General features: G+C 39.7%; 1 protein-coding gene across 4 annotated transcripts; it reads right to left on the bottom strand.

The window, feature by feature from the left end:
* Positions 1 to 29,913: 29,913 nt before the first annotated feature.
* On the bottom strand, positions 29,914 to 139,522 carry TBC1D4 (TBC1 domain family member 4). 4 transcript variants are annotated; one of them, XM_040540286.1, is made up of 21 exons: positions 138,866 to 139,504; positions 75,381 to 75,983; positions 73,841 to 73,930; positions 70,102 to 70,206; positions 67,147 to 67,279; positions 65,125 to 65,216; positions 64,214 to 64,324; positions 63,485 to 63,604; positions 59,876 to 59,950; positions 58,629 to 58,855; positions 56,663 to 56,812; positions 48,178 to 48,338; positions 47,130 to 47,339; positions 45,570 to 45,572; positions 43,674 to 43,832; positions 42,944 to 43,102; positions 42,344 to 42,588; positions 39,790 to 39,949; positions 37,573 to 37,742; positions 34,624 to 34,800; positions 29,914 to 32,172 (listed from the first exon to the last, which is right to left on the bottom strand). In XM_040540286.1, exons 1-21 carry the CDS (start codon positions 139,334 to 139,336, stop codon positions 31,954 to 31,956), a joined length of 3,840 nt encoding a protein of 1,279 aa, XP_040396220.1. In that variant the 5' UTR covers positions 139,337 to 139,504; the 3' UTR covers positions 29,914 to 31,953. The 4 variants fall into 4 exon arrangements, with proteins under 4 accessions (XP_040396220.1, XP_040396228.1, XP_040396237.1 ...); XM_040540294.1 differs by lacking the exon at positions 45,570 to 45,572; XM_040540303.1 differs by lacking the exons at positions 45,570 to 45,572; positions 56,663 to 56,812 and having other exon boundaries at positions 138,866 to 139,522.
* Positions 139,523 to 139,732: the final 210 nt, after the last annotated feature.

Genomic DNA, 139,732 nt, shown 5'->3' with positions numbered 1-139,732 from the left:
AATACTCTTTCTAATTCACTAAAATTAATTTCCTTTTTCTTTCTTGGCAGTGCAAAACCTTGAGAACAAAGGCAAAGCAGCAAGCCCTTGGAGACTGCCCTCTTCTCCTTCCCCTGCTGTTTGTGCTGCAAGTAGCGCACCAAATGGCTGCAGCCAAAACCCCACTGAAATCTCTTCATATGGTAAGTGCTTAAAATTGGAACATATAGCTGGAAATAGAAAAAAAAATCATAGAATTCAGAGAAAATTTTCTTAGAACTCATAGAATTAGTAAAATTCACACCACTCATAGAAAATCAGGTCACAGGCATTCAGGATAAGGTTCACTGGCCGTTTCTGTACCATAAGGTCATTTTATATATAGTGGAGAGCACAGGCATTACATCTAACCTATCTAGACAGCTACATCAGAGTGAGATGAATCATCCTCTGAGGATTCCTACTCCCATTTTCTAAAGGAGCTGTGGGGGGACTAGCTTGGGCTTTTGTCTCTGTGTTAGATACTCAGCTTAGGTCAGGTGAATCCACAGCAGTTCGTAGGAAGTTTTCTCCAAGTCCGTGCTCCCCTCCCACCACCACCACCACCCACCTCCTCTCCAGATCACAGAATATCTTTAAAATCTAGTAACAAGCTTGAAGTCTACAGCAAAAGACTAAAAGCACAGACATAGTCGGGCAAAGAAAAAAGCAGGAGAGATCAAAAATTCGTCAGTGGTCTAGATCCCTCCAATAAAAGTACGTATGTTAAAAAGAGAATTGACATAAGTTCTTAAAAAGTCGTCCAAGCCCTTATACTGTGGTCAAAAATACCCTCCAGTGGTCCCTGCCAGTCTCACCTGGAGGAAAACTCTCTTGGTTACCATGTGGGGAACAGCTTCACCTGGAGCAAGACACACTGCAGGCACACAGCAGAAATTAATCTGAAATCCTTAACAGCATAGTCGTCATCCTCATGTGTATCGTCTCTGTCTGAAAGGTCTGGATTGGCTTGTGCCAGATGCCATCATGTCAGGGAGGGGGGACAAAAGGGCCAAGTCAAAGCAGAGGACAGGCTGGCTGAAGGTAGCAGGAACAGGGTTTGCAATGCAGGGCAACACATGCAATCTGATTGCTTTTCTATAGACCCTGCTGTGTTCAATAGACCTATTCATCATGAGTAGCTGCACTTTGCAGCAGCAAATGCATGTCTGATATGAGGATTAAGCCTAAAGACAAGAGAAGTATAGATTCCCTGCCTCAGGGACTCTCCCTCACTCCTCATGGTAGTGAATGGTTCTTATAAAGAAGGATTCTGTCTTTCTCAAAAGAGGATGGTTTTGCCTTTGAGATGCACCATCTGCGCTTGTATGCACATCAGGAATTTCCAGACCATTTTCCCGCAGCTTTCCATCCTTCATGTTTCAGGAGATGCAGGAGCACATCCCGACAGCCGCTCTTTCTCTCTCTCCATCTCTCTCCCTCCTTGTCTTTATTCTGTCACTTCAGTGACACAAGTAACACATTGCACTACGCTCCCTGTGCACTCAGCATCTCAGTCTTCACTCAGAGGGTGGTGAGGCACTGGAACAGGTTGCCCAGAGAAGCTGTGGATGCCCCATCCCTGGAGGTGTTCAAGGCCAGGCTGGATGAGGCCCTGAGCAACCTGATCTAGTGGGTGGCATCCCTGCCTGTGGCAGGGGGGTTGGGACTAGATGATCTGCCTGGCCGAGAAGGACCTGGGAGTACTGGTTGATAGTCGGCTGAATATGAGCCAGCAGTGTGCTCAGGTGGCCAAGAAGGCCAACAGCATCCTGGCTTGTATAAGAAGCAGCGTGGCCAGCAGGTCTAGGGAGGTGATTGTCCCCCTGTAGTCGGCTCTGGTGAGGCCGCACCTCGAGTACTGTGTTCAGTTTTGGGCCCCTCGCTACAAGAAGGACATGGAGGTGCTCGAGAGAGTCCAGAGAAGGGCGACAAAGCTGGTGTGGGGTCTGGAGAACAAGTCTTACGAGGAGCGGCTGAGGGAGCTGGGATTGTTCAGCCTGGAGAAGAGGAGGCTCAGGGGTGACCTCATCGCTCTCTACAGGTACCTTAAAGGAGGCTGTAGCGAGGTGGGGGTTGGTCTATTCTCCCACGTGCCTGGTGACAGGATGAGGGGGAATGGGCTTAAGTTGCGCCAGGGGAGGTTTAGGTTGGATATTAGGAAGAACTTCTTTACTGAAAGGGTTGTTGGGCATTGGAATGGGCTGCCCAGGGAAGTGGTTGAGTCACCATCCCTGGAGGTCTTTAAAAGACGTTTAGATGTAGTCCTTAGTGATATGGTTTAGTGGAGGTTTTGTTAGTGTTAGGACAGAGGTTGGACTGGGTGATCTTGGAGGTCGCTTCCAACCTAGACGATTCTGTGATTCTGTGATCTTTGAGGTCCCTTCCAACCCAAGCCATTCTATGATTCTATGATTCACCAGCTTATAGTCTACCACAGGCTATTTCAACCATGGGCCAGATATTCAAGAGTGCTCAGCAGTGATAGGAAGTCCTGAAAAGCTACCCCATAATGAACTGCAAGTTTGTCTTGGCAAGTAGATGGCTGTTTCATTGCTTATGACAAAGTATTCCCTATAGCTGAATATATTATAATAGATTCCCAATTCCTCCTCCTGCTTAAATTTCTTAGTGTGTTCTGTGCAATCTGTGGTATTAAAGCAGTTATGATACATAGGAAGATTCTTGTTTTGTTTTGTTTTTAATGGAGAAAGTCTCAGAATACTGAGTGATTCAGCTAATGTGACTTCTGAAAATGTACTGACACAGCTAGACACTTGGAGATATGGGGTTTTCTTTGTTTCCTTCCCCTCCCACCTACTTTCTCATTGTTTGCAATTTCTCTGGCAGATGAGCTGAAAATCAAAATCTTACTGCTGGAGGGAATATACCGTACATCTGTTTCCAAGTTCAGAAATTATTGAGATCATATTGTTTGTGGATCTACAAAGGCATTCCCTTGTTCTAACAAAGACTAATGCCAGTTCTGTCTTGTTCCTGCTGCACAGAGTTATATTATTGCTGCTCTATATTTTCCTTATTAGTTTTTAAAATTATTACATTTCATCTTGATCATCAGATTGGTACGATACACAACACCATGTAGCTGCTTAATTATGCATGTGAGTGTTCAGTTTATCAAAACTATACCTTTCATGTGCAAGTCTCGTAAGGCAGCGACTCCTTTGTAGTTGTCTTGTGAGACATCCCTACATGACTTCGCAGATACCTACATCAGTGTCACAACATTCACAACAGCATGCTGTAATGTAATGCAATCAAAAAAATAGGAAAATGCTGCTGTTATGTCATGCTGACATTGTGTAGTGTGAAATGCATAGTAGCCACATTTTGCTAAAAAAGCACAGGACTTGCCTTCTCAAAACCATTCTCTCTGTGAAGAACAGAACCGAGGAAAGAGCCCTTGGGTGTACTTCCAGCCATTACTCAGTTACTGCTGTTTGTCTGCAGCTTTGTTGTCCTTCAGTGTTACACCTACACAATGACACTGGGATAGAGGGAAAATTCTCACCTTTAACAAACTCAAGAAGAATTAAATCTCCAGTGCAATGACACAAAAGTCTCAGTCCAGACCAAAGTGGACTGGCCCCCACATTAAAAACGTGGGTGACACTCCTGGTGTTTTCAGTAAATGGCTAATGATGAATACTCCCTTTACTCAAAAAAAATGGGTCTACGGACAGTGCAGGGCCATGCATGGGAGCTAAAACTGCCAGAATCTGTTCTGTAAGTACTCTGGTATGTCTCTGTGAGGAGAGAGGACTCGATCTTTCAACACTATTTGGTCAAAATATATACAGAGAATCACCTACTTGATTTCACTGTTTTGATTGTCCTATATGCTTTGTAGATTGGACGATTACTTGTCAGCTGTCACTGTCTCCCTTGATTTCTGTATTAGATAAGTCTATTCTCTTGGACAAGGAATGTTATGCTTCTTAAACCATGCTTCTGCAGTGAAGACCTAAATGATTTGCTTCTTTGGATCATTAGCTTGTCCTTGCTGTTGAGAAAGGACAATACTGCTTATGAGTCAAACGTCCACTTCAGCTGATGAAGAATGCCAAAGAGATTAGCCTAGCTTCATCTCCCTTTTGTCCACACTTCATATTGGATCTCCTCGCAGATTAAGAATAATGTAAAATGCTTAAATCATTGCAAAAATGTTTTGTGCATGCTGGCCTGTGGATAATAAGATATAATACTGCAAAGAGTAGATAGGCAGAACAAAGAGCTGTAACATGGCAAAGATAGGCCGGATAGGGACATAGTGATCAGCACAGGAACAGGACAGGAGGCTGTGGACCAATTTGGCGTGTATATTACAGGGAGGTAATCCTACTGCAAACAGTCATGATGAATATGTCATTTTCCTCCAGGCCAGACATTACCTAAGGACCAAAGTAAGAACCATTTCCAAAACAATGATATGTTTATTTTAGTGAACTTTGCTGTAAAATAATCAGTTTTCCCATGACCAATATCTGCTTTTCCATGTATGGTGACAGGTAGTACAATAATGCACAGAAGGGACTTCAGATATTAGGTGATTTCCAGTGGTCTTCTGATCTTAGCTGCAGACCTCCCCTTCTTCTCAGAGCCAGGACCCTTCTCATCCTTATGTGTTGTATGGGGATGGTGCCTGTTGAAAACTCACATTTACTTCTTAAAACCCTTTAATTTTTTATTTTACCCAGAGTTCCTTGCTTTCTAATAGACGTAACATAATTTTCTCCCTTTTTAAAAGTAGTTTGAATAGCTGTTTTTTTATTTATTCCCCTTTTTCCAGAATTTTCTCTCAGTAGGGACATTACATTTAATAGCCCCAACTATGTTCAGTTACATCAATCTAAATACATCAGATTCCAAAATATGTAGTTTCCCATGTTTAACATTCAACTGAGTCTGCTTGTAGCTACTTCTGGGTTTTAATTGCTTTAATGATAACTTTGGTGTCTTTAGTTTATGGAAATTAGCATATTAGATGGATTATCTTCCTTTTTCTTGGCCTTTGCATTAGAAGTCTTTCCTATTAAATATGGAAAATCGTGATTCAATACTAACCTTATTACTTAGACATGAAACATGATTGGAAACATGATTCTTCTTTTTATTCCTATAAACAAAAAAAAATCTGTCCAATTGCTAGAATGCATTTATAGTGGATTATAATGGACTAATTGTTCACACAACCCTACCAATTAACAATATTACACCAGGGATTAATTTGCCTACTGACATTTATGACACATGTTGCACTCACGAAGGGTACCCACTAATATAACCTGACAATCATATTTCTGATTAGCTCAGAATCTTTCAGAGAAAATCCACCAGAACCCATAACCATCTCTTTAGAAAACAATCATAAAAAATATACCCTGGGCAGTTGCTCCCCTCAGTACTTTACACAGTAGCTGCACTAGTGTTTTATATCATAAAATGTCCTTAGCTATAAAATATTGCCTTTCACAAATGCTTCTATTAATCACAAACAGAATGTTTAAGTGTTTCTACAAGACTGCATCCTCTAAAGCCCTGATCCTGCAAATGCTTGTCTTTGATGACACTTGAATGTGGCTATTACTCACATGCCTAAGGTTAAGCATATTCATGTCCACTGGATCACGCATTAGGTCCTAAGCATCTTGAAGCAGGAACATTGCCTAGAGATGAGTATACCTCTGGGAATAAATTTTCATTGATGTGCTTCCATGCACAGTGAATAAAGAGTCAATGATGTATGTATTTCCTTTCCTTTAATGAAAATAAATCCATCCTATGTCCTCAGCAAGACTGGTTTATCACCAGTACATCACAGCCAAATGAGTCACAAGTCAGCTAAGGCCAGCCCTGCCTGCTTAGACCTCACCTCCATGTGCCATGCTGGTTTCTACCCACAGAAACACAGTCTTTAACAGCACCTCATCAGGATTTACGCAACAGAGGACATGATGACAAATTCAAACCTACATATCTTCTGTGTTTCAAGTCAGTTGGTGAGTTGAGGTGAATTCTGTCCTATTTTTATAGGGCCATATTGGGATGGAAATCAAACAGGGAGCACTGAACCTGACTGCTACAGCAGCAGATGACCAAATGAGTACAGGACTTGAAAGGATCAAGGCTGTGAAAAATATTAGTCACAAATGTTTATTAAATATCATTGCAGAAGAGCATGCTTAGAGTTCACTCCTGCTAGTTCAGCTAAACAGGAGAATAATTTCAGTTTATTATTCTTCACACAGGCATTCACCATTTCAGGGAGACAGTGGAGCAGAAGAGGATCAGAACTGCAGTGTGTGAGCAGCAGAGCAAGAAGTACAGGGGTACAGGCAAACACAATGCTTCCACTCGTATGAGAAATCATTGTATCTGCCCAAATACGCACTGCTGAAATCAGTAGGAACATCTCAAAAATAAAGTTTTACAACCAGGTTCTTTGTTTAAGAGAGAAAAAACAAGCAACAAAAGAAAATGCATGCACACACCAAAACCTCCAGCATGGCACCGCACACACGCACACAGACTTGCACTCCTGCCACTCTGATTTTATTGCGAGTGCCAGCTCTGCATCTGCCTCATGGCTGGAGGGCAGAGCCAGTGGTCCAGTGCCAGGAGTGGTCCAGAGCCAGGAGTCCAAAGCCCATCCCCACCAAATTTTGCACACAGACAGAGAAATATCGGAGGCACAGCTCAGCAATAAACCTCTGCACTCCGAGGGAACAGCTAATTCAGCCCAAAGCTCAGTAATGTGACAGTCACCCCACATCTGCTGCGGGAGGGACTCCCTGCTCTCAGGAAGGCCTTCTCCAGGCCCAAAACCCCATGCCGCGTGGGGCTCCGCTTCATCCTTCACCCCAGCCAGCCCTCCCAGCTGCAGCGCTGCTGGCGGCCTGCCATCAGCGGTGGGAATCGGGGATATCCATGGCAACCGGCCTACAGCTGGCCTGGAAGCCTCCATCCTCCTCCTCCTGCCTCCGCCACGCTGCAAATTGGCAGGCGAGCGGTTTCCCCGTCTGCCTGAGATGGGGATGTTTGCTTCTGCCTCCCTTTGTTCCTCGCTTCCCGAGGATGCCCTCGCACTGCTGATGTTGCTGGCTTAGCTCATGCATTAAAAAAAAAAAAAAAAAACTTTCCCCCGGCGGTCCTCCCGCATCCTTCCAAAATTAGCACTTTGTAGGCAAACCTCTGACAAACATGCAGGCTCTGGCTGTGCCAAGCCATTTGCCCTCACAAACCAAGCAGCCACATAACGAATAGATTTTTATAACACAGATTGCAGCATCAAATAAATGTAATCATTATGGAGCGATTGTTTATGCCACAGATATGCAGGCAGGATAACAGGTTGCACGTTGCTGCTGCTCTGCTCACCGGTGGAGCCAGAGCAGCTGCTTTGCACACCACAGCCCTGTGGAAAGGCACCTGAGACCCTGGAAGATTTGCAGCAAACCTGTCAGCCATGGACCATGGTCTGTGGATGATGAGCATACAGGCATACAAGCTTTCACACTAATTTTGGTTAATTTGCGGCATCAGCAGCCCTGGACCAAGCTGGGCTGCCAAAGATATTTGAACTCTGTTCAGGCAGTGTTTCCATCCTCACTTGTGAGCTAATGTTTTTGGATGTCCAGCTAAATGTGAGTTTTTGGATTTGTATTGCTTGAATGAAACACTTTTTTCTTTCATTCCCTGGCACTTCTTGCCAGATCCTTGGAAGGAAGAAAGACAGCAGTTTGATGGGAATACAGCACTGGCGCTTAGTCCTCACTGAGGCTGCAGCAGCTCAGCGGCTAATGCTAAACCTCTGTTCAGCGTACAGGTTGCCTCCGACTGCTGTATTACCCTAAAGGGATGCTCAAATTCAAGCATCTTACCTTATTTTTTCCAGGGAGAGACCAGTGTCAAATGCCTCTGGATTTACATTCCCAAGAATCTGCCTTTCTTCTGGCCAGCTTACACAGAACACTGTGCAGCCCTACTTTCTTGTAAAGGCTTTTCAGTATTAGTCACTGAATACATATGCCATTAAATGCATTAGAATATACCTATGAAACATCTGTGCTAAATCTAAGTTTTGATTTTAAAAAGCCACACATTTGTAACTATTTTAAATATTAAGGTGATTATTTTCCCCCAAATACACAAAAAATTTGGAACATCTGTAATCTGGAGAACCTCTTTATGCCCCCCCTGCTTTAAATCCAAATCCCAAGGCTTGCAGTCAGTGAGTTACTGAGAGGTGGGATGGCTGAACGGTGTGGATCACAGAGGTGCTGCAGGTGACTGATTGATGTAACCAGCTGAGATGGCACCACCATCTTCTTCAGCCACGTTGTGAAAATAGCAAAACCAGAAACCTGTGTTTTCCCCAGACAGATGTGGCGGATGGGCCACATATGCAGCCTATTAATACAGAGAGATGATATATACAGGCTTTCTGCCTCATCCTTCTAAAAAGGTTATTAACTGTCTTACTTGCATCTAAGGGGAGAGATTGGCCAGAGCTGTCATATGTTCCTGTCAGATTTTTCATACTAGCGCAGCAAATTAGGGCTTTGGGGAGTTAGCAAAAAATAAAGATAGGTGGTTTGGAGCTGGGAGGAAGGAAATGTTGAATATTGTATTTGCATAGGGTTTAACAAAAACATGAGCAGAGTGAAATTCAGCCCTGTGCAGGGGGGTAGCTTGAGTCTCATGAAACACCCCATTAAACCCTCACAGCTTGTGCACTCCACAGCACCAGCCAGGGTAGATCCTTTGCACAGGAAAAAAATACTTCCATTAAAAAAGAGCAGTCTGGCTTGGATGTCCACAGCATTTCCCACCGACTCCAAAAAGATATAACGCAGTGTCAGCATACACTAATGCTATCCTCAAGCACAATGAAGTACATCAGATGCAGCTATCACTAGCACCTGGAAGGGGCGATAGAGATAGATAGCGGTATCATTGCAATTTTCTCCTACACAGGAACAGCCGATATTGGTCAGGAATACAAGAGCTATAGAAGTGATAAATTTCTGCACTAGAAGCCTAGTTATAGGAGTCCTCCACTGTGATGTAATTTGTATTCTGAGAGTGCTCACTGTGTGTTAGTATGTTTACAAAAGCAACATTATCAGGCCTTATTTTTTCTTTGGAGTTGCTGTATGTGTCACATCCTGTCAAAAGTCTGGGCACTTCACAGGCAGCCCTAATGCACAATTCCGATGTGGAAAAAAAAGGGAAGGAGGAACTTCCTGTCTGGATGCCTACCTGTGAGGAACTGTCCCATCTGGACGCCTACCTGGGAAACCTGCTCTAGGGAACCTGCTTTGGCAGTGGGGTTGGACCTGATGATCTCTTGAGGTTCCTTCCAATCCCTACAATTCTGTGATTCTGTGACTACATCAAGCTCCTGCCACGCCTGCCCCAGCCTGCTCCAGTCTAGAGTGAGGCATGTGGTGCTTAGGTTAGAGAATGTTCCTACTGAACCAAAATTTGATACAAAATGGAGCCGCAATAGCTGCTGAGATGACTTGCAAGGAAAAGATGAAATAATCAGTTCTGGTAAGAGAAGAATTCACATCATGAGTTGCCAGAAGCTTGACAAGCCTTAAAAAAGAGCATGAGTGTTTTGAGAAACTGGCTAACTGCCCACATTTATAAGTTCAAACTACAGAGCTACCACAGGAGAGTTTATTTCCAGCCTAGCTCAAGCTTCACTATCTCCTTTATTTAGATGGCTCAGGGCAGCTGGAGGCAACAACTTGTCATTTCATTTATTTGTAAAGTTTGTTCCATGTATATAGTATATACCTCTTGCTCCATATATATAGTAGAATGTTAATAGTCACAATAGAAGCAATGGAAATCTCTGAATAAACAGCAGATAAGTACTAAGAGAGTTTCCAAGATTTTTGAGTTTCTCAAAGATTTACCTTGCATCACTGGAAGGCATAACTCACTGGGTGAAAGGTAATAAAACTTGTGCATGAAACTAGCAATTTGACTTTAACAACAATTTTCCTTGTATTGTTTTTGAAGATACTACAATTTTGTGAAAAAAGACCTTTCACTGTCCAGAACCTGGCTGTTTCTTCTGCTTGATCCTGCAGTGAAGTCATCATAATCCTGTTTTATGATGCCACAGTCTGTTGCTATGAAAATAATTGCCATGTCATAAATTCAGCATTATAACTTTACTGTGAGATGGAGAAAAAGAAAACAGACTGTGGGGTTAAAAATACTCAGTGAAGCAAACAAATGCCTTTGAAAATTAGCCACAAAGTCTTGGGGAGGAAAGAAGATAAAACACCTGAAAGGTAAGCAGATGTAGGCAGTGACACAAGTCAAAGTTGCTCCCAGTGTGAAAACTCTCCCACATGAGACAAACCAGAGCATTTAGGTCACAGAAAAGCCATGCTTGCATAGAGGGTGGAACATATGGAATTTTTTTGCATTTAATTAGGGTGTGCCTATGGCAAGGCCACTGCAGTTGGATTTGCTTCAACTTAGAAATGCTCAGCTCAGCATAATGGTCTGGTTGGAATTCAGAAAAGAAAAACAAGTGTTTTTGTTTGTTTATTTGTTTGTTTTCCATAAATGACAGAATAGACTACGCAGAAATCTGGAGGAAGAACAATGAGAGGAATGGAGGTGTCCCCAGAGACTCTGAACTAGGGCAGTGATGACCCAAGTGTGAAACCCAGGTTTGGGACTCCAGGTAGGACACTGGTCCTGTGCCTTTCCATTCTGCTTAGGGTCAGTTTTGCCCTTCAGAAAATTAAGACAGTGACATTTAGTGACCTACGTGAAGTTCACTGAGTTGGGATGAAGGAGATCTGGTCTTTGTTCTTGCCACTTCCATCATTGGCTGAGTAATGTTGGGCCAGTTACTTTGCTATACCCCAGCTTGAATAGCTAACAATACCGACCTCCTCTACAAAGGCTTCCCAGTCCAAAACAATCTGGATATTATTATAATGATTGGCAATCACAACACTAGGGTGGGATTAATTTGTTGAAATTCAGATGTTTAAAATATTTTTAACTCTTTCATACCAGCCCTAAGATTGTTTTCATAGTCAATGGAGAGAAGATGGACACCTCCGGTGGGCAATTCAACTCGTTCTGGGTTGGATCCAACTCAGTTTTAATGGGTTCCTGATACTTAGTGTTTAGCCTAAGCTTTTGTACTTAAAAGACAGTTACGGTTATTATTCTGGACAACTCCTAGCCCTTCCCAACCCACTGCTCCCCTTTTCCACATTAGTCACCTCCCTCTTTGTCATTTTCCTTTTTTTTTTTTTAGTTAGCATTCTCTGTTGTGTTTGTGTACAGAGATCACTAAATGTAAATGCAATCCTCAATTTGAACTACATTTAGAATCATCTTTTTAAGGAAACATTGAATTATCGGGAATTGATAACCTAAACTATGATATGAAACACTCTGGTACCTAAAAGAAATAGAGAACGGAGCCTGTTGAGGTCCATTTTGCATATACTGATGACTTAGCAATAAATAGAAGCCTTACTTGTGACCCCTAGCAAAGCAGGGCCAATCATACAGTTATTACTGCGATGACTGTTTCTCCTGTGAGATGTTTTTTTGTGGCCTTGCTCTTCTCTGAGTGAACTTCAACGAAAAATCAATTTCAAGACCAATAGCAAAGTGGCCTTCTGTGGACTTTGGATCAGGACTGTGGTGAACCATAGTGCCATGTCCACACTGGGCCTCACACAAGTATGAATGTGTCTTTCTTAATACTGTCTTTGTCACAGCCACACAGGGACCTGACAGGGTAGGTAGGACAGTATGTGGCTTGGGGGCAAACCTCATGTTCAGTAAAGATCCTCAATGCTCATAATGAGCTTCAGAGCTAGAAGAGGCTTGATGATGTCACATCTCAAGCAGTCTTTTAAACTGTACTCTCTCACCTGAGCATGAATGGGTCAAAGTTAACATTTTAAATGAGATAATTTGCTGCAGATACAAACAGGTACAAATCATACTTGATCTAGGTCTTTCCAGTAGAAGAGATGGTGAATGAAACTGCAGCATTTAAAAGAAAGAACAAAGAACAAGCCGTGCTGTCTGTCAGCTCCAGAATAAAGAGAATGAAATTTTAGAGAGTCTCCACTACAAGGAGATGCCCCTTTTGTGAGCAAGCTTTATTAAAATAGCTCACAGCTTTCATATTTGCAGTAAAATTTGATATCTGGAGCAAGCAAAAGCCAGCTATGTTTGAGACATGACTCTTATGGTCCGTTTCCTTTTGACATTTTCTGTTACAAATTTGCTTTAACACAGCATGTATTTGCTAGTTCATTTGACAGCCTATGCTGCCCTATATGTAGACTTGCTTATTATATCAGGCTCACTGAGGTTCAAGAGCAACCCAAATGTGAAAGAGAACCCTCATTTGGTTTCACAGTAGTGTTGCACAAAGGTATCTGTAATTTTCTGAAGGACACATTGACCCCCAAACTACTGTGGGATACCAAGATTTTCCATCAGTGTTGCAGGGGTTGAGAGCCTGAGAGGTTTTTTTGGTGTATTTTTTTCCCCTGCAATGATTTAACAATGGAAATTTACATCACATGAGACTTTCCAAATATAACCTGTACTGATGAGAAGAGTTATATTTATCTCCCTTTCTACTTCTCTAAGACCACCACAGATACAAATAGTGGAGGTTATTATGAGTGATATCCCAGCTGTTTTAGTATTTCAGTAGTGCAGCTGAGTTTATTCATTAGGCTTACACTATTTAACACCTGAACACAGGAAAAAAAAAAAAAAAAAAAAAAGAGTCCTTCACTGGACTGGGGAAAGGAATTGGGTTAAGGCAACAGAGTTTATGGCTTTTGTTCAACTTCAAAGATTTTTTTCCCCAAAAAAATGGAAATACAACGCAAAAACAAGATGTTTTCCACTGTATGTGTTTTTGCAGTCCACTTAGAAGCTTGTGAAATTATTCATGGTATTTTCCTTTGAGATAATGATCAATAGAGAAAGGAAATGTAATCTCTCAACCATTTTCTCCTAGGCTTGAGATAGCTTCTGATGTTGACTAAGTTACTTGAAGTTCAGCATCACATGGCTAGAAAAAAAAAAAAAGCATAGGAGATAAAGGTTGGATGCTTTATTTAGATAACTACCCATATTTTTTCTTGTTTATCTGAAACATATAAGATATCTGAAAAATGACTGAAATATACACAAAAATCCCAATAACTTGAAGATGCATTCTTGTCTTACTTCACATCTCCAAATTCACTCATGTCTGGGCAGACTCTGCAATGAGAAGTCCTTATTCCTTATTTATACACATGGTTACCATTACAGAGCAATTATTTATTTGTTTGTTTATTTACGGAAATTTAATGAAGGCCATCCATTATTGGCTGTTTTCACTTCTGATTTACCATGTGGCAGGTAAAGGAGAGCAGTCTCTCTAGAACTGCTTCCGTTGCAGTCTCAAGTGTTAAATTACTGGCAGCTAATCTCATATTTTCTGCTACTCTCCCTTCAGGGTAGGTCAGGTTTGACCCAGTAGTTAGGATTCATTTTCACTGATAACCATGTCCAAGAAATGAAAAGAACACAGTTTATTTGAAAGCAATAAGGAGTCTACAAATCTGTGTTTGTAGGTTCAGCTGGGTTGCACAATGCTTAGATGCACAGTCTCTGCCTTTTAGTATAGTTAATACCTTTCTTTAGCCTAATTCCAAAGGCATTTCATTACAAGTCTAGACATGACCACTTAAATGACCTATTCCAGAGAGATGATGGCTTACTAAATAAAACGTTATTTGATCTAATCATGTTTCAGAACTGACTTATCCATTGATGACCTAGAAAATCCAGAAGGAAACACAAACATCCACATCCTGTAGCCAGTGTGAGTGGTAGATGTGCTACCACTTAAACTGTGCTTCCTGAACAGTTTGCCAGTGGATGAAACCTAGGAAGCATTTATAAAACTTCAGGTGTACCTGCACTTTGAGGCCTAAAGATCTTTCTCAGGAATTCAGTGACAAGAATCCCCAGCTCGATTAAATTCAGCAAATGGGCAAGAAATACTGATGAGTTTATCTGAAAATGCAGACGTGTTCCCTATCTATTGCTATCACCATCTGTACTGAAAACAACCGACAGATATTACAAAAATTGCCAATACATTACCCAAACAGTCCATTCAGCTTGGAATTTTACTCAGAAGTAGGCAGCTCTGGTAAAAGAGGACAGGAACTTGGACAGGCACTTACCTGTGGGTGGGATTTAAACCAAAAGGTCCTACCACAGCCATCTGCGTACAGAAGGTGTTTTTGAGAGAAGATATGTCACAGCTAGAGACAGAGGGCCTGGACAATAGGTGTGGTCAGCTCTTCTCCTCTCCCACACCAGACCAAAGCAACATACAGAGGCTCACTCTGTCTTCTAGTGAGTCCATGTTATGTAGCTTATACCCAGTTACCAGCTCTCCCCAGTACAAAGGGAAGAGCAGGGATCATATCTGAGCCTGTAAAGTAAAATCTACTTTTCTGGGAAATAAAATAATAATAATAATAATAAAATAATAAAAAAGAACTCATTAAACACACCTTTCCCCATGTCAAATAATTTGAAACATCAAAAACGCCATGTGCCTGCACAGGTATAGAGTTGGAGTGCATATTTGAAAGGCAAACCTGGGAAGCCCTGCCACATTCCCTAGCCTACAGCAGGAAAGGTCATCCCTGCCCCAAAGCCAGTGCTGGTAATGTCCTACAGACGGGGCAAAAAGAGAGAGATGCTTACACACTGTATTGGTTTGATTAACTTAGCCAATGTAGATAATTTCTGAGACAACCAACAACAACAATATTCATTGTTCACTGAGAGAGTTAATGTATCAGGGTAGCAATTTTCCCCACGAAATATGCAAGTAATTGAAGGAAAAGGGATCTTTGTGAAGAGATGGGAATAGTTGGTTTTAAAATGATGAATACTCTGTAACTTCATCTAGAGATGGAGCTTCAGATTCTTGAAAGGAGACTTAAAATGTCAGATGTGCATCAGTTTATAAAACCACGTGTCAAAGGTCCAGCACCATACCTGTAGTCACCCTTTTCTGCCTTTCACTTCAATGAGCTCATAGATTCTAAGTGTACACAAACATGTTATCTTCTTAGACATCGAGCTTCAAAAACAAGGGGGAAAGATGTACTTTCCCAGGTCTAGACTGCTCAAAGGATTATACAGCTACAAAGATCAATCCAGAAGGGAATTCACATGAGAAAACACACAGGATATGATGAAAAAAAAACAAACAAATCAAGCCAGCTCACTAGACTAAAAAGAATTTTCAAAAATTTAAAATCTTCAGACCTGATGCTTTTCGGGATCCTAACCTTTAATTGATGAAGCCATGAGAAGACAAAGATTATTGAGGTGGCATACTGGTAGTAGTTCTTCCACAAGGGAATAAAAGGTCACGATGATGTTTTCCCTCCAAGATGTAGTTTCCTCATTTTCTCTCTCGGTACCAGGAATGATTCACTGAGAAAGCTGTGCCCTTGTGGAAGGCGTGAAATCCTCTGCTTAATATTTACATCTTTACTGAGCGGTAATATGGAAAACAGGTTTGGGGAATGTAGAAGCAAGCAGCCTGGGGAATACTCTAGCCTGTGCTGAGCCTCTGCAGAGGCAGACAGCCACCTACTGCCAAAAAAATGAAACAGAAAACAGCCACACAGGCTTCCTGAGAGCTGTATTACAGAAATCCATGCCTCACATGAAACAGCTTTGCTTGGCACACCATGCAATCCATACTAGCCAGCATCAGAACAAACCTGTCTCAGAAAACAATTTTTTTTTCTCCCACTGACATGTTCGTGCTGCATCCAGGGAAAAAAAAATCAGAAGCAGATGATGAAGTGGAAGCCTTTTTCCTATAGATAGGCTGCAGGTTTTCAGTTTCCATTTGTGGAAAATCCCTTCTCCCTCTCCCTCCTCCCCCCTCAAATATGCACAGCTGAATTCACAATGAATCCCCACAGACCGAGATGCTCTGAGCACTGACAAGGAAGGGCAGCTAAAGGAGGCCAGCAGTGCAAATTGGAGCAAAGGGAGTATGCCGCAGGTAGCTGAGTATCAGATTATGCAGACGAGGGATGCGCACAGCTTTCACCTGGCAGGAAGGGAAACAAAAGCCTCCCTTGCTGCCACCCGGTTTTGCAGGGATTAAACACAGCTCCCCTTGGTGGCAGACCAAGGCTCTCACCAGGACTAGGGGGCAGGCAATAAACTCTGCAGGCTGTCCCCAGGGAATGGCCTATTTTAAGCCTGCTTGCAAACATCTCTCTGTATATGTGCTGCTTTTTCATGGAAGAATAATTTAATCTTCATTGCCATCATTAATTTTTGACAGAGAGCACCATACGACATCCCGTTTACAGCCCACTAAATCTCCATTATGAAGCCATGCTTACAGAAAGAAGAACAATCTTAAGAGCCATGTTAACTGTTATGATTACTTTCCATCCCTGAAATACAGAAAGATGATTAAACTTACAAAATAATAATAATAATAAACACATTAACATTTTTCTCTTTTGTTTTCAGGCTCCAAAACAAGAAAAATCTTGTTTAAATAACCTATAGTAATACAGCAGATACCCTTAAAAACACATGTGAAACATATCAGCGTTCATCCTTACAGCAATATTTACTCTGTTGTCTCCATCTTTGTTGAACAATACAGGTAATTGCCACTATTTAGAGCCATGCAGCAGAACAGAAATCCTGTGACAGCAGCAGAGATTTAATTGTGATGAGTGGGGTTTTGCTAAGACTTGTTCCTTCTCTCTTTCATATCCTTTCATTTAGAAACCTAAATGTTCTAATGTTAGAAGCTTGTAGAATGTTAGAGGCTTGATAAAACTACTTAAACCGCAAACCCACCATCAGCAAGGAAAACTGAGGACAGCCAAGCAGTCCAGAAGGCTTTCAAAAGGGAAGCATCACCTGTACCCAGGGTTATGAGAGAGACTTGTAAAACCCCCACCAAATTCAATCCAATGTCATACACACATGCACAAAATGTTTCTCAATGCACCATCGAACAGCGACAGTCAGACCAGAAGGATTTCAACAGAATTTCAACATTTCAACAGAAGGAAAGTCCCATCATTTAGGCCTAGACTTACTCAACTAAGTTAGGCGCACCCAATTAATTTAACACTTCCTCAGAAGTCAGTGAAACAAGAGAGGTCCCTCCAGAGAGCAATTCCAGTTTTGGACTAAATTACTTCAAAATTAGGATAAGATCTGGATTTTCCTCTGGAGGTCTCTCACTCATCTCCTCCTGCAGAGAGCGCATAGAAACACACAAATTAGTGCCTCATGTTTTGGGATAAATCTAGACGATAGCTCTCCTCCGACCCACTGCCTTGCCTTAGCTTGGAGACGAGACTTTGTCTTTCATGGTGGTTTGAAGGACATCCAATACACAGACAAGGTTTTTAGCCATGCCTTACTCTTCCAGGTGAAACTATCTTTTTCCATAAGCATAAGTATGTATTCTAATCAGTATTTTGTTAGAGACTTAAGTATATATTTAGTGCAGATATATTAAAACTTCCCTTTCAATCCTGTTTCTAACAGCAATCATTTTTCACCTACATCCAATCTCCCTTGGATTTAAAAAAGTTGTTTCATGGCTTAACATTCTAAAATAATCCTCATTAATGGTAGCTCCCAGTCACCAGTTTGCAGTGAATAACTTCAGCGGTACGTTTGAGGTGACAGCTCTTGCCTGTGCAGTGCAAATCCAGGCTCACCTCAGTATCTCCATACAGTGGGCGTCTCTGGAAAGCATTTCTCTGGAAATCAGGAGGAAAACAATGCGACACTAAAGCCAACAGCACTGTGGTTAAACTAAGTAGCGTCATCTTCATAGAACCTTAAAAAAATAAATTAATTAAAAGTTTAGCATTACATGTATTTCGAAAATTTACGCAAAGCCTAAATTTCAGATTCATTATTCTTTTCAGTCTCCAAAAACCTAGCTGCAAGCACCCATAACGCTCTTTGTTAAAGGGGTGAAGGAAATTCTGCGATTTAAATTTTTGGTACCATTTTTTTAATTTGGGTAATAAAAAAACAGAGAATGACTGACAGCTTCACTGTTTTTAGCAAGTTTACTCAAAGTTAAAGAGTTTTTGCAAAAAGAGCAGAAGACATGTTTATTACCACCTTCAAGTATTCCTATTAATAGCCTGACACTACTGATGGCTATCAGATAATGACCATCCTCTTTTATATACGTTTATATACATATATATAATTAGCACAGCCTGCTAAAACTCACTCGAGTCAGGGTATTGACAAGGCTTCATCTAGGAAGCCCTGATGTTGTCCTGTTTGACACCTCCCCTGCAACCCACATGTATGCTTCCCCAATTCTGCTTTTTGCCTCCTTCACTCATTTTTTTTTTTTTTTTTTATAAAAAAGTCATTCTACTTTCTCACAGCTTGATGTCCCCAACTGCCTCCCTGCCTTCACTGGTGCCAAATGCCTTCCCCAAGCCTCCTCCCCACTCACCCCTCCTAGTCCCTAGGCTCCTTTTGCTTAGAGCCATCTCTTCCTCTTCCCAGCCCTCTCTAAGCCTTCACTGGGGAATTGCAAAGAGGCTGGTGAAAGAGAAGAGGAAAGCCAGGACTGCTCCTCAGCCTCAAAGAGACAGCATTTCTTTTGCTGTCCACACTCCTCTGTGAAGCTCTCTTTTTTGCTTCTGATTTGCTCCACCATCACTTGACCATGCCCCTTCATTTGAGGTCTCCAGGCTGAAGTGTAAGGAGCAGGTGAAGGAAGAATTGAGACAGTCTTGTTTTTTTCTGAATATTACATCACTTCTCAACTGCCTTGGTCATCACCATCTCAGCTTGGCACCCTGCTGCTCCATCTGCAGCGATCCTTGTCCTCTTTGAGCTACCTTGCTATCTCCTTCCTTTCCTTCCAGCACACACAGCAGAAAGCAAATAGCAAAGCTTTCAGTGCAGACTGTGGTCTGAAAAGAACTGAGTAGAACATTTGCTTTTGCTGACAATTCTTTGTTTCTGTGGCTATTAGGGACAAAATTGAAGAAGGAGGTAGAAACAGCAACTAAATCAGCTTTGCACAGTGGTTCAAGAGCCACCAACTCTGCTGAGAAACTGATGGTTTTTTGCTTTTTTTTCTTTCCCTCCTGTCTACATCTAATGTGCTTCTATTTAATTGCTCTGACAAAATTTGCCTAGTGAAGATCAGATATAGGATTTAGAAGAGAGAATAATTGTTAATGCCTGAAACAATTAGATTATGTAAATGAGAAGAGTGCTTAAATACTTAGGTAGCAGACTTGGCAGAAAGCACAACACCACAAACCTTTGCAAGCTCAGTGCTACACTTTAAGTTAATCCTACATGGTATAATAGCCATGAATCTGTGTTGCTTTTTCATGTGGAAAGAAGGGAACCAAGAACAGCTTCTGTAAAACGATACCCAAAGTATCTCAGTACACAAGTTTTATTGGCCCTGCAAAATCACAGAAATATGCTATACACTCTTGTGCCCTCTGTACTGAAGTTTTATTTATCACTTACATGGACAGATGAATGTTTAATTTAACAGAGAGAGAGAAGCAGCAAACAAACCAGATGGATGCTGCTGTACTTGTAGGGTTACAAAAAAGCTAACCCCAAGGAAGGTGCATACTCTTACTGCCTGGCTTAGTACTTGGATTGTTTTCTGAAAAGAATGGTTTCTATTCACCTGCAGTTCATAGACAAAGCCGATGGAATTTTTTTGTTTTTGTTTTTGTTTTTTTTTGATGTAGTAGATGTTTACCCAAAACCTCTTCCTTTCCCGAATTTCAAAAGTTTAAATGATGCCGAACTTGGTATTTTGGAAGGGGGCAGAGCTTTACTCACAGTACTAGAGGATTTGGTTGTACATGCTCCCACCTCCCTACTTTGCTATAGGGAAAGGGAGGTGATAGTTACACCTTGACATGTTTTCTGCTTGCTGGCAGAGCCTAGAAGATAGATCATGGACCTGATTTAGAACTCTAGACCTCATGGTGACCCGCACTACCAGCAGACAAATGAAAACTGGCATCTAGTTCTCCTTGCAGGCCCAATGCAACCCCAGTTCCCTCCTGCAATACAGGATCCTTCTTTTCCTGTTGTTTCTCCTTTTCCTTCCCAGCCTTTGGATGAATTACAGTTTTAGCTCTGTCTGGAATTGGCTATGGCTGTACACACATTACAGATGGTGGTAGAGTGCACATTTATTTCATGATAGATGTATTGAACAAGGCCCCAAGCTCCAACACCCTCTCCATCTACTTGAGACACCTGCAGAAGTAGCTCATCCTTCTCCTCCACCATCCTCTGCAGCTCCAGGCAAAGCTTCTTTACTATTTATTTTCCTATCACACACAGGATGGAATACAGTTTATTTCTGTTTTGACTGAGAATCTCTTCAGAATTTGCGTCCCATGGGATGAGGTGAAAGAAAAGAGAAGAAAGAGAAAAGATGAGTAGCTCGGATGACACCACAGCTGCAGAACAGCAGTGCCCCAAGTGTCAGCATGGAGAGTGAGAGCATCGCACTCCCCTCTTCTCTTTCCTGTCCCTCCCACCTTGACCTGGTGGGGCTGGAGACCCCAGCTCTGGGGGTCTAGGAGGAAAGAAGGGCCAGAAAGTCCTACCAGGATCCTGGTTCAGAAGAGTGGGGAGAGAGATTTATGCACACTCCAAGGAGCAGAAGATCTGCCATATCCTAGATAGCCTGAGGGTTCATGTTTTGTTTAATAGCATGTTCATTATAATTTCCTTCAGAACATGCCATAAATGGGGAGAGAGTCAATAATTGAGAACCTTTGAGGGTCTAATCACACTCTATTTGAATCTCCATGTATAATAATAAAGAAACAGACTGTGTGCGCTATCAGCATTACATATTTTCACTTTACTTACATTTTTTCCAAGATGCCTTTACTGGAGAAAGGAGAGAGGAAGGGGCAAACGTTTTATGACAAAACAGCCAGACAGAGGTGGATATCAAAATTAGATGAATTAGATTTCCTCTTTGGAGGTGTCTCTGTAAAGTCAGTGGGGAGCTTGAGGGAGGCTAAATCATGCCTCCCCACTTCTGAAAGCAGGAACCCATGACATAGTTGCACGTCTGCCCAAACAGATCCAAGAATTGTTGGAGACACGCTGCTCTTTTTAGCAACTTACTCTCATCCTCCTTCCCACCTCTTTGATTTAGTGGTATATTTCTTGGGACACTGTACATCTTTTGCTGTCTTACCAGATTTATGTTGCTGCGTCTCTCTCTAGGCTTTGTTATAAAACAAATACTAGATACTGTTTCCAAAATGCAGGTTCACCACTTAGCAACTTCACATCATTTTAGTGCTTTGGCTTTTTTTGTAGCTTTTCTCTAGGATGCCATGATCATTTCAGGCAATACAAGAAAATATACACATTTTCTGTAACGGGTAAGTGGGACAAATGTCAAGAAGCCAGAAATCCTCAAAAATTGGCATGTTATCATGTGCTTTGGCATAAATAAGCTACCAAAAGGCAGAAGTGTCTGTCACATCCACTTTATGATTTCCTGTAATAATTCAATTTCTTCCTGCCTTCCCACACAAAACCACTCTACACATCCCCAGCCCTCTCCAGCTAAACAAAAGTTTACTCCAGGGTTGTTTAACTGCGTCATGCTGGCTTACACTGTTAAAAGTAACACCTTTGTGTGCTAAGGGTGTTACAGTCATCCAAATCCTGGACCATTAACAAGGAGCTAGCAGGCATATAAAGCATCCTGTTGCATTGCTTGTGTGTGACCTCTGCAAGAGCACATGAGCTTACCCCAAGGAACTGGCAGGCGAGGCTATCTGCCTTTTCACGTGATGGACAGCAATGCTACTGCCCACCTGGCTGGTGGAAATACACCTATTCGAAAAACACGGAGCTTTGGTGCCACATTTCTCCAGCAGGCCTGGGTGGGTGAGAAGAACACCACACACAAACCAAGGAAATGGCCAATGGTCCCACCCTTTGTGAGGAATGCAAGCAGCAGCGGAAAGGCTGCACACGTGGGAGCCAGCTGGCCTGAAAGGAAAACAAGTTACACAGCAGGATCCCATCTTCCTACAGAGGCAGCAAAATAAAAGAGCATTTAAGAACAAATGTTCAGGAGAGCAGGAGTTGTCTGGGAGGCAAGATATTTGGAGAAAAACAAAAAGCAACATGGATAGAGGCAGTGACATTTGGAAACAAACCTCTGAGTAAAAAGGAGGTGGGGGGGATGATGTTCAAGAAGGCAAAAAGAAAAAGTATAGAAGGAGAAAAATATGAAAAAAGCGGGAAAATAGGGGAAAAGACACATGCATACTTGCCCAATTTTAATATTAGTTTGTACTTTTTGTTCTGAGGAAAGTGAATGAGGACCTGCAGTCATGATCATGCTGTAGAAAGAGTTGGTACAAAGTAAGAGTGCTGGGCTATCATCCATTGCACCTTCACATTTCACAGAATCACAGCATGGCTGAGGCTGGCAGGGACCTCTGGAGCCCATCTGGTCCAACCCCTGCTCAAACAAGGTCACCCAGAGCAGGGTGCCCAGGACCGTGTCCCAGGTGGCTTTTGAAGATCCCCAAGGAGGAGACTCCACAACCCCTCTGGGCAGCCTGTGCCAGTGCTCAGTCACCCACACAGCACAGAAGCACTCCTGGTGTTCAGAGGGAGCCTCCTATGCTCCAGTGTGTGCCATTGTCTCTGGTCCTGGCACTGGGCACCACCGAAAAGAGCCCGGCTCCGGCCTCTTTGCACCCTCCCTTCAGGTTTTGGTATACTTTGATGAGGTTCCCCCCTGAGCCTCCTCTTCTTCAGGCTGACAGCCCCAGCTCTCTCAGCCTCTTCTCATGTGAGAGCTGCTCCAGTTCCTTCATCATCTTGGTGGCCCTTGGCTGGACTGTCTCCAGTACATCCATGTTTCTCCTGTCCTGAGGAGCCCAGAACCAGACCCAGCACTCCAGGTGCGGCCTCACCAGAGCTGAGCTGCGGGGAAGGACCACCTCTCTCAACCTGCTGATGATACTTTGCCTAATACCGCCCAGAATACCATTAGCCTTCTTAGCAGCAAAGGCGCACTGCTGGCCCATGTTCAACTTGGTGCCCACCAGGTCCTTTGCTTCAGAGCTGCTTTCCAGCTGGGCAGTCCCCAGCCTGTCCTGCTGCCTGGGTTTGCGTGTATCCTGGTGCAGGACTTTGCAATTCTCCCTGTTGAACCTCATGAGGTTTCTGTCAGTCACTATCCCCCTGTTGAGGTCCCTCTAGATAGCAGCACGACCCTCTGGAATATCAACCCCTCCTCCCAGCTTTCTGTCACCGGCAGAGTTGCTGAGGTTGCAGAGTTGCACTCTGCCCCACACCACCACCACCCTTTGAGATCACTAATGAAGATGTTTGTACAGGATTGTAGCCAGTATTGACCCCTGGGCTACACCACCAGTTACTGGCTTTCAGGTTTAGCTGCTCTATCAGTTTCCCCCACCCACTGACATAACCAAACAACCCAACCCTTCACCACAAAGCTAAGTTCAGTGTACCACCATGTCAAGTGTATTCCTGCACAAAAAATAGGAACCAAAATATTTGTGGAGGGAGTCAGCTCAAAGCCAGGAGAAAGGAGGGTAGAGAGAACAGCACAAGTCAGGGGCTGTTCTTTTGCCACTGCCCCACCTCACCTCTTGTAAACACAAAAATGTTTTTTCTCCCTCCCCTCCCCCCAAAGATATTGGCAGGTTTTTTACATTTAAGGTTTTGTACAAAGGGCCTCGTAGGTGTTTAAGTCATCTTACCTAGCTTAGTTTCTTAGCCAAAAAGAGCTAAAGAAGGAGAGATTTATTATTATTCTTTCAAGTCAAGAGCTTTACTTATGAGTCTCCATTAGAAAACTGTTAGAAGTACCCCCTAATTGACTTATTACACAAAAGCACACATTATTATAAAAGCAGTTAAGCCCCTGTGAGCAATTCGGTGGTTTGGCACACCTCTCTTCCCTTTACTGGTCCATTTGGAGTAGGAACGATCATGCAGTTTTAAACTGTGTTAGCTAGAAAGTGACAAACTGATGGATGTTCTTCCAAAAAAAAAGAAAAAAGAAGAAGAAGAAGAAGCAGAAAAAACTGTTATCTTTGTTCCTTCTACACTGTGCAATAGCAGGAGCCAGCAATGAATACCCATTTCAGCCCATCAAAGGCCACTCAAATTTTCAGGATTACCGCAATGGCAGAAGACACGAACACCACAAATCTCGGTCAGGGCAGTGACTTGGCAATGCATCCAGCCCCAACAGCCCCACAACTGCTCAGCAGCCAAAGGACAGCAGTGAATCACTGCCACGGGGACCGCAGGCTATGCTGGAAGGAGATATGTCCAGCAATCAAGCTTTTAAGGCCCTCTCCCACTCTCTAGAGCCTTAAGGGCTGCTGAATACAACATTGTTCCCAATCGTTTCTTAAATAAACATGTGACATCAAAAAATTACTCTGTAGATTCTCCCTCATCTATATTTACCCAGGCATAATACCAGCTGCCTACACAATTTTTGTCTTGTTAATGCACGGTAATAATCATAGATCCACCCACAGCCCATCTATTTTGGTAGAGTGCAGAAATAGACATTAAACCTATAAATGTCAGAGCATGCCTTCATTTTAGATGTTAGTATTATTTAAATTAGCTCTTGAATGATGTTTCCACAACGTGATAGCTTTTCAAATGATGGTATATTGCACATGAAGTGTACCGGCCCTGCTTTAAGCACCTCCGACCCATTAGGCCCATCTATAATTTGGTGCTTTTAGGAAGGCAAACACATTGTAGAAGAGATGTGGTCTCTGTTTATGCCCAGAGGTCCCCAGGGAGACGCTGATGCCATAATTACCTAAATACGGCTTGAACACTAGGCTCTGGTCAGTAGGTAAACACGCCTTGTGCGTGTTGTCCAGGCTTGTTGGAGAATAGCTGTGTCTTGGTGGTTGGAAAGTGCATTACCCTGACCATGTCCTCTGCATTTTGGTGGTGTTGAAGGGAAAAAAAATTAACTGTAAAATGGAATTAGCAAATAATGTTTTCTCTGAACCTCTGAGGAAAAAAAAAAAAAAAAAGAAAAGAAAGGGAGGAAATGTTTCATTTTTGTTCTAATCACTGAAAAGTAAGATCACAGTAAGATTAATCAGGGAAGCTTATTGCAAGGAAACTGTATTTAAAAAAAAAAAAAAAAAAGGAAAGAAAAAAATAATGGTAAGTGTAGAATTATGATGCAGGTAGATCAGCTCAGTGCTGGTTTCAAGAGAAAAAAAAAAAACGCTACTCAACCCCACCAGCACAAAAGGAGACACCCAGGATCCAATTGCTGGGTCACAATATGCCTATTGTAAGGTTTGAAAGTGGTTGCATAGTTCTCTTGCACAACAAAAGAGGCTAAAGACTGCAACTGAGGCAGCTATTTCCAAGAAGGCTGCATCTGTCATTTAGTAAGTCCTCTTATAAGTACAATAAATTACAATAAATTCTTTGACCAAGAACGTCAAATTTTATTACAAGTGTGCAAATAAAGCATCATGCTTCACCAGGCAGGAGAATGATTTAATTCTCACAATCGTTTAATTCTCCTCTTTAATAAGAGCCACAGTGTGCTGCTTGCACTCTGTGCATTGCACAGGAGCAGTGCAACCAGGAAACTGTACACACGCTTGAGAGATGCACGTACAAAAGCAACAGTGACATCTTGTGGACACTGCACTGGTACAAATTTAGCAACAGATTTCTTCTGAAGCATTAACTTTGGTAGATTGATCACTGAAAAGTTTATGGAAAAAATGTTTTGTCACGTTGGAAAACCACCCTTTGCTGAGTGCTGAGACTAGTTTTGGAAACATAGCACGAGGCCATCAATGCGTAGTCACCTACAGCACGGTTTTAGTCAGCATCAGGCACTCTCTTTGATGGAAACCTCCCACTCAACCCCACTCAGCATCATAGTGCAGTCTCAGCACCTAAAATTGAACTGGAAGACATCTTTCAGGAGCACACAGATCGCAAGGGGCAAGCAGGAGCCCAGTCCACAAGAGTGGACTTGCCCTTGTCTGAAGCACGGAGCCCCAAAATGCGGCACAGCAGTGATGTGCAGCCCTGCCAGAGCCATCCAGAGCCCCAGATCCCTTCCTGGATGTTCAGTAAGCCAGTCTTCACATGGTGTTGGAGCAGCTGCTGCCAGGCTCTGGCCAGCCCGGACCTACTCTTCACTTCATGCTGTGCCCCTGATTACCTGCATTCTCCAGGACTTCCATTATTTCAGGTAGCCCACTTGCCCAGCCAGGGGAAAAGCTCCTACAGGCTCAAACCAACTCTTTCTTCACTGTGCATTAATTCTGTTCTGAAACAAGGCTTTCAGCCAGATGGTTATCTTGGGAATGAAGGGAATACTTATACTACACAGAACGCTTCATTCATGCTCAAAATTGGGTGGTACAAGCAGCTCAGACTTTTTAGACAAAAATGGCTGTATGCATCTTAAATATCTGCAACTCCAAATGCTAAGGGTGTGCAGGTGATCGAACCAATCATTCGGGCAGGTAGCAGCACTGAGTACACACAGCCAGTGCAACTAGGTCTCTGTTTAAGTTAGACGTAGACCTAATTTCCTGCATTAAGGGATGGCCTCGCTTTGTGCAGCATTTTACAAGCACAAGCTCACTCGATACGTCTCCCAGTGAATGTTCCAACAGAACACAATGCAATACGTTTCTGTCTTCCCTTAGCATGCACTCCCTGCACTGAGTATGCACTCCACGCACTCTAACCAGAAATAAAACATTAGAACCAATGTATTCAAAACATCTAGCTTTCTTTTAAGAGAGCGGAGACTTGAATAAGTCGTAATTTGAGTATCGAAATAGCTTGGCTAAGCTCAAAGAGAAGTTTTTCTGATCGTGAGACTAGGAGCACCAACAAGTCCCAGTTCCCTTATTAAAAAGCAGTTGCTGCGCAAGACTGCTGAGGGGAACAATAAGCAGCGGAAAACACCCAAAACCCCCCCTCCAACACAACATTTTGGTAGTGGAGCATTACCAGCTCCTTCCTTTGGTCCAGGATTAAGGTTAATATTGAAATTAAAAACACCAAGTACCAATCCATTCAGATTCTACTTCATTGCAAGCCAGTCAGCTCACAAACTATAAACTGCTCAAGGCACATGGTAATCTCTGCTTTAATCCCTAAATTTTGAATGAGTGGATGTATTAAACTTTAGGCATGTAAACTCTATCCCTTGCATGCAAGATATCTGGAGGAAAGATATAGCTAAACATTAAGTATTCTTTTTTTTTTTTGAAAATAAAGTTAAATTTTGTTCTAGTCACTAGAAAGACTGATGAAAACAAAGCATATATTGAAGGCATTTAATAGCTAACAATGACCATAGAAGCTGAAATATGGAAATACAGAATCAATTATAATCCTTCAAAGTGATTGTATAGCCTGGCAAAAAGCTTAAAATGTTACAGACTGAACTGCCTGTCAACAACCATCTATAACAACTATGTAGATTGAGTGGTTATTCACTATTAACAGTGCCCTGGGTTAGTCACCTCAAAGCACAAAAGACTATTTACACTAATACCTATGTAGTTTTAGGTTTTGATTAAGTGTCCAGATTTAGACCCTCTGGACCATACTAATGATATCAAATTCTTAGAACAAACTGCTCTAATTGCTCTAATTGCAAATTGCTTTGCTTTCTTGCAGTAATGATATTAAGCAAAGCAGGGTCATGCTGAACAGGAGATAATCATCCCACTTAAGATTAGTTAGACATATCAGACTGTGCTTTCAAGTCAGACCCTCAACTGGAATACGCCATTTGTTAGAATATTTTTTCAGTAAAATCTAATAGCCTTTTACAGAACAGGGAAAAAAAAAAAAAAAAAGGCAACTTAAAGGCGCCTTGCCTTACCTTACCCTGCAGAGAAGGACTTGGGGGTTCTGGTGGACAAAATGTTCAACACGAGCAAGCAGTGTGTGCTTGTAGCCCTGAAGTCCAACAGCATTCTGGGCTGCATCAACAGAGGAGTGGCCAGCAGGTTGAGGGAGGTGATTGTCCCCCTCTGCTCCGCGCTTGTGAGGCCTCACTTGGAGTGCTGTGTCCAGGTCTGGGGCCCCCAGCACAAGAAGGATGTGGAGCTGTTAGAGCAAGGTCCAGAGGAGAGCCACAAAGATGATCAAGGGGCTGGAGCATCACTGCTATGAAGAAAGGCTGAGAGAACTGGGTCTGTTCAGCCTAAAGAAGAGAAGGCTCTGGGGTGACCTCATTGCAGCATTTCGATACTTAAAAGGGGGCTTATAAAAAGATGGAGAGTGACTTTTTGCTTGGGCAGATAATGATAGGACAGGGGGGAATACTTTTTAACTAAAACGGTAGAGTTAGATTAGATGTAAAGAAGAAATTCTTCACTCAGAGGGTGGTGAGGCACTGGAACAGGTTGCCCAGAGAAGCTGTGGATGCCCCATCCCTGGAGGTGTCAAAAGCCAGGTTGGATGGGGCCCTGGGCAATGGGATCTAGTGGGTGGCATCCCTGCCCATGGCAGGGGGAGTTGGAACTAGATGAGCTTTAAGGTTCCTTCCAACCCAAGCTGTTTTATTTTATTCTATTCTATTCTATTCCATTCTACATAAATATTCCTCTCTTGGGGTTAGGTGGGGGATAGCTTTCCAGCCAAGATTTCCATCCATAGAAGAAGTGAATACCAGAGAGTTCCCTATGTTAGCCCTTCTTACCAGACTGACCTATTTCAACTGTACTCCTGGCAGTGTAGTGTTCTTCATTTACATGCTAGTTTGCTAGCTACAAAGATGGATCTCTTCCCAGACCTTTCAAGAAAGCCCTCTGCCAGCAGAAACCAATGTAAATTAGCTGCTCCTGAAAACAGTGGATACTTTTTCCTCCTAAGTTAGTTCTCAGCACATTGACTGTCAAAATCAAGAGTGCTATTGTGTTTAGCTGAGGCAGAACAATAGCTTTATTGTGAAAACATTTTTCCCCTAACAGAAAAACAAGATACAAGGAAAAAAGAAAAAAAAAAGACCAAACCCAGGAAGCATCCTTTCTCCCAAGCACACACTTTTGTTGCTCTGTCTCTGGCATATTGCACCTTAGACTTCCCTCTCCACTTTAACACAGCTGCAACTAAACCCCATAAAATAGCCTCTAAGATAGAGGGTGAAAAATAGAACAGATGGAGACAAACAGACATCCTATGCACAGCCTTCCAGATCATTTTGTTATTTGTTAGCTATTTATCTTAAGAAGGTCTGCAGCATATCTGCATGATTGTAGGTTTCAAGCTAGACACCCTACAGATAGCCAGTTACAAGCCACACTTGTGTCCAGAACACAAAGGCTACCAAAAATATCCTAATGTCATGAGACACTTACCTCAGAGTATTTTCACTTCTGTAGTTTATTCCTACTTGTTGATACGGTCCCTCCTCCTTCCAAGCTAGATGTACAGTGTAGAGTTCAAAATACCATTCTCAACATACTTACACATTAAATGTACTTCTACAGAAGAAAAATACCTTGTAATTCATTAAGAACAATGAAAAATATTTTCCTGCTAAGAATTTCTATATTCCCCATGTCCTTCTATAAATCCCATTTTATCACAACTAGAAACTAAGCAAATCCTTTTCATCTTTCACGTAAACAGTACTACTACCAATGAGATTGGTGTCTGAAGTCTGAAAAAACAGAAGTAACCTGAGGCCATGGGAAATGCAGCAATGACATTTATTGGAATTTCTCCAGGCATTACATGAAAAATTTGATAAGTGAAACAGAAGATAAAGCACATTCAGTGCATCTTAAAAAAAGATGCATCTGAATAACCTTGATTCTTTGTAATACACACTACTGCAGTTCCTGGGATTGGTTTTGTATATACACATCAGCTAAAACTTACTTTGAACAAAACAGCAAAGAACTGCCTTTTCGCTTGGCATTTTCCCACTTGGTACAATACAATACTCTAGAAATATCTAGACAAATTACACATAATTTTATACACAGTGTTAAGACCTTGCACCCCAACTGTAAAAAGAAAGACCATTAAGTAAATCAATATTTTTAATCAAGTAAAACACCATGGAAGTAAAAAAAAAACAACAACAACAAAAGAACCCAAGAGACCCCAAGCCCCTAAGTTCTGCAGCAGTGTGCAGCAAATCAGTATTGTTGTTCCTCACTTTTATTTATGTTAAAATAAAACGTAATATTCTTTCAGTACTTGCTTTCTAAATTGGACAATCTTATGCATAAAGACACATGGATTTGGCACTTTGCTTAATTGCTTTTCTTTAAAAAAGAAAAAGTGTTTCCTGAAATACAGTATAAATGGTAAGAGATAACATGAGCCATGGTAACACTCGATTAACAGTTCAGACATGCACTCCAAAATACGTGTCTATTACAAATTTGTCTAAGACTTCTCCAAAATTCCACTTCAAAACATTTTCAAATCCAAATGCAACTTTTTATACTGTTATAAAGATATTTTCTCCCACAAAACGACTAGAGCTTACCTCACCTTCTGCTCAGAACACACAAATTCATGACTTTTTTTCTTTAAAAAAAAAAAAAAGACCACAAAGCAGGATTAAAACAGGAATAACCTTAAATATTATTAAACTGCACCTGTACTTTAGAATCCCCTTTGAAATTTATATCCACTGAAAGGTGTACATAATATTTGCAACTTGCTTGGTCCTCTCTCAGTGCACTTACACTCTTCTTTCTGCAACCTACCTCAATTTTCTCTTCAAACAAAATTTCATATTAGCTTTCTGGCTCCCATTATGATAAGACAAGGCTTCTTGCAATATTTCTTTGGTTAAATGAGAACCTTTTATATGCCTAAATCTTATGACAGCAAGTATCCTGCGGAAAATTAACATCAGAATAAATACCACTCCACAGCTTTACTTCCTTCCACCCATAATCACTGACCAATGCCAGTACAGGCAGAAACAAGCAAGCCAGGAAGAAGGTATCACTCTTAGCTCTTACTTTTAAAAGTTCTGCATGTGTGTATAGATACTTATTTCTTAAGTCAGAGTTATGGAGGCTTGGCGATGATGTGATGCTTTTTTTCAGGTCCAACATGCATGTGGAATTACATTGCTGACTGGTACAGCCCAGGTAGTGTATGGCACTAGAGTTCTTCCTGTGTGAACCAGGTCATGATACTTATTCTGCATTACTGGTCTACGCACACGTCAGTAGAATTAAAAGAGAGGCACGCATGAGTTCACACAGATTTTCCACAGAAGATGTGAAACATGCTGCTCTTTGGAGGGCAATTACATTCTTTTTTTCTTCTTCAAGTATTATTCAACATATATATATATATATATGTATGTATATATATATGTATTTATATATAAAGACACGCTATCTTCATTTCACTACAAGACAAGCACATCCAGAGTGAAATTGTAGTTTACCATTACCTTGGCTCCGACTACTAAAATTTATCTTTTCCTTTAGGTCAACTCTAAATATACATCTATTCATCATAATTACATGTGAGAATCCTTTATTTCCCCCTTGTGATTTATTTACATAATCATTAAAAAAAATAATAGCCTGAATTTGCATGCTGGGATTTGAAGGCCCATCTGTAGCTATGAGTGTCCCAGCACTAGTTTTGGATAATAATTGCCTATTGCTAAGTCCTTTGAAAGCAGCAAACTCATTTTTCTTTCCCTTAATATTTGACAAAATGCTGCCTAGAAAACCCTGGTTTATGGCTTATTCCTCATTTTGTCTTATTATTTGGATTGTAGTTTACTTCCTTCAGGAGTAGCTCACAGTCAGACAATGCTTCTGTTGGCAAATATTTCATTATCTGCTCAAGAGTCTTTTGATATGTTATCTTTTCCTGTTCCAGGGACTGAATTACAGTCTTCATTTTGCTCTCTCGAGTCAAAATAGTCTCCAGGCTGGATTCCAGACTCTGAATTTTAGCATGAGCAACCTATAAACAATAACATTATCTTTTTAATAAATCAAGACACTCTGAACAACTTTTTTTTTTTTTTTGGTCTTACGGCATGTTATTTGGTAACAACACAAGCATAGCTACATAAATGTCTCTAAAAAACATCTGTGTAGGCAGATGATACGAGGAACACCTACTGTGCATCATACACAGGATCTCCTTAGAGGTGCTAGATTAATATGAAGGATTTCTGAAAGCTTTGCAGAGGGAAGGAGATATGCTGCAGCAAGCAAGAAACATTTGGGAGCAACAACGAACTGAAATTGCAGGGGAAATAAGGAAATCAGCAGCTGGAGTAACACTGGAAAAAATTGTCTGACAGTGAGGGAGCAATGGTAACCCCATGGAATAAAATTATCAGGATGGAGAGGTGAGAGGGAAAGAGAACCTAAAAGTTCGGTTGCTTAGCAGACAATGTTCCCTACCCTCCAACAAAAGACATACAGCTTCCTCTGTGAAAAGAATGTTGACTAGATATCAGAAACCCTGGACCTCATGAGTGTTGAATGCATCTCTGCAAGAAGTGGGGGAATGCTGATCATTCCTAGATAAAGGCCAAAGCAAAGAACAGCAATGAAGAAGCCATACAAACAAAAAGACAAAGAGTTTAAGGAACTGATTAAGATAACATGGTAGTCTAGAATAACAGAAGAATTAAGAGAAAAAGAGGAATGGAGACACTTAACATTATTCACTCATAATTATTCAATGCCCTTGGTGTGTCTATGTCCATTTTCAGAACAGAGATAAAGGCTCAGGTAGCAATGAAAAATAGTAATAATAATTTAATTACCAATGGTAATTAAAAAGCGATTCCTGTTTTCAATAATACTCAAAGAACAGAGCACAGCACCCTCAGCCCATAAACAGAAAAATAACAATGACTTAGAATCACAGAAAATCCTGAGTTGGAAGGGATCCACAAGAATCATTGGGTCCAACTCCTGCCTTCACACAGGACCACCTAAAAATCAGACCACAAGTCTGAAAGCATTGTCCAAACACTTCTTGAACCCTCTGGGTGCAGAACCTTTTCCTAACACCCAGCCTGACCCTCCCCTGTCCCAGCTCCATGCCATTCCCTCAGGTCCTGTCGCTGTCCCCAGAGAGCAGAGCTCAGCACCTGCCCCACCGCTCCCCTTGTGAGGGAGCTGCAGGCCACCATGAGGCCTCCCCTCAGCCTGCTCTGCTCTGGGCTGAACAAACCATGGGACCTCAGCTGCTCCTCACACATCTTGCCCTCTAGGCCCTTCACCATCTTCGTAGCCCTACTTTGGACATTCTCGGGTAGTTTTATGTCCTTCTCATATTGTGGTGCCCCAAACTGCACACAGTACTAGAGGTGAGGCTGCACCAGCACAGAGCAGAGCTGGACACTCACTTCCCTCAACCAGCTAGCAGTGCTGTGCTTGATGCACCCCAAGACACAACTGGCCCTTTTGGCTGCCAGGGCACGCTGCTGGCTCCTATTCAACTTGCTGTTAACCACCGCCCCACTCTCCCCCTGCCCCGATCCCTTTCCTCTGGGCTGCTTGCTCTCCAGCCTCTCATCCCCCAGTCTCTATGTACAGCCAGGGTTAGGGTTGCCCCTTCCCAGGTGCAGAATCCAGCACTTGCTCTTGTTAAACTTCATATTGTTGGTGATTGCCAACTTGATCTTTACTTTTTGTTTTTTTTTTTTTCTTCTTCTGCTTCTATTTTCAGGTTTCTGAAGCTGAAGGTACCCTCTAAGAACTTCACGATGCTTGTTCAAATAACAATTACATCAAGAATGGCCTGGTGATGCAAGAACAACAACTTATCTTCCAGGAAAATGCAAGACAATACATTTAGGGAAACCTGCAACAAATCTTGGCCAGGCAATTGGAGAAAGGGTAAAGAATGAAAGAGAAAGAGAAGGCTTTTTAAAGCACGACTGAATCAAGCAAGGTCTCAGGAGCACTCAGCTATATTAAAGTCTGCTTGGAGAGACCACCTTTCAAAACAAAAGTATGACTATCTGCTTCAGTAGATAGAAACAGAACAATACCGCCTACAAGGGTCTGGAGAAAGCAAGGCTACTGAACTATGGATTATTTCTTGAAATTTTTCAGCACGGAAGCAAGGTGATGAAGGGATAGACAACTGATTTTTAGAACAAGATACGTAAAAATTAGCCAACAGTTTTCAAGGGAAGTAAGTGTAGAAATATTTCAAGAAAAAAGAAATCCAAAACAAGAAGGAAGAGTAGAAGGAATCCCAAAGGAGTTAAAAATATGCCTAACAGAAGCAAATAACTGTATTAGAGAGAAATGCTTAGCTGCATAAGGTTTTACAATTAAGAGACTTCTATACTTACTACTTCTGTGTTGTTTAGAAAAAACAATTCCCTATTGTCTGAATCATAGGAAAGATCACAAACTTGTGGAGAGGTCATAAGTCATTTACCTGTAGCTTCTCCAACAAATCCATGTTTTGCCTTTTCAGATGGCTGTTTGCCCTCTCCAGCTTCTCCAGAGGTTCACCTTCATCACAGGGATTCACATTTTCCTGGAGTTCATCCTGCAGAACATGGTACTCTACTTCATAGGCATGGAGCTGTTTTGAAATATCCATCTCAAACACCTGTCATGAGAGAAAAAAGAATTTTTGACTACAGAGAGAGAAAGCACTTGTTCCATTTGGAAGTTTGCGAAGAGGCAAATCTGTATGATTAACATTTTTTCCTGTTCCTTTCATAAAATAAAATAAAAAAAAAAGTATTTTAAAGCAAGAGCATTCTGTCATATAGAGTTCTCATTGTAGCCACAATGCATCATAGACTTTAGAATAAATTAGATCACCACTTGAATGGCTGCCAAATACTACCTCTTGCTATCAGATATATCAGCAAAGTTGTATTTAATCCAAGAACTTTATAACAGAGCCAAGTCTTATCATCTCTTGCATGGAAATATTAAGAAGTTGAAGAAGAAGTTTTTAATTTTTAATTTTTGAACTATCATCTTTTCTTGATGGGAGCAGGATCTCAAAATGAGCTAAAATAATCCAGGAATCACCAGATCACCTCTCTCAAAACTGGGTCTCTTTACTCCAAGTGCCCATGTAGACTTTTATAAAATACTCTTCATAGTTACGGTTTCTGTGCTGTCTCTAGACATACTACTTTCCTATTGGGATATTCTGGCAATAAACACCTAAACATTGTGAATAAAGACTATGGGACTTAGCATCTCACACTGATGGGCCCATATGACCCTTCATCATTTATATACCTAGTCACAGCCTCTCAGCTTCTGAAAGTTACCAAATAGTTTAGACTGGGAAGGATGTTTACAGCAACATCAATTCTACTCCTTATTTTAGGAGTCACAAACATTTCACCATCAAAAGACACACACAGAATCCCCCAACAAAACAGGTTCTGCTTTATGTTCATCATTCTTCAGGTTATTCAAATGAGACAGAACTTTAAAGTACATATGGTGTTCAAGCTAGGCAATTGCCATTTTCCTCTGAAGTACCAACCCAGTTGACTCTTTATCTGAATATTACAGTCCTGCATACCTGCATTTTTCTTTCATTATTTGCCATCACAAAGGTTCTGGGAATGGCAACGCTGAGACAGCCAAATTCCACCTGCAGCCCACCTAGCTAGGAGCAATATGATGTAAGCAGTGGGCATGTGAATGCAGATCCAGAAGGTTGATCAGCATGGCACCATACAACAGGCAAGCAGGTGACCTTCATCTAAGAGCTATGCTAACCCACATATAAAAACACCCACCTCTGCTCAGGCAACATAAACTGTTCCTTACTCAATCAGATACGGCTCTGCACAAAGCCACTTGTACCATCCTCATCACAGCATGGATACTCTGCAACCCACACAGAATGTGGGACAGATATTTAATTTCCAACAGTATCAAAAATATTGAACTACCATCTCCATCGCTGCCAGAATTACTGAATTGTGAAGATAGACACTAAAGTGCCTGACACAGGCTTAGCATTGTGATCACAGCCAATGCAATGAGGAACTGAAGATTTACATGATGTCTACAAGTGAATTAACTGACAGCACCTGAAACATTCAAGCGTTAACAAAGCCATAGGTATGTTTAAGTATTAAATGAGCTCTTGCATATGCAGATGGTTTTCTAGAACTCTTATCTCTGATTTGCCACCTGAACAGGGAAAGCTGCTCATGGGTTCACAGTTAAACTACTAGACTGAGATTCATGTTTAATTTGCAGCTTCATTGCAGAGGAAGAGGAGGTGAAAAGATGAAAATCCAAATCATTGACTACGTCACAAGGAACTTCAACATGTGCTTTCCTTACATCAACAATTCTTTGTTTATCTTCCATTCTCACCCTTTGCCATGAAGTTTCAATGACATGGATGAAATACTCCAGTCCTCCTTTCTCTTACCCGAGAAAGGCAGGGGTCACTCCTGAGGAGCTTTTACTTCTATCACCAAGCACCTGACAGGTGTGACACCTACAAGAATAGAGTTAGGGTGAGAAGGGGAAGTTGTACCAAGGCACTCTGAAAGCAATCCCCAGGAGGACAGAAGCTGCCTGTGCAACAAAACAGTAAAAGTTTACTTGACCTTATTTTTAATACAGACCACAAAAGCAGGGCTTCACAAACCTCCTAATTCATGATATTTTAAGTTGAAGGTGTTAGATGAGTCTCTACAGTGGGAACTAGTCCTGTGCAGCCAGGAGATCAAAGGATCAAGAGGAAACATTAGTGTAATGCTGCCTCTTCCTACCGTGGCAAATTCTGCTTCCCATCATAAATTATTGGACTGCTCACCCACTAGCAGGGAGTGACAGCTGGGTTTAGGTTTGGAAGATAGGCTGCTTTTACCACTCTGATGATGATGTGAAATGTATAAGCAAAGACATGTTTTCCTAACAGCTGGGGCACAAAAACAAAGAAAAAAACCCTCTAGATATCCTTTATATTTATGCTGAGGTAGCAAACAAAGTCTTGCTAAAACTGTAGTTCAAATGCCATTGAAAACAGATCATCACACAGTCACAGAATGCTTTAGGTTGGAAAGGACCTTTGGGGGTCATCTGGTCTAAGCCCCTGCACTCAAGCAGGGCCACCCAGAGCAGGTTGTCCAGGACCAGACCCAGGCAGCTTTTGAAGACCTCCACGCAGTGAGACTCCACAGCCTCTCTGGGCAACCTGTGCCAGTTCTCCATCACCTGCACAGTTGTGTTTCCTGATGTTCTTTTCCTACACCAGTTACGGGAAGACGATTTCTTTGCATTTCATACCAAAAGAAACATACTGAGAAGACTTTTACATACACCTTAGGCATGGTCTTTTAAAAGTAAACTAAATGAAAAAAAAAAAAAAAGAGGAAAACAACTGTACCTGGGTAATAATTTTTTCCATTTGAGGCTGAGTCATGTCTGGAATAGTGGTCTTAAGAAAATCAACAATATTCTCAAAACTCTCACATCCCATTATAGACGTCTCTTGACTGCTAAGTAGGCTCAGTGCTACTTTAAATATGACTTCTGTTCCTTGAAGAAAAATAATGTCTAAAAAAGAAAATAATTAAAATACCTTGAAAATGAGAGCTAAGGCAATTGCATAAATATATATTTGCTGAGATTTTTTTTTTCTTTTTAAGCAAACATACTGCAAATTTATTCAGTTCAGGAGAAGTGCAATCTGTCTTATTTCAGCATGAGGCTGAAACATAAAAGCATCTCCTGTCATCTTACAGATGTAAGAGTGCATTAAAGAAAGTACTGCATGCTTTTTATGTCTGTAGTGGTTGTTTGCAATAAACATTTCATTACTGTCTACTGTAGGCTATAGACTGTTAACTAACTACTAACTGTTTTTAAATGCACCTATGACTGAAAAACAATTTGGAAGTGGATTACATCACTATGTACTGATGTTTTACTGTTTTCTACATGCAGAAGCTAGTCCTTAAAAACGATCATGAAGCTTCCAATACCAACCACACTTTTTTCAAAATCCATCACAGTGATCACAATGGCTATAATTTAAGCCTCAGATCTTTACTTGAGGTAATTATATTATAATTACACGGATGTGAGAGGAAAGTCCAGGCCCTAGAGAAGCCAGTAGAGACAGACTGCTGGACAGAAACTAGAAACTTGATCACTGTAACTAAAAACACAGTCTTGGCAGCAGCAGTGGACTTGTAACAACAGACGAACCCAGCACATGAGCAATTCAAATAAGCCTCCTGTGCTGTTAGGCTCTGTCACACCACCAAAAGCAGGGCTATGCTTCTCCACATCCTCAGCTTCTGATACTGATACAGCAAGGTCATCCCTGGTCCTAATCTGGTATCACAGGGTAGCACCAGGACACCAGTGAGGCAATCATCTTTCTCATACACAGTTCCCAAATCTTTCCCTTCTCTATGATGCACATTTAAGCAGCATAAGTACAGTCTATAAGCATAGAATTTGTGATTGGTAGACATTAACCACCTGTTATTGGTATTTGACAATTGTTCCAAAAACACAAACACACAAAACCAAAGTCTTGAGTGTCCAGGAATCTAATAATCCTACTAGCAAAGACATGCATCAATCACATGAATACCACTGAAAAACAGATACAGCAATCATTTGTTCACTCAAAAAGTAGTCAAAAAATGTTTGCTGTAAAAACACCTCTGGAATGGAGAAATTACTAGGTCAAAAACAAGGAAACAAATATGAAAACCCTCACAAACAACTAAAAAAGTGGAAAAAACGCATTTCAGTAATAAAACAGGAGACAAAAATGTATATTTCTTAAGAAAGTACAAAAGGTCTTTTATGAAAACAGAAAATCAAATGGAAAAAAAAAGTCTTTTAAGAGGAAGCATATAATATGCACCACAGAACAACAAGCATATATTTGAATATAGCAAGTCTTACGTAATAAAAATAATAAATAAAATAAAATGTTGCATTACTAGTGATTTGATTAAGCTGGCAGTTTTTATTGACAATAAAAGAATACAAAACCGAGTACTTGTTTTGCTGATACTGTGAACAGTACAAGACACAGTCAGTAATTAAGCTTCTGTACTAGACATCTGAAGAGTATCATGTAACAGAATGCATACTGACACACTTCAACATACACGAATACTTATAACAACCTTTAAGTCTAAGTTTACTTCAATTTTTACTAGAAAGCACTTTAAATCAGTTTTTCAGAAATATTTTCTTTAAAACCACATTCTCTCCCACACACACTGTGCTAAATTTCCATTTGCAAGTTCAACAAGATAAACTTTTCTGTAGATCAGACTGAACACTTGATGCATAAAATACATTTGCAACAAATTTTCCGCCATTCTCACTTCACAAGTCAAATCTTGGTTAATAACAGCACACATAATTAATTGTCCAAGTCTGATGTTTCAAAAAATACATTTGGTATTCCTCTTTGAAAAGGATCTGACATCCCAGCATGAAGAGCATTGCTACTTGCCACCCACAACAGTAATCCCAAACATCATTAGTATGCAGAAAACTATTCCCTTTTAGTTTGAAAACATTGTGGACAATGTTGTTCTATTTATTATTGCAATAGAATAATCTTTCTTACCAAATACTCTGGCTACAAATCCTAATGGAAATTGGGATGCAAACAGTGTAAGAAACCATGGTGCAGCATAAAGACTGGGGCTGATTTCATTTTCTTCAAGATGATTATAGAGGTCTCTGTGATAATCATGAAGAAGCCTTGACAGCTGATACATCTGAATCTATAGTGCACAGGGGGAAGGGGAAAGGGAAATGGAGAAAGAAAATTTCAGCTTTACTCAGTTTTCCAAACCATTCACATTTCACTCAAGAGAAATTAACTTCAGTACAGATGGCACTGTAAAATGAAGCTTAATTGCTGCCTAGAGCCTCAGGTGATATCTGCCGCCATATAAACAACCCAGCCCTAATGAATTAAAACCAAGACAGTAGTCAATAACAACGAACAGTTTGAACCTGATTATTAATTAATGAAGTCTCATTTCAGTTCAGATTCACGAGTTTCTGGCAAGAAGAGAACATGTTGATCTAACTTGATCAACAAACCAGAACTTCCAGTCTTGTAACAAGGAAAGTTAAGGCACATTTTCCAAGTAATGTGAAGTCATTGACATGTCAAAACTCTTAGCTACAGAGTTGAGCTATTTCTGGCTAAACTTAGGTATTTCAGCTTTCATCCTGTGAATCTTGGCCATATTTTTGCTGCATTTAAGACTCTTATGACACAGTCATCACTTTTTACAGCTTCTGTATACACTACATTAGATATGATGGGTCAATAGAGATGTACCATGTACATATTTTCCAGCACACCTCCTGTACGCCAGCAGTCTAGAGAAATTTAAGACTGATACTAGAAGTGCTGCTATACAATCTCTCAAAGGCTGCAAAGCACATTGGTTAAAAGTTGCTATTCATTACTAAAAATACCATTCTGTAGCAAATTATTTCCTTGCGATTTTGATTTTATATTGATTTTACATTCCACGGTAAGTTGTTCATAAAAAGCAGAAAGTGAGAAGCAGGAATATATCGATTACCTGTCAGGTACAATTTTGCTGTCAACAGTGCCTTATCTTTAATATGAATCTATTGCTCAATAAGAAAATTACTTACTGGATCTAGTTCTATCCTACTTTTAGTGGTCATTTTTCCCTACCACAAACTGACTGCACTTGAAACTACCTGTCAGTCAGTATTGTCCACAGTCAGATCACTTCTCATTCAAGCCAGATAGTTAAATTCGTGCATGCATTTGAGTCTTTGCTTTAATTATCAAAGGTGATAATTAAGCAGAGTTTGAATAGTGTTGATACAAAACACATTTATATGGGAAATTAGAAAAATGTCAGAGGCAATAAACCAATTATTGGATGGAGTCATTATGAAATAAGAATCTAGAAAACTACTTTTTCCTGACAACAATTAAAAGGGCAAGTCAAGTAAGAAGTTTTCATTATCCTAAAGAAATATCCAACATTTTTCTTCTACAGAACAGCATCTAATTCTGCATGAAGATTGCTTGTGTTTTAGTATGGCAAATGCAAAAAAGAATTTGCAAGCGCTCTAATCCTGTTTAAAAAAAAAAAAAAAAAAAAAGATTAGGCTTCAGAGAGATCCTCTAAGTCATCTTCAATAGTCTAGTTTGTCTTCAGCAGACAAAACTTCTACTTTTGTCTAGAACAGGAGCAAATTTGGGGGGAAGAGAGCTCACGTAAATTAAAGGCAAACAGGGCTACATGTGGTAAACCTTCCCAAATGTAGGAAGAAATTCTTCCTAATTGCTTCTGATGAGGAAAGTTTCAGACTCATTTAAATCAGAAGGTGAAATCCTAAACATCTGAATACTCGTAAAGCATCATATGTTATTTAAAGTCTACAACTGCAACAGAACATACAAGCTTTAACAGGGCATCTCCCATGGGGGGGGAAAAAAAAAAAGCTTATGCTGAAAGAGTTCCTGTCTCCTCCTTAACCAGCCATAAGTATTTGTAGATAGCTATTAAAGACCAATATTGAAGAACAAGCCTCATTTCATAACTAAAATAAATTATTAATAATTTGTCTGTTTTTCCTCTGTGCTGGGGTTGGCAGTGGGAGAAGACGAGAATGTGAGAAAAGAGGGGCAGAAGATGAGAGATCATATGAGAGGCCTGCAGAGTACACTGACTGGCCACTGGGTGTCACTATTGGTTTGACTTTAAGTTACAAAGAGAAAAATCTAAGTATGAACAGAAGAAAAGCAAAATTTTATTTTTAAACTGTATGTACTGATGCAAGCAGATAGTGTTTTTTGTTTTTTGTGTGTTTTTTTTTTTTGAATAAGGAAGAGAGGAGAACAGTGAGGAAGAGAAAAGGAAGAGCAAAACAGCAGAGAAAGCAGAGTTTGCAAACAGGAGATCATGGGGATGTGTGACAGGAAGAGTCTGCAAGTTCTAAACTTCTTTGTTTGCAAATTCAGAGTTGGAAAGGGGTTTAACAGTTATATTTTTTGCACCTTACAATCTCCAAAACAGCGTAAGAAGTTTCATAAACCCCTGGAGAAATTCAGCAACCTCTGATTGATCTCAACTCATTCAAAACTCTGTTTTGCTCTAACAGAGGGACCGACTTACCTGTAGTGACATCATGTCTGGCCTGTATTGTTTACGGAAGCCAAGGTCATACATGAGGAACTTCAGCATTTCAAAGGCCTGCTCCTCACTCATGTGTAGAAGCAGCACTCCAGCTACAAAGCTTATACCTTGACAATAACCCACTTCCTTGTCCAGCAAAGAGTATGCTTTCAGGAGATTAAAGAGCGATAGCTGTCCTGCTCCCAGCTGGGTAGAAAAGTAAGGATGTGTAGGGAATGTTCGTCCTGATGTAAAGAGAGGAATAGTAGATATTCAGTTCCTCTAAAAAAAAAAACAGATCCTTCAGATAAACAGCCCATCTCTCTTCCCATAGGCCTTTTCCCTTTGCTTTCATATGCAGGTTGATTTTAGATCAATCCATATTTTACCACCGACTTCAGATTGTATCCATTGAACTTATTTCATATTCTCTTCTCCTATGACACAAAGTGGCATAGGTAGAATGTATCCTCACAATACAGAAAATGGTGTTTATACAGCAGTATCCATCTCCAGCAAGAGGTTCCATTAAGACTGGTGTGTTTCCACTCACACACTTGGAACACCTCAGAAAAATCTCCCAGCTACAAATGGACATACCTAGATCCACAAGGATGGCGTGCTGCTGTGCCGTCAGTTGTTTCAGAAGTTCTTTGTAAGAGACATCAGGAGGCTGCTGCTTGTTTGGCAATCTGTGTCTGACTCGATGTTGCACAGCCAAAAATTGCCAAATTTCTCCCCGACGACTTTTTGGTACACCTGCAGTTCAGTCAACAATACAAGAGGCCTAAGCAGGGGCATATTTTTAGTGCTATAACATGCAAGAATTTTCTTTGTGAAGTCTTGGCTTAACCAGGCTGGAGCATCCCTTACAACAGACAGCTTCAGAAGCTGTCCACTATGTATTCACTTAGCTCAGTCCCACTAACTAAACATTAACTACAATTTCGTAGTAATTAAAACAAGCAATTACATTAGGCAACCAAGACACAGACATCACTTGGTTTGCCACCTCTGAGCTGTTAGCCTCCAGCAGGAAGAAATGCACAATTACATGCAGAATAGGATAAGATGCTACTTTTAGAAGTATGCTACTTTAGAAGTATATACATGTTTCTACATTGCTGACAATGCAAGTTACAGACACAACAGCAGGTATTTTCAGTTTGGCAGTAGGAGGTGACAGTATGTGCAAAAAGAAGGCAATTTTTTCATGATTTTCTGCTACTGGAAAGAGGGTACTGGTGGTGGATTTCCTTTGGTGTAAGAAGGCAACGGCAAAAACAACAAAAAAGAGACTTCATAGTTAAAAGTCACCCTATGTAAATACCTTCTTTCAAAGTGCCATGAATATCTTCCATGTCACATCGAATTTTGGCTCTGCAGTTAATTAACTTCTTATCCCAAACATTTATGACATCTTTCTGACATGTACCAACTTCATCGTAGTCCAGTTTGACTTTTCTTGATTGGAGCTCATCTCTGCTTGCTACAGCACAAAACAAAGGAAGAGAACACAAGAAAATTATAACATCAGGAAACTACACAAAACATCAAATATGCAAAAAGCCTTTGAGTTAGATAAACCTACCTGACAATCTGACTAGGGATTTAAAAAAATCTACAATTCATTAGTTAATAGTTGAGATGGGCCCACTCCTCTGTCCTAAGATGCTGCAGGTAGCAATTTGACTTCTATTACTGGGCCATGAACATTAGTAATTCATGAAGTACATCAAAACATTTTTTAAGGCTTGGGGCAAGAACAAAAACCCACTCAACACATTGAGCTTCACCACATCTGCTCCTGCTTTCAACTGCAAAAACACCTTTGATGATTGTTCTCATTTATACTTAAGATCAGAATGGTTTTAGTATAGAAAATCTCAAACATATTAATGTTTATATTAGAGATTTAGGGAGAGAAGCTAGGCAAATCTTCTAAAGTGAAGTCTGTCACACTGGGCCCAATTTTTACATGTCCCTTAAGAGAGTCATAAGAGCTGCTGGCACTGCTACCTGGCACCATCAGGCTAATTAGAAGTAAATAAAATGAGGTATCCAATGTGAACCATATTCAAAAAGGAACATCTGTGCCTCAGCACAGAACATGTATTACTGTACACTTAACAGATTTGCTGCATGACTACCTGCGGCAAGATATTTTCTCCAGAGGACTATTTCTAACATAAAACCATGAGATTACTCTGAAATTTCATGGAGGAGTAGCTTCCATTTCCATTACTAAGAAATTAACTGTAGTTATTTTATTATACATGACACGCATGCAGTAAAACACACTATTTCTACACACCACTGCTATCAAGAACTGTAGTCTATTTCTGAATCTCTCTTAATTTACAAAGTTATGTTCATTTATAATTGGACTGAACTGTGCATTTCAAAATATACTCTCTGGAACCTGCAATTTAATTTATCCCCCCAAATTTGCCTTGATTTGTGTGCAGTACTCACTCCTTGCAGAAGTCTGCTTCCCCTACAGATGAACCACTGTCCCCAACATCATTTCTACATTAAAGCAAACTCTCACATCATTATACAACCTGCAAAGCAACACAGTCAGTTCCTTCACCTAATCACCTTTGGATACAGCCAATATTGATGAATCTGTAAACTCATTGCCTAGCCCATTCAAAAGTGGTAGGTGATAAAATATTTTCAAAAGCCATATGTTACACAAGTGAGACCCTATCTACTGAAGACTATAGGGGACCTTGAGGAAGCAACTATTCTGCAAGGTGCAATACTCTTCTGTAAAAACAGGAATGCAGTCTCACCAAAAGAACTTGCAGTCCAATTATTTTAAATTCTGCCCTATTGCTCTATTATTTCATTTGAGAAGGCTCATTCTTACAAGCAGTATGGAAGTCTGTGGCAGGTTCAAGACAAAAGTAACATATCTCTGGGCAACAAGGAATTCCAGAATTAAGTGCACTGGTTATCATTCACTGTACTTCGGCTCTGCAGTTAACCCTGCCGCAAATTAGCAAGCTTGCCTGTTGAATGTAATTATCCATGTTACCCACTATGCCAACCTTGGTTACTTGCAACAAACCCCGTTAATGCTCTACACATTGCAAGGTGGCCTGCTACTTCTTGTAGCACTTTCATTTATAGGTATTCGACTAGGAAAAGAAGCTTTTAGCTGCTCAGGGAAGAAAACAACAACAAAAACAACCAAGTTTGTGCAATTCACAGAACTTACCTTCTGCAAAGCAAAGAGCTAATAGTATTCAAGTCTCCTCGACAGCAAAAGGAACAGGGAAAAAAGGTTCTATTAACATGTTGTAAATAAAACCAACCAAAATGTAACAGAAAATCACTGAAAACCATTCCACAGCAATTCCAATCTTAAAGCAGTCATATACAGTGAATAAATTCACAGCTAGGAACCTGGCAGCAAGTAGAAAAATGGGTGGTTTTTTTTTACTACATTTTTCATCCCCAAGATGTACCTTTAATTGTAGGTCAATTGTTTTTACTATGAGCAATCAGGCAGGCAGAACTGGACTGACTCAGCTGTTTTTAGTACCTCTTGCCACGTAGGGATGGTATGGAAAAAGAGTTTGTCCCTCTGCAGCTCATACTGCCACAAGGAATAACGTGAGATCCGTCACTACAGCAGACATCCAGCTTTCCCACCCCACAACATTAAAATGACCATTTGACAAAATAACAAACAAAGATTTTGGCTTAAGTTAAAACAGACACCTCTCTACATGATCCCTATGAATCTAGGAGCTTCCAGAGAAGTGTGTGCCAACAGGGAGAAAAGGCATAGAGAAAGCACACAGAATAATATGCTACATGTGTAAGAAATACATTCAAGTATGTATGCTTGTAGGGATATGGAAAGATTTCTGCCCTGCTGTTTTTCTTTCCGTTCCTTGTCTTCTCAGTAAGGAACACTAGAGAAGAAAAAAGAATTAACTGACCTTTATAAGACCATGATGTTTTGTCTGAAGAATCCAACTACCATATAATGAGGTTAAGCATCATACAGGAGAAGATGAGGGCAGCAATTGCAGAGAGGACATTTTAAAATTTTAACTTGCATTGAAAGCTATTCAGTCTATTATACTCAAGAACTTTTATATTCTAGGATAGACAGTACATCCTACTGTTTATTTGTGCAAGTCCTGACCACTCATAATAAAATATTTTAGCCAGGAGCTCTGACCACTGACACATCAGTATGGCCAACTTCAGATCCTACTGTAAGCAGGCTAAATTTTCAGTGTATGGTGCTCATCGTGTGAAAAAAGAACTTTCTGACATACCTCAATAGTCAGTTGCTCAAAAATCCTATTTGGGTTCAAATGTTTACATTACCATCATGATATGGTTAATGAGAGACAGAAAGCCTGGTCAGAAAACTGCAAAGGACTGAAGTGAGATATAGATGGCAAGGTTTACCAGACTTAAAGTTCTCACAGCATCCATTCTTCTGACGCCACTTCACATTAAAATTCTTGGACTTAAGTCAGCTAGAACACAGACTGTAGCAATTTTTGTCTAACATGCACTAGAAAGCGTGGAAAAAAATAAATCATTTTCTTCTTTAACTGAAGACTTAGTGAGTTGGCAGGTGGACAGAAAACCCATTAAATTGACACAGGACTGGGCAAACACATTTCATGATAGTACTGTTAACCCAGAAGATACAGAAATACAACAATGTTTGAGGCACCCAATTCCAGTACAATTTTCAGTGTGAGGTAGCAGAATCTGTAGCAGTTTTAAGGGCATTTTCTAAATAGCTAACCTTCCAGCTTCTGGTTTTCTTTCTCCATTCGAAGCAATAGAATTTGTTGATGGATGGCTTTTCTCCACAGACTTTGTAGCTCTTCTGAGTTTTTCTTCTCTCCAATTTTATCTGTACCATCCTCATTTTGCAATGCTAAAATAAGAGGGTCCTCCTCCAAGGGTGGAGCAAGAGGGGATAATGGTAACAATTCACTTCCGTCGTGACCATCTGCAAAGAATCAGAAGGCTATTACAGGAAAATCAGACTGTTTGACATACCATGAAAATTTATGTCAGGGCAGAACGAAAACAGCTGTCTTTCATGTTCACCAGTAAGACATTGATTCCAAAGACAGAAAGAGGCATTTCAACGGTAGAGATTTTTTTTTCTTTTTTCAAATAAAGTGTTAGGGTTACCCAGTATTTCAACACCTTCCCCTGCTAGTTTCTTTTAAAGTTACAAAGAGACATTTATCCATAAAGTCTCCTTTACTGCTGAACTTGTTTACTGCTGTGATTTAGCACAGGCTCTGTAATAGAAGCAATTTACTCTATCTGCTAAGCTGCAGTATAGATTTACTGTACTGTATGGTCACTAAATATAAAGAGTCTGTAAATTCTGCCAACAGGACTACATCACAGATTTCAGGTTTCTACATTAAATGACCTAAAACTATATGAATTATTAGCACACTCAACAGGTGCTATGTGCAGTACAAGGACAAAGCAGAAAAATTACCATTTTCTGCCAACGCTGCTATTATATAAGCAGGCTAGAGCAAAAATTTGCTAGCTGTTAAAGAGGATATCTTTGTCAGCAAGAGGCAGTTCTTAGTTCCTTGCTACCAGGGCAGACAGGGCAGGCTGCAATCTGTTTCATTTCTGATGACAGAATCCTCTGTTCAAAGCAACCAAAATCAAAATTCATCTGAGCTCAACTTCTTCCTACTGAGGCTCTACCAAAAGCATTGCATCAAACTGACCCCCTTTTTCCTTTTATATCTTCACATATTGCAGTACAAACTATTCAGTAAAAACTGTTTGTTTATTTAAAAGACCACACAAACCTGGACGCTGCATTTTCGAAGGAGATTTGTTCATAGGTGAAGCTACCCGCAAGAATATTCTCTGCCGCCAGGAGATGCGGCGAGGTGTGAGCGTGGCCCCCACAGCATTTAGAGATTCGCTGCTGCAGACGGTTGATGTTCTTTTCTTTCCCTCGCCATCACTGAAGGAAAAAGGAAGCAGATTGGGTGATCAAAGCAAGTCATCTTTGGAGGAAAAAAAAAAAAAAAAAGAGAAAAGAAACAAACAAACAAAAGGTCTTTATTAAAACTGTCTAACGTACAACAAAACCTGCAGAAGCATTTGCTGGAAAGCTTTACAAGGTAGAGTGCTGTGTGGCAGTTTCACCTTGAATACAGAAGTATCCAACTGTTTTCTTGTAGCACACCTTCCTTGCTGGCTTTACATATTACACACAACCACGAGCTTTTTGGGAAGACACCATCAAATATTGGGAGATTTGTCTGCAACTTCATCTTCATCGCTGGTATAACTGCTGTATCCAACAGCAGCTGCAGTCAAACCTTCAGCCTGTGAAGAACTTCCATGTTACAGAACAATGTCCCTAAAAACAGTTAGATGAAAGGAAGCCCAGTAAGTTGGGTGTTTGCTATGCTTTTAGTGGTACGTCAGTCGCACATGACCACAGTTTTCCAGCTGCAGCCAGTCTCTCCACATTGGGCTTACACAAAAGGAGAGACCTGCAATGGAGGCATGACCATGTCTTCTTGAAATTTCAGCTAAACCATCCCAAGCAGCACGTTTCACATTGAACACTCTGTGCTGAATGATAACCTACGTAGCTAGGACAGGCCTTCCTGGTGGATCAATGCTGTCCCAATGCTAGTGATCTACAACAGCTCCTGGATGTCCATAAGCCTCAGCGAGCAAACTGAACTCACTATTACACACAGGTACTAGACCCCATTTCCACGTCTTAGCAGAGAAATAATCGTGTCCTCAAGCTCACGTGCCCAGACTGAAGCAAGCGTCCCCGCTTTCCCCTAAAAACATCCAGGGCTGACAGCCCATAGAGGTAACATAACAGATAGTCCAAATTATTTGCTATTCCTGATACAGTTTCTGTAGTGCTTCAGTTCCCTACCCTTGATCCTATTGGTGGGTGGTCTCAGTTGAGCCCCATGTTGCACCAACCAAAAGAGCAACAGAAAACCTAGTGGCAATCTTCCTGAGCTAACTTTTACAGAGTCTGGGAGGGTGAAGGCGGGAGGAAGGAACCCCTGTTTGTGCTGTCAAAGTAGTGACTACTAAACCAAGTTTGAATCTAGAGCTGCTGTTTTCAAAAGGTATTTCAGTCCAACAATTCCTGGAAATGTATTTGTTTGGATATATTAACCAGAACAACTCATGTTATTTATAAATAACTAATGAAACTACTACTCGCTATTTCAAGTCCTACAGATTATCTGTTAGAACACAAAAACTAAGTCATTCCGGGGCTTAAAACAGAAGTTATGCAACAAGGGAATGAAAACTTGATTTCTGCTGCCATGTACAGAAATCTGCACATGGCTAGTGTACCCCCTAAACAGACAGTTTTGGGAATAGCGTTTAACTTACAGTAGTAAAATTTACAGGAAAGTCTGAATAAGAGGTTAGCTATTTTAGGCTACAGAACTAAGCTGTTTAAGTCATTCAAGTTCCAGAATTTACAGTGGAATGGATTAGTAATTATGTGCTACCTCACGAAGTGTGCAAATCATACCACTCTTAGGCCTTAAATTTCTATTGTTACACCATCCCTACCAAAATTCCCCTGGCATTTTGAGCAAGTACCATTAAATCATCTCCTCTTTCAAAGAGCTGTCTGATGAGTGATTAGAGGAAATTTTTTGAAAGTCTCATGCACACCCTTTGCCATATTCAACAAAGGGCAAGGAGCACCAGTGAAAACACCAAAATTTAAGAAACAGAAGATAAAAAGAGAGCAAAGTTTCCTTAGTGATATTTTGAAAGTAAGAAAGAAAAAGAAAAGTCATAGCTTAATATAAGATCTGAAGGTATGAAAAAATAAAGAATAAAATCAGGATGAAGTCAGAATAAAATGGTAATATCACCTATCCTGTGATGAAGTGGTTCAGAAAGGTGGTGCAAAAACCTTGTGAGTTAACTTGGTTACACATTTCCCAACTTGAAAACAGGAGTTGCATAATACTTATCCCTAGATTTTCCTATCTCCCATACTTAAATTTAATTGGCTGGCTTCACTCTTGATCAAATTTGCAAGAAATTAGGTTACTTCAGGTTTTAAGGTAGCTGTGGATTTTAAAACACAGGCAGGTAAGTGCTCTGCTCAGACAGGCCAGCAACAGCTCTGTGAGTACTTCGAAATGTGGGTGGGAGGGTATATCTATCTGAGCATTCATTACCAGCTCCCTGCAAAATGTAGAGATTTATTAATGCGAGCAGAGAGACTAAAAGCAAGGGCAGCTCCAAAACAATCAACAACAAAATCTTAAATGGAGTTCAGTCATTGCTACCAGAAAGCAAAGCAGAGTTTTCACTGCCTCGCAGTGCGGGGAAAGAGAGACACTTTCACAACCTTCCTGTCAGGGCAGTGATACTCAACCTCAAATACTCACAGGGAAAACTCTTAAGAAAAGGCCATAAAGTCCCTGTTCTGACAACATACAGGGTTAAATATCTACATGGGACACATTTCACAGGGTTATCTAGCAGAAATAATCCAACCATTAATTCCAGTTTTTAATGACATTTTCCTCAACCTCAGACTCAAGAAATTGTATAACTGCTGTGTAAACTATGGATCATAGAGCCTAGACACCAGGGCAAGGCAGAGGATGGATATTTCTTTGGTTATGCACTGATATAGGCACCAACAAGAAGGGAAAGAAAAAAAAAAACTCAACTACATTCTACAAATAGTTACTGTCCTACTGCAAGCTACCCACAACTGACCAAGTTTAAATGCATCAGAGTTGAATTACCACAAATGAAGAGATGACAGTATATAAAATTTTAATGAACTACAGAAGAGATGTTTAGGAACTGAACTGCAAACTAGGACATGATTTGCAAGAGTGGATTTTTTTTTTTTTTGAAGTAAATGACAAGTAGATTATGGTACAGCTTCTACATAAAATATTTCAGCTTGATAAAACAGACATATGAAAGGCCAAGCCAAATAATTCAAGAAAATTCCCAGAAAAAAAAATATTTACTTACATAAGTAACTTTACTTTACTTTACATACTGTTTATGTTTAAATCACTTGACATACCTCTGACATGGAGTTTTGGAAAATGACAACACGGTAGTACTCTATATTTAAGACAAATGCATCACAGTTCAGTCTGAAGAACAGTAGTTCTCCCTCCATAAGATTACTTAGCCTATCTTCTGACCAAACACAGAAACCAAAATGCATAAGTTGGCTTGTATCTTATAAAAATTGAAAAGCTATAAATTCAACATAATGTCTCAAACATTTTAGTTTTTACTTTCATCCTTAAGCAGCCACAGGTGATAACCCAAATACTCAGGACTGAGAGTATAGATCATCTATGAGTTGCAGTTATCTGAGATAAAAATGCAATTTCACCAATGCATCCTCCCATTCACTATTCTATCAGATAATGCACTGTATAAAGATGAGACAGCTAGGTTGAAAAAAAAATATGAAAAACAACAAAAAAATTATTCTTATTGCAAACATGCTTACTGCTTGGTTTCAATTACCCAAATCTCTTCCCAAAACTTTTCTTTGAAGTGCTCCCACGGACTGGTAAATCAAAAAAATAAAAAGATACCCCAATACACATGAATTCATTACGCAAAACTTACCTGAATTATTTTGCATTTGAATCCATGTAAGCCAACTATCTCAAGAATAAAATACTGTTGCTGTTCTTGCCGAAGTTTTCCCTATTTGTTTTCATTTCAAATTCTGATTTTGATTGCCCTAGGTAACAACTGATTCAACTCAACCAAATCTGCAATTTGGAGGCTAACATGGTACAAAATCCCCCAGATCAAGTACAAAAAGGCAAGTAATATTTCAGTTCCTAGACTTCAGATGACAAAAGCCTATGTGTAAGCCGAAAACACAGAGTATTCCTCCCTTCAGAGAAGAAGAAAAACTAATTCCAATCAGTTTACACCTCTCTATTGGTTCTCGCTCCCGTCATTTATCTTAACTCTGAATAATTACTTTTTGCTATTTTGCTTATTCTGAAGTATTTTGCTTTCTGCATGAGGAAAGAAGCTGTTTTGAAAAGGCAATCTGCTCAAATTTAAGTGTCAATAAGTCAACTTAAATTACCATTGTATAACAATGCAAAGAACAGAGAAAGTGAGTGCAAGTCAAGCCTATGCTGGAAGGTTGTCCCATTCTTAAAAAAATGGTGCTTTTATTTTTCTATTAAAAACAAACAAGCAAACAACAAAAAGATTCTTCCAATGGCCTGTCTTTCAAGAGTAACAAAAGCCAGAAGGAGGACAAAAGCCAGAAATTACAGAAATATAAGTTTAAAAGCAGATTATGCTCACAAATTCATATTTGTTTACCTCCATGTAGACAAGATTTTTTTAAAAAGATCCCTGAGCTTGCTTATGTTCAATCTTAAATACTGCACATTTGTCAAAATTTAAAAAAAATGTGTGCACCATTTCCATTCTAGACTTCTCTCTAGACAAATGAATTGACACTGCAGTAAAGACATTCTGAAGGCACCTATTAATATTGTGTTAGCACCCAACTTTACTATAGTGTTCATTCCTTACAGCAGGAAACATCTCTCTTGTACATAAAGCATTATAGCAGTGATTATTAGAATTAAGAACAAAAATCTCACCATGCTCACAAACACAACAAAAAAGATATGTCTTTTCCCACCGTGAAATTCTCTGGAGAACGTGTTTTTTTTTCCTCCTGTCTTTAGGTGTCTCCCATTAGAGAGACATTTAAACAATAACCATTTAAATCTTAGCCAACTGGGGCTTGTTCTTTAATGAAGGTCAAGAGACATTTAGACTGTGATTCATCCTTTCTAAATGGAGAATTTCCCAGTGACTGGCACAAGTGACTGTATTAGTACTCAGAAAGAAAGGTAGATATATAGGCAGGGTCAGCTCTGTAAACGTCAGAATAATACAAGACGATCAAATTAGGATGAAAGCAATTGTGCCACAGAAATGTTTACTTCTCTCAGTTGCTTAGCTGAGATGGAGATCTCTACAGTCAGGCAAGAGCCACTGTGCCCCGTATCTCCAATACCCTAGTAGCAGTTTCCCCTACTATCAGTTTCTGAGTTTGTGACCATATGCTTAATGTGATGCTAATGTGCATTGGAATTATCTTCTCTAGAGCAGCCAATACATAGAGACAAAAATATAATAAGCAGAGATGCTTTTTAACACCCTACTCCCCAGCTTACCCTGACTTGATGCTATTTGCATAAACCCATCTGACTGCTACAAATCAAACATCTTTTTAAAATGAATTCTGACTGAAACTGGCTCTGCTCCTGCATATTGAAGTTCACCAGAACACCAAGAAAAGCTGCCTGCTGTAGTATGTGTTACCTCAAAGCTACGCAATATGGGAAATCAGATTGTCAAGAATTTTCCTCCAGTGCAACATGGATAGGATATACTTCATGAACGTATAGTCACTGTGATTATTCTTTGAGAGGAAAATGCATTAAAGTTTTAATTAGGGCTCCTAACACCTTACCGTTCTTCATCTTGTAGGGGCTGCCACACTTCACTCTATTCCAACTTACAGTCACACAAGAACAGTAGGAACACCTCATGTTGAGCCTGATACTCTGTCAGGATAGCAGACAGCCCTCTCAGCAGAACAGAGCCAAAGGAGAAAAAGAACACCATGAAAGATTTGAACTTCCTCTCATGCACAGACCTGATGGAATGACAAGGTACTTTCATCAACACATTTGCAAGCTAAATTGGGGAAAATTTAAAGAGATGAACAAACATGAGTTGGAAAATATGTCATTTTCCATCAGCCAATTAAAATGACAATTGGATTACCTGAGTCACACCATATGGGGATTATTTGTTCACCATGTTTTTTTGGATGTATTTTTCACATACACTTCACTAAAATAAACCCAACTAGTTGCCAGGGCTTTGCCCTTGGCTACTGCAATTTCCTTATCACAACAGTTTAGAGGCCCAGTTGCTCCCAGCAAGATCCATAACTGATGAGATGCCATTTTCACAGTTTTTACACAAATTCAAGATTAAATGTTTTCAGAAACCTGCATACTACAAAACTTAGGCAGAATTTCCTGTGGAAATTACTTCTAACTTGAAGATCTCCCCATCTTGCTGTTCAAAACACTTACAATAAAACTTAATACCTTCACTAGCATGCATAGCCAAAACCAGGAAAAGTAGTACCTCAGACACTTCATCTTGGAACTACCTGGCATTAAGTACAGTCTTAGTCAATACCTACATTCCCCAAATTCAGAACACTATGTTTAATGGGTTCAGCTGCCCATGAAAAGTGATCCAGGAGTTGGTTCAGCTTGAACCAAGACTGCTAACTGAAAGGATCACAGAAACAAAGTTGGACTAGAACACAAAAAAGTGGTTAAGGTAGTCTGTAAGAGGTTATATTTCCACCCATATCTCTGCACACCCCAGTGTGCAACCATTAGTTTCTTTTATTTCTAATATAACGACTCACTTACTTGCTGCTTGGCCTAGTATTACTTCAGTCTAGTAAGGAAAGGAAAATCTAGGCATCTGATTCACTTACATAGTGACTATTACTGGATACAAGGTTTAGAATAGGTGATATTAATGGCCTACTTTTAGTGGATGAGATGACAATTTCTCCTCTCAAATTTCAAATATATACACTGCTTACTGCTTATTCATTTGTGCTTGGGTAGGGTCAGTTAGAAAGTTATTGCATCTTCAAAGCTGTGAAACATTTCTAAGGTTGATCTTGAAATTCCTCTCAAAAATAAGGAATGATTGATTTATATTACCTCAATATTAGAAGGGGAATCTAGGTAATTTACCATTTACTTTTTAAAAGCTGTGGAATTCGGGGCATGAGGGAAGTGGGCAAGGGTCCTGACACAAAGCCTACATGGTCACCTTCCTGTAAGGACGTCTCACCTTATTGCACTTGCACGCCAGCTTATTCTGCTGGAAAGACTTTTACTGTAGAATTTTCTGACTATGTGTTTCATAGTCATTTCCACATTACAGTTTTTGTGTGCATGTTGTACATTAGTTAGAGCTTAGAGGCTGGGAAGAGACACTTTAAATGTCAGTAAAATCAAGGCAGGATATGGTGTGCTTTTAGGGATGACACATACTTTGTATTTAGTTACTCTAACCTATATACTATTAGAGACGACTAACCCAAACTGTACCTTAAAGCCACCTTTAAATCAACTGCCTGTCACATTAATTTGTGTATTTACTTAATTTCTTATGGTCTATCCTAAAATGGAGATGACATAATAACGTGAGCAAGTTTAATGAAACTGCATTCCACAAGGTAAAAAAAAAAAATTTTAAAAGTCTTCAGGCACCCCTAAAGAAGTTCCACACACATCTGAGAACTGAAATCCCCATGTAGTAGAGTCCTGACACACCTGAAAACAAGATTTCGTTATCATCTGTTTGCGTTACAAATGCAAACTATTGTTACTTTTCTTCAGAGATGAAGAGTAGCAGAAATCTCAGAATAGTTCTGTGTACAAGGCCAGACTGAAGTTGTCATTGACAGAAGAGAAACAGAGAGGCTTGCAACTGGTAAAAAAAAAAAAAAAAATCATGAAGTTCAAAACAAGGTCCATCGTGAATAAGGAGGAGCCATACTTCAGACGAATAACCCATAAGCGGTTTCCTCAAGCACTCTCCTGAAGGAGAGCTTATTATATTAAAAGGTATAACTTCCATCCAGATACTCAGTCTTTAATGCTGATGTCAGAAAAGCCCTTCTTGCATCTTGGCTTCTTCCCCACTCATCTTTAATTGGAAGTCACTTGGCAATTCCCTCTGAACATCTCATAGCTAGTATCACTCAGCTAACTTGGCATTTCCCCTTCCCTGTGTACAGACGTGCCACATTAGTACTGTAGTCTTCTCACTTCGCTCTTCTCTCATTTTCATATGCCAACAATCACAGCAACAACATGCATTCAGCACAGAAAGCATCACAGTGGCATAACACTCTTGAAAAACTCTGCATTTCAAGCAACAAACCAATGCAGCAGATATGAAACACTGCAACAGAAATAGGACGCAGTTACTAGATGTCAGCAGACAAGCCTCTATTTTTAACAGGCTTTTTTGGCCAAAAGCCTGTTCGGTGATTTGCATCAAGTATTTAGAAAGTCTGTTAGAAATGCAGGAGCTCAAGGCAGGATGGGAGAGATCCCATGTGTGGCATTGCACTGGGAAACGTGTTGTTAAGTTGGTGGCATTGAAGAACTAGTCAGGAGACAACGCTCTCACCTCTTGGAGAGGTCATTTTCAGAGTGCTGGAGTAACCTTCCTGAGCCCTGGTAAAGGGTTTTCAAGAAAGAAGGGGCAGAGACAGAGGAAGGGAGACCAGGTGATGTAGATTCACTCTCACTGAAAAAGCGTCGAACCCCAACAATTGGGCTGTGCAGGCAATAAGAGAACATAGATGTGTCAGCACGGAATCAGATACAACAAAATATCCCAATTAAACATACTGGCGAAGTACCTCATTTTGGCTTACAGTAACTCAATTTTCCAGAAGATAGAGTATACCAAATGCTCTACTGGACAGTTTCCCTGATAAACATTGATTTTATTGTTATTGTTGATTTCTCTTAAGAATTATTTTGCTGACATTTAAGAACAGACAGATGACCATAATTTTTGGCCTTATTTATTCTCAAAGCAAATTCAGAAAGACTTTCTGAAATGATAAAAAAAAAAAATCCTTAGAAACTTGCTTCCAATAACATAGACCACCTTGTTGCTTTTTTTCCCCTTGTTTCTTGCTTTTAAAAATAATTAAAGTGGATTCCTAGAACACATTATACAAAGTAGAGATTATTTAAATGCACTATTTTGGAATTATTTTTTGATTTTATTTGTTGAGTATTTTAATCAAGGAAGACAGTCCTACTATATGTTTAAATATTACTTAGAGAAAATCTGTGCTGGGGGGACATTAAAGTCAATTCAGTTTCCTCTACTTAACATTTTTGATAATCCCCAATAGGAAAGGGGAGACTGCAAATCCCAGCCAAGAACCAAGTTGTTACAAAGCTGTTTTGACTGAAAATCTGCTGATGATGTGAATTAATCAACGACTTCTTTAAAGTTATTACAAAGAAGTGAAGTCAGCAAGTCCTTCAGTTTGAACTGCCAGGGCTTCCTGTTTGCATACAACATGGAAAGTGGAAAAAAAAAATAACCAAAGTTTATCTCAGTAAAAAAAAAAAAAAGTTCTCTCTTCAGAAACACAATGTAACAAAGTTACTTCAAAGCTGGTTTCTTACCCTTCACCCCCCATAAGAATAAAATTCTTTGTCTTTCTCTACAAGCCAGCATGGCATTCATACTCATATTTTAATGTAGACACCAAGCACGTGATACATTATTTAAAGCCATATTTAGAAAGAGTCATCAAGAAGCATAAGTTGCAGCCATGAACTGCACCAGATGATTAGTTTGGAGAAAGTGCTTCTCCAGCACAGAAAATTCATCCTGAGACTTGTAAAGGTTTTGCAGTTTGCTCGGTGACTTACTACAGACAGGCAGGATGCAGACAAAGTTAAGCACATCCAAGCAGGTCCACAGTGAACTATGGGGACCTCTCCTGACCAAGCTATGCCACGCTCCTGACGTAGTCGTATCCCACATGACATTTAGTTGGAGAGCCTCCAAATGGGAAGGGAAAAGGAGTTACAGAGGGAAACTCCTGAGAAAAGCAAACAGTGAAATCACATGCCTCACAGTTCACAGTAGGAGTTTAATCCTCAAGTTGTTTTTTGAGACTCTTCAGTAGTTTTAATTCTGGGCATACTCTCCAGGAGCTTGGCGAACACAACAGCTGACATTGGAAGCTGATAGTGCTTTTTTTCATCCCAGTGCAAACCCTCAGGCTACTGTCTCTGCAGTTAGAAGTGGTAGGGATCTCTTCTCTGAAAGGCCTGACAGCCTCCAAAAGGCACAGCCAAAAAGACTCATCTCAAAGTTGGCCAATAAACAACCAACCAACTTGGCATCCAGCCTGCTGATCAATTCGATGGATTGTTGCTTCCCCTCTACCACTAATTTGGGGATTAGCGAGTTACTGCAAAGCACCAAACTACTCGGAGGTGGAGAAGACAGGTTGAAAAAAAAATAAACGCAGAGCAGTGCAGAAACAGAATACATAATAAGTTAGCGTACTGAAATGTCAGGTGGGAAGAGGCCCGTGGCATGTCAAGCCCCGACTCACCTCGGCGGCTCGACGCAGCTCTGCCGCAGGAGCGGGGACCGGGCACTCTGGGACCTCCCGTTCTGGAAGGTTATCCTCCGCCGGGCGCTGGAGGGCGGGTGGCTGAAGGTGTGTGCGCGCCTCCTGAACTGGGGGGAGTCTGAGTCCTCTTCAGGAAACGGCTGCCAGGCCGAGGACACGGGTGATGCCGGAGGAGTGGCCGGTGGAGAATCACTCGGTGAAGCGTCCTGGAAGGAAGTCCTGGACGAGTGAGGCCTGAAAGAGCTCGCCTAACCCCGCCAGTCCTGCGCCGCATCAGGGCACCAAAGCCTCTCCTCCCTCTTGGTCACGGCCTATTGTATGCTAATTATCACCCAAAGCAGACATCCTCTGATAACTTACGCTAAGACAGCAGCATCCTTCTTGGGAAAAAAAAAATAACGGAAAGGAGGAATAAAAATTTCTATACAATACGAAAACATACTAATTACTCTGGCATCCTCTTACAAAGATCAGCATTCCAGCTACCAGACTTCTGGCTCTTTCGGGAGAACACAGGGACTGAAAAGACTAGGGAAACTGCTTTTAGCTAGTTTCCTCGACATATCACGAGCATGCTTCCTGTACCGTCAAAGCGATATCCTGGAAAAGAGGCTGTTATTACACAGCCAGTTTGTGAGTTAACTGTGGCAGGAAAACCATAACAGAATCTCCATCTCCTGGGAAAAACAGCAACCAATCCTCACATGATGTAAGAGGAAAAACATTGAAAACAGGAAATAAAATGAAAGTGAACAGGATTCCGCCCCCTTGCCACTGTAAAGCATGCCCAACAGCTGGTTTTAGGTCAATATTTTAACTTCCCTAAAGCAACTATTACTTACAGAAAGGATTCTTCACCTTCAGAGCATTTCCTTTTATTGAGATAGGACCATTTTCAATTGCTTCAGCAAAACAAGGTAGAAGCTGACCAGAAGTACTTTGCTTTTTGTAAAAGCAAGGGATATGTACAAGAAAACAAAACAAAATAAAACAAAGAAAAAAAAAGCCAATGGACTGGCAATCAAACAATAGATTGAAGCTGAAGCTCCAAGTCAACATATATTCCAGCTTTTCTACAACCTCCGCCTCTCAGTGGAAACTCTTATTTGAGTTTTGTAAATTGATGTGCTTTGTGCTACTTCCTTCAAACTGAAAAGAGGCATATTTATGCTTCATTACCACCCATGCATGAACGCGTGCCAATTTTAACTAAGCTCCTTACGTACTTTGTCAGAAGCAAGGCTGTTGCAGCGCTCAAAGCTGTCCACACTTCCCAGGCGGCCTCTCATTCTGTTGGCTCCCTACATGAAAAAAAGTGAATAATTTAATCCAAGCTTTTTCTCCTTTTTCCAAAGGTTAAACAAAGATGACAACAGCTGTGCAGGTGAACACAGGACAGTTCAGGCATGCAATACATTTGACAGAAGACCACACGTAATAGGGCAAGCACTCGATTTTGCAAGCAGTAATCTTTAGCTGACAGAACTGTATCTTCTCCCCCCACTCCCAGGAGTTTTAACCCTACAGCTCTTGTCTTAAGCAACCGAGTATTTCTTCATCCATTTGAGGCAAAATAGCTGAGTTGGCTTAAACAGTCAAGTCAGAAAATCTCCAGACTTCCATACTGTGCCTGCACTGCAGCTATCAGATGCACTTGATATGCTACAATTGCAGAAATCTCACTACATATCCAGAGATTTCAGACAAATTAAGTCCACCAGGGCAAAAGTAAAGAAAGCACTGAAACTGAGACAAGTGCTCTTTTGCTGCAAGTCCAACTAAATAAGGTTGGATCCAGGCAAACCTTTTCAATGACAATGCTGAGCCAAAATTGATAGTGCTACTAGATCTTTGCCAAACCTGTTCAGAGTCATCTGGTTTCACAGAAAGAGGTGATAGATTAGCAATGCTTTTTAATACCTTCAGCCTCTGTCTTTAACTCCCACAAAACACAGGTGACATATGCTGCTGGGCATTACCAACTGCTGAAGTAAGTTGTTTTCAATACTTTAACAGGGAGAAAAAAATAGGGGGTTTAGGAAAGCTATAGATAGACCAAGGGCTCTTCTTGGTATACTTGCAACTAGAGGGTAGAGTTTTATCAACATCAGCAACATTTATGTAGCCTACTTTTTCCTGGTGAGGTTTATTTTCATTTTCAAGACTTGCAGTGCCCCTTAAGTACATTATCCCATTTAAGCTCATTACCAATGAATACTCTGCCTGAAGAATCTCTTCACTGACGCTCTCACAATAAAACAAACAAAGGGTAACCCAGAAGTTTCTTACTAGCTTTAAAAACACATGCTTTTGGCAATGTAAGAAAGGCCTTTTGATTCAGAAAAACACAAAGGTTAGTGCAACATGGGCTAGTAGAAACGTGTTCAGGAGGTCAAACAGAGGTAATATTTGTTTTTTTCTGAGGTATCTCGTTGGAAAACCACAGCCTGTTTCCAGTTCAAACCTGACAAAAATAAGACCATTCCAGCAAAAACAAACAAGTGAAAAAGTGACATTCCTGTGGGAGTAAGAAGCCAGAGCACAAAACCCAGCATGTTTCCCTATGGTCAGCAGTGAGCAGCTACTTGTTCAAGTAGCTTAAAACGTCACTTGATGTTATTTATCTAGCTAGAAAGCCATCCATTTAAAGTGCTCCTAGATACCTGGTTACTGCATACTTATATTGCTAAGATTGAGGCTGTTTAAGTCTTCCCCCACATTTGCTGACTTTTATTTAAATCTTTATTTTTTTTTATATGCAGTAAGATGCTGTATGCCAATTTATAAAATATATTTTCTTTCCTAGAATCTTTGTTACTATTTATACTTTAAAAATAAAGGTGTTAAGTCACGCACAATTTGCATTCCCTTACATTAATGCCATGCAATTTGCAGCTGACTTAAGGGCAAGAACCACTACACCAAAGGGTATTTGGTGCCTAAATACCTTTAGAAATTAACCATGATCTATTAGGCTTGTTATAGTAGTCTGTTGAAGAGTAAGAATTATCAAAACAGTCATTGTACAACACATGCATGCACGTATCACACAGAATGCACACAGTGCATGTACAGTAACGCTGTATAGAAACAATCATATATACCTGATCTAATCAAATTAATAGTGTCTGATCTGCACTGTAAATTATTTTTCTAGTTCTTCTATTGTGTAACCTTTAAATAAATCTGCAGTGATGATCCCTGTGTGCATCATGATTCACTGCAATATACTGCTGTTCCTGATCTCTAGCAAAAGATGAGACAATCTTTCTCACTGCAGCAAGTTTGCTTCATAAACGGGCAAACTTAAAACAGCCCTAGTGCAGATTTGGGTGTCCCCTTAAACTAGATCACAGACTAAGTAGAACCTTGTACTGTAACATGTAGCATGGCTCAGAGATCCTGTGAGTGAGAAAGGAACAAACTATACCAAAAACAATAGATAAGCTGTCTCCCTTTAGAGAGACTTCAACTTAAGCAGTGAATTTCTTCTAAATGATTTTTCCTTCACATAATCACAGAACTGTGTCCATATACAGCAGGGCTGCTTTACTGGGATGCTCCCAGTGACGTTCAACTTTTCCACAACGACTGCAGGGTTAGTGCCCCACTAACTGATCAGAGCTAGATCACTTTCCAGTCACATGTCCTTTAGACATGGAAAGGAAATGAGACTCAGTAGAAGCATGACTTTAGCTGTCACCATTCGATGATATTTCAGACTGCTGAAATTATCTGTATCTTCTGACCAATATCTCTTATTTGCTCCCTCTCCATACTCAAATCAAGTTCCCAGTGTGCAAAATTTGCCACCAAAAGTAAGCCAGGTTTGACCAGGTGAGCTTTAGCACTAGGTGAAATTCACCCTTAACCTTAAGTACAAGCTGTTCTAAGGATTGTCCCTGGCAAATAGTGTTTTGCCTCTTTTACAGGGAACATCTGTGGCATCTCGAGATTGCAGGTTACTTTATGACATGCCCATACAAGCTTCAGGAAAAGTGCAACTTAAGCCTTGATTTAACACGGTATTTTTAAAATTACTAGCGGAAGCTTAACTTCACTGCTTGAACTATAGTTGAACATTGTCATTTAATATCACAGCTCATTGCACCTTCTCTGTAACACCATACAGGATCCCAGGCACCCAGCCTTCTTCAGTTACTCCTCTATAAGCCTCTTCTCTGTTTTTAGGTTTCTCCCTCCTAAGCAAGGGACAATAAGCAAAATCTGAAATTCAGATTTCTTCTTTAAAAGGCTAATTAATATGAGATATTCCCAGCAATTATCCACACCGCACCTAGTTAGCAGCACTGATAAGAGGAGCAATTCACTTTTTTTTTTTTAAAGATACTGTGTTTTTTTTCCTGCAGAAGGACTACTTTGCTACTACTGTACAAAAATTGTTAATGACCAACATGAGCTTTTAGATATAAGAGGCAATGTTAATTCTCAGAACAACAAAAATCTCCAGTTTATGTAAAGACATTTATTCGCTTTCAAAAATAGTTAACATATCCCTTTATGGGATCATAAAACCATCCTGAGTAATTTTTTTTTTTTCTGAAGCAAAACATCTGATAATGCTCAGCTAATTCACTTGCCACATACAATGAATGCTCATTTTTCAGAAAGTTGCATTTTTCCTCTGTGTGTGTGTGACCTTACCATAAGCTTTCTAGCATCGTTAAGGCACCATCAGTCCAGCTGTAACCCTCAGATTTCAAAACAGTGATCTAGCTTCATAAAGTATTTAGACTGAAGAAGAAAAAAATCTGATAGGATTTTACTGTCAAGGATATCAGGGAGAACTGCTGACAATGAATTGTTAATCTTACCCTTGAGAAGATATTTTCCAGGGAGCTAGTCAAGGATTTCTTGGCCTTGTTTTTCAGAATGTCAAGCTTAAACCTGCCACCACTGGTGGTGTTTTCTGGAATTGCACTGTTAGAAGTAATCTGTTGAAATGAACAAGGACACTATTCAGCTTTGACAATTCTTTTTGCAATTGCAGACCTCCAAAGACTAGAGCCGCACCAAGTTACATAATAAACAACACATCCTTGGCCTTTATTAAAAAAAGAAGTAGTTAAAGGAACATTTAATCCCTGAAGACTATCGTGAAAAAGCATATCAATTTAACAACATTGTTATCCATTCCCTTTGCTAGATAAGCTTGTAGTTTAAACTGAAGCCATTGCCCTCTTCATTCTTACTTTATTCTCCGTAGGAATGACTGTTTGAGAATAGGGGTCGGGGAGGAAGGAAAAGGAGAGAAGAAGTGGTATCCTCACACTGTAAAGAAACTGAGATCTAAAAATAATTGCTTGTCTTTTTCCCTCCATTTCTGCCCCCAAACTTTAAAAAAAAAGGGGGGGGGGGGACGGGGGGGGTGGAATGCCACAGTAAATCAAACCAAATCATGTCACTTTCACAGTTCTCTCTCAATTATAATACCCAGCTTCAGCTGTCCCTGATGAACTCTAGCAGAGTCTCCTCTGGTATTCAAGGTTGCATTTGAATAGGATGTGGAAGAGGGAGAGGAATAATACAAAATTCAGCTTTACCGATGGTGCTTCACCAATGTGAATGTGTGTTTTCTGCTTAGTTTCACAGAGTTGGCGTAGATGTAGGATCACAAGTTCATTTTCTTCCTGGTCATTGTCAGGCTTCATTTTCTGTCAAGAACAGCAAAGAAAACAAAAAAGTTGTCTTTCAAGTCATGATTTGCTTATTTTCATTTCCATATGTATGTATTCTTTGAAGTTAATATATTGACAGTCCAGATGCCAGAGTGCACAATTAACGTGTTGTATTACACCATAATTTGTGTGGCTTCATACTCCCAAGCAAAACAGACCAAAAACTTTCCATATGGAGAAGGTTGCAGGACAAAGAGGGAAGGGGGCCTTATGAATACACATTTTGTTTTCAAAGGTTGTCTGTCACTGTCTAAGCTTATAAATGGAATAAAGAACCCACATAAATCAAACAGGCATTCCCTTCTAGAGACCACTAGAAAACAGTGTAGCCGTTAGAAACCTAAATTATTGTGTAGTTGATCCACTTGAGTACATTTGTATACACCATTTTGCCTCAGAATTTAAGTCAAATGAGAACTTCTGAAAATGCCCACCACCTGCCTGATACCTTCATATCTCACTCAACTCATTTCCACATCACTTTCAGGTAGGAAAAAAATATTTACAGATGAAGAATTAAGATCAGTAAAAGAAAATAAAAAAAAAAATCTCTGGGTATGAACACACAAAGTTTCAGCAGATTTGGAAACCAAAACTTTTCTGAAAGCAGTGTACCATACATTAGATTAGGTTGGATCATGCTATTTCAGTATGGTGTTTGGTGGAACAGTAGTGAATTCTAGATCAACAGCATAACAAAACAAAACAAAAAAAATGTTTAGTTCACTTTATCATTGTCTTCTTCAAATTTGAGACAACAACTTCCAACTTATTACCTGAACACGTTCAAAAATGTCTGCTTGCTCATTATCAGTTAGTGATGACAGATGTCTCTGGATTACTAGCTTGGCTCTTGGTGGATAAAGCCCTGAGAAGAGAAAAGAAAATAAAGCTTCTAGACTCCCAAATGATCTCTCAAAACACTTTTGAAAAAAAAAATATGTTAATTTACAGGTATAAACTTGCATTTAAGTTCAAAAAAGTTTGATGTATGATATTTGGATATCTGTGGTGTACTTGATACAAGATAATTCAGGTTTTGCTAAACCATATGCTTTCTTATTTCATTAGCAGTAAAAATAGAACTAACAGCAGCTAAGCAGCTGGCTCCTGAGTATAAGGTTACAGTCCCTACCCCACTGACATCTGCCATCCTAGTACCGAGAGATCACTATGACGGAAGCCTGACATCTGTATGGGACGGGAGGAAGAGAGAAACAGATCAGGGATATAACTTGAAAGATACTCATTGCACAAGATACTAAGAAGTTTTCAGAGGCTTTTAATTGAAAGTTTATATGAACTTCTAGACAAGGAAAGGAAAGGGTGCAGGTCATACCAGAAAACAGAAGACATTACCTTTAAAAGCAAGAGCTGAATAAAAGCAATACGTTAAAAAATAAAATTAAAAAAAAAAATTCTTATCTTTGATAAAGTCTACATTTGCTTACAGACCTTATTCTAGGAATATTAAATAAATAAGTAAATAAATAAAAAACAGGGGAAAACAACCCCAGCAAATCAGATGAAAATATGTTTTTCCACCCAGGGTAGATATCATTCATACACAATTGCAATCACAGCAGATAAAGATTTTCAAAAGTCATGAAGTCCTGGGTTTCATTATGATAAATTTCTAGATTCTAAACCAAGAAGAAAAATAAAATGAAAAGGAGACTAAAGTCTTTCAGTCACTAAGTACAAAGTAAGAAATTTCTGTTATGTTATTCAACTTGTTACCCCAAAAAAGATTTTATTTTGATGCCAGACACTTAACCCTTGCAAGTGCTCGTATTCAAGATACTTATGTTGCCTTATACAGCAGCCCCTGTAGTTTTCCATTTACAGAAGACTTTCCCAGTTAATGTCTATCACTTCTGAATGCCTGTTGCTGAACACAGAAAACATCAGTCACAAGCTTAAAAAAATGCCTCTCCACTAGAATTTTATAGTTTGTTTTTCATCCACCAGAGGGAGATAATTAGCAATATTGACTTTTGATGAATGAGAGAGCTGGTAATTGTCATCGTCATTGCAACCAGACCAGAAGATACAAGAATATTGTAACATACTTGCCCCCCCCCCCTTTTTTTTTTTTTTGCATACAACACTTTCCATGGAGACATATCGGACTACAAAAAATAGGATCCTGCAATTAATATTTTTGGAATTCTATCTTGTAATGTATTTTGCAAGAAATCAAAAAGGGTTGTGGATTCATATTTGAAGTCAGGTAGTTTGCCTTGACTTTATTAGATATTAATCTTCTATCTTAATTTATTTCCTATAATAGAAAGGAAACCAGGCTTTGAAGTATATAAGAGAATGAAAACAAAAAAGTTTTTTTTTAAGTTAAAAAAAAACGGCAAAAAATATCAACACAGAGGAAGGAAGGAACACATGAGAAAGAAAGACCATTTCTTGATCACTGCTGTCTTTTTATGATCCATTTTGAAAGAATGCATCTTCAGGATAACAAAAGGAAGAGCTGTTGTTTTTTTTGGCTCTCAAAGTTTAAGAGAAGTATGACAATGAAAGAGTACATATATATAATACAAGCTGTATTACACTCAGTTGCAATAGCATTACTACAGTCACCTCCATTTAACTGTACAGACTGGAAAGTGATGGTAAGACCTCCTTATTGGGGTACTTTTCCCTCTGTTCTTACATCACATAAGTTGAAAGTGCACAATTGACATAATTAAATTGAACATGATAATGATGATTCTATGATAATAGTATAACAATTCTAGAATAAACAGAAGAAAAAAAATGAAAATAAACTCAGCTGTTACCTTCGATTCTTTCACAAAGTTTGTGCAATGAATGCATTGGGCAGGCCTCACACAGTTTAACCTGTGTCTTGGCATTTTGAAGAGCTGCAGCGGTGCTAAAGGCTTGTTTCAGGGTAAGCATTACCTCATCAACCTAAAGGGGAAGGAGCAAAAAGATAGCATATAAACAAAAATCCACACTATATACATCAAATAAGGTTTATAAATCACATCGAAGACAGGCGTTTTGCAATCAAAGAAACCTGTTTGTTGTTTTCTAAAGATGTCAAGGTTGTATCCCCAGCCTATTCTCTGAAGACAAAGGCAACGAGGTGTTAACTGGATTTTTTTCATGTGTTTTCTGAAACTTCCAACTACTGTGCTTATAGAGGCCTTAGCAATGTAAAGAACTTCAAAAGGTAAAAGGACATATAAGAATAGACGACAGAAATATGTATTTAGAAAGGCCTCCACATCTAGCTCCCATTGCATCTGGGATATGTCCAAAATCTGCATTTCCTAAAGAAAAAAGGTACCTAGAAACTCATCCGTCAGTATACTTGAAAAGAGCTTTAGAGCTGTACAGTAAATTTCCATTAATAGCAAAAATGATAATAAAACCACAGTTTTGGAAAGCAGTTTATCATGTACTCATTGTGCAAGGATCTCAGACTATGTTGCCAAGATTCTGCTGTTGAACTGCACCACCTCTTTGGCGTGAAAAAAAGGTTCTCTGACAAGCTACATTTCCATAGTCTGCACTGAAATATGAGTTGTATGGATGCTCACCATCTTAAAGTTCATTTAGAAACTGTGATTTTGTAAATCATACTGCAGCAACTCAAGTTTACTGACTAAATAGAAAAAAACCTTTCATTTCTTTTCTTTAGCTTCGAGTTTCTCCTGCACTTACTCCTTCTCAATTATTTTAGCACAAAACCCCACAGACCTCTCCTGCTGGCAGCCAGGAGCTTCCCACAGCAGTTCACTTTTCTCCAGACCAAAAGACTACCAGACTGGCCACCAGCTTCTCTGCAACTAATAACTCATCTATAAGTACTGCTGACTTACCTTGCAGTCTGCCCTGATCTTTTCTCTTCCACTACCATAAATATAGTAGTGCTATGTTCCCACACATAGAAAGGTCAAAAGTTGGCAGGATTTCTCCTCACCCATTCAAATATACTACAAAGCACTTGGAGTTTCCGTGTTTGTATTTTAGGGCAACACAATCCTTATTAAAAGCTGTTTACCCATGTCTTTGCATTAGCACGGAAAGAAGGAGGCAAGATTGAAGACAACTTTTGAAAAGAAATGTATTCTACTTCAGAATCATGTCCTTGATCTTACCTGTTGCACTGTATAAAAAGGTTGAAGAAAGCTGAAACGTGAGACAAAAATCATGCAGTTTAACATTGAAAATATACAAGCTCTTTTGAAGGTCTGTCAGTTGCAAAAATAAAATATAATAAATGCACCTGAATGTGGAAACTTGAATTAATTGTGGCCTGATTTATGATTTTTTAAAAGAGTTTTAAGCACTACAAGTAGTTCCTCAATGCTCTCCCTTCTTAGCAATAAGGCAGGCCGTTGAAATATGAATGTCCATCTTGTAATGCTGATATGTAATTCTTAAATGTAAGTTAGCAAAGATATCTTGAATGGAAGATACACAGGACAGTGCTAAGCGCATAGATTCTGACCACACTGAAATCATGAGAACTGTAGCACAGGATGTAGCTAGGTTTAGAGCCAATATGCACAAGACTACTAACATAGTCTGGCAGTGTAGAATCCAGACAGCTCTTGTTTTTTACAGCTCTGCACTGCTGCTAGTGTCAAAGAATTTGTTCATTTCGTATTGCAATGTGGACGTACCCACATACAGCAGTAGGTGACTATGTAAAAGGATTCATAGATATGTGTTTTCTTTATACACCACATTTTAAGCATCTTTGAACTAAATTATTCATGGTCAGATTTATCAATAAGTCAGGTGTAACATCTCATGTTAGTACAAAGAGTCAGCTGATCTCATAACAAACTCTTATCCTGATAAAAGCACAGCCTCAGCTACTATCGTACACCTAGGGACATTACTTGTTAGAAGCTTTACTGACATAAATCTATCAACTCTCAAGTTGGCTACCGGATTTAGAAATCACATTTTCAGCTAGGTAGAAAGGTGATTTTTAAGTTTAGTTGAAAGAGTTAACAGCTGTAAGCACAGCCATAAGTAGCAAATATGTTTCGGAACAGAAACCAATTTCTTTTTAAGTGTCAGAGTTCAAAATAAAAATGCAGTAGCCAGAATAATTTCCTGTATGTCTCACATTATTAAACTATCTCTCTCAGTTAAATCGCTGTCACTGAAATCCTCAACTCATTGATACATACTTCATCAAATGCCCATTGGACTTTTCATTTGGATACATCCACACATAACATGTGTGAACTTAGCTTTTCTGCTTCTTTGATCAGATGCTGTTATTTTCCTCTCCTGAGGAACAAGAGAGACTACAGCAAAAATACAGAAGCCACATGCAGGATCAGGCCAGTAGTTGAAACCCTATCCGGAAAAGTCTGTTTGGGTTTAATCATCAGCTTTGTTACTGATTCAATACATGTAATTGTGTATTTAACGGGCAACCAAGTGTCTCAACAATCAGAAATGCAAGAGTTAAAATCAAATACAAAGTCCAAATATGCTTGCAGCCTGCGTGTGAACTCATCCATCTGGACTTTTTCCATTTGTTACTAATAACCACATGGTAGAGTACCAGGATAAGGCTATATATGAACAGAATGTATGTGTTTTCTTTTTCTTATTTTCAAATTCATAGTTGAGATCTCACACCTTAGAACATGTGATCACTGAGTCTCAGCTGATATAGCAGAGCAGAGATTCCCATGGCTTAGGAAATGCTTTAGACATGCTCCAATGGAAAAGTTAGGATAGCTAACTTTTATACTCACCAGAGACTCACTTGCACACTGGAACACGTAGCAAACATACTGGCTTAACCCAGGTTCAACAGATTCCCGGCAAATGAAGCCAAAGTGATCAACATGTTTTATACCCTAAACAAAACAAACAAACAAAAAGTTTAAAAAGGAGTTTAAAAGAGTTTAAAAACAGCACTAATGAACTACTTTACAAACACCTTGGTTTCCAAAATGAAAAAAAAAGTGACCAGACTCCAACACTTGCCAACACAAAAAATTGAGAAACTATAAATACATCCTCCTAATGATCTATGACACAACTACAACAGTTAATTTTTCATTAATTGTTTTTTTGCATTAAGAAGGTAATAGAGCTCCTGACATGAGATAAACAAAAGTCATACAGCAATAAATCTGTATCTGAATGTCCTCTATTAGAGGAAACTGAATGGGCAGCCAATGAAACAGTCCTAGGCTGTATTTGGAATTGCAGCTGCAGTGAAAGTTGGATGCAGTGAGCCCACACTAAAACATGGGACCGGAGGAGCATCAAAGTAGTGACGGATCTTCTCTTTCCTGCAATGCAAACCTGGACTACACCAAAAGGAGCACAGAATGAGCGGTGGCATGTAGAATTACAAGTGGATTCTTAAATTCTTTGTTTCGAGACTGAGTTACATACCAGAAGTTTCAAGAATTACTACTCGTTACTACCGATGTTTTATTTCAAGATCTAACTGCTAGTCTAACTGCTTGAGAAGGAATGTTGCCTTGCTAAAAACAGCACTGAGAAGATCAAAGAGAGCTGCTTCCTAAGAAGCACTATATTCCCAGTCTCGATTCATGGAACATGACTCACTATTGTTAAAGCTCTTGCCAATGTTTTTATCGTCTAAGTATGGTAATAGCAGATTCTCTCCAAAAGAAAGCCTAATTCCTCAAGTTCAAATACAACAGAAAGCAGAACTCAGCTGCTTGGATCTATCTCCAAAGAAAACACCTATATAGCAAAAGAGGGGAGGAGGCAAAAGAACTTGCCTGTGTGTACAGAAAACACTCTAGACAAAATTGGTAACATACTACGTGACAGACTGAACATATTGTCACTAATCCCAGTAGATTTTAAAACTAGAAACAAAATTCCAGAGGTTACATTTGTGCTGCTTAGGCGAAACTTAAGTACAGAGACCACCTATGACGGCACAAATGCCATTATTTTACTGTAGTCCACATCAATTCTGATTTAACTGAACCCATTTTCCTCTAACATGCACAGCCTTCAAAGGCATAAAATGAAAAAGAACAGATGTATACGCATATGTTCATCTCTATAAGGGCGAACTGTTGCCTTGTTTTGCAAGAAAACTGTATTTACTTAAGGCGGATGGGAGAGATGCTGGTTCCCTCATTGCTGACAGTGCCTGAACATATTTCCTGCTGTCAGATTTGTCAGGCTGCATGGGAGAACATGTGGTGGGGAGAAGGACTTGACATTTGCACCACTAAAGCTGTAAGTAGCATTAACAGTAACTCCACCACTTTTTCTTTAAGAGGGGGGTGGCCTGGCTCGTCATGCCAAAAGAACACGTACCTTTCTCATTTTTCTCAGTTCTCTCAAGGTCAGCAAGGCTGAAACAAGAATATTTCTACAGCTGTCTGATAGCTGAGCTTCACCAGCACACACAGGGGTTTATCATCCATTCTGCTGCTTTGACAATTATGCAAAAATGTGGATAATGAATTGAATGCAGCCAATCAACCATACTTAAGTTATAGAATAAAATAAATTTATTAGGCCAGACTAAAAGAATCCAGAATGCAAGCTGAAGAGAACATCTCTTTTTCATCATTCTTGAAGCTCAGAAGAACAAACATTGCTAAGCTGCAGTCTCACAATATGCAGTAAATAGCTTCCCCATAAATCCACAACAGAGAAGCCCTGTGGCTAGCACTGAATTCTTAAAAGAAAGACTGATGAGCAACCAAATCCTTAGCCTTGAACAAATTAAATGTTTCACTTCTATTGAACATAGAAAGAAAAAAAAAAGAAAAAAGACTTCTCTAAAGTATCTCTTGCATTAAATGAAGAACCCACAGTATTGTCAGTGCCTGTTCGAGTTATTCAAGCATGCAAAATAACAAAAGCTTTGCTCCAAATGAAAGTGAAATCTAATCTTCCACCTCCAAAACCCAACATGCAGCATTATCTGACACTACTGGCTGCACACAGTTATTTTACTGAAGGAAAAGCTAGGTGTCAAAGGTCTACAATGATCTTGCTGGTCTCCATCACACTTTAAAGTTAGCTGAAAAATGTTTTCTGCACTTAGGAATTTTGTTTCCCTGTTACAAGCATGTAAAATTGAAGTGTCACTTTTACTGCGCTCAATACACCCACAAAGGGCGGGCAGGTGGAAGGAAGACTCAACCATCTGCAAGTTTTGCTTTCCATACCACTGCTTTGAGAATCTTTCTGATCTGTATTTATTATAAAATTATTAGTAGGCAATTGTTTGATCATTGTTCCATTCTGTATTTGCACATGCCTTTCTCCACTCTCAGCAGCAACACGAGTTGTAGTTAGACTCTACATAAGGACCTGGGCCTATAGTTGATAGTTTAAGGCTCCACTTGATTCAGAAGTACTGACCAGTTCTTAATTTGTATTAGCATTTGTAGCACAGTTATGCAAGAGTAAATTTGTTATTAGCATTAAAATGAAAGCACTTGGGGGTGAAAGGCAGGTTTAGAGTATGCCTGAAAGCATACTTTAAACTACAATAATAACGTTTAAGGTGGCCTGAAGTGATGCACCTGCATAGGGAATGGCAGAAGGTTAAAAAAAAAAAGAGACCTTAAAACAGAAAGTACCAGAAGTAACAGCTGATGAACAAGACAGAAAGAAAAATCCCTCAGCCCTGATGTTTCACTTTTTATGAGACACATGTATACTGGAGAAAGCTAGGTTCATCTATTACCATATATTCCAGAAGAAACGATGTAGGTAAACTGCTGTTTTTCTGGAGGACTGATCTGATGCTCTCCTCCCTTCACTCCAGAGGCTTTCAGATCAGCAATTCAGAGACAGCACTCCCAGAACATCCTAAATGGAGATTAAGCTACTACCAAAGTAAATCCAACGCTCTCACAAAGCAGAACAGTTTATACTTAGCTTTCTGACCAACGATCAAAGTTACCACTACTGCATCTCACATTGATTATTCTGTGTTCATCTTTTCTGTATTTAAGCTCTTTCGGAATGACATTGCATAATTTTTGTGCAATATCTACTTGAAACTGCTACCAGATGAGCGCAATCCTGATTTGAATAACAGCTCTCACTATTATAATTTTTTGCCATCACTACTTCAAGTCTGCTGCAGCTGCTTATGAAGCAATCATAATTTAATATCCAATTTCTTCTGTTGTACTCCCCAAAGAAGTCAGTAACATTTTGCTGTCAAACATGATGCGGGGCTTGCATCACAAACCTGCACAATCTCCCCAAATCCACCCTATTTTTAAATTAAGGAGCAAATGGGGCAAAGCAGCAATCTATTTTCATTTGTTGTGATTTAGACAAAGAGGATAAAATATTTAAAAGTGGCCTTTGAGACTGAATAAAGGAGAGCAGGACAGAATGCTAAAAAAAAAAACCCTCCACATTTCTTTTTTCTGCTTCCTGTATGTTAGCAAGGCAACCAAGCTGAAGAACAAATCGATTCCTTTTCTTCTGATAATCTATACTCTGCTTCTTATTAATGCTTACCTGAGAACATGAGGAGATATCTTTAAAATTCTTTTCAAGCACAACAGATTTGGTGTCTGGACTGATGAGGTTAACTTCAAATCTTCCAACCTTGAAAAAAAAAAAGAGAAAAATAAAGTCTAGTTTATGACTGTTTTGGAGGCACAGGGCACAGTGTTAGCAGCAATAAAAATGTCAAAATCTAGCCCTTTCTTGTTCACATAAAGTACCTTCAGCATACCAGCTCACTCAGCAGGAATAAGGGTGCCATAATTTAGCCTCGATTGAGCAAGAGTATTTCAGAACAATACACTCAATTCAATAGGAAAAAAGATTTGGAAAGAGGCTTTGGGTTTCTTGTTTTTTGTTTTTTTTGTTTGTTTGTTTGTTTTGTTTTTTATCATTTTGAATTATTTTTGTCAAAAGATCACATGCTTGGCAGATAATACCAAAACCTTTAGCAAACAGTGAGGCTAAATTATAAGGTCCAATATAGAAATCAGCAAAACTATAGAATTTGTGGGTGGTTTTGATTTAAAACAAACCCAACACCATAACAGCTATTCCATAGATCAACTGAGAAACTATGCTGATCTTAAGGTGATACTTTAAGTTTTTGTAACAATTCTGACTGAGAAAGTGGAGGTTCTGCTACAAATCCTTCAGCTTTCCCAAACTGCTTTGCAAGCGTATGGAACTTACTCCACAGAGCTTCAGGAGTTTTACAGCTAAATCTTTTCATTACCAGGGATAGCTGTGGCTTTCCAAAGGGCAATGCATTCTCACTTCAGTTAGCATTTCCCCAAGAGAATGAAAGGCAAGAATGATCTTTAATGCAAATCAAATGACAAAACTCGAGCATTTAGCTCTCTGTTATTTTAAGTTCCAAAGATCTTTCCTTTTATGGGTCACCTCCTCTAAGTGTCCTTTTGTTTTCTCAGTACAAGCTCTGAAGATGTCAAATACAATTCAGGCAAGAGAAGAAAGAACTCCGAGGTCTGAAGCAAGAAACCTTCAGTGCAAGCAGAGACATTTGACTACTCATGTGGGAAAGACAGATGAGAACAGTTTGACATCAGTACAAATTATAAAGGAGCTGGCTCAAACATAAGGCTGTGAACTTTGGGGCTTCTTTTTAGTCATACAGAAAAGATGATTTGTTCATAAGAAAATCTTCATGGATTATCTTTTCGAATAAAATAATTTTTTCAGCTAAGTCCTAGATCTCACCAGCACAGATGAATCAGGATCACATATGAAAGTCAGCTCTGCCCCTTGAAACTCTGTTCTTGTCCATGAGCGATTCCTTTTTCTTAAAATTTACCTGCGCTCATGAGTCATGCTGGTTTCCTTAAAGTGTTGTTCCTAATTGTGTTTCAATCATTTATGAACATATGCATAAATATTTCTGACAAATCATGAAACTATACCGAATCCATGCTAAAATAAGATGTAAAATAATACATGGAAGATAAGTCTTACAAGACTTGTCTCAGCTTCAAACTGCACAGGTGAAGATGATGTACAAAACCAACATGAAATCGCTCATCCTAGGACACACCTGAAACAACATTGTCCTGTTCTTCTCAGAATCGGAGGGCTGAACATGACTGGGTGCACTTGCATGTCTTCTGCGTGGCTGTATTTTCAGGTTTGCATCGTGAACCCTTCTTTGCATAACTGCAGTGACACTGCTGCACCGGGAACGAAACTCCTGCTGCTCATCAAAGCCAGAGTCCTCTAAAATTCGCTCTGGAAATGAGCTACGTGTGCTGGCCAGGTTGGTCAAGTTGGTCTGGCTGCCAATTGTAAACATCGCGGCATGTTCTGTGGTGTTATTTGGGCTCTCCAGCTCCTCAAATGGGCTATCCAATGGAGAAGATGGCACATTTCCTTCACACAGGGGTAAGTCCAAACTTGACTCATTATTCCGCTGTTCATTTAATAGTTTCAGGCGCTGACGCTCATGAAGGCTGAATTTCTCAATGCAATCATCAATTAATGACGAGGGAGCCTTCTTGTGAGCCACCGTCACCTTTCCACAGTACAAGACCTCAAATTTTTGAGAGTTATAGAAGGCATCTTCACTATCTTTACTTGGTTTGGCATCTTCTTTCAGTGCTGCTTTGGAGACTTGTCTTATGCTGCTGATGACATCAGGAACCTAAGGGATAGATTAAAAGATCCCTTTAGCAGACACGAATGAGATAATAGACAGTGGTATCCCCCCCAAAAAAATGTTACTGTAAATATTCTCACAGGTTATTTCTTCAGTACAGTGCACTAGCTTCTTGGCTGACAATATAAACATAGTACAGAAATTGCCTGTGCAAAATTTAGAATGAAGTGGGAACAAAGCAAAAAAGTTTCAGTAAAAATACTATAAATTGTTTTAGAATGTAAGGTTTTAAATTACCAGAGCAATGAGCTTAGAGTCTACTGACAAATGTTTACATATTTTTTCCTTTTACTTATACTGCCTTCTCTCTTTTGCAGCCCTCTTCCTACATCAGTGTCTCTTGCTGATGTGTTTTGCAGAGGGCCATCATTGTTTCTTTACTTTCACTTTGCAGAGCCAGACTTTCTGTTCTTAGGACAGCTGTGGAAACCACATTTTGTGCATGGAGAGAGACCAGTAATGCCCATCAGTTTCAACTGGCAATTCTGTGATACAGACAGCAAGCATATGGAAATGTTACAGAAGTACCACGTACATCTGAGAGAGCATGTACATGACAGCATTAGCTCTCGTTTATTATCTACTACAAAAGCTTTACCTAGTCCATCCTATGACAGAGCTTACTTTAGGGTCTCATTTCCCTGCTGTCTCAGTCATCACACAACTAAGAACACCCAGATCTCTCTTCTCCACCATTGTTCTTGCCTACAGCTTCCTGCTATGCTCTGTAAGGCCAGACTGCACATCACTGTAGCAGAAACTCTCCATTTCAGACCTGCATCACCCAGTCTTTTAAGGCCACGAGGCTCTTCCTCCATTTTATCCCAATCACTTTGAAGGATGTCTGCCTTCAGTATCGGCTTATTTAATATACAAGCTCCTTTTTCATTTTGCCTTCGCTGAAAAAAGCCAAGACTCATCCAACGCTACTGACAGGTGACCAGAGTGATTCTAGTTCCTCTTTCAACAGTACACACCTCTGCTTAACCGAGGTCTCACCTCTGGCAGACAAAATAATGAATGGCGTCATGGCACACACATTTGGAAGGCTGCTAGTTACAATAAGATCAAGGGATGATATCTACCCTAGTTTCACCACAAAACAAGTCAGTTCTCAACGCTCACCTAATCCAACAATCAATAAATAGCGTATGTTGTATACCATACAGCCTTCCCTCACTTGTATAATATTTGAAAATGTCTTTCAAAGTTTTGGAAAAAAAGAAAAAAAAGAGAAGATAACTCTGAAGTCACACCTTAGTAAATAAACCATGTTTCCTACAGTATCTTTTTCTTCCAGTCACGATACCATCTGGAACTTGCTAATAAGGCAGTGATCTTATAAGCCAATACTTTTGCAAGTCATAGTAGAAAATTACCTTGTCTTAACCCCTATATCCCATTACACACTTCTCCTCAACTCAAACCTGCTTCCACTTCATTTGCTTCAAAATAAAGTTCAATTACTCTATGTTCTCCTGACCATTTGGCTTTCGTCCCTATAGACATCATCATCTCAGTTTTCAACGATGCCAAAAGTTAGGCTTGATATGGTGCAGGCAGTAGACTGTACTTAATCTTTTTACTCATTCTCACTGATGGCTGCTTTACCATTGCCCACTGTCCAGCATTACCATTTACCATTGTCCAGCTCAGCTGGACATAGACAAATCTCATGCTGATTCAACTTCTGAGATACATCTTTTTCACTGATCATTTTTCTTCTCATTCTTTCAATGGTTTGTGCTTAAAGACACTCTAAAGTTTAAATGCCTTAGCTCTTGATTTTAGCAAAGTTCACAAGCTAGCTGAATTTTAATTAAATTTCCCTTTTTTAAATCCAAAATGTGATACAGTACAATTTACTTATATTTTATTCAAAGTACAGTGACAAATAATAATTCTATTCAAAAACAAATCTTCCCTGCAGTCAACTGGATTAAGCAATGCCAGCTCTTCATTCAGCTATTTGGATTTTTAAAAAGCATGCCATGACTACCACTCCAATAACTGGGTTTTGTCACTTGCTTGTAAACTCCACAATAGAGACCGGAGAAGAAATTCTGAAGTCTTACAAATAATACCTGAGAGCCTCCTTATGCATCCTATCCCTACCTCATTTGCCAACAAACATCCAAAAAGGCTGGGGACAAGAGACTTGCACCTATACCACAGTAGGATTCCCTATCCCCTCTTTTCCTGGAGATCTCCCACACAGATACAAACATGGAAATTTATGTAGTTACAATCCTACTTAAAAAAAAAAAAAAAAAAAAAAAAAAAAAAAAAAAAAAAAAAAAAAAACCACACTACCATCCTGCTGTGTACCACTTGGTTTTATTTGTCTTTTCTACATCATGAATACTCTTCAATCACAGAATCACAGAATGGTTGAGGTTGGAAAGGACCTCTGAAGATCATCTGGTCCAACCCCTCTACCAAGCAGGATCACCTAGAGCACATTGCACAGGATGGCATCCAGGTGGGTTTTGAGTATCTCCAGAGAAGGAGACCCCACAACCTCTCTGGGCAACCTATTCCAGTGCTCTGTCACCCTCACAATAAAGAAGTGCCCCCTCATATTCAGCCGGAATCTCCTGTGCTTCAGTTTGTGCACTTTGCCTCTCGTCCTGTCGCTGGACACAACTGAAAAGAGACCGGCTCCATCCCCTTGACACCCTCCCCTCAGATATTTATACACATTGACGAGGTCCCCCCTCAGTCTTCTCTTTTCCAGGCTAAACAGGCCCAGCTCTCTCAGCCTGTCCTCGTACGACAGTTCTCTAATCATCTTCGTAGCCCTCCTCTGGACTCGCTCCAATAGCTCCATGTCCCTCTTGTACTGGGAAGCCCAGAACTGGACACAATACTCCAGGTTTGGCCTCACCAGGGCTGAGTAGAGGGGCAGGATCACCTCTCTTGATCTGCTGGCAACAGTCCTACGAATCATTAGTATGTGAGCCATAATTATTATTTCATGATACCTGCTCCCTCTATTGCTTTTACTTCCACCTACGACATGAACAGCTACAGTATTTTCATTTCAACATAGAGGGATCCTAGCATTAGTGCAGAGTTTTCAGCTCATACTGTAGTCATACATGTGGATTTTAATGTCTTCAAAGTAAAAGAATAACAGTATCCCAATGCTGATGTGCCAACTTATATTGTTAGATCTGACCTTCTTCCCTTCCAGGACCATGTTACCTGTCAAGAACCAAGTGTCACTGCCATTTGCTGAGACTTGCACCTTATCAGATTAAAATATTTTCATTTAATGTTTTGACTTTGGGAAAACACCGTAACTGCAGTCAAGTGGAATCTAAACAAGAGTTTGCATCTGTGTTTTCCTGAAATGCAAAATACAGGAAAAGTTACAAAATTATCAAGGGTGGCAACCACTCCAACACGGCTTTTTAAATATTTATTCAGTATAGGGTTTTTTTTTTGTTTGTTTTTTGCATTTTGCTCCTCTACATATCAAGAAGCCTCAGTCACAAGAGTTTCACCATCAAAGTTGTGTAACTTTTTTGGATTTAGATATTAGCTTATTAGCTATTAATGTTGAAATTGCAGGGCAAAGTTAGATGAGAGAGTAAGCAGAATGGACATTAAAAATAGTGAATTAACAGGATGAAACCGCTTAAATATTTTTAGAAATCAGTTTAGTAACATTTAGAAGATAAATTACTAAAATGTTCAAAACTTATTAACGTGTTTCGAATTTCTAGTAATTCCCTGCAACAGACCCATGAAATTAGGCAGGCAAAGGGGAAAAATGGGATTCTTATTTCTTAAGCCCACGGGGTCATTGCAGATCTTCCTGGATATAAACTACCAGCAATTATAGCAGAGCAAAAAGTTTAAACAAGTTATCACATAAATAGTTTTTTGGCATTTACCAATATACAAACAAAATAAATGTTTAAAATACTTAAACAACTAATCTAACACACTCAGAATTTTTGTCATTAAACCTTGAGGAAAGTTGCTTCAAGCTGGGAGACTGGCGTAGAAGTGGATAGGCAGTGTCTTTGCAGGGTGAAAGGCATACTTCCAGCCCCAACAAACCCAGTGGAGCTAGTCCTGGAAAAATGCAAGAGTTGATTCTCTACAAGTCCCACAGTCTCAGGGCCTATCACCTTTTTCCAAATATTGCTAGGCAGAGAAGGAGAAGATGACTACATCCCAGAGGGAGTCGCCGAGGGCTTCTCAGGCTGAAAGGTAGGAGCTAATGGCTTGATAGGCCTTGCTGGGACAGTGGTTCTCAAGACAGGAGGAGGAACCAGAAGCAACATGCCTGTGTTTATCATTCAGGAAATTTCCCTAGACTGATGAGGAGTAGCAGACTATTACATGAAGTAGGAGGCAATAAAAAAAAAAAAAGTACAGTAAGACGACAATGAAAGCTTGTTAGAGACAGACGTATTCCCGTCCATACAAATTAACATTATAAGCATCTTAAACGGACATTCTAAATGTTAATTGTACAATACACGGTATTTATTGACCACATAATGTAAAAAGTTCATTAGCTTTTCACTTTAAAAGGTTAACAGAAGAAGAGGAGGAGCTCCTGAAACAGAAGATACAAGGTCCTTAGAAAGAGGAAGAAACCATGGAGCACACGCATCACCAGGCAATTAAAAAAGAGAAAATTTGTCAGAAAACAAACAGAAGTCCTGACAAGCTTCATAAAGAGCTAGGTAGATATGGTGTATTATCTAGATGAAGGAACTAGACAAAACATTTACTTTTTGTTTACATTCTAACAGCACACAGACAGAGCTTTCTCTGCCACAGCAGTGACCTCATGCTTAAATAGCTGAAGGCACACTAAACTCTTATCAGGTACTAATAAACTGATACCAGGCAAAATGGACATGTATCAGATGAGCTTTCCTCCCTTCCAGGATGCTGAGAGATGTACATATCTATCAGGAGACAGCAGTGGCACTCAAACTCTAACAGTCTTGAAAGAGTGCTCATAGTTACTAATCTTAAATCTCAGTAATTTAGTGGAATTATTGAGATTATATCTGAGGCACTGAGATGTTTTCCAAGGCTAACAGTTGAGAGTGACTCTTTAGCAATGTTTTAGAGCCAAGAGGACACAGAAGAGCAGAAGTCCTTCTTCAGGGCCTGTACCAGAAGCCCCGCAAAGGTTTTCAGTGTGAGCAGCACTGCCTCCAAAACCTGGTTCAGCAAAAACAAAGGTGAGAAGCAGGTAAGAAGAGCTGCATAATGACATTAAGGAGGCAACGTTTCACTCTAGGGAAACACAATAGACCTAATAAGTCTAATTAGGGAAAAAGCCGCTTTGGAATCCAAATTAAATCAGTTATCAGGCATATTTGAGTAGCCTAAAACTGTATAAATCATTCTTTACCTAGTTAGATCTGATTCAATATGTGGTGATTCAATAAGGGATGTCAGCTGTGTTCAAATCAGAACGGATGTCACTAGTCGAGTTCTGCATCACCTACAGTAAGATTCAGCTCTGAACATAAGAATTAAAGAGTGATAGGAGTTAAACTCTCTCTAACGCTGTTTACTAGGCTGTAGAGTTTTGGTAAGCTGAAACTAGTAACTGCATCAATTTTATCCAAATGGTCCTCCAACCTATTCCATTTGTACCTTGTACCCACAACATTGGTTATAGACCTTAGAGCTACTGCAGTGCATCAGCTATTTGGCCAGCTAGATTGGAATAACGCTGCAACACTTAACCCTGGAAAAAATACACATTAATATGTCCTATATTAATATTATCCTCCTATAATTCCACCTCTGCAATTCATGAGCTCCACCCTACCCTGTCCCTTGTGACTAGGCCTACAAGTGGGTCATGGAAGGAGAACAAATACCTTCCTCAAGCATAAACAGTACACTGTTCAAAGTGCATATGAGTACAGTACAGCCAAAAAACATTCCACTATATATCAAGAAGCATAACTATGTTCAACACAGAAATGTATTCTTTTTTTCTGTTGGAAACATCAGTTAAATTGACAGAACTAATGCAAGCTTTGGTTCTATAAAGTCAGATGAAAAAGTCAGTAAAAGACAGCAGGAAAATATTTAACACCAAATTGAAACTTTCTTATCAAGTCTTCTCATGTCATGCAACTAGATTTTTGCTAAAATAAATTCCAACTTTATCAACCCTCCTTTAAAAAGAACAAGAAACTTAGGTGTTTGTCATCCATACCTTGAAGTTGTAAAATAGAGAGTCTATCAAGCCTACTAAATCATGCATGCTGCAGCATTTAGCAGCTTTCTTCTGTGCTTTTTCTTTGTCATAACTCTAGGCAGAGTATCTCCATGGTGATACTGCACGCTGTCTTGAATAGCAGTGACAGAAGTTAAAGCATTAAAAAACATACTTCCTTTGAATTTACAACAGCCTTCACCGAACAAAGGTGGAGCTCCCTGTTTTTGCTGGAGGACTAACGTACAAACACACCCAGCAATAGCTGCCCAGCAGTGCTTTCAATTTAAAGTGAAACTTAAAACTTTTGCTCTGTGAATATTGCAAAGAAAAACAAAATTCACTTGCTGGATATTTTCATATCCACAGCTAGAGAGAATTTCATTATGCTGCAACTCTTTTTAGTTTGTTTCTAGTTTCTATATGGCAAATTTCTGCCTGGAGTTTATCAACAAAGCAGAGCTCCTCTTCTTAGTGCGAGGCTGAAAACCATCAGCATGGCTGTGAAGGCCTAATCTAACAAACATGCCTTATAGCTCCAGCTCCTTAATGACAGCAGTTCTAGTAAGACGATTATTTTCAAAGCAGTGAAGCAGCTCGGCACCAACCACCCAGCTCGCCCTCGTGCCAGACCGTTTCTGACACGCTGCGAGAAAGGAGAAGGGTGAACACCCCGCGTGCGCTGAGCCGTCGGTACCTTCTGGCGCGGGTTCCAGCTCAGAAGCAGAGGCATGTTCAAGCAAAACCGCCACTGAAGCGTGGAGCAGCAAGCATGAGCGCTCGAGAACAGATTCCTGTGACAAGTGCGAGCAGAAAGATCTGCTGGTGGTGAATTCAAGGTATTTCCTCAGGCTCTGTTCGTGGGAAGGCAGCAGCACAGGCAGGGCTCAGCGCAGAGCCATTGTGCTTCCAAAGCCAGGCATTTCCTGACTTGGGGCGGGAAGCTCGGGTTTGAATAGCTACAGGCCCACTAATGCTCTGTCTCCGTGTATTTGAAAACAAATAGAAATGAAAGAGAGGAATATAAAGAGAGACAAGACCCTATCTACAAATCCATGCTCCGTGTTTTGCTTTTAATTGGAAGTTCGACATCTACTGATCAGAAAACAGTGCTGTACGAGAAAATAACAGGAGTTTTTGTACAGCAGCCGTACAGACATCCCTCCCCTTCCAGCCAGCGTTAAGTTGCACATCCACAAGACAGGAGAAGAGAACTGAGCCACTGCAGTGAAACACAGAGACAAAATAAGCCACATATCATATCCTGCTACATATGAAGCATTCAAGACTGAGGCAAAGTTTTTATCTTCTGTAAAAGCACATCCAAATACCAGCCAAATTTCATATATCCATAACCTGTCTCAACCAGAAAGAGGAGTGGGAGAGGGAAGAAAACCTCTTTACTGCTAGTTTCTCTGATGTGTTTTTAGCCCCATCTAGTTAGTACAAGCACTGATCATCCAGACCTTCTGTACATCTAAATCTATAGCAGTCTGCTGCATCACACACTGATGGCAACACGCCATAAGTATTCACTATTAAAAATGCATCTCTCTCATAAAAAGAGAAAAGACCAACTCAGGGAGATTCAATTTACGCAGTCACACAATCAATTTGTTGACTTTGTTTACACTAGAGATATTTAGAAACTGGAACAGAAGAATTTGTCTCCATCAGCTGACTTTGTGCTGAGGGAATACCAACTATCTTCAGTTTTACTGAAACAAGGATTCGCAGCCAAGAGAAATACTATCATAAATGACAAGAATAACAGATGAATTGCTTAGTATGTCTCTAACCCACCTGCACTTAGTGTACTTCTTAAAATACAGTTTATAAAACACTAAGTCAAGTTCTCAGCAGGCAGTAATAAGCATCTGCCATCAACTCTGATACACTCCGCTGCAAGTCTGTGCTAACATGAAACAAACCCAGTAGCAAGGAAGCTAGAACTGGAAGGGCTGGCAAAGACAGACCCGGTGGAGGCTGCTTTTGGAACTTCAATCCGACAGTCACCCCTGGCAGCCTCTGCTTTCATGTGTCTGCTCTTCTCTACAGGTTCATGAGTGTAGCCGAGACCTACAGCAAGGCGTAGGAATAAGCCAAAAAAACCTTTATGGATTGCACATAATAAAGTTCTGTTTTCAAGAAACACAGTCCATCCCCTACTTCTCTGGCCTATACTTTTTTTCCAGGTGACTGTTCAGGACCAAAATAGGTTTCCTTCTAAAGAACTACTACAGAGCAATGTACTTATTTTACTCCGATATTCAACCTCATGCCATATTTTGGGGACATTGTATATTCCTGATGAAGACAGAGCTGAAGACCACCGCTATACCAGCCTAAATGCAAAGAGATTTTTAGATAGGCAAGATAAAAAAATATTTTTATTTTTTAAAATCTTACTTGAGGTCAACCCAGGAATTACTTGCACTATTTAGTCTCGGGGCAGTCGCTGGGCAGAAAAGTCTACACCAGTTGCAAGGCTTATGCTTAGAGAACCCACCATGTTACCTAATTTGATTCTGGAAACTTGTGGATCACCTAACACATTCTGCATGCTACACGCACACAGGATGCTCTTTGCCAAGTATCCAAATTTAAATAGGCAGGATACCGATAGAAGGGGGATCTAGTTGCTTAACAGGGAAGAATGTGTAAGAGGTACAAGATTGTCTGGATGCCTGAGCAGACAACAGATGCCTTTTTTTATACTTGCATGATAGCACTCCACCATGGTATATCAAAGACCTTAATAGATGGCAGTAACAGCACAGTGCAAGGCTCTTGCATTCAGTATTTTGTTCCTGCACTTAGGCCAGTCAAACTTATGCATTTCCACCTTTCAGATACAGCTCACATACACCCTGCTTGAATAATTTCACAGCCTGAAGAAGTGTCAGGACAGAAAAGCACAATTGTGACAAGGATCCTTATGTTCTCTGAATATGTAGAATAGTAAGTCTCAATTCACCTAGCAGCAATGTACTTTGAGCATACACAAGTATTCTTGGGTTTGTTTTCAAGTTCAGGAGGTAGTTCCCAGTGAAAGATTTAGCAAATTACAGCTTGCTTGCAGTAGTAATTCAACTTAAAACTTTCCAACTGTTTTATCCCAAGTTTTTCAAAAGTATGAAAGTAGAAATTAAGATATGAATAGCAGATTTACTCCTGAAACTGCACTTTGAACTTAATTTGGCACTTCATTTTCTAGAGATTTATTAGATGATGATGTGTTTTGCTTTTTTTTTTTTTTTTTAAGATCTCTATTGTTTTTAATGCATAGCCTATTTTTAAAAGAGCTTGTCAGAGAAGATAAGATGGTCACGTGGACCTCCCAAACAATTAATGCATTCTTTGCATTCATTTCCTTAAAAAATAAAAATAAATAAAAATAAAAAGCTACAGTTGGACAGCTCACTGAAGCATTTTGCCCATTTATGGCCACTCTTCAAATGCAGATCAGAAGCTAGGGAATTTCATTTTAGCAGATTTAAGGTGCAAGTACTAAGACAACCATGTGCTCCACGTTTAAGGAAGCAGCAGAATTTTTTCGTTCAGTAATTTTAGACAGAAACTGTCAAGACTTTTATTTAAAGAGATGAACTAACATATTGATTGACTATGAAGCTAACAAGAGATCAAAGTTTACAGACTCCTTCCTGCATGGCATACTACAATGACTCCTAGAGTGAGTATGAGCCCACATTTGGTTGAAGACCACCTGCACCTGACTTCCAGGGATTCGACATGACCTTTGTAACTTATTTTCTGATAGATGACACCTTGTGTCACTGAAAGAAAAAAAGGCAAGTGTTTAGTAACTCATCTTGACTCTGGGAAAAATTAGGAGAGCTGGCAGGTGCCTAAATATCTAGTCAAGGACATAGTCAGGTACTGCAATAACGGGAACAAATCCCCTTACTGATGTTAAAAATTCCTTAATGACACAAAACCAACGAATTAGTTTTTTTCCCCCACTTGATGTTTTCCCAGCTAGTCTTGACTGCAGTCCTAGGAGGTTTCAGACTACAAACCTTTCTTGAAAAGGACCCTCCTTATAGAAAGGTGTACATAGAAAACAGTGTCAAGCAGCAGGTGACACTGCAGCACAGATACAGAATAAGAAGTTACTGTTGATTCAAGGCTCCTTTGCTAGAAAGATCATTCACTCAGAAGCCATGAAAGACAGATGCACACTGTTTATCAGCCAGTGTGCACCTGGTACGAAAAAAAAAAAAAAAAAAAAAAAAAAACACATGGACTGGAACCTAACAGCCTTTCAACAGTTTCTCTACTCTTGCCAAGAAAAGTTCATTAGTTTCTAGTAGTTTAAAAATGCCCACCTGTGCAAGTCCCAGCTTGCCTGGTAATCTCACAGTTTACAAGAGCAACTACGTTATCTCACCTCAGTATCAACCGCCTAAGCAACCAGTAGCACAATTAACTTTTCCCAGATAAGAAAACAGCAAACGTCCCTAGCTTAAACACAGCAAAAGGGGCTTCAGAAGCCCTGCTGACCCGGAGGCCAAATTCCCAATTGCTTGGAGACCAGGTGCCTGGCAGAGCAGAAAGCTTTCACCCAACATGGCTTCCTCCAGTACCACTGTCTTGGATCACTGCTTTGCCTGGGGGAGGCAGAGACACAGGGAGCACTGGGCCTGAAGGCACAGCTAACACCACAAAACACCAAGTGCTGCTCTCACTGGGAGTCATGGGTGTAATCTTGTCCATCTCTAGCTGTTACAATGCTACAATTTCATCAGCTGCTTATATTAGCTGTGAAAAGAGTTCAACGCAGTTAGATAAGGCGTTCAAAATTAAATCCATCCATCCAGTCAAATGGATAAGTAGCTCAGATTTAATAGCTGCAAGCACTTGTTTTATATTTTCCACATGGAGGAATTCCAAAATAGCTACGGAGTTACCATTAATAATAAAAAAAAGCCCAGTTCACCAGGCTCGGGGGTAATAGAAAAGAAGGTGCTTTCCCAGAAAGCTCTGAGACAAGTCGATGAAGTGAAGAGACAGTAAGGCGAGACTCTCGCTCCAATAGTGATACACATCTAAGGGGGTAAAGACCCAGGAGACTGTTTGCATATATACCCAAAAAGCTTGTGAGAAAGTGTTTTGCTTTGGTTTATAAACCATGTTCAGTAAAACTATCAGGAAAGAGACAGCATAAAGGCAGTCCCTGGGTAAGGAAGAAAACACAACAGGTGATCAATACAGAGAATAAAGACAGATGGAAAGGAGCTGTGGCAGGGCGGGGGGTTCTGTCTGTAGGAAAACATTTGCATATACCACAGATAAAGTAGCATTTGTAGTGCTTCACTAATTGCTGCTGATAATTAAAGCACACCAAAGCCCATGCTGCTTTACCTCCTGTGACAGCATCTTCATCTTCCTAGTGTTACTAGCACATCTTACTTTGATACCTATATATTACGGTATATTCCCTGCATGTACAGGAGAAGGGCAGCAGAGCCCCAATGTCTAGGGCTTGGCAAAAGCATACTTAGATATAACGTGGCAATTTCTGTACCGTGGCTGTTTCTAGCCTAAAATCTAAACACCCATTTCTGGGCTGGCATGGGGAGGAATGGGAAGGGAAGAGTGCTGTTGCCACTGACCCAACAGCACTCTCAGGACATTAAATAAGTTATTTTAAAGGATAATATGAAACCATTTGCTTCAGAATACCACAGGAGTTTCTTAAATCATTTCAGCTAGGATATTACTGCTCATGCTCAGCTGTAATCAAAGCAAGACCAGGCTTCAAGTAACTTTAAGAACTAGGTGTGTGAGTTCTTCTAAAAAGACATTTTTCTCTGGATGGATGCATTTAAAACCCCTTTTATTCAGTTTCATCGTTCAGCAGCTGAAACTAATTTTTTTCTTAAGATGGTCTAGATTATGAAATACTTCTTTCTGCAACTGAAAGTCATTTTGCTGATGAGAGTTAGCAGTGAACATGAGACTATTAACAGGAATAGGAATAGCTTATTGCTCCCCTGAGAAGTGAACTTCATTCCTCCCCCTTCCCCTCATCTCCCCTCCCTCCCCCAGGGGAGCTTCCCCTATCTGGGAATTATCTACATTGGAATTTATTCTTGCTCACGTCTGGACGTCCTGTTCTCACTGAAGCCAAGGCTGAAAATTGTTTTGCTAAGCCAGCAAGGAGACATGACAGTTGTCTCAGCAAGAGTGAGAACATCTCATAACATATCTGTTCTGTGCTACCCACCAGCATATCTAGGAAGACGAGCTGCATCTTACTCATCAACCTTCAGTCTCTTGTGTAGTGGGATCTGCATGCATGCCTTCCCAGCATTCCAGCTGGGACATCTGTAAGGGCTTCCAAAACAATTCCATACATTTCTATACAGTAGACACAGATGTACTTCAGAGAGGAACAAGAGAAATCTCCACTACAAAGCTTATACCAAATATGAAAGAAGTAGGCAACACTAGTTAGATTTATTATTCCCTAAGGAGTTTTGAAATCACATTTGGCATAGTCACAGGTGCTGTACTGTTTGTGAATTCCCAGGGAGCCAAAGTTAGACTAGTATACAAGTTGACATGTTTCTGTGGTTTTGCTCTCAGAAAAATTAACACCTTGCATAAACTAGGTAACTTCAAAAGAGTTTTACAATGAAGCAGGAGTAACAGATTCACAGCGTATCAAGAGGGTTTTATTAGAATGAAAAAAGTTCAGAAATGCACATGGAGAGTCAGCCAGCAAAAATATGAAAAAAAAAAAGTAGAATTTATTTCAGAAGCTCAATTAAATTCACAGACCAAGATGGAGTTTAGTTCATAGGAATTTGCATATGTTATATAAACAGAAGTAACTAAAGCTGAATATACTAACATCTTTGTATCTTCAGATGAAGAGAAATCAAGCTGACCCAAGTAGGATTTTTTTTTCTTCTAAACGAGGAGTCCACTATAAAAGGTTTATGGTGTATATTAATGTAATGAAAAAAAATAAGTAAAAAAAGAAAAAAAAAGAAAAAACAGAAAAACATAAGAACAGATATTTGCTTCCAAATCCAGTACTTGGTATGTAAGTCATTTCAAAGTGGTATGTGAGAGCAGCCTTCTGCAGAGTTGCAACCTGCCAAGCTGAAGCTTCTCTACATAGACAGTTCAACCTAATTCCTTGTAAAGAGATTTTTTATAGCGTATTTCCCTTTGTGGCAACACTGGGAATGACTAGCTCAGACTCGGATGCTCAACTTTATATCATCCTAAAACTACTGCAGCCCTTGTGAAGAGTCTATGAGGTGATGTAAAAGGAGCTTCTATACCCCTACTACCTTAGACAGATAACCTGTATTTCACGCTGTACAGAGCAGAGAGTTCATTTTCCTTTGTTTAATCTATAATCTTAAACATGCTTTCTTTCCCCAGTGAATACATATAAGAGGACCTATTTTACTCCAAGAGTCTTATGCTTATCACAGTCCTTGTTTGGCCTACGTGACTGCTTCAAAGATGCATTGCATATAAACAGCTATTCAAAATCACTCACCAGCATGTAATATTTGAGAAAATATCACTTTCCCTTGGTAGCTGCTTCATACTGTTAGGCTAATTTGTTTAGATGATGCCTGCACTGAGGCTGGCTATAGTGGATAGGGGTTCCAGAAGAACACAGCATTGCTGCAAGGAAATTGGGAGGCTCAGTAGCATTTTCAAATATATGGTAAAAAATACTACCACACAGCAGATTTAAAACTTGTGCCTTTTTTTTTTGTACTAAGATGACAAGAAGAAGGTACTTCGAGCACCCATTAGAAATTAGTCCATGTTAAGGATATACTGAAGTAAGAGCTTACAAAAAAGCATTACCTACCAATTCAGCTAATTACAGGAATGCAGAACAAAGTCTGTTAAAAGTTGCTGGATTGACAGGTCTGAAGTTTTTAGGTATAACTGCAGACCAAAGAATTATAGTCTTTCAAGTAAAAAATTCTCAAAAGCATCAAGGCTGAGTGCTTTTCAGTTCTAGAAATCAGTTGCTGGTTTAAGTGGATAAATAGGTAAGTAGGAGGCTAATTTTAAGGCAGAACTTCAAAGAGACACATTAGGTAATAACAGACATATGTCATGTAATAATATCCTGGTGTAATACTGAGTGTTTTTAAGTGGCATGAAGGTGCAATACAGGATGTAAGAGATACAAGGCTTATTTCCAATGGCAAATATCTGATTACTGGAAGAGTCAGATACTGGTAAAGAACGATAGGCAGCACTAGCATTTCGTTTGTTTGTATGTTTTCTTGTACCTAATCAATATAGGTAGGAAATGAAGATCAAAGTGAGGTGATGCAGCTGTAATAAATGTTGACTGTAACAAGTATTTTACTAGAAACAAAGGGTCATCTTGCAGGAAAGATTTTTTTCCCCCAAGAGTCCTGTGTTGTAAACATATAGCTACACCAATTGTCTGCTGTGGATTCCCAAGCGGTTAAAAATTGCTTATGATACGCAAGCTTCACTAACAGCCTCACCTTGATAAAACCTAAGGGATGCACACTTGCCACACAGAAATCAGGATTCCCCCCAGCCTTTAAATTACATCTTCTTTCATAATCAGGAAGTTTACGGTAAAGGAATTGTCACTCCAAGAAAAAGATATTTGTATAATTTTACCCATTTTATGAAATATTCTACTGTTTAATCCAGCAAGCAAAAAGCCATTCGGATATTTGGGAGAATACTTATGTACTACACAAGGATTTAAAAAATATTTTTTGTTTGTTTGTTTTCTTTACAGCCTTATTTTCTCTATGCGCCAGCTTCAGAACGTAGAAGATTCTTTATATGGGAAAAGAAAGCTTTGGAGAAGAGAGGAAAATACTTAATGGAGGAAGTAATCATCCACTGCTTTTTAATTATATTCCTTGAGATTTGTTTTTTCAGGGTTTTGATTTACCATGCTTTCCAGGGGGAATAAAAAAGACCTGCACCTATAGGAGCTGTCAAATCCCAAGACCTGATATTCTCATAAGAACAAAGTAAATGGTAGTTAAACTTTTACAAATCACTTGTTACATTAAAATGTACAAGAATACATCATTTTGGATTCTGCAGTTCTCAAAGGAACCTAACTGGAAGCTGAAATCATGATTCATGCAGCTAACAGCTCGGTAGTATTGGCATAAGCAGTAGAAAGACGTAATTACTGACAAAGTACTGGCCCTCTCAAAACAAGCAGAGTTTTGCCTTCAGAGCAAGACCTTCTATTTCAAAGCTTGAAATTAGTGTTGGGGAAGAGATGAAAGAGCCAGGAACACCAGCTGCTGAAAGCGTGCATGCGCACACACACACACCCTTGCTGTTACCCTTGGAACTTCCAGGCATCTATCAAAACCTCAGTGGACAAAAACTGTGTGCGTGTCTCACACTGTGATTCCAGGTAGCACAATCAGAAAGCCTCCAATTGACAGAAAGAATGACATGGGTAGTGACAAGAGGACAGATGAAACCCCTGCCAGGTGGGAACCTGCCTCAGCTGTTGGTCCTAAACATGCAGCCAACAAGGAGGAGATTTACCTCGAGCTGAGATACTGAAGAGCTCCCCCAGTAATTTCTCAAGATATCACGCCAAAAATGTTCATCATTATAGCTGCATACAAATTAGACTGCAGACATTACTGTGTTTTTTACAGGGTTTACTTAGATGCTCACGCCCATATTATGTACGAAAATAATTCCACTTGGTCATTTACAAAAAATCAAAGTTTTGCCAACCCAACTCTACCCAGCACCTTCACAGGTTTCGTGAGCAGGATTTCTCTGATCACAGATGAAAAAACATGCGCTGTGAAACTCTACCCAGCAGCTACTGTTCAACAACTTGCAAAAACGGAGTTTCAGAGCTATAAAGTCCATAGGTAATTTAAAGTATCTAGTGTCTACTAGACTGAATAGGGGAGGAAGCTGCTCTAATACAAGATGTCCCTTCATCACTTTAAGAACAAAGCTGTATTTATATTATTTGACTGCTTATCTGAACACCACCCTACGTTATCTAGCAAAACACACTGTTCTTTTGTGATAAAACACACCGCACTGAGTTAACCTTACATTTCCACCAAGCCTTGAACACGTTTACTGAAGCCAATTATAGGCACCACAGGTAGCACAGAAACAGCAGATTTCAGGTTTATGTCCTCAGCCTGGATTTAATGAGCCACTTAACAAAGCCTCTGCATGCCCACAGATCTGAGAAGAGCAATCACTGAGGAGCTAAATGCTTTTAGATGGATGCTGCTTTCATAGTGTATTAATACAAAGCTAATCAAATTATGTGTTGTGTTTAAATACTGTATTTACTTTGATAGCCAAGGGAGGATAGTCAAGATGACATGGGAGGACAAAACAAATGTGATGATAACAGGGACAGCCCTAAAAGAAATGATGGATCCAATGCTTGGTTGAAGTTTGCATTTCCCCTGTCCTGAATAAAAATTGCAGTCTGAATGCAAAGCCTTCGTGTTTTCCCCTGAAGAGAGAATTTTTCTCAGCTTTCCCACTTTCCACCACTGCAACCCAGTGCCAGCAACAACCAGAGCCATATAAGAGGGTCTGCAAAGTTAGTAGGCAGGACTGAAAGAAATCCTTCATTCTGCATACAGGGAAAAGGGAGAAGTCTAAAAAACAAAAAAAGAGCTCAAGTTTACCTTTCCAAGTAGACACTTTTTGTTGTTCTTCCCTTTCCAAAAAGCCACACTGCAATTTAGGAGCCTATACGCCCCTCTCAGCTAATTAAAAACTGGATGCTGGATGGAGCATCCATGGCAAGGTGGCTGCAGGGCTCCTCTGTGAGGAGAGGCCAGGGCTACCCAATGGAGGACACAGCCTATGTGAGAAAGGGCAAAAAACGCTGTACAAGACATGAGCGAGGAAAAAAGGGGCAAGAAGCAGCCCCGTGAACACCCAGGTGAAAGAAAAAGGAGGGGATGTGGTGCTCCAGGTGCTGGAGTGGAGATTCCCCTTCGGACTGTGGAGAGGGAGAACGTGGCGAGGCAGGCTCCCCTGACAGGAGCTCAAGGGCTCCCAGCCTGTCCTGAAGGGCTGCAGCCATGGACAGGCCCCACAGCGGTGCAGGGGCAAAACACGAGGAGGAAGGAGTGGCAGAGAGGAGCCGTTATGGACTGCCAGCCACAACCCCCATTCCCCATCCCCCTGCACTGCTGGGAGCGAAGGGGAAGGCCAGGAATGAAGAAGTGAGGTCAGGGAGGGGGGAAGTGTTTTAGTTCTTTTTTTTCTCTGTTTCTCAACATCCAAATCGATTTCAATTGGACAAAAAAATGAATTTTCTCCAAGTCTGTTTTGCCTGTGATGGTAACTGGTAAGCGATCTCCCTGTCTTTAGCTCAACCTATGCATTTTTCCATCCTATTTGCTCCCCATTTCCAGTTGCGGGGTAGGTGAGTGGGTGTCCAGCTGCTGTGCTAGGCAAGGTTAACCCACCACAGACACTTACCATTTCATTACTACCAATATACTGCTAAATATTCTTATTTTTTCTTCAAACACAGCCTACTTTTACACATGGATTTAATCACACTGTTACACAGCACAGCATGGATGACCAACACAGTAACAATCTCTGAACTGAACAGACGCTGCAGGTCCTACTGTGTGCCTTTGCTGCTAGTGACCAGCTGACAGGCGTATCACCAATGGGGGACACTTCAAACTTTAAGCAGAAAATTATCTTGTGGCAACCACCAAATGCTGTCTCTACACCTGCAACTTAATCCTAGAGCTGTGCTCAGGGAGCACACCAGTGCTTTATTCTTACAGGAGACTTTTGCACCCTAATCTTTGTGGTTTTACATCAATAGACACATTCAGCTGAGAGACAGCCAGGAACTGGACAGCAGGACTTTATTTTAATATGAGGTCAGCAAGGAAGGGAGCAAGAGACGCCCACTACACGCAAAGGTGCAGTAAATCAACCTCGCGGCATGCACAGTGGGCTTCAGAGCACTTGGCAAGGGAACAGAAGTGTGGCCGAGACTACAATGCCCAGCCTTGTTCCTGTTGTTCTGCTCTGTTCTGAGGGCTCACTGAGGACCCTCTGCAAGTGCTTTTAGTTTTAAAAGCAGAAACTGAGAAAGTAGTCCTCATTATACTACGAATGGCAGAAAGTGAACTTGTTTAGTACAGCATTTGTTACATTCATGTGCAAGTTCATTTCTTTGGCAGACCTGCCAAACAAGTTCACCACTAAAAGGTTACGGTTAGAATACTGAGCTTGCTAGTCTATCTGCTTGGAGGAAAAAGAAGAACTCACTTTTCCGAGGCATTCAAGAAGGAGTTGAAAAGTGGAAACCTCTGCTTTTTCTAGCAGTAATTACTGTCTCACCCTGTCCCACCAGTGTTTCTGCATTATTGTAAAGATGCAGGCTCTAAGGTGTCTCCTTCCATGTCCAGAAGACTACTGATAGACTGCTTCCTAGAATCATTTCTAATAAGCAGGTGTCTGAAAGAAAAGGGGGTCTTCCTCTAAAATTCAACTGCGGGATCAGAGTTTTAAATGCCTGCATAGGTTCATCAGGTCTGATGTACGTTGTAAGATCTCTATTATGTAATCGCAAAGCCTATGCAATAGAAAAAGAAAGAAAATATTTTTCTTACATGAGAATTATTATAACTTCTGTTAAAACATTTTATTTATCTTTTTGTTGTTGTTAACCAGAAGCAGCCTAACCACAATGTCAAAACATTTTGGGTGTGTGTGCGTGGTTTTTTTTTTTTTGTTGTTTCTAAGTAAGTCACCTTTTCTCACCTAATCCCTGACAGCTGAAGGAGCTTGTTTGTTCTTTAGAAGAATGAGGGGTCTATGTGTGCTTCAGTCCTACCTGTTCGACTAGGAAGCTAGAGAGGAAATGCTCTTCATTTTACTTGCTAGCAGTGGAGGGGAGGAGCAAAGAAACTTGTTTGCTATAATGTTACATAAAAATGGAGTGCAACTGATTTGAAGTTTTTTATACTTTAAGTTTAAAAGCTTCTCTACTTTCATCTGACTTTTTTTCCCCTTTAAATAAAGCCCAAGCCTTTACCATTTCTTCCAGACTACAAAGAACAAATTAAGTCTAATATTTTTCCTCCTTTGTCCCTCCTCTTTGCTCCCAGAACTTGAACCAAAGAACAAAGTCCATCTTTCCCAAGAGGAGAAGACAGAAGATAAAGCTTTCGCCCCCTATTTCACCCATCATTCATATACTTAACTGCTTGCTGACATCGCCTGAAGCAGCCAAATTCAAGACAGCCTACAGTAGTTCAAACAAGGTGGACCAACAGCATCCACTTTGTATCTTTCCTAGTCTCTCTGAAGTCACTCATCCTGACACCATTTTCCTATGCATTCAAGGAGTTGGATATGGTTTAGAAGATGCACCCCACAGATTTCAGCAATACAGAAAGGCCTCCATGAAACTTTTTTTTTCCTCTCCTTGAAATACAGGATTGAGTCTTTATGTACCAAGCAACTGAAAATATTACAACCATGCAACTTCTACATGAACTTGGAGAACTAAGAGGAAAGCTAAGTGCTTTGCACTGAATTCTGCCTGGAAACACTTCAAAGCAACGGCAAAGCACTTTCAAGGATTTGGTAAGAATTGTGTAAAAGTGATATAAAAGCTCCAAGTCACACACAACTCGTATTCAAGTTTATTTTTAGGCATCAAGTTCTGTTTCTTCTTACTTCAGAAAGTGATATTCCAGATATTCCATTCCCTAGTAAAGTCGACTCATATTGCATAGCAGATAAGTAGCGTGAAGAGTGCAATCTAATTTATGTTTCTTTGTTTCATTGTTTTGTTTTTAAATGAAGTTACATCATCAGTTCCATCTCGCCTTCTCCATCCTAATAAGCATCCAGAGCCCAAGTCTCCCATAAATTTGTCTTCTCACTGCCTTAAGATCAACCATATGTTTGCCATGAGGTGGGGCTTTTTAGATTTTTTGTTTGCTTGGTTTTTTGAGGGGGAGGAAGGGAGGGGAGGAAGAGAAAGTGAGAGAGTGGCTGGGTAAGGCAGAGACACCCACACAGAGAACTGTCAAGCATGTACTGAAGGCATCTGCTCTGCTCAGCTGGCCAATGCACATAGAAGTGTGCTCTAATCAAACATCAGCTGCAGCTGGCATAACACATCTTTTCTTGTCCAGCAAGTAGCTGAGGACATCAGATAATATGGAAAACTACAAGACTAAAGATACCAAAGAAAAAAAAAATTACTGAATCACTTTACATGAAATAAATTCTTATTGTGGATTTTATTTGCATGTTTTCATTTCACTCTTATTTCTGCTTCATCTCACCAGGTGATTTCACATTTGTTTTCTAGGAAATACTGGAGGCCTAACAGAATCTTCTGAGGTATCCAGCAGATTACAATACAACTTTCTTATCTCTTAAAAGCAGAAGGAAGTGGATCAAAACGACGTAGTCCCTAACTCACAAAATGGCCTGAGTATTCGTTTTGCAGCGATCTAGACTTTTCTTACTACCCAATGTTTTACAATTTCACACCAACACTAACACAGTGTTAGTCACTTCAGGCATGGTGAAGATCCCTTTGCTTCACAAGTGCAAGGCCTCCTTTCCTACTCCTTCTCAGCCCCACACACGTTGCAGTATTTCATTGGTTACATTCGTAGTTCTCTACACTATTAACCCAAATGACTCAAAATGCTGATAAACCACATAGACACTATACTATTGATCATCACCAATGCCATACCAATTTGCTGCATTTAATATTGACCTGTCCGTACTTACACTTAGCAATATGTCATTCAACACCATCTGCTGCTTAAGAATTTGACTGCATTTTCCTGCCTTCAATGCTGCCTCTGAAGCCAAATTAGAGACTTAACATCTGGAGCTTCCCCTCCACTAAAAGCTTACACTGAAGAGCAACAAGATAGAGCCACATCCTCAGCAGGACAGTGGTGAGTCCAACACAACCCTGTTAGCTTGTCTCACAGTGCTTGTCCATGGCTTCTACAAGTGAAGACTTCATGTTTTACAGATACACAAGAACTACCCCTCATGTCCTTCCAGTGTTACTCAACCTTTATGCACTCAAACTATTCTTAATTCTGAGTATAGGCAGCTAATATTTTGCTATTTTGTAAGACAAAACAAAAGCTACTTAAGCTATAGCCAAGTTCAATATTACAAAAAAAAAAAGTAAAACTGATTTTCTATCATATTCAATAAAAAAATGGACTCCAAATAGCACATAAGACACTGATGTAGTACCACGTTTGGCTAATCAGATGTCTTCAAATGCAAGATAGCCATATAATACTTTAAAACTGTCTGGGACTCATATTTTTATGAAAGTAAGCTAAAGAACTCATGAAGTAGTTCTGAGACTGTTGATCAAAACACAACTTATCATGCTTTAGACAAGACTATTTATTATGAGTTATGTTAAGTTATATATGAGACTGGATTAATAATTTAGTGGAAAGTAAATAAAAGATGGTGAGGAATATTATTACCATACCTTATTCATGTGTAGTAATCTGATGAAGATGGAACTTGAGTCTTTAGCTGAATCCCACCCTGTCATGCTGTCCTCTTGCCCCCTAGTATCTTCCCATTTTTCTCCCAAACTAAGTCTTTCTGACTGAAGAATCTGAATTCACACTACAGGCAGCTGAAACAGAGTTAGATAACAAAACACCTTTCACCAAGCCTTGAGGTAGATGCCAACATTTTGTCAGGCATGAGCACCCCAGACTCCGTAGACTTGATTTACTACGCTGCCACTGAAATATAATGGTAACTTGAACATCTCAGTTAAGCACAGGTTTGCGTGCCTTTGGGTGAATAAATTCAGGACTGTGAAACAGCAATAATCCACTAACACTGAGCTCAATTTTTTATCACCTTTGCATAAACCATCCCTAAGGTAAGGCCCCAAACCAGGCAAGAGTCCCATTGAAGATAAAGACACTCAGCTTATCTTCTTCTGTTGTCTGGCATTTTTCAGTTTATTAATTAAATAAATAAATAAAATCCCAATCTGGTTTCCACTGAAGTTATTGGGAAGACTCGTTTTCAAATGAGCACCACACCAGAACCAAAGTTACTGAATCTAATCTGTTATCTTGAGTAATACTGAACAGGTGAAAGCTTTTTTTTTTTTTTTCCTTCATCCTGGTTATTTACTTACAATTCTTTTCCCAGTTATTTCCTATTACCATTGCATCTCTGCTTCATATAGGTTAGGAATTAATTCCTATTTGTAAAAACTTCATTCCTTTTAAAGCAAATTCTTCATACCCCACCAACAACCTCCCCCCCTGCTCAAAGTTACGCAATTAAAAAATTGGGTTAAGGCAACAGAGGTATTTCCTAATATCCACCTACCTAATTATGAGAATTTATGTACTTCAATTTTGTTTTGTAGCCAGAATTTAGCCTTCTTCTCCAGGACAGATGATAGTTGCATATATATTTAACATATATATATATGTTAAAAAGCTTTCCCATCTTCCCCTTACACTACACTATTATCCAGAAGGTTCTTAACCCTGTAGTGTGGCTAAATGATCGACTGCCATTTGAGCTGTTAACGAACCAATGGTACTATTTGTTATCAGCTAAATGATAAACATCAGAGAAGGCAGGGCTTTTCCTACTGCATGCTGCACACCTGACGGCAGCATTTCAAAGGTTTCCAACTTCAGTCCCTGGTAGTAAGCACGCTCTAACAGGAAGAAGGCCACATATCTATACTACAGCAGGTACAACAACCTTCTGCCCTACAGCCTCCACCATCCCCTGATGTACTCATTAAGAGAGAGTTTCCTTCTTAATGAGTAGGCCTGAGAAAAAGGAAGCAATATGAGAGGGATCAGTCTCCCTGTTACCATCTCTGGTTCCCTTTCAATCAGAGTTTATGTTTTGCAAGATAAACCCTAGGGAGGCTTGAGCTAAGTTGCATCTAGCAAGCCTGGGAACTTCAGGGAATCCCACCACAAAGCTCTACCAAGTTGCTACAGGATCACCTCACGCACATTTAGAGAACAACTTACCACACTTGGACAGGTCTGGGAAAAAACTCTTCCAGACCCTCCCTTATATCTGGGAGTTTACAGCTTCCAAGAAATCCTTGCACAAGTTTTAGACATTAATCAATGCATGCTTGATGACCCTTGCTTACGGAAAGCAAATAAACGTATTTCAAAATCTCAGTCTGAGATATATACTCCCTCTTGTGCAAATGGTGGTTCTGCTAGCTCCAAGTGGTTAACTTTGGGCAATAGCACTGATTATGAGGGAAAAAAAAAAAAAAAAAAAGACATTTAAGGAGTCTGCTAAAGTTTCCTTCTAACGAATGACCAGCTTCACCAAAACCATGCCGTGCACTGACAGTGGTCTAGAAAGCATATGAACTTTCAGAAAATACTATAGGTTTCTACATAAGTAATCAGCTTGCAAGCTGGGGGAAAGGCAGAGGCAAGACCTGAAAAGTGATAATACCATCAAATACTCAAGAGTTCAGCAAAAGACAAACCCTTGTCAAATACACGTAGGTCTCCTCCAACTGATTCTGTCAGCCAATTTTTTTTTTTCTCTTGGTTTTGCTTTTACCTAAACAGACTTGGGGGGGGGTAAAAAAAAATATAAGTTTAAAATTGTACGTGAGACTTAGTTTATGTTCACTTGTTGGAAAGATCATCTTTGGAAACTTGACTTCTGACAGCAGAAAAATCTATGGAGGTGATCCATATGAGGTCAGAGAGGGTCATCTGCAAGTGATGACATTGAAGTAACCTGTAGAAGAGAACCCATTTGGTGGAAATTGCATGGCATTGTGCAAACAACACCTGAACATCTTCCAGTGCCATCACCTGGCAAACAAGGTACTGCTTCAAGTCCCATGAAACTCAGCTACAATATACCTGTTGATTCTTTGCCCCCAAATGCCATTGCTGAAGTATTTCATTAAATGTAACATCACCTGTACTAACTTCAACAGATTTTTGCCCCCTTTTTTTCCTGTCCCACACTTACATAACTGAAAGATATTATCAATTCAATTACTACAGCTATGAAGACAGCTCAACTGAAAAGGAGATATAGTTGTATAGCAATGAAAAACCTTAGTTTTAAATATGGAAAATTATTTTGGAGTTAAATATAAGATTTAGACCTTTCACATGTCAGGATTTCTATAAATATTATGGCATTAGTCAAAAGACACTTTTAGGAAATTCTGCAAAAATTAATAAGAGATTTCGTTCTCAGTGACAGAAGTAAGAATAGTAGCTAGCATTTTTCTAGTTCTTTGGGGAAAATTGTACAAGCAGCAGTAAGAGCTGTTCTCTAACAAGAGCCCACTCTGCTGCTCAGCAGGCCAAAGTTGTTTTTTACAACTTCTACTTAAAATGACCAGTAAAACAGGCTAAGAATACACCCAATCAACCATACCTCCTACAACAGAAAATTCCTTTACTGTAGTCTCAAAAGCCAACTATTATACCTTTAACTATTTCAAAAGATGCCGTGACTTGTTCCCAACCAACAGCTCTGCTACAACAGCATTGCTGCTACTGATACAGCAGCAGCTATGACACTACCTGGCAGCACATAACCACCTACCTGGACTTTGTTCTTGAACATGATAATGAGTAAGGGAAAAACTATCTTGCAGCACTATAAATTATTATTGCTACATCAGTGATTTGGTCTGGCTGTCTCTCCAAAACCATCAGCATAAAAAGAAGAGGTCTTGTGCACCAGGTAGACATGATGATAAAGGTATTTAACAGTGTCTTCAATTACAAAAATACAAACTAGCTGAATGCACCCCAAACAAAAAGGGGTTTTCAGAGACAAGACAAGTTTATTCTTGCAGATGTAGCATCTGTTCTCATTGATAGGACTCAGGCTAACAATTTACCTAAATCTTAACATTTGGAACAATAAAGTCAGAGCAATGTGTCACCATTCAGTGGATCCTTTCAAAATCCATTGGTATGAACCACAGATGCACCTAAGTACCAGAAACGAAGCATGCAACCATTTAAAGGTAAGTAGTTTATGGAATAAGTGATGAAGGAAACTTTTGAGCCTCTCAGGAGACCCCATTAAAAAGTTTTATTAGAAAGTATATTGGATGAGAAGTTTTGTTGTATATAAATTCCTAACAAAGAACTCCCTCTCTAACCCTGCCTCTGAATCAAAATATATTACCAAAGAGGCTCATAACCTTAATGGATGGGAGGCTTACATTTTTTTGAGTGCCTCGATGATCAAACAGAAATCAGAGCATACATCTTCAGTGCAGTTATCAGGCAACTGACATCTTTGCAGCTGATGATCAGCCAGGTTAGCCTACCAAACTAAAGCCCCACAATGTTCTTACACATGCTGTTTCTGCGCAACACATCCCATGGCTGGTTATGCCGACATGCTTTAATTCTAGCTGAGGGTGGGAGGGAGATGCTGAATGGCTGCTATATTACTACTTCGAGTAAAGAACAGATATTGCAAAGTTACTATATAGCTGCCAGCATTTGAACACTTCTCCCTGCATCTTTCCTGCAAAGCAGACAGGTTCGAACAAGAGCTGGAATGTGTCTTGTGCTCTGACCTGTGCCTGTCTCAGGGCTGGTCTGAAGGCTTTCCACACCACTGGTGCAGTCTAATGAAAGAGAGCATGGGTTTAGCGGAGATGTGCTGAAAGGTGGCATTGAATTAGTTTACTAGGTCTGAGGATCCTAGGTACCCAACCATGCACATTCAACAACAGGGATGCCATTCACCAGGTCTCTTCCAGAGAAAACTATTATGCACAGAGTAGGAAATAAGGGAAGTACACTCTCCTATCTTTAAGAAGATCTGGAAGTCTCATCCATCTTTCAATTTCATATAGCATCAAAATGACAACAGCAATGTACCTAAGAAAGTTTTACCTCCTTCAATGTAATGAACTAGGTTGCTCTAACTAAAAACAGAGTAGACATTGTCCTGTTCTTTCCTTAAATATCTTAGCTTCTCAACTGATTTTTGTCTTATAAAGTCAAAAGGATCTTTGCCTGAAGTTTAATTAAAACTATTTGCCTTAGGAAGTTGTTTTGCTGTTTGTAAAACATGATTTGTAGTCAAACAACCTGGGGAGGGCTACAAGACGGAAGAAATTATTCTGTGCTTTAGTTCCCCTTACTAGGAAGAAACAGAAGGGATATATCCTGTATCTTTCTTTTCCTTAAAACCCACACATGCTCCATATCAGAAGCTAGTGTCACTGAAAACTAGAAAAGCCAGATCTGACTACAGAAAAGAAATATATCACCCATTTTTACTGCCAGTCATTCAATAGGGGAATTCAAATTCATAGTGTTGGGATTTATCAGTCAGATGTTTCCTACATGTAACTCCCTTTGGGGTGGGGAGAGGAAAAACACATCTTTTAAAGATTACATTTTGCATGTGCAGTGTAACTCAATGCCACACACAGAGTGAACAGAATGATGCACAACAGCCTGAAACCACCGTTTCACCAACAAAAATTCCCTTCCAGGTCCAGAACACTGCCAACATTTTTGGGTTTTGTTACACAACTGCAAGAACCATTTCAGCTCCCACTGTTTGCAGATTTTCTCTGCTAACAATTGTTAAAGACTGTTTTTCCTACTGTGTTATGGAACAATGGGGAAGATAAATGTACCCAAGAGCAATATTTGAGTCCAAGATTATTGATATCAAGTGCTGGTGTTTGGCATGAGATAAACTAAGTTCTGCTACATGATGGACCCTCTGCCAAAACCCTAACCTCATTTTCCATAGGGGAAAAAAAACAAAACCAAACCTCTGTGCAAGTAAAAACACTGTTAGGAAAGTTATCCACTTTAAAAGGTACAGCTAGTCCCACTATTTCTTAGGCGTTGACAGTAAAATCTATGCAGCTAAGCCCAGGCATGTTTGATCTGCTGTTCAGAATGGAGAACCATAAAGACTTTGGCTTTGCACATAACGTGTCTCTTCCAGGACAGAGCTGTAACACCGACAGTCACTAGTGCGCCTGGCCCACTTTCTTTTTAATCAAGGATGTTTGTTTATTCAGCCATTACAAACTGGGTGAAAGTAGGGTTTTGCTTTGGTAAACTTCGATCACTGTCAGCTCTCCCCTGGGAATCATTGTTCATGACGGCATAATTTGCTTATCTTAGTATTTCAGTATTTTCTCCTATTTGTACCGAACATCCTTTATATCAAAAGGTACACATACCACTGTTATTTGAAGCACTTCAAAGCTTTGCTTTTTAAAAGCAACTGCTAAGCAGATACCCAGCTGCAGCTTACCCCCATAAGCAGCAGCTTCAGGCACCTCTTTCATACATTGCTGGAAGTGTCTCGTGAGCTCTGCACTCCCAGACTCAGATGGGTGAGACGGACAGGATGCACCTTAGAGCAACAGTGGCATCAGGATGTTGCAGCAGAAGAGGATGCAGGATTGGAGCTGTGTTTTAGGAGGATGTTCAATGGTAAGGTGTGAGATGAGGATGGCAGGAACGAATTACCATTGTTCTACATAAGTGATATATAGGTATATATATGTAACTGTCGCATTAATGATAAAGGCAAATGTCTGAGGAGTGATATCTAGTAATAAATACAAGCAGCTTCTCAAAAGCTGATGCAAAGCATGAGGTGCACAAGTGCAGAATGTGTTTCAACTAAGGTAACCAAAGGTTTATCATTTTTGATAAATGAAGTAGCATAATCAGAGGTTGAAACTCTTCACTTTAAACCATTCTGTAAAACTTAAGTATTACGAGAGCCAAATTACATCTAAAGCATTTACTTGTATGTGACTACATGCAAATCCAGTGCTTTGGTAAACTTTAGCAATAAAAAGAGAACATGCGGAAGTTTGGCACAATATGCACATTGCTTAAGGCACTCTGAACAATACAAAGGAACAGACAAAATTGTTTAAAATGGAAGCACTTGAAAAAAAAATTATCTCCTGCCTTACTAGACGTACAGTCCTTGTGAGTCAATTGAAAGACACCATGAGCTGATTCAGGATTATAAAAAAGGAGGAAATAGGACTTGTTCTTCGTAAAGTCTTATAACTTTAAGTCTGTAGAAGTGACATGAAAAGATTACCCTTTAAACACATTGCTGCTGAGACATAAGAGACTTTTTTCCAGACTAGTTCAACCCTTTCTGCATTAATAATCCTTCTCTATCCCTTAGCAACTCTAGCATTGTTCTAATGCACATAGTACAAGTACCTTACAGCAAATTTTGCTGCAGAACCTCTTAAACCTTATGCCTGTGAATGGAATTAAGAGGAAATTCACATTTCTTTAAGTGGAAATTGTTGGAAGAATGTAAGTTGTTCATCAGCAAGGTCAATGGAACAGACAGAGCTTAGGTTAAAATACCCACTCCTTAGAAATGTGGTGACTGTAATTGTGGTGTATCCAATTGCACATAGCAGAAGCACATGTCAAGTGTGTCTGTGTCTGTGCAGACGTTGCGTGGAGTGGCATGAGCCACTTTTGCTGTTCAGAGAGATCAATTCGAGAAACAAGCAACAGGAAAAGTCATGTCATTTATAAGTGTAGCAAAGAAAAGGAGGCAAATACGTCTATCTTGTAAGTGATATGCTACATATTTTATTGAATTCTCCTCAGTCTCCATTACAACTCCATTTTTCTTATCCACATCTGCAGCTCATAACCAATTGTAGCTTACATCAATATTTGCATAACAGACTCATAAGCCTCAGCTTGAATTCAATATTTGACCTTGTTACTCCCGCAGCACACTGAGCCTCACTTCTCTACATGCTTTGATAAACCAGAGAAGTCATAGTACCAAGACACCACAGCAGAAATTCCCTTAAAAACATCATAAATACCAGCTGCGTACCAAAATTATTAGAGAGCAATTTAGTTGAAAAAACTCTGGAGATCTCATGAATAATTTGCATTTGCTGTAATTTCATGATTTGTGATGCACACATTCCCATTTGCAGGCTATGAAAAACATGCATCAGGGAACCAACACTGAACAGGAGAGCATCAGCACAGGCAGCAACCGAATCCCACAGATGTACCCAAGGATATTTTGTGACTCTATAGTTTGAGACTTCTTTTTAGTCTGGCAAAGAAGTGATTTCATTAGTAATATTAAACTGCAGTGTGATATTTCACACATTCTGGCAGAAAAAGATTACAATGTTTTTAATCATGACACTTTTAAATCAGCAGGCAATTTGACAGCTCTATTGTGGAAACATTTCCTGATACTATTAGTAAAATAATTCTGGCTCTGAAATTCAGAGTCTAGGTTTTTCTCATTAATTAACTACAAAGGCAGTGAAACCCAAGACTCAAATAAGCACTCAATCATTAATCAAAAGAAGCATTGGCAAACTCCTTATCTGAGACAAAAAATCACCCAAGTAATTTACAGCACAGAACTTTTGTCATATTCCCGCATAATACAGGAAATAAGGTACAACTTGTATAAATGGGTACAAACACTTTCTTCAAGTAAAATGGATTAACTGTTCCTGAAGATGTGTTTCGCTAAGCAAACATTGATTCACAAATATTCTATTTTGCGTTAATAAAAGAACATTTTCTTAATGTCCTAATTCATGCACAAAACAAAAAGAAATGAGTCATAGAAACGAATGCTGAAACACCCACATACATCACAGACCAAGATGGTCCAGCATTATCTATTCAATCGCTGGAGGAGCTCCCCCTTTATCAAGGAACTACTTCTTCATCAGTAAGATTATTTCATTTACACAGTTGTATAGACTCAGTTGCTGTTAGATGTGACCAGCTTTATTGGTTCCCAACAGTCAACTCCACGTGAAGTTCTGTACAAGCACTCTGAAACTTTGCTGTGCTGTGATTAATTCAAACACGTGCTCCTCATACTACCAGTCAAGTGGCTACAATTGCCTTTAAGTTCCTCTACAGAAGTTCATTCAGTAACTTGACCTAAGCTTCGGGAACAGAGACAATCTTTAGAGGAAAACTCTTGTACAGAAGACTTTTGTCATTGTTCTGCTGCTCTCTAAAACACAGAAAGAGGATGTGGCAGGTACAGAAGTTTAGATGCCCATGAGGCAGAGCATTGTACAGCTGCAATAACTCCATCTGAATCCTAACACTTATTTTATTTTTTAAATCAGGCATGACTGGGAAAACACTATGAATACTGTGAGTTTTTTTATAAAGTGTTTTCAGTCTTCCCTCTCCAAATGCAATAATAAATTTCTACCAATTCTACCTCTTGAGAAGATAAGTTTTTTTTTCGTAGTTTCATTCTAAGCAAAAACTGCCAAAGTCAAGACAACCAGCGTGATCTAGGTAAACTAGCTCCTCCAAAACAGTGTTAATGCCTTTGAAGACACTGTTCGCTATCTTTTGGTCACTAATCTCCTGCACCTGTAGTACAAATACCAGCTGACTGAAAGCACCCTCTGGACACACATTTCTTGACTGTCAGCATCACCATCTCTTTCCCTGAACAGGCTGTTGATGAGTTTAATGTGGTAAAACACGTTTTTGACAACCATGAAAGACACTGAAGAGAAGGCTGTGCATGTTTTTCATGGTGCATCATTGTGGGTAAATACCTGGCCAAGTGTTTTGCTGATACTTTTAGAATCATTGAATATCCTGAGCTGGAAGAGACCCACAAAGATCATCAAGTCCGACTCCTGGCTCCGCAAAGTACCACTCAAAAAAATCAAACCATGTCTGAGACCATCATCCAAATGCTTATTGAACTGCAGCAGGCTCGGGGCTGTGACCACTGCCCTGGAGAGCCTGTCCCAGTGCCCGACCACCCTCTGGGTGCAGAACCTCTTCCTAACACCCAGCCTGACCCTCCCCTGTCCCAGCTCCATACCATTCCCTCCGGTCCTGTCGCTGTCCCCAGAGAGCAGAGCTCAGCGCCTGCCCCTCCGCTCCCCTTGTGAGGGAGCTGCAGGTCACCATGAGGCCTCCCCTCAGCCTGCTCTGCTCTGGGCTGAACAAACCGAGGGACCTCAGCTGCTCCTCACACATCTTGCCCTCTAAGCACTTCAGCTTTGTGGCCCTACTTTGGACACTGTAATAGTTTTATGTCCTTCTCATATTGTGGCACCTAAAGCCATACAGAGTACTTGAGGTAAAGGCACCAAAATAAAATTGTTTGAAAATACTGTTTGATGCCTTTCAATCTGACGCTTTCTTACAATTCCAGTCCAAAACCTCAACCCTGCTCACCCATGCTGTGCATACAAACTCACTCCCAGGTGTCCTGTTGACTCTCATAGTCTTACCCATTTGTTTTCCTCAAACACGAGGCATTAAGCAAAGGATAATCTGCTGCACGTCCCCTTTACAATAAGGGACAACAGTAAGACTGCATCAGATTTGACCCTTTTTCCCCTAGTATCAGAACAATAATCCTCAACCGCTGTGGTTCACCCTATATCACCCCTTATCCTCCCTTCATGTTTGAAGGGCTCTGAACCAGGTAAAGCACCTACCTACTCTTGGAGGTCCTGTGCCTGCTCTACAAGAAACCCAGACCAAAGCCCAGGCAGATGCTGCGCAGTGTGGACACTACCCTTACCCTCCAGATGGAGCTGGCCAGGCAGGCTCAAACAGAGGGCTCCGATCTGTTTGGTGCTGGAGTCAAGAACCACTTCCCAGAGCACGTGGCTTTAGCAGGATGTATGGCAAATCAAAGAAGCTCTTCAAGGACAGTATCGTGTCTTTATTTATGCTTGCACAGCACCCACTGCAATGCAGCATTGAGTCTAGCTGTTCAGCTGTGCAAGAGAGACCTCAACTGTTAATGCTATCAGCTTCCCTGTAATTAGATTAAACCTGTCACTCAAGGCTGTACTTCACACGAAACACTACCACATCCAGCCAGGCACATGCTGTTCACAACGTCATTATCCTCTAAGAATGTTAAAACCAGTGACAGATTCACATGCTTTTCAGTATCAATACATTTAATGCTTACTTCTTAGGCAGTTTTGTTTTCCAGGATCAACAGGACCCCACAGTAACACACAGAGTTCAATGGGAGTTCATGACATATCTAAGCTCTGCTCCTATCTGAACTCTGAAATGCTGTTTTGATGAACTAATGCATCCCATACCACTGATAGAGATATATTATTTCATGAAGGTAGCACTTTGTGAAATACAGGGCACAGTGATAGGATTTTCCAGGTTAATCTCCTATGCATGCCTCAATTTGAAATCCCAGCAATAATGACTGAGAGTACCAGCTCTTTGGATCCAGGAAGGTAACAGACTGATTGATACAATTCAGGGCACTGAGCCTATGTCTCTGCACTACAGTGTTTTTTCTTGGCTTCAGCTTTTGTCCTCTCCCAGACTAGAAGAACATCGAAACTAAAGGACCCCATTTCTATTCCCCAGCCTGCTGACTGGGTTGGTGGTCAGCAATAACTTTTAACAACTCTGTTAGATTTACAGAGCATTACAACATCAACGGTTATTGCGGTATTAGGCCTTTTGGACAAGGTACAAGTTTTTGTGGACCTCTGAATTGAGAGAAGGATTTCTATTCTATATTTTCACTTTAAAAGCACAGGCAATCTTAAAATATGAGTTTAGACACCTCCTTAACCCAAATATACTTGGGATATGCAACCCACTGCAAAAAGATATCCTCCTTGTCTTTATCTCCTCCATCTTCATAAACCTCTGCATTACTAGCTCCACAGCACCGGTGTCTCAGTTCTGCCAGATACATCAGTGCTACACTCCACACCAAGCACCTAGTAATCTCCGTATTTAGGTAACTTGTAAATCTGAATGTATAAAGAGATATGCATGCTATAACTTCTGCTCTTTTTTGTTTTTCCTCACCTCACCACAGCTTTTATGAAATACAAAATGCACCCAAGAATAAAGCATGTCTCACCAACATAGCTATTCTAGTCAAAGTTTTCTACTGAAGGATATTTTTTTTGAATTGTTTTCCAGGGAAACTATTCCAGAATACATTGCAAGCACAAACCACAGAGCAAGCTGTTCTGAAGAACCATTTCTGCCATCATATCCTAGACAGTTTTACTATGTAGGCAATGGAAGTCTGGTAACAAGCATGAATAGAAAAACAAAGACAAATAGAGAAAAACAAGAAATAACAATCTTATGAGTAGAGTAGAATTTGCATAGGAAAACAGGAGCTCTAATGCAGCAGACCACCTGCTACAGACCATCTCCATGACTTTAGGAAAGGGATTTTATTTATTTATTTATTTACTGAAGCTTCAGTCCCTTGCTGCAACAGTAATGATCTAGATAGAAAACCATAAGTATAAAAGTACTAATATTTATAATTTATTTTTCACAATAGCTTTTGTAATTAACAATAAATAAATAAAAATAATTTTGCTACTTATTCATAAAGGAAAAAAATCAGATGTCATAAAGCAAAAGACTACACAGATAGCCCTAAGAGATATATTGCACTGAAGCATTATCAACAGTAAATAACTTGGAGGGCAGGAGAAAGAAATAAGGCATTGTATAAGTCAGCTCTGGAGGCATTCTAATAAACTATAAGAAATCTTAAAGTAGGATATTTATATAAATAAAACAGCTACTAAAAATCAAGCAATTTCTTTGATTTCCTTCATTGTCTTTTACAACTTTATACAACATATACTAAACTATAACAGAAAAGAAAATTAAACACAAAAAAACCTTGTCTACAAAAGCTGTTCTTTTGTATCTATTAATATATCAAAAAGCACTATGAATTTCCATTTGAATAACATGTTAACAGTAAACAGCTGAATTCCCTTTCCTAGAAGTAGAGTCATATTAACTTAGTCTAACACATACTCTAATTTTCCTCAGAAATGCTGGCAACTGGTGGAGGTGGAGCCAAGATGGAGGTGGGGCCAAGATTTTACACAGAAAACACCTGATACCACATTCAAAGGCTTAGATATAGTATTTACCGCAGGTGATATTTGCTTAAGGTAGTATTTTGAGGATTTAGTTCACCGGTTTTCCCTCTTGAATGAAGGATTTTTATTTAGCTTTCTTAGAGAGCAAAATTAATTCTGAAAACACGTGATTTTACTTCTCTAATCTAGAAATTATAAAATATATAACTATTTTTGTAAGTGGTATTACTTTCAATATTTGGTGGTTATGAACTAACCTGAAAATGATGCTGCTTAAGTTTGTCTGAAAATTTATTTATACAGGACCTACTGCTACATTCCCAAATAGAAGTAGGAGTAACTTTAACATAATAACCAGAATCTGGTTCAGATAATCATAAAATAAAATATACTACCACTTTCTAGTTTGAGAATGAAAGTTTAAGTCTGAAAAATACTTTGTATGTTTTTAAACACTGGCTTATATACATTGCAATATTGCAATGTATATAAGTATATATAATGTATATATATAAAAATATATAATTGCAATACATTGCCGTATCACGGGTTTTCTTGACTTATTCTGTGCTATAATTTCCAACCGTGTCTTGCTAGTACAACAGTAATGTAAAAACTATTGTGCCTCAGTTGTTCAGAGCAATTGATAATAAACCTCATTTTTTTCCAGGTTAGTAAGTTTGCCTAACTGGTCTTCTTATATTCTTAAATTATATTCTGTATGCGTGTTTTACTAAATTCTCCTTTACTGGAGTTGGTATTTTAAGCTTCTAAGTACTTCTAAATTATCAGATATGAGTTTACTTGTATCTGACACAAGTCTGAAGAACTTCTTCCTAGAAGCAATGGTAGTGTTCATTCACTGAAAGAAAAAACGCCTTACTACTAGTCCTTCAGCCGTGTTTGACATGTAGTTAATATGCTACAAAAACTCATGAATTAAAATAACCAAATTTCAATGCCTTCTAAAACTCTGCCAATCAAGCTAGAATACTTCTACTTAATTACTCCCCAAAGTTGCTGTGCTACATTTGTTAGAGAAACTTGTTTAACTTCTCAACTCCTCAAAATCAAGCTCTTCTAAACTCTTTCATGGGTGAATAACATTTTGCCCTTAAGTAGTATATCTTATTGATATCTTGTATCAATAGACTATTGTCCCATTCTTTTTTTTCCCCACTTAGTGACCACTGATCTGTACTACTAAAGGATATATACCATATTATCCACATATAGGTATGCCAGACCCAGAGAAACATTTAAGATGGAGTAACTACACAATCCATCATAAACCATCATAATTTTACAGATACAATGTGCAGAAAACTTTAGCTTAGAAAAGACCATGAATTTTAAAACACAAGTAGTATATTTTTACTTGCTGGATGGTAGGTATGAATTAACAAATGACAGCTTGACAAGATCAGTTTCTGCAGGAAAAAGATTAGTGTCAACTAAGTGTCAAAAATTATAAAGTGTGACAAATTTATGGGTTACAACAGAATATACCACAATCCTATGAAAATAAACATTATTTCTTAAGCTAGTTCTAATGCTGTTAAGAGATTAAGGATGATCGAAGTCTGGCTATCTGGAGCTTTGTGTGAAAGGCCTTAAAATTGAGGATGAATTAGCATGACCAGAAACTGGGAGAGCTGGGGGAAGGAAACCTTACATGAAAAAAAATAACTTTCTATACCACCGTGATGTAAGGTCAAACAGCTCAGAAACAGCTCAGATGTTGTTATCTTATAATAACGCTTTTAAAAAGTAACTTTCTTTCTATTCTATTTTTCTAGAGAGCAAACCTCACATTTGGACACTCAAAAATACTGGGATTGGTTATTAATTACTTTCTAATACGATCAGTTTCAAATTTGTCTCTCCTGCATCTAGGCAAGAGTAGTAGCGTTTGATTGCTTCACTATATCAAGAAGTATCCAACTGCAAATGATTTAGCATTTTAGGCTCTTGCCCTGCACTTATTTCTACATCTCCTTCTGTATGTTGTTCTACTGAGGCTTTGAAAACTCAAGCCCAAAAAAATAAAATAATAATCCCCTTTTCAATCATGAGATTCCTTGTTTTGAACAGTTTTAACTGCTATCTCAAATACACTCTGCACTTCTAATGATCAAGTTAGAACATTCAGCTTACAGGTATTTTTTTGCAAGTCCTTTGCAAGGACTTAACTGCTTTTCAGCCATGGAAGCAACCATGTGTAGGATCTGTGTATAGCATACATTTCTCACCACCGTCCCACATTCATGTCAGTAGCTGTCTGTACAGCCAGACTGTATATCTCAACTCTCAGCTGATTTTCCTTAAAATGTATACTTTCTTGGCAATAAGAAAACACCCCAATAATCCCAATAATGCTTGGGTAAAAATTGCAGTTACCTTTTGGGTACATCAATGACTCTTTAATGCCTTTTAATGTCTTTTTAATACAACTCTTCCCCCCCCCTCAGTTGGTAGTTCTGCTAACTCAACCTAAAATTCAAAAATCAAGATGGATTTTTTGGGGGGAGGGAGGGAGGGAGTACTTTTTTTTATTAACAAATAAAATCTAGCAATAAACTTCTGCCTTCAGCTGCATTGTGTTTTCCTATAATTAATTGCAAGTTGCGCCTGGAGTTTCATCAGGACAACCAAGGGCAGAACCCGCAGGCTGAATGCCGGCAGCCTTGCTGCACTGAGGCAGAACAGCCCCAGCCCTGCTTGCGCTGCACTGACACCTGAATTAGAAACATGGGAACATGCCTCATTAATGGCAAAACACACAAGGGTTTGACTGCGCACGAGGAACAAGTCAGCTGATGAGGGTGTTAATTTTCTCAGTCATTGCCTCCCAAAGCAAAACCTATGGCAAAGTTTCCATCACGGCCAGCTAATTGCTAATCAGCTGCTTTGAATATTCATCAACTATGAGTTGAAGCCCTAAGTTAATTCAAAGTACACCAATTATTTTCATTTTGTGCTGCTATCCAAGACGTGCCTAATAGGATCTTTAACTTACAGTGAGAAAAGACACTGGGGGAATTAGAACAGGAAAGAGAGTATCCGTGCCCTGCCCCTTGCAGTGCTCTGCTGCTGCACCTGCATCAAATGGCAAGTATACCAGAAAGCCACACCAGCAAAAGCAGGAAGACTGCAGATATACTAAAATGATATACTGTTCAGAAAAATAAGCTGGGATGGAAGATGCTTAAGCATTTAGCTTTTTTTTTTTAACTATGTATTGTATATATCCTACACACATATGAGAACATGAACTAATGCAGTAAAATAAACCACTATATAAACCGCTCTAAAAGCTTTACGTCAGCATTGCTTGTAAATAGGTGTCTGGATTTCTCTTATTCTGCTGCTTTTTTGTGGCCTCACCACGAATACATCGACGGATATATAAACTCAAGACGTGAGAACAGCTCAGGAGCTGTTCTCCCCTCTTGAACTGTTCCAGAGTTTGCTGGCATTTGCTGCTGCCATTCCTCCAGCCGTCCTGCAGCACAGCCCTTTTCTCCCTTCAATTCAGTCTCTCCTTGAGAAACACTCAAATTTATTTTAAAATAAAAACATTATAATGGACATCATACAATCTTATTTTCTCTCCTTCTCAAAGAAACATTTTCTTGCATTTTTGGGGTTGTTTTGCATGGTAACTAGCAAAATGCACACTTTTGTAGTGTGCCATTACTCAGTTATGGCTAAGGAACTGCATTACAAAACTAGTTAACTAATCTGTGAATTCTTCTCAGCACTTACTAATCTAATAGGAGAAAAGCTTTTCAGATCGTGGAGACTAAGAACACAGTTGCAGGCAAAAAAAGGGGAGAAGCTTTCGAGTAGACTTAATTTGCAACTCATAACACATAATAATCTCCAAATCCAGACTCTTCAGTAAACGTGCATATCTGCTAGAGTTTTTCCTAACCACATGACCATAAAACTTACTGTCGAAATGAACCCTGCCTAACTGTCAGCTATGGCATAATTTATCTGATATACTATTTTTTTCCATGAAAGCACAGCACTATGTTATTGCTTAAAAGCATCATATGTCATCTTGTAACTGTATTCCAACTGGAACTTAAATTGCAATATAATTAAATATAGACACAGATGAAGTATAAATAACTTCAACTCAATGACTATAGCAGAAGCATCTTCACAGGTTATCTCTATTTCATATGACCTCAGTTTTAAAAATTTCAAGCCACTTTCCAATGTATTCAGCTGATGTTTTGTCCTTAGCGAGTTTGGGAATCTTTCTGAGAGGCCTTGAACAAATAAAATGAAAGTTAAGCAACTGAGAGCAGCAGTCCAACAAACATATATAAAATCACTAGCTAGGGCTTTTGCCTTAATACAAATGTTTCAGCGGTGTAATTAACGTCACCGTTAAAGCAGTTTTAATTTCTGAAAAACTTTGGAGGAAGTCTTAAATAACTGACACCCTTCCCCTTCAATAAAAACATGATAGCTTAAATTACACACAAACTGAAAGACCACAACCAACAGCCTGCACACTGTTAGAAATATTAGGAACACAGAAGGACAACCTTGCACCTGCCTTGCACTGGAAGGGAAGGGAGTCCAGTGATGCTAATTAAACCTTTTCTTCCCTTCCCAAGGTGAAGACACCATGTCTCCAAAGACATTTCTCTTGCAAAATCCTGATCAATACTTCCAAATCCTCCTATGGAGAAGCAACGTATGGGTTGTGATAGCAAAAGATTTAAATAAAGGTAGAAATAGCATGCAATGTAATACATGCTCACTGTGGTTTTCTCTTCTCGTGCTCATCTTGGACAGGGAAAATGCTCCAAGGACCACTGTTACCAAGTACCTCCTACTCCCATTTGTTTCTGCAAACTAATTTTTTGTTGTGCTGCTATCATCTAAATCATGAGAGAAAAGGTGGCCTTGGAAGAACTGGTATCATTTGTCCAGGAGGATGAAAAAATCACCAAAATAATCAAAACTTCACAATTTAAATGGCTGTTGTATGCAAGAAAAAGCAAATCTTACAATTCTGGACTAACACTAAAACCCCTCTAACATATGTGAATGAGCAGGGTGACTTTCAATAAGTTCAAAGGAACAGTACAACTGACAAGCTTTGATTCCCCTTCTAAGAGTTAGCAGCTTATTTTTACTGTGAAAGAACCTGCAACCTGTAATAGCTAAGCATGAGCAAAGATATTGAGAGCTTGAGCAAATTTGAGAAGTTAGCATACGTGCCATTTCTGAATTGTCCTATAGTACAATTGGCCAAAGAAAGGTTCAGCAGACTTAAGCTCTCCTGCACCATGTTTTCCCTTATTATATTTGATCTTTTCATTTTGGCTACAAATTTAGTGGATTCTCAGACATTTGGCACCTACAAAAATATTGAAAAGTATTTGGAAATCTTATGATCAGACATTCAAAGTTGTATTTAGAGAAAACCCTTCAGAATGCATCACTCACACTTTTATTTACCTCCTCACTGTTTTCTTATTGGTTTACATTCTATTATTATACTTTATGTCACGTATAAACTTTGATTGGTAACCCTAATTCATGCGAACTGCAAAATGCAAATTAACGTTCCAAAGTGAAAAACAATTTTATTTCTCAGCCTACACACATGCTACAGATGTCAAAGAAAGCTCATTACAGTCGGTGTTCCCTTAAATTTCAGTGTTGTTGTTTTTTTTTTTCCTTAAAAGGTGGGTGTCTGAATTCACCTACATGAATATACTACATCTTTTTGTCTTACTGTATTTTTCCTGTTCAATCTTTTTAATATTTATGAAGACATTCTTGAAATTTTCAGAGTCTAAGCGGCAAGATCATCCCTTCTTGAGACAGTACTGGTAGAACAAGCTATAATGTCTACATGATCTCATAGTGTTTTGTTTTTTTTATCCTAGACCACTTGTACTACAGTTACTACTTCACAGTGAGTAACCTACATCTGTACTGAAACTCATTATTTCTATGCTTTAGCTTAAAATAGTCTAAAATGAAGTATGCTACATGCACTGAAAAACAGGAGTGCACATTTCATATCTTAAGGCATCAACTTCCAAATGAAAAGCATCACTAATGGTGGGTAGGTTTTTTTGTTTGCTTTTTTTTTTTAAGTAGTTCTGGGGCAAATTTATGCTTTCTCTAATAAGTATTTGCAAGTTCAATTAGCTTGATATTTTTGAGATTAAACAGTATGCTCATCAGTATGGATGATTACCTGTCCTTACCACTGAAAGAGCAGAAAAGTAAATGCACACATTTACTTTTTTATTTAATATCAAAGATGAAAACTCAAAGAAAAAAAGTCAGTCACTGTAAAAAACACAATTCTTAAAAAATACGATATTCCTCTCTAACTACTCCATAGGCCACTGTCTAGCTAAATAACAAGTTTTAGAGTTAATTGGGGAACTTTTAAAAATACAGGTGTTTACTGGAAAACAGATTTTACCTTAGCACCACACGGTGTTTATTCCCAATTAACTTTCTACACAGGCATTAATCTTTAATACACTAGAAACAGTTCTTGCATAACACACTACTTGTCCATGGTGCCTGGAGGTTATGTTCCACAGAAGTGTTTTGGTGTTCCTACCAAAGACCTGAGGTGCCATGAAGCCAACCTTGAAACAATGTGAATTTATAATATGTGCAACATTTTTTATTTATTTTTTATTCAGCTGTAACATGTGAGTGAAGGAAATGCATGTCAGGAATTCTCATACTCTGACTCATTACTCTGAAGACAGGACTGGGGACTGGTGCTTGGGGGACCAGCGTCACAGATCTGGGACGTGACTTGGATCCTTCCACACTGGGAATCGGCAGGGAGCGCCTGCCTGCCAAACAGCTGCTTCCAAAACCAGGCAGAAAGTAGATGAAAAATCTTCTGGTAAGAAAGCAAGTCCAATTTCCAAGGAAAAGGGATTTATTTTGTTATGCCTCGTTTCCAAAGACAGATTCCCTTTTCTGTAATACACAACAAATGGCTAAGATATGGCAATAATAAACCTACAATGTGGGTTCATTCTATGACCTTATGCCATGGACACAGGAAACCAGATTCATGAGCTGAAAAACATTCCTGGCTTTCCCATATTACAAATACCAACTAAGAACCCAGTTTATTTTCTGACACCAAAAAGCAACAACTATGGATTTTTCCTCATATAGACAAATCTCTGTCATCCATATTTTATTTGAAAACCAGAATAGACTAATTTGTGCAGTTTATTTGTGCAAGACAGAGCAATTTTGCTTAGCTTACACTAAAGCTATACAAAACTTGCACTGAGCAACAAAAATAGACTGATGTTCTTCTGGATATGTAAGGCAACCTCCCATGGAAATTTCCTTCCTGTTGTGGTTTGATTAAAACACTATGCTAGTAAGTAACTGTTGAACATTCAACTGTTCCTATCACATAGTCTATTCCAAAGGTTTCTAAACCTCTTTTTGTCATTAACTGTCTTTAAAGAAAATCACTCTGGAGGAATCTTAATGAATGAAATGTCTCCTCTCTTCATATACAACAGTTTTGGTGCGTATATGAACATAGAAAAATTCAGAAATGAGACTCATTGCAATTGTTGTTCCCAGTCAGTGGAAAAATCTTTGTGAAAGAGTGAAGATATGGTGCTTTGCAGCTTTGCAGTGTAGGATGTTGGTTGGATGTAAAAAAAAAAGAAAAAAAGAAAAAAAAAAAAAGCATTAACAACAGATTTCAAGTAAAATGAGCTGGTTCTGCTTAATTCTAAAATAAAGTATATGGGCCATTATACTGAACTTTATTTATGTGTCCATAATGTCCCAAATTCATCCTCTATAAACTGTTTCAAATTCAGAAATACCCATTAGTGATTAAAGAATTGTTGCAGTTTTTCTATTATAATCTGAGAACCAAAGGAGACTGAGCAGTCACTACCAATAAATACAGCAGGAAACACCAAAGGGAAAATGAAGAATGTGCCCAGATTATATCTGTATTTACATGTAATATAGGCGTTACAATCTAGGTGTGAAGAAATCATAGAAATCTGTCTCGAAATAGTCAATATCTGTCTCCAAAGGATATTGGGGAATTTTACATTTAGTTTCAGATAAATGGAGTTCTTCTATAAAAGCTTCTATTAATTTCTCTGACAGAGAACCATATTTGCCCTCAATATACGTTAACAGCCTAGAAAGTAACTACTGTATATTTAGACCGGTTACTAAGTGGTAGGCTATTAAAAGGTGTCCTCTATAATTAAATTCAGTAAATGAGTAATCATTTCCTTTTTGAAGTTGTATTTGATAAACATGCATTTATTAGGAACTATAGTTTCAAAAATTAGACCAGTTACTTTCAATGAGGAATGGACCAGTGTAACCAGTGTCTCAAATTCAAACGTAGCCAAGAGAAGTTTTTACAGACTATAACAGAAAGGGTAATACAATCTTTAGTGAAGAAGCATGACTGAAGTCATTTAAGCTGTGAAATTATTTTTAATACTATTGGAAGACTTATTTCTTGAAAATAAAATTGCTTTTACTGGACCAAATGCGGGATTCATTAACTCTAGTACCTCCTAGTACCTCTAACATAGCACATCGGCTGTTTTGAAATATTATGGAAATAGACTAGATTTTCATCCTTTCCATAAAATCAAGGGAATTTATATAATGCTCCTGGATTGAAATGCTTGTGGCTAAGCCATGCTATTACCTCCTAGTTTTACTCTGACCTGAAAAGCAGCTCCTGAGAACTCTCTTGTTTCAGTAGCAGGCTCAGCAATGGACAACACATATACAGGCTTTGCCAGCTCACCAGACTGCATACAATATATAACTCCATCATTCTGCCTTTACTGTCTACTCTTAAGGCAAAAGGGATGACATCAGCTCTGCTGATGTTCACCTCTTTGTAGCCCTCATACTGCCACACCAGGAAGATGCTCTTTCACCTGGCATTAGTTCAGAAACAAGATTAGAAGACAGCAGGTGAAAGGATCAGCTAACTGCATCACTATCTTCTGTCCTTTCTGAAGGTGATCTCACAAAGAAATCTCTGGTTTTAGAGGCTCTTGTACCACCAAAGATTTGAGTTCCTCCCTAGTTGCTCTTGCTGGTCTGTCAATCCACCTGGAGAGAACCTATGGCACTCCAGTCCTTAAAACACCATGCTTCCTTTTTTGTTTAAAATACATCGGAAAGCACAGCTTTCTTCTTGTAAAATATGAACTGAAACAGTAGTTCTAAATAGATGAATATCTGTAGCACTAGAAATCTCAGCGTTTGAGAAGCCAGGCACTAATACCCACATAACAAAACCAGTCATCCACCAAATCTGTGGCCGTGAAAGTGCAATGCCCTGGTAAGTTCAAAGGAACTCCACTATTTTTAAGAACAATTTCTGTTTTCCACCTGCTAGTCTCAAAACACAAAACGCATTTGTAGATTTCAGTATTAAGCTGTCTTTTAAGTGAAAAATGTGGGAAATTTGTCCCCAGACAAACTCACACTTAGGGAGTAACCCTGCCATATCTAACAAGGGTCAATAAAGTGTGAGCATACACCTCTTTCCCACATCGGAGAAAATACACCTAATATTGGCTTGAACTAGGGTAAACTACTGCTCTGCCTTTCTCTTATGAGAAACCTGTGCTCTGACAAGAGGCCAGTAAGTTACTTATCTTTTGATCTGTTTAACTCTTTCTGTAGATCCACCAGATGTTTAGCATCCAGATTTTGGAATGAGCTGGAACTCTAACCCTACCTATTTAGCTTGTGTCCGTAGGATGGACAGTCTTCTCTGAAAGAGCAGAGCTTTCAATTGATTTTACTGGTCAGCAGAATTTCAAATATTGGTTTATCATTCTATATTATGGACTTGTAAGCACCACCCAGGGAAATATGGGGCTTTTTACTAATGCGCATTTTGGTATTAGAGATGGAAATATTTGTCTAATGTTCAAAGTAATAATGGGAAACAGTAGGTCTTTAATTTCTCCTACTCCCTTTCACAATGCTGTCTCTTCTGCTATAACCTCAATCACAAAATGGAAACATTCACTGTGTTAATCTGAATATGTTTTCAACATACATAATTGCTCATTTCCAAATACTTATGTCTGAGACTAAATTAATTCATAACACATATCCCGCCCCCCACTCATATTTTTGGTAAAATTCTTATCACTTCTGAGGTGAAAATATCTTCAAAAAAGAAAAAGAGACAGTATCCTCACCCAGGTAATCTGCAGGAAGAACTAAATGACATGTTCGGCAAATTAAAATAATAAATTCTCTAAATAGGTTAGCCAATAGCTCATGCTGCAAGGTTCTGGTTTTAGATCGCCATTTTGTCCAGCTTTCTGGACTGATATCTTCAGAATAGTTCAGTCACTGCTAAGAAAGAAATATTTTTTTTTCTCTGGATTTTGGCTCCTGTTAAAAACTCACTGCAAGGAACTCCTCCAAGGCATTTGGATACTCAAACTCTTCAGTTTGGTCTCTGCAAGACATGGGCTAACAGAGGTTTGATAATAAATACATATATAAGTGGTCAGAACCCGTGGATGCTCAGCAGATCCTTTAAGTACTTTCATCCAACCTTTAGGAAAACCGGCTCTATAAGAATGCCTCTGATTTGAGTGCTACAGGGACAGAATTTGAACCAAACAGGCAGAAACCAGGATAAAAAGAGGCTATGGTTTAGAAGAGGAAAGAAAGAGGAATTGTGAGAGAGGGACAGAGGGACAAGGGAGACTGAAATTAATTACATTGCAATACGGAAAGTCCATAAATTTGGGAGTAGGAAGGGAAAAGGGACTGAGAAAAGAAAAGGAATTGCAGGGGGAGCTGAGAAATATCAGACACTTCACAGAAGGAATATGGTACAAACGTGCACAAAAAAATGATGAAGACCCATGACAGACCAAGGACTGCCAATAAGAAAACACTGACAAAAACACAGAGATCAGAAAAAGATCTAAGAAGTTTGAGTCATACTGAGTGCAAACAAGCAGAGCAGCAGCAGCCTGCAAACTGGGAAGGAGGTACGATGGCAAAGCAACAGGATTAGGCAAAGATGAGCTGGAAGCAGAACATTTTACATGAGAACAAAGAGAATTTAGTGATTCTCATCCCAGCATCTGAAATGTTTTTTTCCCTCAGCGAATGTCTGGGAAAAATTAAAAACATGTTTTCCCCACCCCCATAAGCACTGGAGGATGAAAGTAGTCAATTGCCATCCATTATCTAACTAGTTCAAAAAGGATTTACAGTGGATATAGGGAGGTTATTTACAATTTTTATAAGTATCAGCTTTTTCTTTCATGAAGATCTGGTGGTTTGGTTGTTTTTTGTTTTGTTTGTTTGATGTTTGGTTTCTTTTTGCTTGTTTTTCCTCTCTAAATTGCTTTTTCTAAAAGGTTAGTTGTGCATACAAAAACATATGTATAACTACCCAGCTTACAAAGTCAACATCAAGACAGAGCACTGATTGTGCAACTGCTCTGGACTTTGTGTGTGCATATTGCAATGGTGATCGGTAGCTTAAGTGATGCTTTTCTCTCCACAAAACCCCTGGCTCATTCCCGTCAAAAATGGGCAAGATCTGAGAATGAAGCAAAACCACAGTGGAGGATACACTTGCTCCATGAATACGCAAGCTAGTTGCACATGGTCTGAGGAACAGAAAATAGAAGTAGAGGATGAATTTGTAGTTACAGAAGATAAACTGTAGTGAAGGAGACTGTCACTCTTCTTCTACTGTTGTTGTCTTCTGTGGTGCTAGGCAAAGTGCTCCAACCAATGAGTCCAACACTTTGAGTGCTTCTCAGGTTCTGAGTGACGGATATAAGGTGCTGAGTCTGATTAGCTGGAAGGCTGTGGGATTACTTCTGGGACAGAACTTGGTATAAAGTCTGGGTATATAAGCTGTTTTGACAAGGCAGTTCCTAAACACCTGAAATCAAGCATTCAAATATTTTCTATTTCTATTCCTTACTGGGATTTTTTTTTTCTTAAATTGAGACACCTCCTCTCTTTTCTCACAAATGTAATACTTTAATAATGCTTCTGTAAAACATCCAGATTCTATGGTAATAAGTAGCTCACAAAATTCTTAATACGTACATCAATGCGTAATACATTTTTAGTATTTGGTAAAAATAATAAAGACAAAAAATGTGTTCTGGTTGTTTTCTACAGATTTATTTATTTATTTATTTGTACCTTCTGCCATCCTCAGGGACTTCTGCAATAAAAAAAGGGACTTTGTGAAAGAGACCCTCACCATCAATGTCTATGGCATACCTCTGGTAAAAGAACTTTTTCAACAGACGTTATGGGAATGTCACAGAAGACTGCAATCTATTAAAAAAAGTATTTGGAAGAAAGATCCAGTAGCAAGCCCTCAAGTACCTGAGTTTGTGGTAAATCAAGTAACAGTTTCTTTTTAGAATATTTTTGTATTTACTTGAAGTTGATAATTCTTAGTAAAGAAAACTATGTCTGCTGGAAGAAGATAGGTGATTTTCTAGATACATTCTTATTTAAGCACATTTCAAAACAGCTAACAAATATATATATATATTTTAAAAGTCTCTATAAAAATTAAAATTTACAGTAATATTTTACAAATCTAATAGCCTTCATGAAGAAACGAGTCCTATGTTGAACTTCAGATTAACCCTGAGTCAAATTTCAGGCTTACAGCCAGTTTCTGGAAAATTTATGCACATGAGCAAACTCCTTGAACTCTAAATTAGACTTTTATAAGAACACCTGAAGGGTTGTACCTTTAGAAATAAGATTTGAAAGAATCATCACTTCTAAGTATAAGCATATTCAATATTACCAAAATAGCAGAGTTCTGCACAATAGCTGGTACGTTTAGAGTCAACCCAGCTGCAACACAGGGTAATTGCGTCCTGAGTCAAACCAGGAACTGCAGCTCAGAACAAGGCAGCATGACTGCAAGGTCATAGGGAAGGTTGTTTTTAAACTGGGAAATAACCCGAAGTAAAATACTTTATTAGAAATTACAGGTATGATCCCTGCTGCATGTTCTCAGCAAGGGATCTAGATCTCTGGCTTATAGGAAAGGAAATATTTACATGATACATGGAGAGCTGGACATTTTAGGATCTGTCCCACAAACAGGAGGTCTACATTCGTTGAAACAGGACTCATTTTGTTCAAAGCAGCCGTAAGTATTGCATTTGCAGATTCCTTTATGTGAAACTACAAAACCAGCTAGAAAAATCCAGTGCACTAAGTTACGCTTGATAGAATCCAAATTGCTTTACAAGGTCTAGATGTTCCCGTGTGTTTGTTTTTGCAAGGCATGGAAGTTTGTGTTTTACACTGTTGTGCTGTGGTGCACAGGGAAAGGTGTAATACTTTACATAAAAAGTCAGATATTCAGAATCCAAAAGAGGAAAGTGAAAGTCACTTATAGTGAAGAAAACATAATGATGGTGGACGCTGCAGAGAAATTTTACAGAGACAAAATCGTCCTTCACAAAAAAAGCTAGAGAAATGCACAGGTATTAGATCTCCCCAAAGGTTCTAGAGAGACATTTTTGCCAATCTGGGCTATTAACCACTACTGGTGACTCAGTCTATTCCTGCAAATATCTAATCTTTTTTATAGTCCTAATAATCATTCTGCACATAAAGGCCAAAAAAAAAAAAAACTGCACACAATCATTACTTTCCTCTAAATTTTCTAATCTCTAAAAGATTTTATCTACTCTAATTAGATAATTTTATTTCCAACCTACAAAATCTGCAATGTCACAGAGAAATAATACTTTTATAAACTGAATATCCATACCTGAGGCATTCAAGTACATTTTCATGCAATAGCACCCTTAGAAAATAGGTGCTTTCTGGATGTAGTTAATATCTTCTCTTTCCACAGCTGACACCATTTCTTTGTTCATACTACCTGGATTGGAGTAAGACGTATGCACTGATGTATACTATCATATACTTGACTACTACAGACCGAGACCGTCTGACTCGACAGAAAGAAATGACTGGATGAAATGTGTGATGAAGACTTCTTGCAGCACCCTGAGCTCACTGGTCAGAAGACATTGGCAAAGGTTTGGCTCCCTAGGGTACTTCAATCTGTCAGGGTCCAGAAGCAATTTACTTGAATAAATTACTCCTGTACTACTGCTTCCCCGTGTCACTATACCTGTGCAGATTTCAGCAAAGCAAAGCAACAAATGAATAACTATGACATTAAAACCTCACGATTAGCTACTGTCTGAGATAGATTAAAAAAAAATGGGCCAAGAGGAAAAATAGTGCCACAAGGATAAGAGACAGAAGGTTACATAGCTACTGGGAGGTATGACTCCTAAGAAGTCACAGATAGCTTTTATTTTGTCTGTAAAGTTGCAATGCTACATCTGTGAGCAAACTGGGAACTAGCTCTGATTGTTTTTTTAGAAACAGCATGATTTAAGAACTGGAAGAAATGCATTTGTCAGAGTCACCGGTTAATTACGCAGGAGTCTGATCATCAAGCAGGACACTACCACCTTCCCTTTCCTCCAAGCTGACCCATCCAGCAGAGCAAAAACACCTCCATGGAAGCACTGCGATTCCCTAATAGAGAAGGGGAATTGCTCCTTCTCACCCCAAAACTTTAAACTATGCTGCCAAAGCATCTCAGAAATGGAACACAAATGATACCCTGAAATTCCATGAAATACTGTTTCAACTCCTGATGAATTTGCCAGTTTCTTAAAGACCAGAGAAAAAACAGAGGGCTCATTAAAAACTCTTCGTGTTGCCACAATGCACTGGGGCAAAAGCTTGGGAGATACTCTTCACGCTCAGTTTTGAGCCTGTTTGCTTGGAAAAAAACATTTGGGAGCTGAGGGGCAAAGGCATTATTAATCAAAGTACAAATCCTCTTCATCTTCAAATAAAATTTCAAACAGTATCTTATGAAATGATATGAAAATGATTGATAGTTAGCAGAACTACAAAGATAGTTATCATAAGGCATCAGGCCTGCTTTAAAAAAATAATCAACAACTAATCTGTCAAAAAAATCTTTCAACAGAGATAATGTTCAAAGACCACAAATTAAATATAAATTTTTGAAAGAATTAATTTTACTCAGTTGCAGGGAAAGGATACATTGTGGTTCATATTAAACACATTCAAACCTTATTTGATATATAAAATATCAGGATAGTGACCTACAATGACAGCCTTGTACTACATTAAGATTCACAGAAGTAATTTTTAGGACACTTTCAAGGTCAGATATTAATTTTACAAGTTGATATATGAACCATAACTGTATTAACAGTAAAAAAAAAAAAAAAAAAAAAAATCCTCTTCTACCACTACTTGTGGATTCATACAGAAGAATAAATTAGAAATCCGTGATTATCTCAATGTCATGAATATTTGCACATTTTAAAAGCTCAGCCATTAGAAAATGCTGCTGAACCAATTAAATGCTCCAGAGATTAGAGCACACTTATCTAGAGTTTACTTTTTCGCAGCAGTTCCTACCAGGCTCAAGTTTGCTTTGCTCTCACCCAGGCAATCTACCAGCTGCAGCAGCAGCCATGCAGTAACAGGCATCCTCCAGCAGCAATTTGTCTCAGTACCAGCAATAAGTGACTCAGCTGCTCATGTCATGCTCCAAGAGTCGCCCTGCTAACATTACAGCCTTTTAGCATACAGCACAACATCTTTTTTCCTCCACCACAGGTTGCTGTTTTATTTATTTTTTTATTATTCCCCATATCCTCTTTCTAAAACGTGATCCAACTGACCTGATCACAAAGGAAGCTAACTTTCACTTCTTATCAGCCACGTGGTGTTGACTTAAAAACAAGTGCGTGCCAGGTAGTGTCTTTTCAGAAAAGGTGTGAAGGTGAAAATAATAAATCTCAAACACAAAGCCAGTAAAAACATTAGAATAGCCCTATTAAAATTGAAAGTACCTTCATGCATGCTTATTTTTCCAGAACGTTTTCTGTTCAAATTTTTGTGCAATAAACAGCTGTTATTCAAAAATACATTAAAAAATAGGTTAATGCCAAGAGAAAAAAAAATAACCAAATGCACACAAATGTATAAGAGCTAGACTGTTTTACATTTTTTTTTAAAGCTGGGCTTTTTCTTTCTTTAAATTTTTAATTTGAAGCCAGCAGGGTTGTGGGCAAAAGGCCACACCATGGCCAGAATCACGACTTCACAGCCAACGATATTGTATGCAGTAATGAAAACTCCTGCAACAAACAGATTATAATGGTGGATTGGGACTACTTCAAGGATCTGAGAAAAGCGGAAGAGCAAGAGACACGACATGAGAAAATAATAAACAGTAGCCTTGTATGCCCATATGGTAACAAGATTGAAAAGACTGCAAATCTGAGAACTAATGCATCTGTTGACAAGTAAGGGATCTTGCAGCGCTCTGCGTCCCCTACTGTTCTATGGGTGGCTCTGATTTCTGTAGCAGGTTCCCCTTATCTTTATGCTGCAGTTCCTAACCCTGACTTCACTGTGGCCATTCATGGGCACCAAGCAGAGAAAACAAGCCTTTAACAGACGTGTTCCTCTTGAGGAATGCTCCTGGTGTGAACAACAAACAAGGCCAGCAAATCCATGTGCCAACAAAAATTGTTATGTTTCCTTAGGTCTCTGCAGGGCTGCAAATGACAGTAGCACCATGTACTGAATCTGAATTAGAAACATGTCACATCCTTATCCACCTGCTTATTAAATCAAGCTGAAAGATATTTTGACATTTTAATAGGAACAGTACCAGCAGAAACAAGAAACTTCAAGACTATTATTTTTATGACAGAGTAATAGCAAGAGACTGCTGTACTTGATGGTAGGATAATACATGAGACAGTATAAAAGCCTGAAACGTGCTCCAGAGCAGTAAAACAGTACGACCTTCCAGCAGCTGGCAGTCCTATTGGAAAACACTGCACAATTCTGGCAGCGTTTGGAAACTGCTCCTTATTGAAGAGCAGGGCTCTCTAGACAGAGTCTCAAGTTGTTGACCGAACAGTCCTCTGAAACTGACCCGATGCAATCAAACCTGGGATGGAAGCCCTAGGCAGATACTGCACAGCTCCATGCAGATTTTTGTTGGTACACAGCAGCAGCCCTCAAGGAGAAATGATCCAGTGCAATTTATATGGGCTGCTCCCCATAGCATGGCTGGAGAGCCAACATGGCAACACAACGCTCAAGGGAATTAATTTACTTCTTTAAATTATGCCATGAAGCCTACATTTATTCCAGCCACTATAGGATTTTACTGGCCAGCATAGGGTTGAAACAAAGTATTTTCTATATATTGCATAGGTAAAACACTTAAATACTTTACAACTGATGAAAAGAAGAATATCATGCATACATAATGCTTAAACTTTTGGTGAAGAAAATCAGGGGATCCTGAGTTTAAACCTTACACTTGATATAGTGTTGCTTGTAATCAGTAATCCAACTCAAAGGCATTACATAGATGCAAGCAAGCTTTAAACCATTACCTAAAAGACTGAAATATGTAGCATAGTAATAAGAATTTTACCAATGTATTTCTACCATATTAGGTAGAAACTACTACGTACTTGGCTGTGTAGGCAGATATGAGCTGGCTATTTGTACAAGGGTGGCAACAACCTGTGGGATTCAGCAGAGTATTCTGAGCTTCCCACAGAGCTACAGCAAGAATTTTAAAATCAGCAAAATAAGCATCAAAGCCTGTAGAGCAATGTGGGAGTTTTTCAGGTGGGGGTATACTAGGCTTATAAAATCTAATGGTACAATTGCAAAATATAACAGTGGGACTAAATATCTAAAAGGCCTCTAACATTTTAGCCTGGGTTGGCAAACAATGCATTAGCACTGCCATGTTTCATTCTCTGACTTTCCTCCAACTTTACACTTAGCATAGTAAGAAAGTTTATGAAGTTTCAGTTTATAACGTGATTCTTGAAGGTGCATCTTCAGGTACCTGACAGACAATAAACAGCAGCCCATAAATATACATCCCAGTTTGCCTTAGGTTGGCACTCCCAGAAGTCACAAATGTCAGCTGAATTATCCATTCTGTAAGGCCACAGAAATCACGAAATCAGAAATTAGAAATCCCCTTCTCAAAATCTGACCTTTTTTGTGGCAGACGTGAGAACTCAAAACAGAAGCATACCAAACAGATCGTCAAATCTGAAAAATTAAGACTCAGATAAGAAATAAAATGGTACTAAGGCTGAGTTTCCATTAAAAGTTTAAGAGAAAATTTCAAATAATTAAAAAGTTTAAGAGAAAATTTACAAATCCAAATACTTATTATTGATACTGTCATTAAAAAGAATTGCTGAAGTTTTAACCTGTAATTTTCACTGGATGCAGAAAGTTACCTTTCAAATTCCCATACAGCCACAACAAAAATTAGCAAGCGTATTATATTAAATAGCACAACTGAAGTGCAGAACAGTGGGTGAATACATAGAAACAAAATACTTGGTTACATAAAGAAACAACAGATACATTAATCTAGCCTCCTGGGCTGGTCTCTACATTTCTCACACTCCCAACTGTGATACTGTATAATTTAAGGACAACCTACGTATTGAGCAAAAGGAAAAGAAAATGCAAGAAGAAAAACAACATTCATACAGATGGATTGACATGTTCATTATATATAATATATATATATTTATTTTTTTTTTTTACAACTCCTTCTTCTGTGGTGATTTTGCAGAGTAAAGGTCACTGTGGAGGAAATGCATTCATTTTGCAAACTTCACGCCACCACACTGAACTGCAGATATTATTTTTAGTTCTCCCCTGCACTAAACAGAGAGTGAATCTGAGGCATGGGGAGGCATCGTGCCAGGATGTAAATCCACTCCTTCTGAGCTGGCTTTAATCATGTTGTCTTGCTCCCACTCTGTTCCTGTGTTTAGGTCAGCAAATTTCCTCAACACTAAATTTTGTCAATGCTAAATCTGAACACATGCATACACATATGTCGCGGACAATCTGGATGTGTTTTATCATGAATAATTCAGATAAAGTAGGATGTGCTGCTCCAACTGAAAGGCCCACTTGATTTTCTATTTTGGCAAGGCTTGCCCAAGAAAGTGCTACTGAAGAGTAGCCAAAATATTGCCTCTATTTATAATGTGGTTGGTTTACAGAAAAAGCAGATCCTCTTCACAAACTCTTGTGTAGAGCTCAAGCTTGCAGTCCCGCTGCACAGAAAATTAAGCAGCTCTCATCAAGTGTGATCACAAAGTCAGGCCAGAAGTATTTTCTACAGAAGGCACACTTCTTTAAAATATTTCTCTATTCAAAGCAAAGTCTTGTACACAAGCCTAAACAAAATGTTAGAAAAAAAAGCTGTATTTTCCACAGAAAGTTATCAGATCCTATAGGATTTGCACACTAGAGCAACACATGAGTATCTTAAATTACCTTTTCTTGCTGGATTCAGTTTTTTTGTTGTTTGTTAGTTTTCCTAAGGACAACTACAATGGCTTGTGTGGGAATTTGTGTCTGAAACAGCTGCTATTGCCACAAAAGTACCATGACGGTGGCTGCCATTTGGTATTTATTTCCACTGCCAAGCATGGAAGCAACTTGTATACACAATGCTGTCTCTTTCTAATCTGCATAATAGCAAGAGTGAATTTCTATGCCTCAGACTACCAAATCCATAATTTTGCATGCTGTGACAGAGCCGGGGCAGGCAGGAATCACCGAGCTTTGTGTGTGTACAGCAGCCCACCCATGCACATCAATGTGAAGGTCACACACCAACTTTCAGTACAGAGCTAAGCCAGAATTGGTGCACTTCTTTGTTTCTACACTTCCAGCTGGGTGCTCCTAAAGAGAGCAACTTGTTCCTCTCTGGCAAACAAGGATCTGTTAAATTTGTACTACCTTACTTCTATTTTTATTTGGAAGTTCTACCACAATTTGATCTCCAGTTGTAAGAATAATCAAGCCAAAGCAAGAAACAAACTATGAGAAGGCATATAAAAATGTTTCAAGTTATAGCATTGCATGTCCTAGTCTTTCATTGCTCTCTTTCTGAATATTTACCCTAGTTTAGAAATACTAAAGAACCCACAGACCACTGTTACTCCCAAAGTTCCCGGGACATTGCTTTTTTTTTTAAGAACAAACAAACAAACAAAAAGCCTAAAAGAACACAACAGGAAACCCACACTGGTGTCACAGAGTACATGAAATATATTTAACATCAGCATCCTAAAAAATTAAATATTTATTGGTCATGCTAGGAAAAACAAAACTGTGAACAGTCTGGAAGGCAGTCATTGCTATGCCCCAGAGGATAATATTCCTACTTCCCACAACATGTTTTTAGATGCATCGCAGATCTCTAAACAGCACTGTGCAGATCTACACGTTCTTGCTAAGACGTGTAATGAAATAAACATAACCCTAGTCATTATAACTGAGCAGGCTGCTTGTTAAGGTTTATCAATGTGCAAAAATGAACCGCGTGACCGAAAACCACTTTAATTAAAGTAAGCTACAATGGGAGGGGGAAAACCACAGTGACAGGGATGGTGGAGTAGGAAAAATGCTGCACTTGTACGGGATTTGTTTTATCTCATCATCTAGTGGCTTCTGCAAGTCTTTTCGTACACCGTTTAAACTCTAAACAAGGATCTTCTGTCATATTTGCATTTTAAATTAATCCCTCAGAAAATGCCACGTGCCCAGTACTGTAAAATCCTTCTCACCTTCAGTTGTTCCAGAGAACAAGAAAAACTTTACCATATTACCCTTCCAAATTTCCAGAAGAAAGAATGTTTCAAATTCTAAGTACAAAGAGAGAGAATGATAAAAAAAGGAAATTACAGATTCTGTGAGAAAACAATCAGATTTGAACAGAGATGAAGATAACTCGCTATTACAAGTAACTAATATGTCAGGAAATGTGGTTTGGTAGATACAATTCCTCCAAAGCACTAGCAGAATTTCTAAATTTAATTGAGTCCATTAAAAAAAATCATTTTTCTTTTTGCAGTTAATCAACTGAAATATTTTGCCTCTCTTATTCAAACTGAAGAGAACTGTACTGTATCTAGGTAACTAGTCATTAATTTGTGACAACTTTCAGAAGGTGAAAAATTAAATTTAAGGCATGTTTTACATGTATTTACTATATGCCATCTACCCTGGCTGAACAGCCTTCATGGCATGATGGCTTTTGAAGTATGTCTCAGGGTTTTGTTGAGCTGACTTTAGGAACTAAAACCCAAGTGGAAGAACATGAAGAGCCATATTTAAGTTCTGCAGCTGAAGGCATACAACACTGCATTTCAGGAAGGTGAAACAACACCCAGGGGCCCCGCTGCTGACATGGTTCTCCTTTTTCTGCCCAAAGAGAACCTGCTCAGAGAACAGGGGAAGCCCCAGCAGCACCATCCACTCCAGAGGAGAACCAAGCAATTAACTTCTGATTGGGAGCCCCTAATTCCCTGCATCAGGGAGAGGCAGGACCAAGTCCTTGGTTTCTTGTAAGGAGGATGGCTTTAAGCAGCCTTCACGTCAAACAGCAGGCCATAACACTTTACTGCAAGTAGGATCTCAGATGTTGAGAAGTAGAGGGGAATTAACATAGCTTCAAACGAGTAGATTTTGTGATGGTAAAGGAAAATTGTGTTCAAAATGAAGACTGACTGGATTTTTCAAGTCCTTAAAAACATGCAAAGATACAAAAAAACACAGAATAATATACTGCAGTTTGGGTTTCAGTGAGCCCTTGGGGGTGTTTGCATGTGTTTTTGTTTGCTTGGTGCTTTCTTTTGTTTATTTATTTTCTGTGTGGTGATTATTTTCAGTGTTGTTTTCCCTGTAGTGTCTAAATATACTACTAGAACTAATCCCCTATGGTACAAACAGGCTTGCTTCTGACAAATGCTGAGAGGAAGATTGAGTTACCAGACTACTCTCAGATCTGCAGAACAATCACATATGTCTATTTACCCAACTCACTGATCCACCAGTTGTTACCTAGTTAAAACACTTGGAAAAGGGAATAAAACACCTGGAAAGGGGAAAAAATGTTCATGAATGAACACACTCATACATAAAAGTGATGTGTGTTCTCTGCCAAAAGTGATCACAAAACAGGTAACATACTTTGTGCAACCTTGGTGCAGCCACCTCCACATTTCATGATTTCAGCACCCCTCTAACATTTCCAACATTCTCTATCGTCTTTTTATACTTTGAAGATATCTTCAGAGCAGGTGCAGTTGTTTCTGACATGATCATATAGTATCTTGCATTTGTGATGCTATGATTTACTTGGAAACCCATTGCATATGGTTTATTATTGTTATTGCATATGGTCCTCATGCACCTATTTGTGTCAGAAAAAACAAGGTGATAGACATGGTATTGCCGTCTATAAAGAACAGAAAAGCACAGATTCTGTTTAAGAATTAAGTCACTTCACTTTTCTGCCTAAATTATGTTGTCCAGCTGCCCTCAGTCACTGCATTATTTCTGACCTCTACAAGACTTCCAGTAGGTCTGGCCTTTTTATTCAGTGATCTCCCTATAGTCTCTAAAGCTGCTTCAGAGCACTGCAGCAGGTGAAGGTAGATGGTGCCATAATTCACATATGGGACAAATGACAAAAGTCATTACACTGAAATAAATTCTTCTCTTTTTTTCTTGTCTCTGCACTAGAAAGAGTATGTGAAACCACAGAGAAAACAACACCAGGTGGCAGAGGACAGCTGGCACCATGAGAGGACCATGCCAACACCGCTATAAGTTTTGCATGACCCACAGCCTAGACAGCAGCCCCCACAATCGGCCTCTGAAATTCATCGCAGAGTTCACCTTGTTACCTCAGAGAAACACAGGATGGTCAAAGAGACCAAGGCAAACTGAGAAAACAGAAGGAAAAGATGCAAAGAAGGGTGATCTGTGCACATCCAATGCTATACCAGCCTCTAGGAAATAGGAGGTATGGGAAGAAGTCAGTCATGCTACTATTCTGCAATGACTGTTTAGAACTCTAACCTTTTTTTAGCATTCACTTTTATAAACACTAACTTTGGTCTGAGATTTTCACCACCCCTAGAAATCAGGCTCTACCTATTGCCAACATATACATAAGCTAGCCAAACTTTCTGGAAGTTAGTTTTCTGTTTAATTATTTTTGAAAGGATCTGCCTCGACATTTGAGAAACAGGACAGAAAAACATAGAAACATCCTCAGAAGAGAAGGCTTGATTTGGTGTGCAGAGATGCACATCAGCTCTTTTCCTTAAACCAAATAGTCTTATTTTCTAGTCACTGTGTTACCTGCAGCCATTCTCACTGAGGCTGTATTATTTCACATATTTACCATCCTATATTTTATTTTACACTTCAGAAAAGGCAATCCTCAGAAACATCCCTTCTATTCCCAAATAATGGGTTGGGTTTCAGGAACTGCAAAATGAAAAATGCAAGAATTAAACATATGTATACAGCAGATAAGAGAGCACTCAAAACTGTTCCCTCTTTCCTAAACATTAATCAGAGATAAAAGGCTACATAGCAACACTTAGAAACAGTTAACAATTTCATTATTTTTACTATTCCTTAAATTTGGGACTTGGCAGGAAATCATCATGGCTAATTTTTTCTTTTCAAAACTGGAAACTAAAGATAGCCGTAAAAGCCTAAAATGAAAACCACACCAAAAAAAAAAAAAAAAAAAAAAAAAAGTGCTGAACCTGTCATTAAGAAAAACAAAACAAAAATGAAACCTCAAGCTCTCAACATTCAGTTCCATTTCCCAAACCTTAGGTCAGACATTATTTAAATGAAAATCCAAGACTTCATTTGAGTCTCTGTAGCCCATACAGGCTGGAGATAATGAGGCTGCTAGCAGAACAATTCTGTGTTCATTGCAAGCCTTAAGCATCCACTTTGTTTTGAGTCATTGCTTTTCAATTTCTCATTCAATGAATGAAATTCTGACCCACACAATTTTCCTTTGTTCTCTCCAAGACTTGTTTTCTTGATAAAACTGGGAAAACAGATCTTTTTCATGGGAAAGAGGTACCTCTTTCCTCCGCAGTCAAAGCGTGCTCAAGTCTACCTAACAACCAAGCCATGCATCTCTCTCATTTCCCTCAAAACCCAGAGCCCATCTTTTTTCCGTCATGTCGGTTATTCCTATTTAAAACACAGCTTACCCAATGACTCAACCTGTGCAACATTTCTCATACGAATTGAAAAAATGCTGTACATATGTATGTAATATGCCAAGAATTTGCATGGATTCAGCACATGCTCCTACTCTACATAAAAACCAAAGCACAAAATCTGAATGCGAAGTTCACTATCTGACTTCCTTCTTCAAATGTTTCCAACTTACATTCTCTAATAAGAAGCCTTACAGAGTGTGATCTTATAATATAAAAGTTTCCTTCAAATAGCTAAAACTGGAGATTTTGTACTGATGCCTTGTTTTCCAGAACAAGCTGTCCTATGGCCTTGCTTTACTGAAATGTATTATCTAACAGACGATTAATACTCACTTGGGATAGACAAACAATTTTGACTTTTAGCCTTTACAGTGATTACAGAGCAAGGATCTGAGTTACAAAGAGCTTGCCTCCAGCTCTCATCTCTAGCCCTCTACACCTCTCTAGTTCTTACCACAGCTTCACTTGGTCAGCAAAATGCTCCAGCATCGGCCTGAGACAACCTAGTCCCACTAACTTGCGGTTGCAGCTACGTTTGAGACAAACAAAGGCTAAACCATACTGAGGTCTGTGCATTGGAGCAGTTTTCTCTCAGGGCCAGCTTGGATTAGTTTTGAAAGCCATAACAATATACTCGGATCACTGCTAATAAGGTTTCTACAAGAAATACAAAACGCATCAAGTAAGTTTTTGCCTAACTGGAGGAGGTTATGATTATGTAACTATCTTCACTAATAAGAAGCAATTACAGTATAATTAGATATAAGATTCCAGTTCAGGTTAAAAAAAAAAACAAACATCTCATAAGACAGACTTACTCATTTATTAAGAAGAAAGCATACAGTCTAGATAAGCACAAGGAAAAAAAAAGTGTAAAAACAGATCGGACCATAGCCTTTTTTCCAGAAAACAAGTAACTAAGTAACTCCAGGCAATCGTCAAACCATAAATCGTCATACCATCATCATAAATTGTCAAACCATCTGTTTCAATCAAAATCTGTTTTATAGAATAAATTCAGTATTTCACGGTAAAAAAATCATTGAGATTGAGGTTGCAAACACTACTCAAAAGGGCTTTTCTTGGTGGCTGGGAGGAGGGTATGCCTGCTATATTTAGAAACTAACTTTTAGTTTACTAAAAGAAAATCTGTTCCTGCGGTTGTGAAGAAAATCTGCCAAATATAAAATGAGACAATGCTGTCATCTGATGTCTACAGACAGACTCTGTGCATCCTACATAATTCTCAAATGACAGCAGTGCAAAACTAACACATCTCTGGCTGTTATTGTGAAGCTACTAGCCAGCACTAAACCAGACAACTACCCTCATCCAGTTCAGCTGGCTGCTGCCACTTTAAAAAGTTATTAGGAGCAGCCAATACTGCAATAATTCTGAATGAAAAAAAGTCAAAAACTTTCATTCCCACCCTGACTAGACAGAGAGTTCCAGGAGTTTTCTCTCCCTTTTGTAACTGAAGAGCAAAAGAAAGAGACTCCCCCCGAGAAAAGCATCTTTGCATCCACCCCCATACTGACAGCTGAGCTCTGGGTTTGACACTGTGCCAAGGTACTACTCCAAGACAGCAACCGATCCACTGACTCCTACTTTTCAGCTTTGCCTACAGTTTGCAGATTTTCAAATAAAATTTTAGGATGTACCACCTCGCTCAAATGTTTTTCTTCAGTCATGGTAAGTAACACTAAAAGATGTTGTCTCCCTGCCTTATGTTGTCAGGGCATATATATTGTGTTGGCTTTTTATTGGTCATCTGCTATAGAAATTTGCAAGTATTGCTTTCTTTTGCAAACAACAGCTAGTTTTGCTGTAACAGTGAATGCACGTGTATCCTAGACACTGCAATATCTCTGGTGGACTAAGCAATAGGCTCAAAGCCAAAACTTTCCTTCAGCTACTCTGTATCCTGAATTACAGCACTAGCACCAATATCCTGGTAGTTGCATGTTACCATCTCACTTTCATAATTTTCATCCACCATTGAAAATTATGGCTATCTGTCTTCCAAGTCAAAGACTACAGGCCAGCTCCCGCAGCCTTCCTGAGCCACCGTGGCGTGCTGCTGAACTTCATACCACCAACAGCAGTAACACCACAACTTTGTGGTCAACTTAGGCTAGCCTGAAGTCAGCTCAAGTGCCGAAGAGGCCATCCCACCCTTCCTTTTCTCAGCCGCTCCTTGCTACCTTGTGCCTCCAGCCTACCTGTGTTGATATATACAGTATTGCATTGCAAAACCAAGGGAAGTCATTTGGGACCAATCCGGCAGAAGTGGGTGAAAAGCAAATTTAACTCGAGTCAATTCCCTGATCCCATTTGTCATGCGGCTGCACAAACAACAGTTGTGCTGACATGAGGACAAAGCCAAGAGGAAGGAACGAGGGGTTGAGGCTTGAAGAGGGCAGGATCGTGTCTTGCAGCTGCAGTGCCAGCTTACGTTGGCTGGAAGGAACCGTGGCCCAACAGCAAAAATGAGGTCATCTTAAAATAACAACTGTGAAAAATACTTTCTAAACCAATACGCACCATGAAGCTCACATAACCAAGATGAATCAGATGCATGCACTTAAAGATCGTGAAAGTGTGCAAGAATGGCATCTGTTTTATAACAAACAAGAGTATCAAAAGAAGATTTTCAGAGCTAGCGACTTGCAGCCTGGTCTCATCCAATCAAAACTAGGGTTAAGCACTGATCAAGAGCCAGAGACCGGCACAGACTTAGCCAACCAAGCCTCTCCAGTCGGTAAAGTAACTTAGGAGGGAAAGAAGGTAGAAATTTCTTTCCTTTTTGATACCTGAAAAAAAATAAATTACCTGTTAGTCAGATACTCGTGAATCACATAGCTGGCTGTGCATCTACTACCCTTATTGTAGCTCTTTGTCTGGAAGCCTGTGCCAAGTAACCCTCCTGTAATGGCCTTTTATTAATGATAAAAAGGTTAAAAAAACATCTTGCCAGATAAAATGTAGACTATACTGTCAGAATAAAATAGGAGTTTATAAAAGAGAACTTGTTCATACTAATAACTTCCTTCCAAAGGAAGACTTTACCTGTAGTATAAATCTAAGTCCATGCACATAAGGACATTCTCCTCCATGAGGAATGAAGGGAAGTCATATGGATAATCAGTTTAATCAGAAACAGCATCCCAAACGTAAATGTGAACGTGAGAAATACCAAGTGCAAGAGTAATATGCGCCCTGTATCTCATAGCATGAGGTTGCCTTACAAAGCGATAGCATCAGACCAGAGCTACCCAAGAAATAACATTCGTCTCTACGCCTTCTGCCAACAGCAGGAGCCTTCAGTCCATATGGCCAGACTCATAAAAGGACATCGTGGCTGCACCCTCGCCAGACGCCATCCCCTCGGTTTCACGCTCTTGCTGCGTGCTCTCCTGACCCCAAATTCCCTTTTCCTTGGCAGGGCACAACAGCGGCAGCTGCCAACAAGTTAAGCGCAGTTACCTCTGTTCGGGATACCTCTCGTCCCATCTTTGATGATGGCTCAAGCCTTAGCTAAGTACGTAATCTAAACCCTTCCAACGTAACAATCTCTGGCAGCACGTTTGCTCAAATCAAAATTAATATAAGGAAAAATTTTCAGTAAGCGGAGTGGTTTTGGTAAATTCCAGTATTTCCAGCTACATGCATTTTTCCTCTATACGTGCCTCTGAAAAACCGGGGGAAGGTGTCTTGACTTATTCACCCAAGGTATTCTCAACCAAAGGCCCTTTTCTTGCCGCCACCACGCTAAACCAACAACCAAACCCAACTGCCAAACCGCACTCCAAACAGAGAGGAGAAAGAAGCCTGCCACTCCACGTTTGACGCGCGAGCCAAAGCCTGTTGAGGAGTCAGAAAAACACGGTCTTGCCGTTCAGTTTTTTGTTGTTTTCCCCCCATCTGGCACTTTATCAACAATGCCTCCACCCAAACCTTGGGCTGTTTGGAGCACCGGGGAGCATGCCTGGGCATAGCCGGGCGTCCTGCCCGCTGGTCCCAGGTGACGGCTGCTGCGCGGTGGTTGACAGCACGACCACCGCCACCATCCCCAACACCACCACGGCCACTAGTACCATCCCCAACACCACCATGACCAATACCACCACGACCACCACTACCATCCCCAACACCACCATGACCAACGCACCACCACGACCAACACTACCATCCCCAACACCACCACGGCCACTAGTACCATCCCCAACACCACCATGACCAATACCACCACGACCACCACTACCATCCCCAACACCACCATGACCAACGCACCACCACGACCAACACTACCATCCCCAACACCACCATGACCAATGCACCACCACGACCAACACTACCATCCCCAACACCACCACCTTCAACCCCATCTGCCCCCACTCGCCTGGTTGGGGTCGGTGGCTCGGAAGACGTGGCAGGCCATGGGGGAGTCAGGGTTGTCGGGCTGTGCCTTGATCAGGTAGGCGAAGTAGGTGAGGTCGTGGCTGTTGTGGACGAAGCGGGCGATGTGCTGCGCCTTGTGCTCGAAGATGAAGACGGCGGGCGCGGGGCTGCCGGGGCGCCCGGGGCCGGGGCTGGGGGGCCCGGCGGGGACGCAGCGCAGCGTGGGGGACCCCAGCAGCAGCAGCACCTCTCGGGCCGGCACGCCGCTGCCCAGGGAGCCGCCGGGTTCCTGCCGCTGCCCGCGGCGCCGGATCTCGGCCATCAGCCAGGGCAGCATGGGCAGCGTGGTGCGCCGGTCCAGGCACGACCAGCCCACGTACCACAGCCTGAAGCGCTTCTCCGCCGCCGGCTGCGGCTCGGCCGAGGGCTGCAGGGGGTGGGAGAGAGGCTGGACCCCCGGGGGCTTCTCCATGGCCGCGGCCGGAGGGCTCCGGGTGCGGCCGCCGGGGCCTGAGATCAGCGCGGGGCGAGCGCTAAGCGCGCATCCCGGCACGGCTCGGCACGGCTCGACTAGGGTCAGCCCGCGGGGACGGGGGGGACCTCCGCCGTCCTGTCCTTCCCCTCCGCTCCTCCTCCTCCTCCTCCTCCTCCGCCCACCGCCCCTGGGAGGAGCGCGGGAGCTACGCCCCGAGCGGGAGGGGACGAGGATGAGGAGGTCCGCAAGGGGAGGAAGGTCACCCGGGGGAGGGGTGTGTGTGAAGGAGGTGGGGAGGCCGCCGGGGTTTTTCCTACTTCAATTTCGTGTTAGTTGTTTTTTTAATCCCATTTTATGCTTGTTTTCATTTTATTTTACTCCCATTTCCTCTCC

The sequence above is a fragment of the Cygnus olor genome, chromosome 1 (assembly GCF_009769625.2).
Source record: "Cygnus olor isolate bCygOlo1 chromosome 1, bCygOlo1.pri.v2, whole genome shotgun sequence".
Classification (NCBI taxonomy): domain Eukaryota; kingdom Metazoa; phylum Chordata; class Aves; order Anseriformes; family Anatidae; genus Cygnus; species Cygnus olor.
The sequence above is the reverse complement of the archived record's forward strand: the minus strand, read 5'-3'. Positions and strand labels throughout refer to the sequence as shown.

Coding starts and splice junctions, on each gene's coding strand:
- TBC1D4 (XM_040540286.1), bottom strand. CDS start 139,336: ATGGAGAAGCCCCCGGGGGTCCAGCCTCTCTCCCACCCCCTGCAGCCC. Junction 47,340..48,177: donor TTCGAAAATGCAGCGTCCAG/GTTTGTGTGGTC, acceptor GATTCTTTGCAG/ATGGTCACGACGGAAGTGAA. Junction 43,103..43,673: donor TCATGGCACTTTGAAAGAAG/GTATTTACATAG, acceptor ACTGAACTGCAG/GTGTACCAAAAAGTCGTCGG.